General features: G+C 41.2%; 1 protein-coding gene and 1 long non-coding RNA gene across 2 annotated transcripts in view; both read left to right on the top strand.

The window, feature by feature from the left end:
• Positions 1 to 398, top strand: part of LOC142658737 (uncharacterized) — a 1,084-nt gene extending 686 nt beyond the window's left edge. The window contains exon 2 of the long non-coding RNA XR_012850163.1: positions 1 to 398. This exon is cut by the window's left edge and continues 332 nt beyond it. This is a non-coding gene — a long non-coding RNA (uncharacterized LOC142658737).
• A 38,487-nt stretch (positions 399 to 38,885) lies between these two features.
• Positions 38,886 to 104,160, top strand: CHRDL1 (chordin like 1). Its single transcript, XM_075835820.1, has 10 exons — positions 38,886 to 39,045; positions 58,623 to 58,722; positions 68,277 to 68,389; positions 72,746 to 72,839; positions 84,740 to 84,807; positions 86,722 to 86,899; positions 93,538 to 93,732; positions 96,117 to 96,281; positions 96,403 to 96,492; positions 98,835 to 104,160. The coding sequence occupies exons 2-10, from the start codon at positions 58,647 to 58,649 to the stop codon at positions 98,963 to 98,965; spliced, it is 1,110 nt and encodes a 369-aa protein (XP_075691935.1). The 5' UTR covers positions 38,886 to 39,045; positions 58,623 to 58,646; the 3' UTR covers positions 98,966 to 104,160.
• Positions 104,161 to 144,179: the final 40,019 nt, after the last annotated feature.

Raw genomic sequence — 144,179 nt, 5'->3', positions numbered from 1 at the left:
AGGTGCCAAACAGCGCTAATAGAAGTAGTGGAAATTTTTGCCACACACCCAGACCCACGTGACATGCATCAAGCCATAGAGTATCATAGGCGGGGGTGTGATGGTAGCAACTTCCGCTGTGTCCCTCCAGCCCCTGCAGCAACTGCTCAAGCCAGCCAGCAGCCACCATACGAAACCTCAATGCCGTTATTCAGCCAAGATCGTCCAGGCTATGGCATGCCAGGACCTTCGTCACAGCAATATCGGCACATGCAGCAGGGGGAGGCTGTTCAACGACCCCATCACGACCCTGCACCTTCTCAATCATTTTATGATTTATAATTTGGTACTATTATATCGTTTTGATTTTGTTTCATGACACTGGTTTGTGTAAAGATTAAAAGAAGTTTAATAGTTAATTATGTGTTTGTATTTTTTCTTCTTGAAAAACATAATGAGGTATTGGTTTGCATTTCTGCCAAATGTAAAGAATCACATTTTTTTTTTTAAATTAATAAATAATTAAAAAAAAAAACGACAGAAATACATTAGCTTGCAACCCGCGTCAAGGGTCCTCATTCTCTTGCGAGTCCCTACTCTACTACTGCAAATTTAAACTAAACTAACATTTGTAACATAAACAGGAAATACAAGAGTCCCTATGAAATTTAATTTGGCACACGAAGCACATCCATTTGCCAAGGAACTGCTGCCTCAGGTGATACAAAATAGTCTGTATACAAATTACGGACTGCCAGTCCAGACACTCCAGGTCTTCCATGCTGTGTGTAGTCCAAAGCGATGGAATTTGTTGATAAATGGTTCAGCTCAGCGTCCACTGCCGACTCAGAAAATTGTGGAGGACAACACAGGCTTGGATAACCTTTGTCACATTTTCAGGATCCATCTGAATGGAGCTCTGGAACACACGCCACTTGCTGCTTAGAATTCCAAAGCTGCACTCCACATACCGTCTCGCACGGGTAAGGCGGTAGTTAAAAATGCGCCTCCGTTCATCTAAGCTACGCCTAGGGAATGGACGCATCAGGTGAAGGGACAGTCCGAAGCCTTCATCACCCACAATGACAAAGGGTGCTGGTGGTCCTGTAGATCCTGGAAGCTGTCTAGGTTCTGGAAGGTCGAGCTGGTTAGATGCTAGCCGTTCACCCATTCTGGAAGCCCTGAAGATGCCAGCATCCGCAGAGCTTCCATAGGCCCCAATATCGACAATTACAAACCGATAGTCACTGTCAGCCAAGGCCAACAGCACCACCGAGAAAAACTGTTTGTAATTGAAATACTGTGACCCTGAGTGAGCAGGCTTTTTAACGCGGATGTGCTTGCCATCCAGCGCACCAACACAGTTGGGAAACTGTGCTGATTGGAAGAAGCCATCGGCAATCCGAATCCAGTCCTCAGGCTTGGGCTTAGGCATCACTGCTGCTCGAAGTTGCTGCCAGATGACTTCACAGGTAAGCTTGACAATCTGAGAAATAGTGGAGCACCCCAGCAGAAAATGAAAATGTAGCGATGCAAAGGAGTTGCCGGTTGCAAGAAATCTGTTGAAAAAAAAAATATATATAAAAATATGCACATACAGGAAAAATATCTGCAGCACGGTGACATGGCGGCAATATGCACAGGGGACAAGTATACTAATATTGTTTGCAGGGTAGAGACATGGCGTAGAAGGGGATTTAGGTTTTCTTACCTCAGAGTGACGATCAGGTGTTCCTCTGGAGAAATGCAACGTCTCATGGTGGTGTCCTGGAAGATAAGTCCAGGACGAAGGTCCGCCAGCAGACGATCAAAACTTTGAACGGACATACGGCAGTAGCTGAGGAACTTGCCGCAGGTCTGAGTACAGCATGTTGAAATGCCCCTTCCTAAGCCGTTGGGAGACAATGGGGTGAACCCAATATCTCCTCCTCCTCTTCGGTTCTTCGTCCAGCATTGGTGGTTGCTGTCCAAATCGCCTGGAGAGGAGCCAGTACAGGAGTACATCATCCACATCAACAGAAGACATCTTCGCAGTGAGGAACTGCCAAAAACCACAGCTATATCAGCAGCGCAATCTGACAGAACTCGCACAAAGCAAAGATCAGCAAAAATGCACAAGGAAATGGCTCCTGAGCGATCATGTGACCTTCTAAAGGGGTTGGGACAAGCTCTTGACATCCTGTTTTACCTAGGCTTTTTTTTATCCGCATTTTGCGGATTACATACGGATGAACTGCGGATTACATACGGATGAACTGCGGAGGACATTTCACGGAACACGGTCCTGGAATTTGCGGACCAGAAAAACACCACGGTCGTGTGCATGAGGCCTTAAAAGAGGCATGGACTCGCAGGACAGGGATATAATATTACCACTTTACAAAGCACTAGTGAGGCCTCATCTAGAATATGCAGTTCAGTTCTGGGCTCCAGTTCATAGAAAGGATGCCCTGGAGTCGGAAAAAATACGAAGAAGAGCAATGAAGCTAATTAGGGACATGGAGAATCTAAGTTATGAGGTAAGATTGAAAGAATTAAACCTATTTAGCCTTGAAAAGAGACGACTAAGGGGGACATGATTAACTTATATAAACATATGAATGGCACATACAAAAAATATGGTGAAATCCTTTTCCACGTAAAACTCCCTCAAAAAACAAGTGGACACTCCCTCCGTCTGGAGGAAAAAAAGGTTCAATCTGCAGAGGCGACAAGCCTTTTTACAGTGAGAACTGTGAATCTATGGAATAGTCACCGCAGGAGCTGTCACAGTAGCTACAGTAGATGGCTTTAAAAAAGGCTTAGATCATTTCCTAGAATGAAAAAATATTAGACCCTATGTGTAGAAATTTTTTCCTTCCCTTTTCCCATCCCTTGGTTGAACTTGATGGATATGTGCCTTTTTTCAACCGTACTATGTAACTAAGGGACCATTTGCAATACGAACATGGGTAGACAACAACAACGCTCAGCCAAGGAGGGAAAGGGCAGAGCCCTTTTTATAGTCCAGGATGGTCAGGGATAAAATAAGGAATTTTTAGCAGGTGCTCACGCTGGCCCTTTAAGGCCGTGACTGAGCGTGCACACTAACATCAAGAGCACGGCCGGACGGCCGTGAGTGCAGGCGTCTCCACGGCCAGTACACTCCCCTTCCATAATGCCGCAGATGGTAATAATCCCACCCTTGGTGCCCCGCACAATAACAGTACCTCCCCCCCCGTCAGAGGGATCACCTCCACTTGTCGTGGGAACGGGGTTAGGTAAGTATTTATTTTATTATTTTTTGATTAGGCACTATGGGGAATTATACTGTATGATGGCCTCTGCTAAAGGGGCATTATACTGTATGGGGGCACCTGCTAAGGGGGCATTATAGTGTATGGGAGCAACTATAAGGGCATTACACTTCATGGGGAAGCTAAGGGGGCATTTTACTGTATGGTGCACCTGCTAAGAGGGCATTATCTGGGGCAGCAAAGGAGACATGATACTGTATGGGGGCAGTTATGGTGGCATTATATTGTATGGGGCAGCTAAGGGGGAATTATACTGTATGGGGAAGCTACGGGGGCATTATACTGTATAGGGGCACCTATGGGCGCATTATACCAAATGGGACATATGTGTGGGCATTATACTGTATGGGGCATCTGATTGGGCATTATACTGTATGGGGCATCTGGGTGGGCATTATACTGTATGGGGCATATGTGTGGGCATTATACTGTTTGGGGCCAGCTATAGGGGCATTATACTGTATGGGACATCTACAGGGGCATTATACTGTATGGAGGCAGCTATGGGGCATTATACTGTATAGGGGCAGCTATGGGCGCATTGTACCAAATGGGGTATCTGTGTGGGCATTATACTGTATGGGGGCAGTTATGGGGGCATTATGCTGTATGGGGCAGCTAAGGGGGAATTATTCTGTATGGGGCAGCTATGGGGACATTTTACTGTATAGGGGCAGCTATGGGGCATTATACTGTATGGAGACAGCTATGGGGCATTATACTGTATGAGAGAAGCTATGGGGGCATTATACTGTGTGGGGCAGCAATTTGGCATTATACTGTGTGGGAGGCACTATAGTGCCCCCTTTGCTCCCCTAAAAAAAAACAACTTATACCTAAATCCATTTGGACGAGTTGGGACTTTTTCCTCTCTGTGCTTTCAGCTGCCCCTGTGAAGGTTGTGGGATGCAGTGATGTCATTGCGCCGCCTACACTGGGCCGCTGACATTATCAGCATGTTGATGGTGTCTCTGATGGCTGCAGGCCTAAACTAGCCTGTGGCCTAAGAGAGTAAATGGTGTGGCAGAAAGCCAATGGCTCTCGGCTCTGCCATCGTTTTTGTTCTGGTGCATTTACGGGACAGATGGGGCACCAGATCCCTGGACAGTTGCCCCATCAGCCCCTCTTATAATCCACCACTGGCAGAATCTGCAGTGAAAATACGAATCAAATCCGCAGTGTCTGAACCCTAAAAAAGGTCTATGAAAGGTTTAAGAAAACATATGTATGGAGGTCACTGCATTCTCCAATCCCAGGATGCTCATTTGAGATCCATTGTTGCATTACAGATTAAATAAAGCTTCCCTTTGGTGCCCATATGTTAGTGTTAATAAATTATTTTTCTACGTCCCAGTTTTGCATATCATGCTGTCATAAATTTTTCACACGATCATGGTACAGACCATATGAACAGCAATAAAACATATGCCCATTTACTGTTACATCTTTTTCCCTTCACCACTAGGTGTCACACTGTGTACAGTTTTTCATTTATAAACATTAGGTACTTTCCTATAAGTTTTCTAAATCATTTAAAAAGGATCTGTCATAAAGACTCCTGCCTCAATGGGGATATATAAAAATGATGATGTAATTAGATTGGGCTGAAAAACGCTTGGAGCTTGATTGGCTAATATCGGCAATAGGAGTAAGCGCACATGCTTTGTTACTATTATTATTTATAATTATTGATCCTTGTGATGTATTCTCTTTAGGCTGGGATCACATTTTTTTTTGTTGTGTTTTTGTTGCGTTTTCAAACACAGCCTAAAGAAATGCATTTAATAAAACACATGCGTTTTTCAACCAGCTCCTGGTTTTGGCTTCCATACTGATGCAAAATACTGACCAAAATACTGGCATGTGAAGATGGTCTTTGGCCTCATGCACACGACCGTATTGTTTTTTTAATGTCAAAAAATACAGATTCGTAGTCATTCGCAAGTCATCCGCATATCTGGCACGCTGTCCGCAAATATGGTCTGTAGTGCATACACATATGGCTAAGGTTGATGTCTGCGCTGGGAGGTTTACCGGCGCTTATGCCGAACATGTTCACACAACGTGATGTAAATAGGGCCTAAGAACTTATTTTCCTCTGTCTTTGCATTGCGTAATTGGTATCCACCTGTTGGATTTTAGAGGAAGGTGTATGTGCCTTCCAGAGCCTTCGGTTATTAATCTTGTTGGTATTATCCAATGAAGGATCAAAGGTCATAATAAAATCTTTCCAAGGAGGATTCTGGAGCTGCAAAAGAAGCCAAAAATTGATATTACCAACAATTAGCAAAGAATAATTTAGGAAAATGTTGCTGCTTTTTCATTTTTTTATTCTTTATTTACTATTATACAAGTAATATGTAAAATTAGGTAAAATCGATGTGTTACTTTTTTTTTTTTTAAAAAAGAATTTGTATTAATGCATTTATATTACCAAAGCTCCCACTTGTATGGCTGTGATGTGAACGGTCATAGTCAACCGGATATTTTATTTTCTCCTGTCAAATGCTTCCTCTGAAGTCCTGAAGGTCAACATCATGTTTTGGTGACCTTGGCTGCCTTTCATAAGAAGTCACAGCTGAGTCACTTGTGTTTAGAGAGTAAAGACCTGAGTGTCTTCATCTCTGAAGAGGAACCCTGCTGTTATTCCCAGCTAGATGTTACAGCCTAAATCCCTCTATCATGGCTTTTGTGAAGGTTTGCCTGGATTTTAGATACTAATATACGAACATACAGAACCCTTATAAATGTCTTGTAAATCATGAACTCATATTTTAATGGTTTAGTTGTTTTTTTCCTGTTCTAACATAAATGTTGTAGAATGATATCTGGAGCTAATAAAGACCTATGAACAACTTCTCCTTTTGCCTTCACAACAGTGTAAGTAAAATTCACATTGTATATGTCTGCTGACCGTATGTATACAGCTGCATACATCTGCTATAGACTGCCTTTAACCCATTAACGACATGTCACGCTCCATACTTAGCGGGTGACGGCTGTGTTATACCACCGACACCTCACTGCAACGGGCAGAATCAAAGATCACTTAGATTCCGCCAGTTTAACAACTTAAATGCTGCGGTCAATCGCGACCACTGCATTTAAATTGTTATCAGGGGGCGCACCCTCAAACACGCCATCGCGCCGCCCCGCGATCGGCCGGTGAAAATGGTTGTCATGGCAGCCTGGGGGCCTAATGAGGGCCCCCACGTCTGCCATCTTTGTACTCCTTTGAAGCCCTGCTTTCAGATTAACTTGAAATTTTCCCTGTCACAGACATTACTTAATGAGACCATCCCAGGATTGTCTAAAGCCTCTCATAAATTTGTATCCTTTCTTTTCCTGGCAGCCAATAGCTATAGCTACATCCTGGAAAAGTACTGTAATTCCTCTTCATCTTGTTAAAACCAAACTGAATTGGATTATGGTTAATGACCAATTACACTGTATAGTCTTAGATAAGGAAGAGCTTTTTCTTTAAGTTTGGCAGCCATGGCACAGTTATCTTGGGACAATCTCTTAGGTTCATTTTGCCTAAAAGACATTTGACCCTCATTCTCCTACCTTTCCCCCCAATTTTCCCTTTTTTTCTCCCTTCCTTTTATTACTTTTTCCTTTTTTGAACTATTGCAATATTCTGAATATATTTGTTTGTCATGATTCAATCCATGGGGTTTGACCCCCGGATGCTGATTGTGTTGTTTGATGTACAAAGTTAATCCTTTCTTGAAAATCTTCAATAAAAATTATTGAAACATAAAAGTAAACAAAAATCCTTTCCCATTTTTTCCCTAAAGCAATGTTAGAACAAAAAATAAAAGTTAACATAACTGGTATCGCTGCATCCGTAACAGTCAAAACTATCACAATATAGCGTTGTTTAACCCGTTCGGTGAACACCGTAAAATATGACACATAACATTTTTTTTTAGCACATAGTGTTATTTTTTTAAAAGTAATGAAACATAAAACAAAACATATAAATTTGGTATCGCCGTAATCGTATCAACCTGTAGAAAAGGTTGAATATGTAGTCTTTACCGCCTGATGGACACCGTAAAAACAAAACCCCACAAAATATGTCGTAATCAATGTTTTTTGCCAATTTCACCCCACTAATAATTTTTTTTCAGCTTCCCAGTACATTATGCAGTACATTAAATGGTGCCATGAAAAACTACAACTTGTCCCACAAAAAACAAGCCATCATGTGGCTATGTCGACGAAGAAATAAAAAAGTAATGGCTTTTGGAAGGCGGGGAGGAAAAGACGAAAATTAAAAAAACTCAAATTAGCCGTGTCCTCAGGGGTTAAAAAAAATATATACCTCGAGGCATACTTTTTTAAAATAAAGTTGTATTGAAAAGCGCAACTGACTGCACTTTTCTATACAGTTGGGGATGCCAAGCGCCTGTCAAAGGGACACCCATTTGACAAGCTGGCAGACATATATATCCCTAACATCTTAGCAAAGCTCCCATAATGTAGCGGTGCAGTTAGTTTTGTGTACCGTACATGGATAACTGTTTAATGACTAATTAAATCATTAGACAAAGCTCTATGCAGACTCCGCGTTAGCAAGGATTTTTAGGAGATTTTAGCTCTGAAGCCTGCAGAATTGGTAATGTAAATTTATTTACAAAGTTCCTCAATTCTTTATGTCAAATGGTATTTGAAGGTGGACATGCACTTTAACATTCCAGAAAAGATAGTGCTCACATCTGTGACCCTACACTCAGACTTTCCTACTAAGGGTGGTCCAATTCTAAATTTTGCAGTAAGGCACCATCATAACCTGGTACACCCCTGACACCGTATATAATAAATGAGCATAATGCACATTAAAGGAGTTGTCCGGGCACGGGATAGTTTTTCATACTGATGAACTATCCACAGGATAGGTCATTAGTATATGATCAGTGGGAGTTTGACACCTGGACCCGGCACCGATCAAATGTTACGGCTGCCTCCGGGCACCGGATGTCTGGGACCAGATGAATATGGTCACAGTATTGCGGCCGTGCTGCAGTACTGCAGCACAGCTCCTATAAAAGTGAATAGGAGCAGAGTTGCAGTAATGCAGCACGGCTGCTATACAGTGTATGGAGCCAACTGCTTCTAACACCGGCCACTGCATAACATCCGGTGCCAGGAGGCAGCTGGAACAGCTAATTGGTGCGGGGTTTCGGGTGAAGGACCCTCACTAATCATATACTAATGACCTAACCTGTAGATAAGTCATCCGTATGAAAAACTGCCCAACGCCCGGACAACACCTTTAACAACCTCATGCCATGTGAAAAAACAACAAAGCATACGACCTGGACTAGATCACTCCTAATTGCTATTCATTTTTGTGAAAATATGAAACCATTGTTTTTAAAATTGTATTTTTGTAACTGATTTAACCAGACTAGACTGGGCTTTGTCATTTACAGGAATACTCATGATAATGCATTTCAAGGACTTGTGCAGAGTCCAGTACACTTATTAGAATAGATTGTATCTAATGTTTCTCTCTACATCTAGTTGGATAGAACTAGGGTTTTTGGTGTGTATTTTTCCTCCATGGAAGAAAGCTAAAGAAAACTATTGTCCATTGTTTCCTTTTATTCCACCCTATTTACCCTAGGTATAATCAGAATATATAGTTGTTAAATAAATGTATAATCCATTTCATACTTGCAAACATGCATGCCACAGTTACATAATCTCAGAAGGTCAACCTTAATTTTCTTTGGATGTACCCACTTTATTTTTATTGGCTTCCTTCTTCATTGGAATCAAAGGGATCGCCCAGACGTGGTGGATTTCGCAGCTCAATTCATTGCAATGGCTGAAATCCGCAGTGAAAATCTGTTGCAAGTTAGTTTACTCACAGTTATTTTCCACAACGTCTGCACTAACTTAAAGGGGTTTCCCCATGAGAGACATTTATGACATACAGTATCCACAGGATATGTCATAAATGTCAGATGGATGTGGGTCCCACCTCTGGGATCCGCACCTATCTCTAGAACGTGGCCCCCTAAACCCTGTTCTACTGCTCTGTGTTGTGGCTGAAGCGTGTGATTCCCGAATATGAATTACGGAAACAGCGTAGCTCGCATGCTACGCTGCTTCCATAACAGCCATTTGCTACTATGGGAGTTACGGAAACAGCGTAGCTCAGCATGTTATGCTGTTTCTGTAATTCATGCTCTGAAATCACAGAGGTAGAACGGGGTTTAGGGGGCCCCGTTCTGGAGATAGGTGCAGGTCCGAGAGGTGGGACCCGCATCTATCTGACAGGTAAAACAATGTCTACTGTTCATTTCCACAGTAGTCAGTCTGCAGCAAATTTGCCACGTCTGAACGTGCCCTATGATGGTTTGTTCATACTAGAATTCTAGGTTTCCTTTTTTTAAACAAATCCTACTTTTAGTATATTTTCACCCAAGGCTTTTTGTTGCCGTTTTTGCCACTACTTTCAGAAATGCAGCAGGGTCTTACAAAAATGTTGCTGGTTTTGCAGTGATTACAAAAAAATGCGACAAGAAAACGACCGTTGTAAATGGATCTTAGGTGATAAAGAATTGGGAAACTAATGCAAAAATGCTTTACTTTTTCAATGAACTATCAAGTTTAATGTTAATAACAAAATTAGTCATAAAGATATAGGCTTAATGGATATAAAAAGTGGGCGCCCTGGAATTATTGGTGCTTTAAACCAAATAATAATAATAATAAAAATAATATATGCCTACCAATACAATAAGTGGAAACCTGGTCTAAATCAAGCAACATACTTTATGTAGAAACCATACTTTTCACTTAAGTTCTGTATAACTTGTCCCAGCGGAGACAATATTTTCTCTGGTTAAAAAAAAAAAGGATGTAGATTTGACAGTCAGTGGCTACTAATTTGGCCATATTTCATGCTTCTGCCCTGTGGGTTTTTTTTTCGTAAGGGAAATAACTGAAAGTCCCCAGTGTAAAATGTGCCAGAGGGAATATATTATTGCATAATGTCTAGTCACTTTGAGTCTGCTCCCCAACCCCCTCAGTCACATAATGAAGTGTTGTCCACATTTCACACTTGGTGCTAAATAGGAACCTTCTATGTACTTGCTGTGTAAATTGGGATGTAGGACCATGGACACTGCACACAGCTGAGGCCTGTTTGTTACTGTTCCCTGCTGGGCTGTGCCACAATTAATCAAGCTTTCTAGGTTTTAGTTAATTGTCAGCCCCCAATAAATAGTTTTATTCTTTTGGCTCTGTTCCAGGTCTGATATTTCACAGTCTTGAGTCTGATGTTCACACAGTACCGGACTTGAAATGGACTGGGGAGGGGAATACGTGTACCACATGGTCATATGGCTCTTGATATCTGGAACACTAAGGTTAACTGTTATAAAGGTATTCTAAAATATAAACACTTTCCTTTTCAATAAAAAAAAACAGAAGGCAATTAAAACTCCATTTGATTCTTAACACCTTTTAAAATATTTTTTTGTTTTTAACTTTTTCGATTTTATAATTATTTATTTTATATCGGACTGTTTAAATATTTCATACTATTAGAAACTGTGACAATATTTAAGTTATTTAATTTGCTCCATTGTTCATAATTCATTTGTGAGAGCAGCAGTTTGTTCTCTGGAGCTGCTCTTCCTTTTCTAACCAGAGACAGAACTTACCACCATAGTCAATTAACTTCGGCTTCGTTCACATCTGCGTCGGGGCTCCGTTCATGGGTTCCATCTGAGCTTTCCGTCAGGGGAACCCATGAAAGGAATCCAAACTGAAACAAACGGAAACCATAGGTTTCCGTTTACATCACCATTGATTGCAAATGGTTTCCGTTTGTCCACGTTGTGTAAGGGTTCCGTCGTTTTGACGGAATGAATAGTGCATTCGACTACAGCAATGATTCCATCACAACGATGAAACCCTTGCGCAACGGTGACAAACGGAAACCATTTTCACCGAATCTGTCACCATTGAAATCAATGGTGATGCAAACGGAAACCTATGGTTACCGTTTGTTTCAGTTTGGATTCCTTTCATGGGTTCCCCTGACGGAAAGCTCCGATGGAACCCATGAACTGAGTCCCGGAGCAGATATGAACGAAGCCTTAGATTCATGTAGCTGACTGTTCCGGTCATTTGGTCACCTACCACTATACTGTAGAAGTATGCAGACACTTCTCATTCCACCCATTCTTTTCTCCTCTGTCCGTTCTGTATGTTACTCCCACAGGGGAAAGCTATTCATATGCCCTACGCCTACGCTCATATATTAACCCTTGGAATAAGAAATGCAAACTACTCCTCTTACGACTTGCATTCATTTAAATTTAACAGCAACAGACTAAAGTTTTTATAGTTTAGAAAAAGCAAGGGGGAAATGGGGGGAGGAGGGAGCCTCCAGCTCACCAGCTCAGCGTCCTACCCTCAGAACTCGCCTGGATCTCCGCGACGGCACACGGCAAATGGCATGAAGAAAACGAAGAAAGGATCCAGCGACGTACAGTGAGTAAAGGAAAACGTAGTTTCCACTTTATTGAACAGTCCGATACAAATGTTACACACCGGAGGGAGAACGCACTCTAGAAGGCAAGTGATGAAATAGTTTTATAGTTTACCCTGAACTTTACCTTTTCAAGGTGTTTTAAATAAATAATTAGTAATAATCAATACTATAAGTAGTATATAATCCTAAAATACATTTATGTAATATTTCATTCCTCAAATTACATTGTAGTAAGTATGAAGTGAAGGTTATATGCCAATATGTGTATACTAAATACTATAGGAATACTTATGCAAAATATGCATCTAGTCTGTTTTCTTTACAGTGGTGTATCTAAAAATTAGAAATGGTTCAAAATGCATTTTTCTCTAGTCGTCAAAATGTTAGATTTAAGTATAGAATCTATAGAATCCATGAGGTCACTACTACTGATTTTATGGTTTTTCCGCCAACAATAGTGTAACATGCTCCCTCTGATACATGGAGTCCAGTCATTGGGTTACTTCTGCAATGACCACACTTTCATGTCCAGCTTAAAAAAGAAAGGTAAAAATATCTTAACTTATGATAAACATTAACGGCCCACATGGTTTGTCGCTTAGCTGAATGTTTTTACTTTACTGCATCCCATCTTTACCTTTTTAAAGGGGCTCAGTTATCAAGAGTGAACTGTAATGTAAGAGTCTTTTTTTATTACAAGAGCAGTGGAACAGAAATGATCTCCTTTCAAAGGCTGTTCTCTGTAATCTCCGATCAAGGTTACTATGTTACTATGCTGGAGTTTATGCTTCTTCCATTTTCTCCGGTTACTGATCCACATATTGTTGACATGGGAAAATACAACAGAAAAAGGACCCAAGAATGTCTAGGATACCAGTGGGATATCTTTACCGGTAGTCAACGCAACCTTTGACGTTATAGTTGAATATTTTTGCACACTGTTCTGTATGTCACACAAGCAGAGATAAATAAAGATGTGTAAGTGCATAGGCGAAAATGCATTTCAGTGGAAAAAACTATTATAGTAGAAGTATTTTCAAAAATATTCAACACGAGTACTGAAAACCAAGCTTGGAGTTTGGAGTTGATGTATAAATCAGTATTTGAAGAAATGCCACATAAGTCATTACCAATGGTGGCACAATTGTAGAATAGTGTTCTGTGTCTAAAAAAGTTTATTTCTTAACTCTATATATTTAAGTATTTATTCCCTCTGTGGGGCTAAATTTTGGGTTTGATAGCACAAATTACTATGTCAGAAGGGACATGGATAATGTAGCGTAGGAATGAGCAAATGACACTTAGGCTGACTATCACGGTTTTCAGATTCACCCTCAGAATGTTGGGGCAGATTTATTTTTATTGGCTTAAAAATAGATAGCCTAAAGCTAGAGGTGTTAGTCTAAAGATGGGCCAAATTTTTCAATGACACACATGTTGTTTGATAGATTTGATGCATCTTTGAACACAGACTCCTTTCCCTTCTTTACACCACTTATTGGGTGGTATACTTTAGACCACTATTTTGCACCTCTACAAATCCACAGTCTTGTTGAAAATCAAGGTTTAAATAAGTTTGGCGAACAATATATGCACCAAGAAAATAGGTGCGCGAAATGCCAAATCCGAGGCTCAAAGACAATAACAAGGGTGCATTCACACGTGGCAGATGTTGTTACAGGAATTATCTGCGACTGAAAATCAGTGTATCGAACTTGCAGACATTCATGCACCTACTGGAGAAACAACCCCTTCAGATGTATAGATCTGATTTTCTGCAACAAAATCTGCCGTGTGTGAATTCACCTTAACCTTTTAATGACATTCCACATACATGTGTGTAGCAGCCGTTAAGGGGAAGAATGGAGCGGGCTGAGCTCGCTGCCTATTTAGCGGCTGACGACTGTGTAATACAGCCGACATCTGACTGCAAAGGGCAGAATCAAAGATTTTGCCTGTTTAACCCCCTAAAAGCCACGGTCAATCGCGACCGCGGCATTTAAATAATTAGAATAGGGGAGTGGCCCCTTCTGACGTGCCATCGGCCCCCCGCGATGCAATCACGGGGGGGGGCAATGGTCGTCATGGCAGCCTGGGGGCCTAATGAATGCCCCCAGGTCTGCTATCTTTGTACTCCTTTAGGAGACTGTCAGTATAGTGATATACTGCAATACATTAGTATCGCAGTATATCATGCAAGCGATCCAACAGTCAATGGTTCAAGTACCCTAGGGGGACTAATAAAATAATAAAAACAGTTAAATAACTTTTTTTTTTAATGTTCCAAATAAAAAAAGTATTAAAAGTTAAAAAAATTATTTAATTGTTTTTTTCTAAAGCAATGTTAAAAAAATAAACGTTAACATAACGGGTATCACTGGGTCCGTAAACGTCTGAACTATTACAATATAGCACAAAAGTTCTTGGCACACCAAATTGGAGTGAAATACTTTTTCATTATTTTTGCCATCCATTCTACATGCGGCCAGCCGCTATCCCTACACACTGATTCTGTCACAGAGCCACTACCTGCATTAAGTGCTTGATGAAGGTCATAACTGACCGAAACATCGCACATGCATACTGGCAAAAATAATTGAAAAGATTTAAGTATTTCACTCCAATTTGGTGTGCCGAGTACTTTTGTGCTAATATTGTTGGATTAGGTCCCTACTCGTGCACCCACCACCACCTAGTGCTGTCCGAACCTCTGACAACTATTACAATATAGCATTATTTAACGCGCTCGGTGAACGCTGTTAAAAATATATATATATAAAGCACCCAAATTGGCCACCTTAGCTCTCCAAAAAAATTGAAAAAAAATAGAGCTCGCCCCGCAAAAATCAGCCCTCACACCGCTTAATCGACGGAAAAAGAAAAAAGTTATGGCTCTCAGAATGTTGTGAGACAAAACAATTTTTTTTAGCAAATATTTTTTTTTTTATAAAAGTGCTATAACCTAAAAAAAAACATAGAAATTTGGTATTGCCATAATTGTATCCACCCATAGAATTAGGTGAACATATCGTTTTTACCGCCTTATGGACGTTTTGGACAATTCTATGCTTCCATCTTTGTGGGGACATTTTTTGGAAGGCCCTTTTCTGTTCCAGCATGACTGTGCCCCAGTGCACAAAGCAAGGTCCATAAAGGCATGGTTGGATGAGTTTGGTGTGGAAGAACTCGACTGGGCCACACAGAGCCCTGACCGCAACCCCATTGAAGACCTTTGGGATGAACTAGAACTGAGATGGCGTGCCATGCCCTCTTGTCCAACATCAGTGTCTCACCTCATAAATGTTCTGCTGTATGAATTGGCCAAAATTCCAGCACACACACTTCAAAATCTTGTAGAAAGCCTTCCCAGAAGAGTGGATGCTGTTATAGCTGCAAAGGGGGGCCAACTCCGTAATAATGCCTATGGATTTAGAATGTGATGTCATAAAAGCTCCTGTAGGTGTAGGTGTTCTAATACTTTTGTATAAATAGTTAGTTGGCTTCCTAATTAGATATCCATAACACAATTCTGTTTCAGATAGAGATATTGGATTATGTGAGCTCTAAGAATCTGAACACAAATGCTAAGGCAACAAAACATGTAAAAGATGCCTTTTCCCTTAAGGTTGCCATGATTATGGTTCTGGCTTCTGGGCGTGCCTGTTTTACCTTGAACCTATCTCTTTTGTCTGTCTTTCTGCCTTCAGGTGTAGAATTAGTATTTTTACCCAGCTTCCACCACCTGTCTGTGCTTGTGAATTTTCCTGTCTCCTGGTATCTGATCAAGCTTCCTACTTACCCTGCACTCCTGACTTCTGGACCTTTTGGAAACTGACCTCGGCTTGTCTCTCGTTAATCCCTTGTTTGCTGATTTTGGATTATCTGCTCCTGGCCGGTTTTGACCCTTTGCTATTCCTGATATCTGCTTGCCTTCTGATTTGGACTTTCTGTTAAACCCCTGGCTGTCTGGTTTCCTGCTCAGGTTAGTCTGCAAAGTCCATCCCACCTTGCGGTCGGCTCTGGCGAACACCTTAGGGTCACCTTAGATACTGTCGATCAGAGTTGTGACGGCTTTATGTGCATGCTCCTTCCCAGCACTCTCTAGCAGCCTTTGGGGAATTGCTCAAATTGCAATTCCATAACAAAAGGAATATTTTTTTTACAAATTAAAAATTAAAGAGATATACTAAAACATTATTTTTTCAAATGATTTTTTATTTTCTGTTTATATATATTTTATTTTATTTTCTGTACATAGTGGGGGCAGCCTTCAGAGAAGCAGTTCCAGAGATTTGCTTAAAGCCTATGTACACCTTTGAAAACTTTTTGTTTTTAAATAAAAATCTATATCAGTTTGATTGGTGCAACTTTGTAATTACATTTTATTAAAAATTATTTTAACTTTTTGAGATACATCTGCTTTGTATGCTGTATACAGAGCAGCTGTATCGTATCTTGCGCTGAGACCTGAATCCATCAGGTCAGCGGGACTGATAGGTTCAGTGAAAGCGGGTCCTGCGTATTATTGATCCACATGCTATTGATCACATCTAAGTTATGAACTTAGATGTGATCGAAAACAGCTCGATTCTGCGTGTCAGGGACACACAGGACCCGCTGACACTGAACCCGTCAGTGCAGCTGACCTCACGGATACAGGTTTCAGCACTGGATACAGCTGCACTGTACTGCACATAGGATACAGAGCTGCTGTATCTCAAAAAGTAAAAATACGTTTTAATACAATGTAATTACAAAGTTGCACCAATAACACCGATACACACATATATATATATATATATATATATATATATATATACATATATATATATATATATATATATATACATACACTACCATTCAAAAGTTTGGGGTCACCCAGACAATTTTGTGTTTTCCATGAATACTCACACTTATATTTATCAAATGAGTTGCAAAATGACTAGAAAATATAGTCAAGACATTAACAAGGTTAGAAATAATGATTTTTATTTCAAATAATAATTTTCTCCTTCAAACTTTGCTTTCGTCAAAGAATGCTCCATTTGCAGCAATTACAGCATTGCAGACCTTTGGCATTCTAGCTGTTAATTTTCTGAGGTAATCGGGAGAAATTTCACCCCATGCTACCCACAAGTTGGATTGGCTTGATGGGCACTTCTTGCGTGCCATACGGTCAAGCTGCTCCCACAACAGCTCTATGGGGTTGAGATCTGGTGACTGCGCTGGCCACTCCATTACAGATAGAATACCAGCTGCCTGCTTCTTCCCTAAATAGTTATTGCATAATTTGGAGGTGTGCTTTGGGTCATTGTCCTGTTGTAGGATGAAATTGGCTCCAATCAAGCGCTGTCCACCGGGAATGGCATGGCGTTGCAAAATGGAGTGATAGCCTTCCTTATTCAAAATCCCTTTTACCTTGTACAAATCTCCCACTTTACCAGCACCAAAGCAACCCCAGACCATCACATTACCTCCACCATGCTTGACAGATGGCGTCAGGCACTCTTCCAGCATCTTTTCAGTTGTTCTGCGTCTCACAAATGTTCTTCTGTGTGATCCAAACACCTCAAACTTCGATTCGTCTGTCCATAACACTTTTTCTAATCTTCCTCTGTCCAACGTCTGTGTGCTTTTGCCCATATTAATCTTTTCCTTTTATTAGCCAGTCTCAGATATGGCTTTTTCTTTGCCGCTCTGCCCTGAAGGCCAGCATCCCGGAATCGCCTCTTTACTGTAGACGTTGACACTTGCGTTTTGCGGGTACTATTTAATGAAGCTGCCAGTTGAGGATCTGTGAGGCGTCTATTTCTCAAACTAGAGACTCTAATGTACTTGTCTTGTTGCTCAGTTGTGCAGCGGGGCCTCCCACTTCTCTTTCTACTCTGGTTAGAGCCTGTTTGTGCTGTCCTTTGAAGGGAGTAGTACACACGGTTGTAGGAAATCTTCAGTTTCTTGGCAATTTCTCGCATGAAATAGCCTTCATTTCTAAGAACAAGAATAGACTGTCGAATTTCACATTAAAGCTCTCTTTTTCTAGCCATTTTGAGAGTTTAATCGAACCCAGATTCTCAAGTAGCTCAAAGGAAGGTCAGTTTTATAGCTCCTCTAAACAGCAAAAATACGTGGCTGTTATTTGTGCTATATTATTTATTGGGGTGTTCTGTCCCCTTGCTTTTGTGCTTTTAGGTTGTTGCTACCAGTTGTTGGGGATCCCCTGTTTCTTTCCCTTTTGAGGCTGCTTTGTAGGTTTACTAATAGAAATAAGATTAACAGAAAAACATGACGTCATGCATTCATTATCCCATTTTGTAAGATCTCCAGTATTCCAGTTAAACGTGGGATTATGCATCTGCAACCAGGGAAGGCCTAAAACCAAATCGGATGATAATCCCTGCATCACCAGTACAGAGCACTGCTCCAAATGCATAGAGCCAACAATGAGTTCAAAAACAGGGGTATGCTGCGTAAAATAACCATTAGCAAGTGGAGTGGAGTCGATACCCACTAGTGGGACAGGTTTAGGCAAATCAATCAATGGCATAGCTAGAGACATAGCAAATTCCACAGACATAATATTAGCAGAAGACTTTGAATCCACGAAGGCACTGCCGGTAGCAGACCTACCCTCAAAAGAGACCTGAAAGGGAAGCAAGATCTTATTAGGTTTCATATTTACGGGATATACCTGTGCGCCCAAGTGACCTCCCCGATGGTCAATTAGGCGTGGAAGTTTTCCGGCTGGAGTATTCTTACGCCTTGGACAGTTGTTCACTTGATGCTTGTCATCCCCACAGTAGAAGCAGAGACCATTCTTCCTGCGGAGCTCTCTACGTTGTTGGGGAGACACGGAGGCCCCGAGTTTTCCATGGAAGAACGAAGCAACGGAACCTCGGGAGCCATCATCCGGGAGCCAGAGGAGAAAGCACAAAAACGTTCAAGTCGTCGTTCCCTGAGACGTCGGTCAAGATGTACCGCTAAAGCCATAACCTGATCTAGAGAGTCTGAAGAGGGATAACTAACTAACTAACAGGTCTTTCAGGGCGTTCGATAGACCGAATCTAAACACCGAGAAGCTACACACCACTTCCTAAAGTCAGAACAGTACTCCTCAACGGGTCTCTTACCCTAACGTAAGGTCACCAGCTGACTCTCGGCAAAGGCAGTCTTGTCAGTCTCGTCATATATGAGCCCGAGAGCAGAAAAAAAAACTCACGCTGGTTGCCCCTCTGAGCCAGGGCTTGGACCTGTAGGGAGAGGCCCTGCATTTGCTGAGCCAGGGTCTCAAGTGGGTCCATAGTAGTGTCAGGGACCAGGGTAGAAAAGGTATATGGGCCTGTGATTATGTAATGACGGGGTAGGGAGACAGACAGGTGAACCCTAATCTACCCGCCACTCAGTCCCTGCATACTTGCACGGCCCGTCCTAGGCAACGGCGTACAACTGGGCGACGGTCCCTATGCTCAATATGTGTACGACAGACAAACAGACAAGGGTACACAGAAGCTAAGGGAAATGGGGCAGTTGCCCACGGCAACACCGTGAGCAACAGGAGTAGTGAACAAGCCGAGTCAAACCAGGAGTGTACGAGGTACCAAACGCAGAGCAGGAGCGTAGTCAGTAAAGCCAGGGTCAAATTGTAGCAGAGGTCAATAATAATAGCAGGAGCAGCAGAGCCAGGAAACAGGAAAGAATCACAGGCAAAGACAAGCAGGAAATGAGGGTTTAAATAGACCGAGGGCGGGAGTTAGAACCGGCTGGCCAGGCTGTGTTCTCCCACTCCTGAGCCTACCAGCCTGAGTGGTAGCAGATCGAGTCACTCTATCAGACCTAGGAGCAGGTGCAGACTGATTTACCACGGGCGTCGACACAGAAGCTGTGTCTGGCAGATCCTTTACAGGTAAAGTGGGAGATTTGTACAAGGTAAAAGGGATTTTGAATAAGGAAGGCTATCAATCCATTTTGCAACGCCATGCCATACCCTGTGGACAGCGCTTGATTAAAGACAATTTCATCCTACAACAGGACAATGACCCAAAGCACACCTCCAAATTATGCAAGAACTATTTAGGGAAGAAGCAGGCAGCTGGTATTCTATCTGTAATGGAGAGGCCAGCGCAGTCACCTGATCTCAACCCCATAGAGCTGTTGTGGGAGCAGCTTGACCGTATGGTACGCAAGAAGTGCCAATCAAGCCAATCCAACTTGTGGGAGTGGCTTCTGGAAGCATGGGGTGAAATTTCTCCCGATTACCTCAGCAAATTAACAGCTAGAATGCCAAAGGTCTGCAATGCTGTAATTGCTGCAAATGGAGCATTCTTTGACGAAAGCAAAGTTTGAAGGAAAAAATTATTATTTGAAATAAAAATCATTATTTCTAACCTTGTCAATGTCTTGACTATATTTTCTAGTCATTTTGTAACTCATTTGATAAATATAAGTGTGAGTTTTCATGGAAAACACAAAATTGTCTGGGTGACCCCAAACTTTTGAACGGTAGTGTATATACAGTGAAGGAAATAAGTATTTGATCCCTTGCTGATTTTGTAAGTTTGCCCACTGTCAAAGACTTGAACAGTCTAGAATTTTTAGGCTAGGTTAATTTTACCAGTGAGAGATAGATTATATAAAAAAAAAAAAAGAAAATCACATTGTCAAAATTATATATATTTATTTGCATTTTGCACAGAGAAATAAGTATTTGATCCCTTTGGCAAACATGACTTAATACTTGGTGGCAAAACCCTTGTTGGCAAGCACAGAGGTCAAACATTCTTTGTAGTTGATGATGAGGTTTGCACACATGTTAGATGGAATTTTGGCCCACTCCTCTTTGCAGATCATCTGTAAATCATTAAGATTTCGAGGCTGTCGCTTGGCAACTTGGATCTTCAGCTCCCTCCATCAGTTTTCGATGGGATTAAGGTCTGGAGACTGGCTAGGCCACTCCATGACCTTGATGTGCTTCTTTTTGAGCCACTCCTTTGTTGCTTTGGCTGTATGTTTCGGGTCATTGTCGTGCTGGAAGACCCAGCCACGAGCCACTTTTAACCCCTTCCCTCTTTAGCCACTTTTGACCTTCCTGACAGAGCCTCATTTTTCAAATCTGACATGTGTCACTTTTTGTGGTAATAACTCCGGAATGCTTTCACCTATCCAAGCGATTCTGAGATTGTTTTCTCGTGACACATTGCACTTTAAGTTACTAGCAAAATTTGCTCGATATGTTTAGTATTTAATTGTGAAAAAACACCAAAAATTAGCGAAAAATTGCAAAAATTAGCATTTTTCTCAATTTAAATGTATCTGCTTGTAAGACAGGCAGTTATACCACACAAAATTGTTGCTAATTAACATCTCCCATATGTCTACTTTAGATTGGCATCGTTTTTTGAACATCCTTTTATTTTTCTATGACCTCACAAGGCTTAGAACTTTAGCAGCAATTTCTCACATTTTCAAGAAAATTTCAAAAGGCTATTTTTACAGGGGCCAGTTCAGTTGTGAAGTGGTTTTGAGGGCCTTATATATTAGAAACCCCCAAAAAGTCACCCCATTTTAAAAACTTCACCCCTCAAAGTATTCAAAACAGCATTTAGAAAATGTCTTAACCCTTTACACATTTCACAGGAATTAAAGCAAAGTAGAGGTGAAATTTACAAATTTCATATTTTTTTGCAGAAATAAATTTTTAATACAATTTTTTTTATAACACAGAAGGTTTTACCAGAGAAATGCAACTCAATATTTGTTGCCCAGTTTCTGCAGTTTTAGGAAATATCCCACATGTGGCCGTAGCGTGCTACTGGAATGAAGCACCGGCCTCAGAAGCAAAGGAACACCTAGGGGATTTTGGGGCCTTATTTTTGTTAGAATATATTTTAGGCACCATGTCAGGTTTGAAGGGCTCTTGCAGTGACAAAACAGTAAAAATCCCCCAAACGTGACCCCATCTGGGAAACTAGACACCTCAAGGAAATTATCTAGGGTTATAGTGAGCATTTTGACCGCACAGGTTTTTTACAGAAATTATTGGAAGTAGGCCGTGAAAATTAAAATCAACATTTCTTCAAAGAAAATGTAGGTTTAGCGATTTTTTTTCTCATTTCCACAAGGACTGAAGGAGAAAAAGCACCATAAAATTTGTATAGCAATTTCTCCCGAGTAAAACAATACCCCACATGTGGTAATAAACGGATATTTGGACACACGGCAGGGCTTAGAAGGGATGGAGTGCCATTTGGCTTTTGGAGTCCACATTTAGCAGGAATGGTTTGCGGAGGCCATGTCACATTTACGAAGCCCCTGAGGGGACAAAACAGTGGAAACCCCCCACAAGTGACCCCATTTTGGAGACTACATCCATTGAGGAAATTATCTATGGGTATAGTGAGCGATTTGACCCAACAGTTTTTTACAGAAATTATTGGAAGTAGGCCCTGAAAATAATAATCTACATTTTTTCAAAAAAAATCTAGGTTTAGCTATTTTTTTCTCATTTCCAGAAGGACTGAAGGAGAAAAAGCACCACAAAATTTGTAAAGCAATTTCTCCCGAGTAAAACAGTACCCCACATGTGGTAATAAACGGCTGTTTGGACACACGGCAGGGCTTAGAAGGGAAAGAGCACTATTTGGCTTTTTGAGATCACATTTAGCAGGAATGGTTTGCGGAGGCCAGGTCACATTTGCAAAGCCCCTGAGGGGACAAAACAATGAAAACGCGCGAAAAGGGACTCCATTTAGGAAACGACACCTCTTGAGGAATTCATCTAGGGGTGTAGTTAGTATTTTGACCTCACAGATGTTTCATAGAATTTATTAGAATTAGGCAGTGAAAATAAAAACAGTCCTTTTTCTTCAATAAGACGTAGCTTTAGCGCAAATGTTTTCATTTTCTCAACAAATAAAGGAAAAAAAAGAACCCAACATTTGTAAAGCAATTTCTCCCAAGTACGGCAATACCCCATATGTGGTCATAAACTGCTGTTTGGGCAAACGGCAGGGCTCAGAAGGGAAGGACCGCCATTTGGAGTGCAGATGTTGCTGGATTGGTTTCTGGGCGCCTGTGGGCCCAAAACAGTGGAAACCCCCCAGAAGTAACCCCATTTTGGAAACTACACCCCTCAATGCATTTACCAAGGGGTGTAGTAAGCATTTTAACCCTTCAGGTGTTTTGTAGAAATTAGTGTTCACTCGATGTTGCAGAGTGAAAATGGGATTTTTTTCCATAGATATGCCAATATGTGGTGCCCAGCTTGTGCCACCATAACAAGACAGCTCTCTAATTATTATGCAGTGTTTCCCGGTTTTAGAAACACCCTACATGTGGCCCTAATCTTTTGCCTGGACATATGACAGGGCTCAGGAGTGAAGAGTACCATGCGGAGTGGAGGCCTAATTTGGCGATTTACAAAGTATTGGTTCACAACTGCAGAGGCTCAGATGTGAAATAATAAAAAGAAACCCCTGAGAAGTGACCCCCATTATGGAAGCTGCACCCCTCAAGGCATTTATTAAGGGGTGTAGTGAGCATTTTCACCCCACAGGTCTTTTCCATAAATGAATGCGCTGCGGATGGTGCAAATTAAAAATTTATATTTTTCCCTAGATATGCCATTCAGTGGCAAATATGTAATGCCAAGCTTATGACGCTGGAGACACACACCCCAAAAATTGTTAAAAGGGTTCTCCCGGGTATGACGATGCCATATATGTTGAAGGAAACTGCTGTTTGGGCACGCTGTAGGGTTCAGAGCCGAGGGAGCACCATTTGGCTTTTGGAGAGCGGATTTTGCTTGGTACTTTATTTGTTTGAGTATTGCTGGTGTTTCCATTTATAATGTGGGGGTACATGTAAGCGGGGCGGAGTATATAAGGGGCATAGTCAGGTGGTATAAAAAATAAATAATGATCCATAGATGTGTGTTACGCTGTGCTCAATCCTTTCTGCACAGGCCAGTGTCGCACTGTTAAATGGTGTCATTTCTTATCCCCCTTTTGGTCCACACTCCGCACCTTTTGTAGTTTGGGGAATTTTGCTGGGAAAGTGTTGTCCTGGTATAATACGGGCACCGTCGCTTCCAGCGGATATGTTTGGGCTCTCCCCTTCCTGGTTCCCTAATTTTAGGTCCTTGATAAATCGCCTCTTGAAACAGAAGAAATGTTCCCCTCGGGCACAACTGCATATTTTTTTATTTCCAGACTTATTGGAGCCATAACTAATTTTATTTTTCATAGACGTAGCGGTATGAGGGCTGGTTTGTTGCGGGACGAGCTGTAGTTATTATTGGTACCATTTTGGGGTGCATGTGACTTTTTGATCACCTTTTATCCTATTTTTTGGGATGCCAGGTAAACAAAAGAACGCAATTCTGGCACAGCTTTTTTCGTTTTTTTTTTATAAGCGATCACCATGCGTTATAAACTACATGTTAACTTTATTCTGTGGGTCAGTACGATTCCGGCGATACCTAATTTATAGCACTTTTTTATGTTTTACAACTTTTTGCACAATAAAATTACTTTTGTAAAAAGAATGTATTTTTTCTGTCGCCAAGTTGTGAGAACCATAACTTTTTAATTTTTTTGTCGACGGAGGTGTATGAGGGCATGTTTTTGCGGGACGAGCTATAGTTTTTATAGGTACCATTTTTGGATACGTGCGACTTTTTGATCACTTTTTATTCTAATATTTGTAGGGCAAAGTGACCAAAAAACAGAAACTCTGGTAAAGTTTTTTACGTTTTTTTTTACACTGTTCACCGCGTGCAATAAATAATATAATATTTTGATACCTCAGGTCGTTACGGTCGTGGCGATACCAAATACATATGGTTTATTATTATTTTTCAATAATAAAGGACTTGATAAGAGTAAAAGGGTGATTGTGTTTTATTTGATTACTTGAAACTTTTATTGTTTTCAAACTTTTATTTTTTGCACTTTTTTTTACACTTTTCTTCAAGTCCCACTAGGGGACTTGAAGGTCCAACGGTCAGATTTTTTTTTTTCTAATACATTGCACTACCTATGTAGTGCAATGTATTAGATCTGTCAGTCATTCACTGACAGCAAGCCGATTAGGCTTCGCCTCCCGGCAGGGCCTAATTCGGCTTCCGTAATGGCAGAGCAGGAGACCATTGTGTCTCCTGTTGCCATAACAGCAGTCGCCAGTCCTGATTGCCTGACAGGGCTGGCGATCTGCTAGTAACCGCTACGATGCAGCAATCGCATTCGATTGCTGCATCGAAGGGGTTAATGGCAGGGAACGGAGCTAGCTCCGGTTCCTGCCGTTACAGGTGGATGTCAGCTGTACACTACAGCTGACTTCCACCGCTGATGACGCCGGATCAGCTCCTGACCCGGCGCCATCTTGCCGGCAGCTACGGAAGCCGATCAGGCTCCGCCGCCGGGCGGATCTTGGCCGGCTTCGGTGCTCGGCAGACCGGGAGGCCAGTATTAGGCCTCCGGTTACCATTGCAGCCACCGGAACCCCGGCAATTTCATTGCTGGGGCTCCGATGAGCTGCAAACACCTTAAGTGCAGCGATCGCATTTGAGCGCTGCACTCAAGGGGTTAATGGCGGGGATCGAAGCTAATTTCGGTCCCCGCCGTTACAGTCGGATGTCAGCTGTAAGATACAGCTGAGATCCGACGATGATGGCACCAACTCAGCTTCTGAGCCGGTGCCAAACATTTGCCGTAAATGTACGGCATTTTGCGGGAAGTCAATGCTTTCCATGACGTACATTTACGGCAAATGTCGGGAAGGGGTTAATGTCCTGGTGGAGGGAAGGAGGCTGTCACTCAGGATTTGACGGTACATGGCTCCATCCATTCTCCCATTGATGCGGTGAAGTAGTCCTGTGCCCTTAGCAGAGAAACACCCCCAAAACATAATGTTTCCACATCTATGCTTGACAGTGGGGACGGTGTTCTTTGGGTCATAGGCAGCATTTCTCTTCCTCCAAACACGGCGAGTTTAGTTAATGCCAAAGAGCTCAATTTTAGTCTCATCTGACCACAGCACCTTCTCCCAATCACTCTCAGAATCATCCAGATGTTCATTTGCAAACTTCAAACGGGCCTGTACATGTGCCTTCTTGAGCAGGGGGACCTTGCGTGCACTGCAGGATTTTAATCCATTACGGCGTAATGTGTTACCAATGGTTTTCTTGGTGACTGTGGTCCTAGCTGCCTTGAGATCATTAACAAGTTCCCCCCGTGTAGTTTTCAGCTGAGTTTTCACCTTCCTCAGGATCAAGGATACCCCACGAGGTGAGATTTTGCATGGAGCCCCAGATCGATGTCGATTGACAGTTTTTGTATGTCTTCCATTTTCTTACTATTGCACCAACAGTTGTCTCCTTCTCACCCAGCGCAGGGGCGTAACTGGGCCCCATAGCAAACTTTTGACTGGGGCCCCCCCTCTGCTGGGTATCACACACCCCCCCCCTTGTAGATAGTTCCTCCCTATAGATTCCACCACACAGCGCCCCACTATAGATAGCACCATACACAGCCCCCTGTAGATAACGCCATACAGACCCCCTGTAGATAACACCTTACAGCCCCCCTCTGTAGATAACACCATATAAGCCCCCCCAAAAAAACAAAAACGGCCTATAGTTTGTCCTATCCACAGGATAGGGGATACATGTGCGATCTCTGGCATTGATAAGGAGAACGGGGGACCGAAAGTCCCCCGAAGTTCTCCATGACTAACCTCGGACTTCTGGCGTCTGCGCAGTTCAATAAAAATGAAAGGAGCGCTGGTCACGCATGCGCACAAGCGCGACTGGCGCTCCATTCATTTCTACGGAGCTGCCGACACAGACCCCGGAAGTCTGAGGTTTGTCATGGAGAACTTAGGGGGGACTTTCGGTCCCCCGTTCTCCTCATCGCTGGGCGTCCCAGCGATCCCACATGTATCCCCTATCCTGTGGATAGGGGATGCATGTCTTTTGTAGGAACAACCCTTTCAGTGGCGTCGCGCTGTAGCAGCCATAGCGGCTGCTAGCGGAGCCTGCGGCCATGGTGGGGGCCGTGCTGGCGGGTGCCACGGGCCCCCTCATGCTGCAGGCCCCGTAGAGGTCGCTACGGCTGCTATAGCGGTAGTTACGCCACTGCGTATAGGTTTGTACGGTGTAAAACTACAGCTCCCAGCATGGCCGGAACAATGGTAAGGATATGCTGGGAGATGCGGTTTCACAAAAAAAAAATCATACCACCATCATCTCGCTGCAGTGACTACAATACTGATTAGAGGCAGATTAATTTACATTAAGTGACTCACCGGTGACATCTCAGATTCTAGTTCTTTTCTTCTCCCTCCGGTTCAGACATCTATGATGGATTTCTCCCGGCCATGACCCATTTCTGCAGTTTTCCGTTTAGATGTCTTCAGCTTCTCAGTTTTAAAACATTTCTGCACCTATAAAGAAAGTTAAAATTCTCAACACATCTAAATATAACTGTCTCACACACACACACACACACACACACACACACACACACACACACACACACACCGTGCCCCCTGTAGATAGTGCCCACATATGGACTCCAGAGCTGCAAGGCAATAGCGCTAACCACTGAGCCACCGTGCTGCCCTACATATAGCTTCCCCTATAGTTAGTGCTCCACGTATAGCCCAACTCTGTAGATAGTGTCTCACATATAGCTCCCCCTGTATATAGTGCACTACATATAGCCACCCTGTTGCTAGTGCCCCACAGGTATCCCACCCCTGTATATAGTGTCCCACACATAGCCCACCCCTATAGAAAGTACCCTAAAAAATAGCTTGCCTATAGATAGTGCTCTACATATAGCCCACCCTTGTATAGTGTCTCACATATACTGCCCCACATATAGACCCCCCTGTAGCTAGTGCCCCACATATAGACCCCCCCTGTATATAGTGGCCCACATCTAGACCCCCCTGTATATAATGGCCCACATATAGAGCCCCCTGTATATAATGGCCCACATATAGAGCCCCCTGTATATAGTGGCCCACACCCCCACATATAGACCCCCCTGTAGCTACTGCCCCACATATAGACCCCCCTATATATGATAGGCCCCAGATAAAGACGACCAACCCCCCCCCCCCATTATAGATAATGCCATTCACATTTTTGAAGAAAAAAATAAATAAATTGCCATACTCACATGATCCCGTTCTCACGCTGTTCACTGGCGATGCAGACATGCTCTCTTCTGAGCATGTCTGCAGGAGCTGAACGAGCGTCCTCCAATGACGCTGATTGGCGGGGCAGAATGACTTGCCCCGCCAATCAGCACCTTCCAAGCATGGAAGCGGCGCGATGATGTCATCGCGCCGCTAGCCAATCAGTGTCATCGTAAGGCACTGGATGGTCAGGCACGGAACATGCCCGGCCATTCAGTGCTAACACATGTATTTGGCTGCCGCTAGCACTGGGGCCCCCTCCGGTGCTGGCGACACCTACAGGCATGATGAGACGGCCTGTGTAAGGCTCGGTGGCGCGGGCCCCACAGTAGCGGCGCTACCGCTGTAGCAGCCATAACGGCTGCTAGCGCCGCCACCGGGCATTTGGGTGGGCGTGTCGGCTGGCTCTTAATGGTTGGTAGGGGATCAAATACTTATTTCTCTGTGCACAATGCAAATAAATATATATAATTTTGACTGTGTTTTTCAGTTTTTTTTTTTTTTATATAATCTATCTCTCACTGGTAAAAGTAACCTAGCCTAAAAATTCTAGACTGTTCATGTCTTTGACAGTGGGCAAACTTACAAAATGAGCAAGGGATCAAATACTTATTTCCTTCACTATATATAAATATAGTGCACGTTTTCAAAAGGTGTACATAGCTTTTAAAGGGGTTTTCCAGCTTCTGACAATTGATGACCTATCCACCGGATAGGTCACCAGTATATGATCTGTGGGGGTCCGACACCCTAGTCCTGAACAGATCAGCTGGTCCCGTGGATAGGTCATCAGTTGTCAGAATGTGGACAACCCCTTTAAGGGTGTATTCAGAGGTTGCATTTGAGGTGCGATTAAAACCACATAAGAACACGCATCCGAAAACCGCATTCATTTTTACCATAAGGACTACTGGTAAACTGACAACAGGGTAATGGTCACCCAATGCTCACTGATGATCATGGGGAGTAAAGGCTAGCTTATATGGTCAAAGTTGGCTATGACAGAAAGTTGTCAGTACACAGAGTGCATCGCAGATTGCTGTGTTTGGGACCACATTGACACAGAGTGCCCATGTTGACCCTTGTGTAGCGCTGAAAGCGCCTACAATGACCATGTGAGCATCAGTACAGAAAAATGGAGCAATAGAAGAAGGTGGCCTAGTGTGATCAATAATGTTTTCTTTTACATCATGTAGAAGACCGGGTGCGTGTGAGTCATTTACCTGGGGAAGAGATGGCACCAGAATGCACAATGGGTAGAAGGCAAGTCAGTGGAGCAGTGTGATGCTCTGTGTCACGGTCACAGGGTATGTGGACCCACTGGGCCACTCCGCCGTAGCGGAGAGGCAGCTGACCAGGTATCAGTCTATACAAAAAGTCTATAGCCGTTCGTAACACTTGGGTACCTGAACTAGTCAAGACTGTGGCTGTGGCTTCAGCACGGTTGGAGGTCGGTGCAGCAGGAAGTGCCAGACGTGGCGGACAGTACAAGATGTGGCAGAAGACACTGGACGTGGCAGAAGACACTGGCAAACGACAGCAAGTGCAGTAGACACGACTTCAACACTAGTAAGCACAGGAACTAGAACACAGCACAGGATACAGGGACAGGTAACAGGGCACGGGTAACAACTGGAACGGGAAACACTAAGGGACCATTTGCAAGATTGACTTGGGATAAACTAACAACTACAAGGATCAGAAGGGCTGGGGCCATCTTATAGACCAGTAAATCATGTAGATTGATGATGATGATTGTTTTCGTGTGCGCGCACTGGCCCTTTGGGATACAGCAGACACGGATCCATGGCTGCGGGCGTCGTGAGGTGAGTAAACCCGACGCCCCGTGGCCATAGATGCTACACTGCAATGTTCTACTGGGAGACCTTGGGTTCTGGCGTTTATGTGGATGTTACTTTGGCATGTACCACTTACAGTACTTAAAAACCAAGTACACCCCTTCATGGGAACGGTATTCCCTAATGGCAGTGGTCTGTTTCAGCAGCATAATGCATCCTGCCACACTGAAAAAATTTTCATGACTGATTTGAGGAACATCATAAAGAGTTCAATATGTTGACTTGGCCTCAAAATTAACCAGATCTCAATCCGATAGAGCATTTGTGAATGTGCTGAAAAAACAAGTCCGATCCACGGAGGCCCCACCTTGCCATTTACAGGATTTGATGCTTTTCTGATGCTTGCCTTGTGCCCAATACCACAGGAAACCCTTTAGGGGTCTTATAGAGTTCATGCCTCAATGGGTCAAAGCTGTTTTGGCTACATGAGGGGACCTACACAATATTAGTCAAGAGGTTTTAATGTTATGTGTCACGGCTATGGGGTATGTGGACCACTAGGCTGCTCCGCCGTAGCGTAGTAGCAGCTGGCCAAACAACAATCAACGATAGTCTTTAGGACAAGAGTACCTGGGTAGAAGATCCGGCAAACACTCGGCGTGGCAGAGACTTGGCGTCCAGACACGTGGTGTAGCAGACACTTGGCACAGATGATACATGGCACAGAAGATACTTGGCACAGATGACACGTGGCACAGATGACACGTGGCACAGATGACACTTGGCACAGATGACACTTGGCACAGATGACACTTGGCACAGATGACACTTGGCACAGATGACACTTGGCACAGATGACAACTACGAAGCTAGATTTCGCACTGGAACAAACACAATTATTGGATACGGGATACAGGAAACGGGACCACTGGATACAGGATACAACTAAGGGACCATTTGCAATGACATGGGCAGACAAAACAACGCTCAGGCACCGGATGGAGGGCAGGACAGATTTAAGTAGGACAGGGTGCACAGGGATAGGCTAGGGAAGATTATAGTGGCCCTTTAAGAGATCACCATGGCGCAGAGCCTTTTTTAAAGTCCAGGGTGTATAGGGATTGGCTTGGGAACTTTGCAGTGGTGCGCCGGGAACGAGTGCACGTGCACCCTACAGAAAACAGTGGGGAGCTGTGGCCGCTTCTCTGGGGAGGGAGATGCCGGCATGAAGTGTCCTGAGGTCACGGCTGCCGGTAAGTAGGATGTGCCGGCTGTCAGCGACCGCAAACACAATGTTATGTTTGATCAGTGTGTAGATATATATATATATACATACATATATACACATATATATATATATATATATATATATACACAGTATATACATTTTTAGGTTTATGTAAATTACAGAAACATTAACATTTTTATATTTAGTTGTGACAGCAATTTTTACAAATGTGACTACAGGAAATCAAGCCATTTTTGTTATTAATTTTGAATTAGCTTCTCAGAAACTGATGGCAGAACTGAACTGGGACTGTTGCCCTGTTGCTTTCCCAGTAGCACCTAAATCACAAGAAAACAACTAGTATTGAAAGAAATTATATGACATCTTGGCTTCAGTATTCCAAAAGGCATGTGGAAACAGGTTCCATGATCTGATTAGACAAAAATGAGCTATGTTTGGGGTAAATAAAAAAAAACACATTACCAAAAACTCACAATGCTTACTTTGAAATACAGTGGTGGCAGCATTATGCTTTGGGGTTTGTTCTCTGAAACAGGCCATAGAAGGGTAATGAAGTTAAATGGTATAATGAATACATTAAAATGGAACGAAGCTCTGGAGGAAAAATTGCTGCAATCTGTAAGAGAACTGCAGCTTATTTTTCAGTAAAATAATGACCCCAAACATAAAGCTATAGCTAAGCAGCAGCATTAAAGCAGGAGTCAAGCAGCTGGTAAAAAAAAAAGCTAATTAAATATTTCGGGGGGGGGGGGGGGGGGGGATGGCTGCATCTTTTGTTAGCTCTTGCTTAGCTACTACTGTAACCAGCTGTGTAATCAGAAAAATCATGAAACCATCCAAGAAAATATACAGAAAGGCTTCCTCTTCCCTGCCAGCTACTTGTGGAGGATGCATTTTGTGGCTCCCTCCTCATCTGGCTGCCACAGACCGAGTCCTGCCTGGGGTCTACCACTCTTGTGTGCCTAGTCGCGCTCTTATCTGCATGGCTTTAAAAGTTGCGTGGTACCTCCATCGCTGTGGCTGCTTGCCACAGGGTGCAGACTCACCAAAAGTGTCTTCCCCGTCGATTTGGATTACAGTAGATGATCAGTAGATGACTCAGCAAGCCAATCCAACCATTACTCCAACATAGGACCAGCTGCAAGCAGTGGCGTAGCTATAGGGGTCGCAGCGGTCGCAGTTGCGACCGGGCCCCTAAGCCTGGGGGGCCCACGGCCCCCGTTGCCATACAGCATGCTTCTTAAATAAATCTTCTGTGCCGTGAAGCCGGCACTTCCTGGTTACGGTCACATGGTACACTTAGTGTACCATTTGACCGTGTTGTCACGTGGCACGTCTTACAGACAGTGCAGTGGAAGAGTCAGTGCGGAGGACTCCAGGTGAGCTGCAGAGTCTGTAATGTATTGTGTTGTGTTGTAAAGTATTGTAATGTAATGTATTGTGTTGTGTTGTGATGCCTTGTAATGTATTGTGTTGTATTGTGCTGTTTGCGGTGGAGAGGGGGGGCCCGTTAAATTACAGCCCCCCCTCCTCTCCCCACCGCAAACTGCACAATACAACGCAATACATTACACACTGTGGTAGGGAAACTTCGATACTGTTTCGATACTCTGCATCCCCAAACGGTTCGATACCGTTATTTCATGTATTTCGATACTGAGCTGTGCGACCGCACATCTCAGTATAGTAACACATGACTGTATGAGAGCGGGGCTGCGCCTGTGTTGATACAGTCATTGCCGCGCTCCTGAAGTCCAAATTTTGGTATCGTGACATTCCTACACTGTGGGTCACGTCCCCCTGGGGGTTCGTGTGAAGACCTCCGGGGGGTCGCGAGTCACTCACCGAGGTCCCAGTTCCATTCAATGCTGGAGCAAGGAGCTGACATCTCCTTGATCCAGCATTCACTGTGCCCTAAGCAGCTCGACGCGCCTGCCTGCGCTGAGTCACTCATAGCACACACCGGAGGAGGCGAAGGATCCTCCACCCGACGTGGAAACGGGGATAGGTAAGTAATTATGCTATTTTTCTATTATGCACATATGGGGGCATTATACTGTATGGGGGGCTGATATTGCGGGGGAGGGGGGCATTATACTACATGGGGGCTGATATGGCATGGGGGCTGATAAGATGGGGGCATTAAACTGCATGGGGACTGATATGGGGGAATTATACTGTATGGGGGGCTGATATGGGGAGCATTATACGGTATGGGGCTGTTATGGGGGGGCATTATACGTTATGGGGCATTATACTGTGTGGGGGCAGCTATGGGAACATTATACTGTGTGGGGGCATTATACTATGGGGGCTGTTGGGCAAGGCGTCTGGGCATAGGCGCGAGCAGGGGTCTGATGATGATGGTGGTGTTGGGGAGTGGTAGGGGGGCCCAAGCTGAATTCTTGCACCCGGGCCCATGAACCTTTAGCTACGCCCCTGGCTGCAAGCTCAAAGTCTTAGGCTAGTGCTACATTGTGACATGTGACGCGACAAGAAAATCGCCAAAGCTGATGATTTCCTATGTAGTCGCGTTGTGACACGCGACCTAAAACGTTTGCGACATGACCGTTGCAAAAAAGTTTCATCCAAACGTGCTCGATTTTGGGTCGCAGGTCGCTATTCACATGCGCCATCCTTTCCAAAGACAGCATTGACTCGCACACAAATCACACCTTTAAAAAGACACGTGACTTTAAGGCGACATGCAAATAGCCTAGTTTTTTATTGCGTGATGTTCATGCGATTTGATGTCGCGTGAAACATGTCGCCATGTAGTCGTAACCTTGAAGCTTCCTGCCTACATACTGCTTTATGGAACTCACTTTCCTCCATGATGTGCGGGGTCTCGGCCTCCACCCAACACCCTGCTGTGGCTAGCTGTTATTTGAAAAAATAATTTTAGTCTGGGAAGTTATCCTATTTAGGGCTTTAGAGTAAACTCCCTCACACAATAGATTAGATTGGCCACAATTACCTAGAAGTTTTGCCTCATCTGGACTAAAAAAAAAACAGGTCTGTGAAACGTTGAACTTGACCTAGCATGTGTCCGCTTTCAACTCATGTACTGTAGCTACTTCAGATCAAAGACAGTTTTACACAGCAATGATCATAGCTCTACAAGTTCTGGAACCTCAGCATAACTATCAATGGCGTTAGCCAACTATTCCTCGAAATATTAAATACAAGCTTCTTTCAGGAGTTTGAATTTCAATTTAATCTCATTTAAATGGATGCCTCATTTAAAGTGTACCTAACTTTTCAGGTGACTTTTTAGAATAAGCTGTCATATGTGTGTACATGAAGAATAACGCTATTTCTGCTCATTATATGATATATGGTAATTAGTTTTCCCCTCTGCAGGCTCTATCTCAAATGTTTCGTTTTCTCTGAGCTGGTGGGTGGAGCCTAACTGCTATTATGTCTGCTATACATTTAATCTACACTCCTATCTCTATCTATAATATATATATATATATATTGTGAGCTGGCGTCCCCCTTGGGTTGCTGTATTGGGCAGTCACGCACACGGAACCAGGGTAAACAGACACAGCGGGTACTTTTTATTTGCACCAAACAAACAGATCCTTTTTGTACAGAGTTTGCATCCACTGGGTAAAGCAACAAACAAAACAATATAACTTGTTGAAAAACAATCTTTAAAGTTCTCACCCTGTAGCAGCCACCACCTGAGTGTGCAAATCCCTTTTGTTAGGTGCTTCGGTCATAGCAGTCTCCCTGGAGGAATAACAACCTCCTTCCTCCTCACTCTCTCTCTCTTCACACTGTCAGCTTCCCTTTTAATCAGGGCCAGCTGAGACTCAGAACCTCTAGAAACCAAAACCTGGAGTGGAGGTATGGGAATGGCCATCCCACCCAGAATCTCTACAGCGATTCCTAAATCCCGGACCCTGAAATCCAGCCTAAAAAACTCCTGCTCACCAACTAACCTTGCTGAGCAATGAACTTCCCAGAGATTTACACCACTGAGATAAGAAATCTCAGTGGCACATACCTACCCTCTACCAGTCTTCCTACTGACTGTTTACAATATATATACATATATATATATATATATATATATATATATATATATATATATATATATAGAAGCTGCAGCAGCATGGAGGAGATTATACAGCAGTGATGAGCAGTGTAGCTGAGAATCCAGCACTGGAGTGACGTATAAATCTGGCACACAGAAGGTGCGCAGGTATGTGTGTCTTCTCCCTGCTCACTTCTCTCTAGACTTCTATGGGCAGTGTGTCTGTATCTTCCTCTCCCTGCTTTCTCCTTCTGCTCCCCCTCCCCTCTCCATAGACTTCTATGGGCAGGCAGTGAAGACAGACACACCCCCACTTCCTGCAGTCCATCTCCTCTGCTCTGTAACTAGAGAAAGATTTTTCTTGACAACAGGGGGTGGACAACAGATTACAGGAAGAGAGACACCAAGTTGCAGTAACTTTACAAAGAATTTGCATGGATAAAACAACTAAATTTTAACATCAAGTAAAGTACCAAGTTGATACATAACAGGTATACTATTAGATTAGCATCCATTTTTTGAAGAGTTAGTATCCATTTAAGGTAAACTCTCCTGCTATAGCTTGTTTATAATTGAGTATAAAATAATATAATAATTGGTTGGACTGTGCCAATTTATTTTTTTTACTTGGAATAGCCTTTGATGCATGGACTTGTAATAGAAACAAATAATAGCCATAGGTTCAAACATGTTATACCTGACATACACTACATGATCAAAAGCATGTAGACACCAACCTGAATATCACATCTCTATGTGTTGAACATTTCCAAAATGATTGATGTCAATGTAGCCTTTGCTGCTATAACAACCCTTTCAGGATAGGCTGTCCACTCTTTTTTTGAACAAATTTGCAGAAATTTGTGCCAAATTAGCTGTAAGAGCATTGGTGAGGTTAGGCAATGTGTTGGACAATAAAGCCTAGCTCTCTGACATTTCAATTGAGCCAAATTGGTTGTTCAATGCCCCATTCCCTGTTCTCCAGTATTTCATTGTTCCAGTCCTTGTTTTGCTGTTGTTTTTTCCCCCAGTCTTTTTTTATTATTATTGTACACTCGAAGAGGGCAGTCTACTGGAGTGCCAAAAAGATAAAAAGATTTTCCCCAGTCATGGACCAGGTGAGGAATACTATTTATTTTTCTTTCTTCAGTAATGGTTGGATCCACTAAAGCATTGGTTCCCAAACTTTCTGAGGCCGGGACCCACTTTTGACCGAGACTTTTGTTTGGGATCCCCCACTACCGTATTTAGCCCCATTTTGTGTGACGTATGTCAACATTATTCGTAGCTAGATGCTGGTACTTAGCTCCATTCGAAAAATAAGTTCTTACAACATTGAAAACAATGATAATTGTGAGGGCCGGAGAGGGGGCAGGCTCAAGGTATCCTGCTGAAGTGTGTCGCTGAGGCCGTCAGCTCCTTGCCCCAGCATTGAATTCAACTGTATCTGTTTCCTGAGGACGCAGATACAGTTGGAACTGGGACATTGGTGTGTAGCTCGAAACCCCACGGAGGTCTTCACACGACTCCACACTAAAGGACTAATTGTCCCCACACCATTTTCCTCCAGGTGTCTCTCAACATTTCAGAAACACAGCCTATGACAATTGGGTATCTGTGTGCCAAAATAGAGAAATAAAAAGTGACTGACTGAGCACAGGACTGATGTATAGGATTTGTACAGTTTTATCTATTGATTGTGGAATATATATGTGCTAAATAACAGATAATAATAGTACATTCCTGTGTATATTTATTGTGTAGATCAGCGGTCTCAAACACGCGGCCCGCGGGGCGCATGCGGCCCCTGAGGCTGTCATCTGCGGCACCGTAGCTCCCTCGGGAGGAGAGGGCAGGCCGAAATAGGAGTGTGCCGGCGCTCCTTCATGACGTCTCAGAGCAGAGCTTATACTAGCGCTCTGCTCCAGGACTCCTGCTCTGAGGAAGCCCCTGACATCACTGTCCATATATGGGGAGTGATGTGATGAGCAGAGCTAGAGTCCCAGTCAGAGTGCTAGAAGCGGCTCCGCTCCGGGACTCTGGCTGGGGAAGCCCCTAACATCACTGTCTATATATGGACAGTGATGCCAGTAGCAGAGATGGAGTCCCAGGAAGCGCGCTAGTAGCGCTCTGCCCAGGACTCCGGCTCTAGGCTTGCCCCTGACATCACTGTCCATATATGGACAGTGATGTCAGGAGCAGAGCTGGAGTGCCAGGAAGAACTCAGCCCGGGACTAAGACTCAGGGCTAGCCCCGGACACCACTGTCCGTATGGACACTGATGTCAGGAGCAGAGCTGGAGTCCCAGGAAGAGCACAAGTAGCGTTTTGCCCGGGACTCCGCCTCTGGGGTGCCCCTGACATCACTGTCCATCTATGTAATTTACCTTATGAAGAGGCCGGTCCGGCCTTGAAACGCGTTGTTTTAATTGATGCAAATAAATCTCCTTGGATCTTACTTCTGATCGATCTTTGTCAATCTATTTGAAAACAGAGTTTTTTCCCATCTAGTTGCGCCAAGACAAAGGATCCTGTATTTTATTTTATTTCCCTACTCTTTATTTATCTGGACAAAATTGGTCCAGTTTGGGATCCAGACTGCAATTGTGTGTATTCATTACTCATTGGAATGTATTTAGATCACGTTTTATTGGATGTTGTGTTACTGGCACAGCAAAATCAGGTGAGTGATATTAACCACCTTCGATCTAAACATATCAAATATTATACAGGTTCATACACTATGTGCGCTGTGTTTTTTCTTGTTTGCTCACATAACATATCTAGTTACTGTCTATGGACAGTGACCTCAGGGGCACAGAGGGCACTGTGGCATTATTTAAAGAGGGCACTGTGGCATTATCTACAGAGGGCACTGTGGCACTATCTACAGAGAGCACTGTGGCATTATCTACAGAGGGCACTGTGGCATCATCTAGGGGTGTGTGTGTGTGTGTGGCATTATCTACAAAGGGCACTGTGGCAGTATCTACAGAGGGGACTGTGGCATTATTTACGGGTGGGTGTGTGGCAGTATCTACAAAGGGCACTGTGGCATTTTCTACAGAGGGCACTGTGGCATTATCTACAGAGGGCACTGTGGCACTATCTAAAAAGGGGCTGCCCAATCTTTATATTCTTGTGTCTGCCAAACGCTGCCAACTGAGCAACCAGACTGTATTTAGCGACACTTAAACTAAAAAACTGGAGCATGTGGAGTAAATTCGCAAATTTCCATTAATTTTAAACCTAGCGGTATTATTATAGTAATGAGGTATTGTTATAGCAATGTAGTATTATTATAGTTATGTGGTATTGTAGTTTTGTTATAGTAATGTAGTATTATTATAGTAATGTAATATTGTTATAGTAGTTTGAATAACTAATTGATTAACAATAACTTTGTATTGTATCAGTAAGTAATGCGGCCCATCAATGTCACATTTTTTCTATGTGCGGCTCATGTACCCCGCCGAATCTGAGACCCCTGGTGTAGATCATAATATTTTCACGTCACTGTACTTGATTTTTTGTTAATACATACAGAACTATTGTGTTGCATCTCAAAAACAAATACAAAAAATAAAGAAATATGGGAATAAAACCTCTGCCATCCCCTTGTCCCCTGGATGGCTGAACATCTACACCTACATCCAGTGGCAGGTGTCCAGCAGCAGCTCCAGAGAGAAAAAAATGAGAGAGAAAGAGAGAGGTGGGGGTGGAGGGAGGAGGAGTAAGGGGAGGCAGGTACCCCTGCTCAGGCAATCAATCAGTCAGATACAAACTCTGCCCTCCCTCTCTATACACTCTGCCTGCAACTGACTTCCCCAGGGACAGCCAAGGAGCTCAAAACTGAGGACAGGACTGCACTTTGCAATAGGAACACTAAAAGGACATTGGATTATTAATTACAAGATTTGCAAGAAAGTCCTAAACCAAACACTGAGATTGTTTACTAAGGTGAGTTATCTTATATGTGCTGCTAGGGGAACTATAAACCAGTATATTCTGCATCATTATTAAGTAACATTTTAACTAAAACTATATAACAATCATACAGTAAATATGCTGTTTAGATAAACATAAAAAACATTTTGCATTATTTTAAATATCACAGTTCATTACCATAATCTTGCTGGGAGAGAGAGTTTGAAACACATGGTTATTAAATGAGGCAAAAAAGAATGCATTGTATTTTTCTGCTATGACTTTGTGGGATACAGTGTATCAAGTTCTCTCAGATAAAGTTTTATATTTTCTAGCATTGGAAGAAAACACTTCTCTATATTCAGAAATCTCTATTAATGGTCTATTTAGACTGATTATTTCTTTCTAAAATGTATTTTACAAGAGTGTGATGACCCTCCATCCATGTATAAGTACCGCATTTCATTTAAAAATGTCGCTAAATTATATTTTAGTATTTGACTTTGCAAAGTTGGCACTTTGCAGATGTCAAATACTAAAACATCATTTAGATGGCAATTCAATTCGAATGCTAGTCTGGGTGGTATTTCCACCAGTATAGGAGATCCATTTCCCCTTAAAATGGTATTGGGGGCAGATCACGTGGAAACACATACGGGTATCATTTTGCTCAAGGAGTTGTCACTGTTTTAACACACTTCTTCACTATTTAAAGGAGGCCGGCAGGGTGGTTTAGAAGATGCAGGACTGATCACGGTTGTTGTGCAGATTGTTAAGGGTTAAATAGCAATTGCGAGCAAAATTGTCTTTCTTAGTAACTTACATAACATTTACTTATACTACTTTATCTGTGTGACACACTGTAATAACCTCGTGATTAAGCTTTTAGCTGGACTGAGAGTGAAAATTGTGCAGGATAATGAAATATATTTTTGCAAATTATGCTTTATTTGGATTTGCAAATGTCCTGCGGGGGTGTGTGTTAGATATGCCTTGCCTGATATAAAATTATGTCATGTTTTAATATATCCTGACAGTTTCAATGTGTCAGTCCGTAGGTAGAATACTACAGTTATATGCCGCTTATAACATATACAGACGTAATGATGTAGCATACTCTGGTTGTATATACTATGTAGACAAGTGTGCTACAAAGTACTTGAGATTCTAAGGGTATGTGCACACACACTAATTACGTCCGTAATTGACGGACGTATTTCGGCCGCAAGTACCGGACCGAACACAGTGCAGGGAGCCGGGCTCCTAGCATCATACTTATGTACGATGCTAGGAGTCCCTGCCTCTCCGTGGAACTACTGTCCCGTACTGAAAACATGATTACAGTACGGGACAGTTGTCCTGCAGAGAGGCAGGGACTCCTAGCATCGTACATAACTATGATGCTAGGAGCCCGGCTCCCTGCACTGTGTTCGGTCCGGGACTTGCGGCCGAAATACGTCCGTCACTTACGGACGTAATTAGTGTGTGTGCACATACCCTAAGAATTAAGAAAAGTCTGTTGGCTTTTAAAGAGATAGTGACCCAATATTAAATGCTGAATGTTATTTCTACGTAGCTTCCCTTTAATATCGCAGCAGAGTACCACGGGTTCGAATATTTGCCTTGCATTACTGGTGCCCTGGGTTAAAATTTGACCAGTTTAGCCTCCTAATAAAGTTAGTATATTTTATCAATCCAAAAACATACTGGTAATGTAACAGGTTTACTTTAAAAACTGTCCATAGACTATTCGTGGGAGATTGTGCGTGTAAATCGTAGCAAGTTTTCCCTCACCAGGGGCAAAAATTTTGTTTAGTCCTGCATCTAAATACTATGACCAAGCCAAAGTGGCTCGTGCCACATACATCACCAGCCCCCTTGCCCTCTAGCTATGCCACTATATGAGCAAAATGAGGATAGGGACTATGGACTATGTCAATACGTCATAGATAATAGAAAATATATAAATATTGCAGAATAATGCTAGTTTGCAAGTCTCTAATATAATATTAGAAAATCAAAGCGCATTGTACTGACTAGGAATTACACACAGGGCTTCATTTATATATGTTATGTATTTACCCAAAGCCTGAACATATCGCTACATGTTATATGTTAGTATATTGCTTTACATGTTCTACAATTATTTAAATGCTTTTGCAAATCTCATGTAGTAAAACTTTGGAATGATTGGGAATGAAGCTGTGGTGAGTGAATGGGAAAGATATCAAATATTGTTTTTAATGTCCGCGATGGCAATGTCAATCTTGAGGGAGAAAGTGATTTACCACTAACAAGTTATTGTATGTGATGCACCCTGCTAGGTGGCACTGTTGTATTAAAATAATCAAGAAGGCGCAGGCCGCAGATCTGATATACGAACATGAGGTTAGGGACTGTTATAAGTATTGTCTATATGTTTGTCTGCGTTATAGTAATTCATTACGCCAGTTCCAGCTTCACTGATGACATCAGTAAATATGCAATCTCAACATCATACCAGGAATGATTCTGAGACAAACTGTGGTGTTTATTTGTGTCTCGGCAAAGAGGAAAATTTGTAACCTGTGAGGCAGACAAAAAAGCCTCCACATGCTTATTAGCCAGTCATGTAGGGAAGTATTGATATTCCAACAGACATTATTATTATTAATTAACCGGATACTGAGAATGAATATATTTTACAACACTTCACATTTTATTAGGTGAATTACCTGGATTCAGTGGTTTGGCTCTCGCCAGCTTTAAGATCTAATAAAATGGAATTGGCTTGTTGCCTATTGTTTCTAAGAGTTAAAGATTGGCACTAAGCTTGTTATAACACTGGTATGGGCATACATGAGATAGTGTAAGTGCCGCAATGTTTATGTCAGTAATATTCACTGATATATGAACAGAAAAGCGTTATAGTTAAAAGCTCCTTTCTATGTGTCAGAGATTTAACCCCTTATAATTATTGGGAGTTTTTAGACTCAGAGGGGTTGTCCGGGCATGGGGCGTTTTTCATACTGATGACCTATCCACAGGTGGTTCTGACACCCATCAGCTGTTCCGGCTGCCTCCGGGCATCCGTTGTCCGTGCCGGAAGCAGATAGCTTCGGTAACAGTATAGTGGCCGCGCTGCAGTACTGCAGCTCTGCCCCTATTCAAGTGAATAGCAGCAGAGTTTCAGTACTGCAGCACGGCCGCTCTACAGTGTACAAAACCATCTGCTTCTGACACTGGCCACTGCATAACATCCGGTGCCCAGAGGCCGATGGAACAGCTGATCGGTGCAGGCTCTGGGTGCTGGACCCAAACCGATCACATACTAATGACCTATCCTATGGATAGGCAAATCGAAGAAAGGAACAGCAGCACTCGAGATAATTCAATGAAGTGTAAGGGTATGTTCACATGCAGTGGTTCCAGACGTAATTCGGGTGTTTTACACCTCGAATTACGCCTGAAAAAAACGGCTCTATTACGCCTACAAACATCTGACCATTGCTTGCAATGGGATTTACTATGTTCTGTTCCCACGAGCCTTTATTTTACGCGTCGCTGTCAAAATACGGCACGTAAAATGACGACTCGTCAAAAGAAGTGCAGGACAATTCTTGGGACATTTTTGGAGGCGTTTTTCATTGACTCTCAACAGCTCCAAAAACGGCTGTAAAAAACGCAGCGAAAAACACGAGTTGCTACAAAAACGTCTGAAAATCAGGAGCTGTTTTCGCCTGAAAACAGCTCCGTATTTTCAGACATTTCTGGTCACTGCGTGTGAACATACCCTAATTGATTTATTCACCAAGCATAAAAATACTTGCAAGTTTTTTTGGTGAATAAATCAAATACACTTCACTGGGTTATCTCGAGTGCTGCAGTTCTTTTCTTCGATCTGCATATTGATTGTTTCCCTTGGAACTGGGATTCTTTGCTGCGTGCACCATCCATGATTGAGGAGTTGTCTTTTCCCGCTGGTGAAACCTATATGGCTGTGCTGCTGATTTCTTGAATATCTATCCTGTGGATAGGTCATCAGTATGAAAAGTCACACGTGCCCTTTATTAACCTAAATTGATGTACTCATTTTTTACTTTATTTTTTAAGGGGTGCTAGGGGTGGCCATATTGGAATACAGACTTCCTTCCTGTATAGACATTGCTGCAGGGTTTGTGGGCTATATAGCAGCTGAAATTGATGGGAGTCATTTGATTACTACGGTCTCCAGTAAGTAATGGGGTATTGTACACTCCCCCAGAGACCAGGGTGTTACAGGGGAGATGCATACGGGGCCTGTGTATATTATATACAGTGTTGCTATCCTGCCTTATCTAGGACTACAACAGTGTAATAACGCTGTCATTAAATCATCCACCCTCTAATGATAATTAGATAATTTTGCCCAAATTACAGCAAAGCTGACAAGTGAGCACAGCAAACAGGAAGTGTCAGCCTATTATAACTGCTCTAGTGGCCAGTGGAAAAAAATAATATTTTAATTCTTTTTTTAGTGTATAGTCATATAACAAAACACCCCCAAAAATTTTAAAAATATACAGTATTGTGAAAAAGTTTTAGGCAGTTGCGGAAAAAATAGAATGTTAATTGTTTTTTTTTTTTTTTTTTGAATTAAAATAGAGTCAATGAATAGAAGAAAAATCGAAATCAAATAAATATTTGGTGTGACCACCCTTTGCCTTCAAAACAGCATAAATTCTTCTAGGTACACTTGCACATAGTTTTTGAAGGAACTCGGCAGGGAGGTTGTCCCAAACAACTTAGGGAACTAACCACAGATATTTTGTGGATGTCGCTTCCTCAAATCCTCAAAACCAGTAGATGATGCCACACACCCCCTATAGATGATGCCACACCCCTGTAGATGATGACTGTAGACTCCCTGTAGATGATGCCACACAGACCCTCTGTAGATGGTGCCATACACAGCCCCCTCTTGATAGTGCCACATACTCCCCCTGTAGATAGTGCGTTCTACTCCACCTGTATATAGTGCCACATACTCCCCCTATAGATAGTGTCACATACTCCCCCTGTAGATCGTGCCACACACTCTCCCTGTAGATACTGCCACATACTTCCCCTGTAGATAGTGCCATATACTCGCCCTTTATATAGTGCCACTTACTCCTTGTCAGAGTCACAGGGTATGTGGACCCACTAGGCCGCTCCGCCGTAGCGGGGAGGCAGCTGGCCAGGTCACAGTCTACACGAAAGTTAATAGCAGATAGCAATGCTTGGGTACCTGAACAAGTCCAGACGGTGGCTGTGGCTTCAGCACGGATAGAGGCTGGTGCGGCAGGTAGCGCCAGACGTGGCGGGCAGTATCCGATGTAGCAGAAGATGTACGTGGCAGAAGACACTGGATGAGGCAGAAGACACTGGATGAGGCAGAAGACACTGGACGTGACAAACGACACTGGACGTGGCAAACGACAGCAGGTGCAGTAGACACGACTCCAACACTGGTAGGCACAGGAACAAGAACAATACGGGATACAGGAACGGGTAACAGGGTACGGTTAACAACTGGAACGGGGAAACACTAAGGGACCATTTGCAAGACAGACTGGGATAGACTAACAATGCTCAGGCAAGGATCAGAAGGCCTGGGGCCTTCTTATAGATCAGGAAATCATCGCAGCTGATGATGATGACGATTTCCTTTGTGCGCGCGCTGACACTTTAAGGCCGGGCACGAGCGTGCGCGCATTCCCTACAGCAGAACGAAGCGGAAGTGAGCGCCGGCGTCTCCTAGGAAGGAGATGTTGACCAGCGCTCACGGATCCATGGCTGCGGGCGTCAGGATGTGAGTAAACCCGACGGCCCGCGGCCATGGACGCTACACTCCTCCTGTAGATCGTGCCACATACTTCCCCTGTAGATAGTGCCACATACTCCCCCTGTAGCGATGGTTTCTGCCAGTTCTGAGATGATGGCACTGCTGGACATCTTCTGTTTTTGAAGGAAAGTAAGCATGATGTGTTTTTGATCTGCTGCACTGTTTCCTTGGATGACCACTGCGTCTATTATCCCCAACATTGCCTGTTTCTTTGTGCTTTTTCAAAAGAGCTTGAACAGCACATCTTGAAACCCCAGTCTGCTTTGAAATCTTTGCCTGGGATGGACTTCAGTGATGCAGTATAACTACCTTGTGTCTTGTTGCTGTGTTTAGTCTTGCCATGGTGGACCTGTTACATGTAAGGGTATGTTCACATGGCTTTTTTTCGGCCCTAAACGGCAACGGCCGAAAAATCGGAAGCAGAACAAACATCAATGGAAATCAATGGTAAAAACGGCGTTCTGTTCTGACGGGCAGTTGTTTTACGTGGCCGTTTTGAAAGACGTCCGCGTAAAAAAACGTCCGTGATAAAGAAGTGCAGGTCACTTCTTGGGACTTTTTGGAGACGTTTTTCATAGACTATATAGAAAACGGCTCCAAAAATGGCCGTAAAAACACAGCGAAAATCGCAAGTGGCTTAAAAAACGTCTAAAAATCAGGAGCTGTTTTCCCTTGAAAACAGCTCCGTATTTTCAGACGTTTTTGAGTTTGCGTGTGAAGATACCCGAACTGTCTCCCACAACCTCATCTTTGCAGCAGAGTTTGGCTGTTCTTCACCCAGTTTTAAGCCTCCTACACAGCTGTTTCTGTTACAGTTAATGACTGTGTTTCAACCTACATATGAAAATGATGATCATTGTCACCTGTTTGAAACAATTGGTTAACAATTGGTTAATTATACACCTGACCATAATCCTACAAAATCCATGACTTTGTGCAAGTGTACCTAGAAGAATTTATGCTGTTTTGAAGTCAAAGAGTGGTCACACCAAATACAGATTTGATTTAGAGTTCTCTTCTGTTCATTCACTTTGCATTTTATTAATTGATAAAAAAAAACTAACACTTTGCAGCATTTTTTCCACAACTACCTAAAATAAGTACTGTATATTATTATAAAATCCTGATTTAAATAAAATTTATTTTTCTGGTTCTACAGTTCCATTAAGATTAAATAACTGAATCCAGGAATTATCAAAATCATCATAATTAAAGATACAGTATTAACATTTTTGTGTAATATTGTACAATATTATTTTATCATCCCAGTGCTTTTAGCATTTAATAACACACCGTAGAAGCAGAAATCTTTTAAATGTCCACTGGCCACAACAGTTAACCAACCAAGCGCATTGATGGAATTTGTCTCAACTTTCTGTATATTGAAAGGATTTTTCGACTTGTTAAAGGGGCCTGTCATGTTGATCATTCTGTCCTATTTGTGGGCAGCATGTTATAGAGAAGGAGGAGCTGATCAGATTGATATATAGCTTTGTGAGAAGATTCAGTATAACTTGTAATTCATTTAAACCTCTCCTGATTCTGGGATTAGGAGTCCAGTGGGTGGGTTCTACTAAATTATTGATAGCCTTCCCTCTACAAGTGTGAACTGTCAATCAGTGATTAGGACGACCCACTGGACTCCTATGCCTAGAATGAGCAGAGGATTAAATGAATAAATTACAAGTTATACTGAATCCTTTGCTATAAAACTATATATGAATCTGCTCAATTCCCCCTGCACTATATTATGCAGGCTGAAGATTGGTCTGCAATTTTGGCGGGATAGGTTGCTTTTAAAGAGTTATCCTAAACACAGAAAGGGATGGCATATTGCCAGGATACGCCGTCACTTTCTCCTGACCTCCATTGATACTGATAATGAAGGGGCCGCAGAACTGCCTCCTTCTCTCCTGGCCACTGGATGTGTAGGGAACTGCAACACAACTCCATTCACTTACAGACTGATTAGGACAGTTTTTGCTAAACATCAATCCATCTATACTTATCAAACCATACGAGTCAGGAAAGCCAAGACTACGAAGTGCCATTTCACATTTGTGAAGTGATCATATGATGGACCCTTGGACTTATCCTGAGTGCCAACCTTTCTTTGGCCAACACAGTGAGATCACCAGATTAAAGAGGCTCTGTCACCAGATTTTGCAACCCCTATCTGCTATTGCAGCAGATCGGCGCTGCAATGTAGATTACAGTAACGTTTTTATTTTAAAAAAACGAGCATTTTTGGCCAAGTTATGACCATTTTTGTAGTTATGCAAATGAGGCTTGCAAAAGTCCAAGTGGGCGTGTTTAAAAGTAAAAGTCCAAGTGGGCGTGTATTATGTGCGTACATCGGGGCGTTTTTAATACTTTCACTAGCTGGGCGCTCTGATGAGAAGTATCATCCACTTCTCTTCAGAACGCCCAGCTTGTGACAGTGCAGATCTGTGACGTCACTCACAGGTCCTGCATCGTGACGGCCACATCAGCACCAGAGGCTGCAGTTGATTCTGCAGCAGCATCAGCGTTTGCAGGTAAGATCGACTTACCTGCTAACGCCGAGGCTGCTGCAGAATCAACTGTAGCCTCTGGTGCCGATGTGGCCGTCACGATGCAGGACCTGTGAGTGACGTCACAGGTCTGCACTGCCAGAAGCTGGGCGTTCTGAAGAGAAGAGGATGTTACTTCTCATCAGAGCGCCCAGCTAGTGAAAGTATTAAAAACGCCCCGATGTACGCACATAATACACGCCCACTTGGACTTTTACTTTTAAACACACCCACTTGGACTTTTGCAAGCCTCATTTGCATAACTACAAAAATGGTCATAACTTGGCCAAAAATGCTCGTTTTTTAAAAATAAAAACGTTACTGTAATCTACATTGCAGCGCCGATCTGCTGCAATAGCAGATAGGGGTTGCAAAATCTGGTGACAGAGCCTCTTTAAGCAGCTGTTTCGTCACATTACTTTCAGGCCAATAAATATAATTTGTCATGAGCTTAAAGAGGCTCTGTCACCACATTATAAGTGCCCTATCTCCTACATACGGAGATCGGCGCTATAATGTAGGTGACAGTAATGCTTTTTATTTAGAAAAACTATCTATTTTCACAACGTTAGGAGCGATTTTGGTTTATGCTAATGAGTTGCTTAATGCCCAAGTGGGCGTATTTTTACTTTCGACCAAGTGGGCGTTGTACAGAGGAGTGTATGACGCTGACCAATCAGCATCATGCACTCCTCTCCATTCATTTACACTCGTTTAGCTCCGTAATCTCGCGAGATTTCGTTTCCATTGCTGGAAATCTCAAAGAAAAGAGTCAGAAGTATCAGGATTCTGAATACACATGACGTCCAGGCTGGATGGTCATGTGTATTCATTATCAGGACACTGTAGTAATGTTAGGGTTTGTGTATGTAGCTGCACATAGTGATATAACTATATCGCTAGTGCAGTGTAAATGAATGGAGAGGAGTGCATGATGCTGATTGGTCAGAGTCATACACTCCTCTGTACAACGCCCACTTGGTCGAAAGTAAAAATACGCCCACTTGGGCATTAAGCCATACATTAGCATAAACCAAAATCACTCCTAACGTAGATCGTTTTTTTAAAATAAAAAGCATTACTGTCACCTACATTATAGCGCCGATCTCCTTATGTAGGAGATAGGGCACTTATAATGTGGTGACAGAGTCTCTTTAAACATGGTTTTTTTTTAATCAGTTTTTATTTTCTGATTATATATATATAATTTATGTTCTATTTTCAATACATGATTATGAGGGCAGTATCTTGCCTGGGTTGCTTCATTGATCTGTGGCTATTGTAAAGCAAGTTTAGAGATTAGCTTTACAGTAGCCACCTGGACATAACAAACCTATCAGCATGCTCTATGACATTCCAAACTGTCTCTGGAAGTGACGTCACCACAACAACTGTGCATTTGGCACTTCATAAAATGATTTCCCATGATCGAGCAGCTGCACACAAGCCTAAGATCACCATATCCAAACCTAAGCATCTGCTGGAGTGGTATAAGGCATGCCGCCACGGGAATCTGGAGCAATGTAAAGGTGTTCTCTAGAGTGATGAATGAAGTCTCACTATCTGGCAGCCTGATGTCTGGATCTGGATTTGCCAGAATGCATAGTGCCTACTGTAAAATCTAGGTGAAGAAAATATATTCGTCTGAGGCTGTTTTTAAGGGTTAGGTTTAGGCCCCTTATATCCAGGGCAGGGTAATGTTAATGCTACAGCATACAAAGACATGTTGGACAATTGTATGCTTCAAATTTTGTGGTAAAAGTTTGGAGAAGGACCTTTTCTGTTCCAGCATGACTGTGCCCCGTGCACAAAGTGAGGTCCTTAAAGGCATTATTTGACGAGTTTGTTGTGGAGGAACTCTAATGCATATAGGTGTGGTGGTCAGGTTGTCATATATTTTTGTCCATATAGTGTATTTAATGACCACCTGCTGGACAACTTAAAAAAAGGGTTTTTCTTGGAAACACTTTTCAGACTCAAATTGCACAGCATCACACTATGATGATCCAGAAATCACTATTATAATTATAAATAATAATAATAATTATTATTATTATTATAATAATACTTGCTGAATTTTTTGCAGGCAGAAAAAAAATCTGCCTCAGTATTCCTTCAGGAATTTTGAGGCAGATTTTGAACTTCCTGAACTTCTTTTTTTTTCGCAGTTTTCACTGCGTTTTTTGTAGCGTTTATCGCCCATGGCCATTGAAGCTAATGCAAGGACCGTGGGCAAAAAACACTGAAAAAACACTCAGAAACGCAAGTGAATCGGTTGAGCTGCAATACCAAACACATCCTTTGGACAAGAGTTATGCTGCTTATTTCAGACAATCCCTTTAATTATAGCCCTTGTATATTATGTTTGATTGTCTATTCAGTTTCTCTGACTTCCACCCATTTTGTAATGACAGGGTAGGGAGACCTAATCTACCCGCCACTCAGTCCCTGCCTACTTGCAACGACCCGTCCTAAGCGACGGGGTACAACTGGGCGACGGTCCCTATGCTCAGTAAGTGCAAGACAGACAAACAGACAAGGGTACACAGAAGCTAGGGAAAACGGGGCAGCTGCCCACGGAGACACCGTGAGCAACAAAAGTAGTGAACGAGCCGAGTCAAACCAGGAGAGAACGAGGTACAAAACGCTGAGCAGGTGAGTGGTCAGAAAGCCAAGGTCAATAACAAGCAGATGATGAGTAGTACAAGAAGCAGCAGCAAGCCAGGAAACAAGCATAGAAGAATCACAGGCAAAGGAGGAACCGGAAAGGCAGGTATAAATAGACAGTGGGCGGGAGCTAGCTCCGTCTGGCCAGGCTGTGATAGGCTCTCCCACTCCTAAGCCTGCCATCCTGAGTGGTGGAAGATGGAGTCAGTCTCACAGACATAGGAGCAGGTGCAGACTGATTGCCCATCGGCGTCGACACAGAAACTGTGTCTGGCAAATCTTTTACACATTTACTGGCTTTTCACTATTGTATTCACTGTATGCTTAAATTATACCATTTATGATATGTCGTGGAAGTCAATGGCTCAAAATATATTAGACTGAAATTTAGATGAGTGTTCCAACAGACACTCACGTCAGGAACTTTATCCAGCATCCTAATCAGGATATTTCATACCGATATATATCGAGAGAGGAGAAAAAACACACAGGCGCTGCTGATATGCTCAAAATACTCCTCTGGGGGTTTATTTCCAAACTCAATTACAATACTATCATTCAGAAGGGGTGTAGGCTTGAGGTTAACCAATCAGCGGCAATGTGACAATATTTGTTATTCAGCCAATTACTGACATACGATACATTCCAGATACATCATTATAATTCTTCACACATCAGGTTTGCAGGTGGCCTTATCTCTCTTGGCTAGAATGTTCCTGTAAGATGGGGGAGGCATTCCCACAAGCATATTTGCCACCCTCCCATCTCACTCCCTGTGTCTTCACTGCAAGCTTCGTATGGGAACCAGGGTCAAAGATAACTGACTTGTGTTAAAGGAACAATGACTTTCTTATTCACTACAAAAGAACCAAGATGGGAACTCTAGACAAGATGGCTGCTGCACGAAATTAAATAATTTAAACATTATTATAATCACTTTCACATAATACATATCTTAGTAATTCAGCATCCTGCTTGATAATTCACAATGTAATTTCATACAGAGAATATAAGCAAATAAACCATCCTTCACAAACCCCCCTTTTTCTCATATTAAATTACAGAAGTTATATATTATGATTATAAACCTCAAACAATATATCAATAGGGCCACAACTAATATGATGCCATCCCCAATGTCCGGTTTGGGTATAGGGTCCCACCAGTGCATTGACAAGTCCTGTACATGGTTCGTTTCCGGTACGAAGGGCTATCCTCTTCTATCTTCTTCTCTTCACTGACTGTCACCCTCAGGGTAACCCACACAATTTATGGTTTCAGACTATACAGTGGTGTCCAGTGGGGGATTTATTATTACCCCCTCCTGGTCACTTACTTATTAAAACACTTGGATGCTGCTAACGGGTTCACTTTACTTTGACCTTTGCTGATGTCGTCAGGACTTGGCTTGTTCCTTCTCATCTGTCAGACACCATCTCTTTTAGTATACATCACCGGGCTGTACTGTGAGCATGGGGTGAGATCCCACATAGACGGATTAGTGGAGTTTTATTATGACTACCACAAACCCTCCGCATCTGTCCTCTTCGTCCGGAAAGTTGCTTGTCTGGGCGGCTGCTTAGAATTGTGACACTGTCGTCAGTTCATGACAAACGCGTTGTATTGGCTCGGGCTGCACCTGCCGCATCTCAGTGATGGAGTTCATCATGTTAAAAGTCTTTTAATTCATGTTTACTGGCACTTGCTGGGGACCCCCAACCCTTGTCAATTGTTAAAATAAATGCTAATCTGGTGATATCATCTACGTAATATAAAAATTGTTCTAAGTACATACAATAACAATGTCAGGCCCTTAACCCCTTAATGACCAGGCCATTTTGCACGTTAATGACCAAGGATTATTTTTTGTTTTTTCACGGTCGCATTCCAAGAGTCGTAACTTTTTTCTTATTCCGTCGACATAGCCGTATAAGGGCTGTTTTTTGCGGGATGAGTTGTATTTTGTAATTGTACCATTTTTAGATGCTTATAATATATTGATTAACTTTTATTAACTTTATTTTAGGAGAGAATTGAAAATAAGCAGCTATTCTAGCATTAATTTTCACGTTATATATTTACGCCGTTTACTATGCAGCGTAAATAACATGTTACCTTTATTCTATGGTTCGGCACGATTACGGGGATATCAAATATGTAAAGGTTTTATATGTTTTCCTACCTTTGCACAATAAAAAGCCTTTTAGAAAAAAAATACTTGTTTTTGCATCGCCGCATTCCAAGAGACGTAATTTTTTTATTTTTCTGTCAATATGGCTGTATGTGGGCTTGATTTTTGCGGGCCAATGTATAGTTTTCATTAGTACTATTTTGGGGTACATAGGACTTATAGATTAACTTTTATTTAATTTTTTATGGGGGGAATGGGAGAAAAGAGAGAATTTTGCCGTTGTTTTTTGCGTTTTTTTTGGATGCCGTTCATCCGGCGGTTTAATTAATGTGTTCATTTTATTGTTCAAGTTGTTACGATCGCGGGGATACCATGTATGTGTATGTGTTATTTGTTTTGACACTTTTACTAAATAAAACCACTTTTTGGGCAAAAAAAGTAGTTTTATTTGATTTTGACTTTATTTTTTTCACAAACATTATTTAACTGCTTTACATTTAGTTTTTTTAGTTCCACCACGGGACTTCACTATGCAATCTGCTGATCGCATATATGATGCTTTGGTATGCCTAACAGGCATTTGCTGAAGGCAGATCTGGGGGTCTTTGTTAGGCCCCCGGCTGCCATGGAAACCCGACGGCGACCCACGATTTCTTTGCGGGAGCGCCGATGGGGTGACAGAGGGAGCTCCCTCCCTCTGTCAAACACATTAAATGTCGCTGTCGCTATTGACAGCGGCATTTAATGGGTTAAACTGCCGGAATCGGAGTGCGCTTCGATTCCGGCAGTTGCAGCAGGAGCCAGGCTGTGTATAACAGCCGTGCCCCTGCCGCTGATCAGTACCCACACGATCACAGGACGGATATATCCGTCCTCCTGCGCGAACTAGCAGCTGCAGAGGACGGATATATCCGTCATTCGGCGTTAACAGGTTAAACTAAATCAAACACACACCTTTATATAAGAAAAACTTCTCTGTTACAATGGACGGGGCACCTAGAAAATGTGTAGTTTCTGGGTACATTGTATTTGCACTTGGTGTTACACTTGTCAGCAGAATTTGTACCTTGATCTGAGCTGATTGCCTGGAACAGCTCCAACTCACAAAAATATACACAGATTCCACATGTTTATCTGACAAATGTCGCAAACCAATTTTTCTTACTCTGACTTGTATTGCATGGGAAGGCCTTCTCTTTGTGGGAGGCGGGTATGATAAAGTTGGCAGCGGTCTGCCAGGACTGTTCTGTAGGCAAATCAAACAGCTCTAACAGAATTTAGCAGCAACAGCTGTAAAAACCTGGGACATACCAATTAGATCTTACCAAATCGATCCTTGCAGTCTTGGAGGCATATGTGAGGTCACACCATCAATGCAAGTGCCATCAAGAGTGCCTTGGGTGCTGCCAATTTACCTTCCTTTATCCTTCCACATTCTGTTAGAATCTCGTTTCCACGCCTTCTGCTCCCAGTTGGACACTTCCTGTGGAGAACAATCTTTTACATCGCATAATCATTAATTGATCTTAATCAGATAATTAAATTGAAGAAAAACATTAACAAATAACATCTTTACATTAAACGTTCACATTGAGCAGTAACTAGAAGTGATACATGCACACTGATTTTTCTTCTCTTTATATATATATATATATATATATATATATATATACATATATTGCACAGAATTTTCTGCTCTAAAATTTTCCTTTCACAACAACAACAAAAAAAAAAAAAATGTTTTCAAATGGGAATATTCCGCTTCTGTACCTTTTATCTGACGCATGCCTCCAATAGTCCAATGCTAAGGCACGCTGGTCTAGAACTTTAGATAGAACTTGACCTTAGTATTTAATATTCCCACAACACTTCTTGAATACAGTTATTAAACAGACTAACTTTGGGATAACATCTGGAGAACTGCTGATATCTTATTGTACAAACACCAGTTCAATACTTGGGATAAAATCTTCCCCTGAAGATACAAGCAAATAAACCATCCTTCACAGATACTTCTTGCACTAAGAATGCTCCACATTTTCCTGCTTGTACAAGTAGTTATCAGCTTTTTGGACTTGGTTAGAATTTACATATGATACAGATATTAGAAGTATATAGTATTTTGCTGAGGTCTCCAGTCTCCTACACTATAGACCATTTTGATCAACAAAAGTTCAGATAGCTCTTGGCAAATGTATACATATAAAAAGATGTAAAAGAAAGAGGTCAGATGGAAAATATAAGCCCTTTGAAGTGTCCCATCCTATTTCTTAATCTGTAATGATAAATGCATAATAAATCATTTGGAGCTCATTAATGGGATTTCTTTCTTGGAGAGAGAATTGATTCTTTTCTATAAAATCTTAAATAATTTTTATCTTTAGCTTAGCAGTTTGGCAGCCAAACGTAAAATGATGTAAGGATGTTACATGCTGGGAATCAGCAACTTACTCATATATCTAAGGGCCTGTTCACATCAGCATTGGCTTTCCGTTCCGGGGTTCCGTCGGAGGTTTCCGTCGGGAGAACCCCGCAACGGAAAGTCAAACTGAAACCACAGCTTCCGTTTCAGTCACCATTGATATCAATGGTGACGGAAACGGAAGCTGAGGTTTCAGTTTGACTTTCCGTTGCGGGGTTCAACTGACGGAAACCTCCGACGGATCCCCGGAACGGAAAGCCAACGCTGATGTGAACAGGCCCTTAGCAAGAATAAACATGATTATTGCCCGTTAAACAAAGTGGCATGCACAAGACATAGCTAAATTCACGGAGCCTGTACAGAGGCACACAGATTCCCTGGGGCTCCAGTACAGAGGCGCACGCAGGCAGGCTCTGCAGCTCTGTACTACAGAAATCAATGTTTGTAGTAGAGAATAGCTTTATAATATGGAGTATGAGGGTGCTTACTACAATTTTTTTTTTAAAACAGAGGCATACTTAGGTTTTTTCTGTCAAATTCTATATGAATTGGATAGAAAAAAACAACTCGGTATGTCCCCGTATAAAATTGGAGGCACAGTAAGACCCAATTTATTTATTTGTTTTCTATTGCTTATAGTGGAAAAATATTCTGCAGCACTGTACTGAGTTTATCACTCTCATACACTATAGAGACAAAAGTGTTGGGACACCTACAGGAGCTTTTATGACATCCCATGCTAAATCCATAGGCATTCATGGAGTTGGTGCCCCCTTTGCTGCTAAAACCACTTCCACTCTTCGGGGAAGGCTTTGTACAAGATTTTGTAGTGTGTCTGTGGCAATTTTTGCCCATTTATCCGGAAGAACATTTGTGAGGTCGGACACTGATGTTTGATGAGAGGACCTGGCTCGCAATCTCCGTTCTTGTTCATCCCAATGGTGTTTGATGGGCTTGAGGTCAGTGCTCCGTGTGGTCGAGTCAAGTTCCTCTTCATCAAACTCACCAAACGATGCCTTTATGGACCTTGCTTTGTGCATCGGGGCACAGTCATGCTGGAACAGAAAAAAAACTTTCCCCAAACCGTTCCCACAAAGTTGGAAGCATACAAATGTCTTGATATGCTGAAGCATTAAGATTTCACTGCATTGGAACTAATGGGCCGAGGACAACCACTGAAAAACAACCGCATAGCATTATCCTTCCTCCACGAAACTCTACAGTTGGCACAATGCAGTTTGACAGGTAACATTCTCCTGGCATTCACCAAACCCATACTTGTCCATCAGACTGCTAGATAGAGAAGCGTGCTACGTCACTCCACAGAACACATTTACACGGCTCCATAGTCCCGTGGCGGCGTGCTTTACACCACTCCATCTGACTGCTTGACCTTGGAAACCCATGCTATGAAGCACCCGGCGCTCGGTTTTTGTGATGTTAAAGGCTATGTAAATATTTGAAAGTGTTTTTGTTGGTTTTTTAAATAAAAACGTGTATTAGTGTGTGTTAATAAACTTTGTAAATACATTTTATTAAAACTTATTTTAACTTTTTAAGACACAGCTGCTCTATTCTATATACAGCGCAGCTGTGTCTCGCGCTATTCACTGAATCTGTCACTCCCATGGACCTGACGTGTTCAGTGACAGCAGGTACTGCGTGTCTCTGTAAACTATCACATCTAAGGGTATGTTCACACGGCATATTTTCAGACTTAATTCGGGCATTTTACGCCTCAAATCCCTAGTCATGTTTCAGGGCTCTTCCATTGACTTACAGGGAAGCTACTTCCAATGTGTTGCACTAGAGAGATTGTTTTCCTTCCCCGGCAGTAAAACTAGATTGCATATTTTTTTTCCAATGGAGCATTGCCTGTAAGACTCCATATCAGCTCTGTCTCCTTAATGAGAACTAGCATCTCCGAGCATTGTATGTATGTATGATGGTACATGAATAGATGGGTGGTTTCTCTTTGCTGAGTCTTACCTATAAAAAAAATGATTGTTTATTGCTGCCATTGTTTATTGCTGCCATCAATGTGTATATTTCTAATGATATAAACTTTATGTTTATATGTGTGTACCAAGTTTTGCTATGTCTATATAATTTAAAAAAATGAACTATATTTTGTATTTCTGTACAACTGTTATTTTGCTACATTTTCACATAAAACTCAATTTTCACATAAAACTTGATAGAGGAGGACAGGGTAATAAAAGCATAATATTACTGAAATTGAAGAGGAGAAACTAAGGACTGCACATCCACAATATTAATTAGTAAATATGAACATGAGGTTCTTTGTTAACATTTTGATAAAACTGTATAAGCCCACTTGCAACTTCACGGTGACCTCCTTTAAGTGGGTCCCTACTCCATTGGTTGTAGCACCATATGGCGGCGCCCGCCACCACAGTACCGCACCCGCAGAGGCCCAGGAGCACCCCTGCTGCCTGGCAACCTTGGCTCTGGGCCACATCCCCCCACAAGTGCAGCACCATACCAACAGACACCACCACATGGCACTACAACAAGGGAAAAGATGGAATGAACTCACCTTTAGATGTGCCCCCAGTGGGGAACTGAGAGCACAAGAGCAGAAACACTTATGAGGTCATTCGTAAATTAAAATCAGCTGGGTCAATAGCGTGGAGCGCTGGTACCAGAAATTGCAAAAAAGGGAAAGACTGTATGATATTACTAAAAGTGAAGAGGAGAAACTAAGTACCACTCATCCACAATATTAATCAGTAAACATGAACATGAGGTTCTATGTTAACATTTTGATCAAATTGTATAAGCCCACTTGCCACTTCACGGCGACCTCCTTTAAGTGGGTCCCTACTCTATTGGCTGTAGCACTAGATGGCGGCGCCCGCCACCACAATACCGCATCCGCAGAGGGACAAACCCAAACTTGATAGAGGAGGACAGGATAATAAAAGCATAAATACACCTTTTTTGGCACCACTTACCAAAAATACTGTAAAATGCAAATATTTTATAAGCTAAATAGATATCTTAACATTTAGGCCTCATGCACACGAACATGCTTTTGCGGCCGCAATTCCCCCGAAAATCCACGGGAGAATTACGGCCCCATTCATTCCTATGGGGCAATACACACGACCGTGGTTTTCACAGTCCGTGCATGTCCCAGGAGCCCACACCGCAGAAAGAAAGGGCAAGTCTTATTACGGCCGTGTTCTGCGGTCCGGGCTCATTGAAAATAATGGCCGCGGCCATGTGCACTGCCCGCGATTTGCGGGCGGGCGGCCGACCTGAAAATCACGACCGAGCACATGGCTACGGTCGTGTGCATGAGGCCTTACCTGTTGTTTAACTTAAATGCGTTATCTCAACTATATGTTTAGAGAAAGTTAAGGTCTAATTACACGGCCGATACACAGGGAGATGTGCTGCCAACAACGATAATATTTATTGCTGAATGAATGAGCAGATTAGCCGATGAAGGAGCATTTGCTTGTTCATCGACTGATCATTGTCATTGTCACAGGGCAATGATCGGGAACAAGCGTTTATATGAACACTCATTTGCCTGATCATTGGCCCATGTAAAAGGGTCTTTAACCACCGAGTCTTATATTGTTATTGGACAATGGTTACTGGTTTTCTACATACGACATCTATTGGGCAAACACTATCTCCCTTGACTTACCCATAAACATGCATGCTTGGCATAACTGAGTGTGGATGTTTATTTTAACAGAGAGAGAGGGAGACAAGATGCTCCTGGCAGAATAAAGGATCTGCCATGTTAAAAGCCCATTCTCATTTATGTAGTATGTACCCTAATTTACCTCTTAAAAAATCCTATACCTGTTCCTGGAAACGGGAACATAATTTCCTCCAATTGGTCGAACCATAAAATAACGTTCTTGTTTGTTGTACATTTTATAAACTATTTATAAGTCAGGGTTCTCTGAATTAATTAAAAAACAAAGTTTATTTTTCTATACATTTCTGCAGCCTGAACTGTCTAAGTGAACAAAGATGGAAGATAAATATACTTTTTCTTGCCTTTTATTCCTGCTCCTCATGGATGGCTGCAGAGTCGAACATGTCAAGAGTAAGTATTATTTGTCTTTACAGAACATATAGAACTTGATATTTCATAATTCATAATGTGGATTAAAAATAATTCTTTGCATTGAACTGCTACAGAAGTTTATCTTTTTTAGGTAGAATTAATTAGTAATCACATTTATTATACTGAAATACCATTTTCCAGCATTCTAGGAAGGTGAATTAATCTGTCATGGATTTGATCTTCTTGTAGTCACTGTGGTTTTAGAAGTTCTATATGTATTGGTATTATTTCTTACAGTTACTTGGATACATTATAGGAATGCATAAAGTATTTCACTTCACCTGTCAGAAAGGACTCTTGGTCGTTGTAGTCTGTTTAGTGCTAAAATCTCTCATTCTGCGTCTTCTGGTGAAGCGGCATCCTCTGCTACATGTTCCCACACTGTCCCTATGATAGTGCCTTTGTAACTAGAGGATAGTTTTGTGTTCTGCTTGCTGCAAAAGCTTATGTATACTTGTTCAAGCTTTCTCCAGTTCCTTATCTTGTATACTTACCTGTGATTCTCATCCTTTAGTTCCTTCCTGAACTTGTTGACAACCTGTGACTTAGTTCTTCAATTATCCTCATTCTCTAATCCCACCTAAATTACTATTCCGGTATCTTTAGCTTTGTATTTTGATCAGAATAAGCAGTTTTAAAGGCCTCAAGATATAAGCAATCTGCAGAAAAATCCAAACCTTCCTCTGTGAGTCTTACATGAAGAGAAGGGGCTTGTTGAATTCAGCTGGCAGCACCAATCTACAGTGCCTCCCTGGACTCGACTAACAAATTTTGCTCCTTCCAATCTTTTGCTCTAAAAACAAAATACTTGTATTTCTAGAAAGAAAATCTCCTTAAGCGGTCTCAATATGACTCCATTTCTATGAAATTTCCATGAAACTTTACCTGTATAGCCAATAAAACTTAAAGAGGACCTGTCACTAGGTCATAGAAAGTGAACCAGCTGTCTCACCGTACTACCGCTGTCTCCTGCACTCCAGCGTTGCTTTAATTTTATTTCTACGTCCCCCTGTTCCTGAGATGTGGCCTCTGTTTTTTATGGTGCCAAATATGGTAATGAATTGCTTACTAGCCAAGAGGGCGTTAACAGCAGCGATTCTCCTGGGGTGGAGCTACGTCACAGCCTCTGACGCTGTCCTATCTGCATGAAGCTGCTTCACACACAGAGACTGAGGCTGGTGGGAAGGGATCACTTCAAATAGCCACATTAGGAGCTGTAGACCAACTAGAACAGTGGTGGCATATGAAAGAAGAGATTCTTATCTTTCACACCAGATCGCTGAGCTAGCACTGTGTGTGAAGCAGCTGCACGCTAATAGGATGGCGTCAGAGGCTGTGAGGTAGCTCCACCTCAGGAGAATCGTTGGTGTTGGCTAGTAAGTGGTTCATTACCATATTTGTCACCCAAAAAAACGGAGGCCATATCTCGGGTAGGGGAGCCGTAGAAATAAAATGAAACCACCCCTGGAGTCCAGGAGACAGCGGAAGTAAGGGGAGATTGCTGGTTCACTTTCTATGACCTAGCAACAGGTGCTAGGTATAAAAAAAAAAGTTGGTGGAAATAGATAGCAACTAAACATGTCTTTTTTTTTCAATTTATAAATATCTTTTGCAATATTATAGTTAAACTCATCATGACACTGCAAATTATTGTTTCATCTCTATTATCTGGTTTGCATAGAACTGCAGGTAAGCCCACTGCATTATCCTAAAAGGGTTCTCTGGTTTTTAAATACCCGGAATGAATATATCAAGGTCTCCTGTTCTGCAGGACCCTAATCTATCAGCCAGAGTGAAGAGTGGTCAAAAAATTTGGCTTTTACTTTGGAAGAACTAGCATATCCGTGCAATATATCCATTTGATTTCAATGTAAACTGTGTAATGCTTCATTTCACATGTGGTGGCGCTACAGGGGACTTGCTGTCGTGTTCGCCTGCTGATTAAAAGATGATTGCTGGAAGTCTTTGCATAATTCACAATCAATGTAGCCCCAAAGAGTTAAATGACAAATTCAAGTCTGTTCAATGTATTGGCTTTGAGATGGCAACAATAGAATAAACTAATATTTTTATTCTTATTCTATTAACTTGTTCTCTGTTCTACGTCAAAATTTCCATGGACACATAGCCTAAATTTAGATACAGGAATATAAAGCATATATGGATTGTGTAAAGGGTAAAACTGGCTCATGAAGCACCTGCCTAATTTAGTGAAGGAAGAGGGTTTCATTTACAGCTCTGAGTACCAAAACATGGCACTTGTAAAGGTCACCATCATTAACAGTAGGATTACAAGAGGCTCTGAGAGGTTTATGCTTCCTCTTCATCCTAGCAAACTTGTCCATGAATCACCTCACATGTGATTTTCCTTCCTGAGGAATGAGTCAGCTAGTGCATGAAGAAAGAGGAGGAAAGACGAACCAACCACAAACATTGCGATGTAAATATATTTAATAAAAATATGTTGGAGGATCTTGTAATAATAATGATGATATGCAATACAGAGACTAATAATAATTTAGCTTGGCAAATTTTCGGACACTCTATATATTTTAGGCTGAACGCAATGGTCAAATCTCTGAAACCATCTTTTGTGTGTGTGCCTATATCTATATACACTATATGGACAAAAGTATTGGGACACCTATACATTACACCTACAGTAGGTTTTATGACATCCCATTATAAATCCAAAGGCATTACTATGAAGCTGCTAAATCAGCTTCCACTCTTTTGGGAAGGATTTCTACAAGATTTTAGCGTTTGTCTGTGGGAATTTTTAGGCAGTTGTAGAAAAATACTGCATAGTAAGAATCCTATCAAAAATAGGGGTGTTAGTTTTTTTTATCAATTAACAAATTGCAAAGTGAATGAACAGAAGAGAAATCTAAATTAAATCAATATTTGGTCTGCCCCCTTTGCCTGCAAAACAGCATCAATTATTCTAGGTACACTTGCACACAGTTTTTAAAGGAACTCGACAGGGAGGTTGTTTCAAACAGCTTGGAGAATTAACCACAGATCTTCTGTGGATGTAGGCATCCTCAAATCCTTCTTTCTCTTCATGTAATCCCAGACAGACTCCATGATGTTGAGATCAGGGCTCTGTGGGGGGCATATCATCACTGCCAGGGCTCCTTGTCCTTCGTTATGCTGAAGATAGTTCTTAATGACATTGACTGTATATTTAGGTTTGTTGTCCTACTGCAGAATAAATTTGGAGCCAATCAGATGCCTCCCTGATGGTATTGCATGATGGATAAGTATCTGTCTGTATTTCTCAGCATTGAGGACACCATTAATCCTGACCAAATTCCCAACTCCATTTTCGGAAATGCAGCCCCAAACGTGCAAGGAACCTCCACCATGCATGTTCCCTGCAGACACTCATTATTGTACCACTCTCCAACCCTTCTGCGAACAAACTGCTTCTGTTACAACCAAATATTTAAAATTTTGACTTATCAATCCAAAGCACCTGCTGCAATTTTTCTGCACCCCAGTTCCTATGTTTTCGTAAATAGTCCCACTGGTTTCTGCCAGTTCTGTGCTGATGGCACTGCTGGACATCTTCTGATTTTGAAGGGAAGTAAGCATGATGGGTCTTTGATCTGCTGCAGCTCATTTCCTTGGCTGACCACTGCATCTATGATCCTCAACGTTGCCCGCTTCTTTGTGCTTCTTCAAAAGAGCTACAACAGCACATCTTGAAACCCCAGTCTGCTTTGAAATCTTTGCCTGTGAGAGACCTTGCTGTTTGCATTATAACTACCTTGTGTCTTGTTTCTTTGCTAAGCCTTGCCATGGTGGACATGTGGCATGCAACTGTCTTCCACAACCTCACCTTTGTAGCAGAGTTTGGCTGTCACTCATCCAATTTTAAGCCTCCTACACAGCTGTTTCTGTTACAATTAATGACTGTTTTTCAGCCTACTTATGACAATGATGATCATTATCACCTGTTTGGTATAATTGGTTTATCACACACCTGACTATAATCCTACAAAATCCATGAATTCGTGCAAGTGTACCCAGAAGAATTGTCGCTGTTTTCAAGGCAAATGTTGGTCACACCAAATATTGGTTTTGTAATGACAGGGGTAGGGAAAAAGACAAGTGAGCCCTAATCTACCCGCCACTCAGTCCCTGCCTACATGCAACGACCCGCCCTAGGCGACGGGGTACAACTGGGCGACGGTCCCTACACTCAATAAGTGTACGACAGACAACAGACAAGGAAACACAGAACAAAGGGAAATGGGGCAGTTGCCTACGGCAACACCGTGAGCAACAAGAGTAGTAAACGAGCCGAGTCAAACCAGGAGAGTACGAGGTGCCAAACGTAGAGCAGGAGAGTAGTGAACAAGCCGAGTCAAACCAGGAGTGTACGAGGTACCAAACGCAGAGCAGAAGAGTAGTCCGTAAGCCAGGGTCAATACAAAGCAGGGACAAGTAGTTCAAGAAGCTGCAGCAGGGCCAGGAAACCAACAGAGAAGAATCACAAGCAAGGAGGAACAGGAAAGGCAGGTATAAATAGACAGAGGGCGGGAGCTAGCTCCGTCTGGCCAGGCTGTGATAGGCTCTCCCACTCCTAAGCCTGCCATCCTGAGTGATGGAAGATGGAGTCAGTCTCACAGACATAGAAGCAGGTGCAGACTGATTACCTATGGGCGTGGATACAGAAGCTGTGCCTGGCAGATCCTTAACAGGTTTTAATTAAGATTTCTCTTCTGTTCATTCTGTAAAGGATCTGCCAGGCACTACGTCTGTGGATACTCCCAGGATTAATCAGTCGACACCTGAGGCCAGACCTCTTAGACTGACACCGGCTCGCACCAATCAGGGTGGCAGGCTCAGGAGTGGGAGAGCCTATCGCGGCCTGGTCAGTCGGAGTTAGCTCCGCCCCCTGTCCATTTATACCTGCCGTTTTCTCTTCCTCATTGCTTGTTATTCTTCTTGGATTCCTGGCCCCACTGCTGCCTTGCTCCAGCCTGCTTCTGCCTTGCTTCAGTTTCCGCTTATCCTGCTTCGCTCTGCCCCTGGCTTGCTTCCTGCTCTGTGCTCTGCGTTTGTATACTCCACTACATCCTGATCCTGACTGGCTCGTTCACCACTCCGTTTCCTCACGGTGTTCCGTGGGCTACTGCCCCTTCCCTTGCTTGTTCCCTGTTTGTATCCCCTTGCACTTAGTCAGCGTAGGGACCGCCGCCAAGTTGTACCCCGTCGCCTAGGGCGGGTCGTTGCAAGTAGGCAGGGACAGGGCGGTGGGTAGATTAGGGCTCACTTGTTCCCTTCACCTCCTTCCTGCCATAACACATTCTCTTTGTATTTTGTTAATTGATAAGAAAGACTATTAATCCTTCTATTTCTTTAAAGCATTATTACTTTGCAGCATTTTTCCACAACTGCCTAAAACTTTTGCACGTGTGTATATATATATATATATATATATATATATATATATTATGTGCGTGTGTGTGTGTGGACTCCATAAAGACAGACAGAGAACCCAGATAACAGTGGTCCTGTAAAGACATCCACTATGTACCAATAAAGGCAGAAATTGTGTCCATAAATACAGTATTTCCATGGTAGTCCCCCATGTTTAGTAAAAAAAATAAAACACCCAAATACACAAAATTATTATATCCATTCTCCTGCTCTGCTGTCCACTGCCAGTGACACTTGAGTGGCCAAAGAGCAGCCGATCAGATGTCAATTCCTCTTCCTGAAGATAGCACAGCAAGAGGTTTATTTATTCAGCATAACCAGTGTATTAATTGGCTCCTCTGCCACACAGACTCCTGGTTTTTCTTTCTTTATTTCGAAAGATTCTATGAAATTCTTTATCCAGATCATGGGATCCATAAAAAAATAAATCATTAACCCGCCATCCTCAATTTTTTATTTATTTTGTCTTCTTGGACGTCAAACAGTTGCAATCTCATGGAAGAAATTATCTCTTGACTTTGATAAAGTTAAGAGACGGCTGCCTTGGTACATGACTAATGAGAAACGGATAGCTATACTCCTGGACAAGGTAGACAAGCTTGAATCTGTATGGTCCCCTAGGGCTGGTTATGTCAGCAATAGCCCATTTACAGATGTAGCCGTCTTTACCTTGACTTTTAACGCATTAGATAAATAGTGGTTAGATCCCTTATCTTGACTTTTTCAATGACTTTTCAATGCCTTTTGTTGTGTGATATCACGCTGCAGCAAGTTATCAGAATCATGTTAAAGTTGGCTACATCCGTACTTGTCTTGCTCTCTCCCCTTGTTCCTGAGTGGAGCTGTTATTTTTTCTAGTTGTCGACATGGGCTTGGTGCTGGTGGGCTCTCGATCTTCCCCTTCTCTTCCTCTTCTTTCTCTTCTTCTCCATCTTCTTTGTCCTTGACACGCATTTCTCTGTGGTCCCTTATGTACTACCTGGTCCGTAGATGGCCGCGGTTCTTATTGCCACTTGTGCATGGCTTCCCAATATATAGTGCCTTGATCCTGTGAGCTGCCTCAGTGTAACGTTACCAGACTATAAGTTGAAATTACTAAACTTTATCCAAACTTGTGCTGGTAATGACAACTTCACTATAACTTATAGTATAGCTCTACTTTTAGACAAGGCTGGATACTAGCAACCGCTAACATTGTCGATTGGTTGACGGAACCAATCTTAACAGTAAATTTGACATTTATTAAGTATTTTTCGTCTACTCAGTATAAATTTTAGTTTACTACATATGTTGATTTTCTTGTGCTAGTCACTGTGGTCCTAGGTAAATATTGTCAGCTCTTTTGAACCATGTGGGGAACTTTCTTTAATCGCAGGTGTATTAATAAAATTCATGCTTCCCCTCCTCCTTTCCTCTCTGCATTTCTGTAAGGGCTCCTTCACACGAACGTAGCCCACCTCGGACGTGAAAAACTGACGTTTTCCACATCCGAGGTGGACCCGTGGGGGACGCGTTGTCACGGATCCCCCACAGACTACAGTCTATGGATATATGCGTGACACGCAGTAAAATAGGACATGTCCTATTTTCCAACGGAGCGTTCACACGCTCCGTTGAAACAACGGTCGTGTAAACGGCCCCATTGAAATGCATGAGTACCTGTGACGGCCGTTGTATTAACGGCCGTCACATGGACGTGATTCACGCTCGTGTGAATGAGGCGTAAGTCTTCTATTTGTATGTTACTTCAATAGTTATACCACAGTCCCTTCTGTTCATGGACCAGTAACCAAAGGAGGAAGCTGATCTGTGTATCAGCAATACGCCCGGGGCACTTTCTGTGATGTTGGTCTGACCAGACTTATTTGTTTCCTCCCACCCGCTTTTGCATTGTCATTTTTGCTCTTCTTCTTGCCTGCTATGTGTATGCACATTCATTGATATGCTCATCTTGTATTATGCATTTTTTGCAATCATGCACTTTGTCTCTATGTAATTATATATACTGATTTGCTACATATATCAGTTATGTTTGCACATAGGAGTTTTTTCTCCTCATATGGCAGTTTATACTTTATATGGTATTTATCGCTGTGTTTAGGGAGCTTTGCATTGGAGACTTCATGTACATTGTTGACTGGTCTAACCTCATTCTTAGGGACCTCTTTACTAGATGGTTGCATTATTCCCAATGACCCTTTCTGAGTATTGTCTATTTTAAATGTGTTCTTACATTTGTATGTGTGTTTTTTTTTGGGTGTACGTGTACGTACATATTCTTTGTGTATTATAATAAAGTAACTGTGCTTTTTATATTCTGCATTTTCGTGGGTGTGCATACTTTCTTTTTTTGAGTTGTGGCTTTTTGCATATAATGTAGTAACCAAAGGAGAACACTACACCTACACACAAACCCAAATATATTCTGGAAGACAGAAACAGTAAAAAAAAAAAAATGAAATACACAGCTGGAAATACACCCGCACATTTCTCAACCCTTAGTGGAATTGAAACTTTAAAGGCTATTTGCACCTTTGAAATAGACATTTTTATTACAAAAACATACAAACGGAAAAAAAAAAATCGATCAGTGTGTTTTTTTGCAACTTTCTAGATACTTTTTATTAAAAATAGTTTTTACTTTTTGAGATACAGGTGCTCTGTATTCTGTATACAGAGCAGCTGTACCTAGTTCTAAATCCTGTGTCCGTCAGGTCAGCGGCACTGACGGAGTCCGTGTCAGAGGGTCCTGCTTGTCTCTGACATGCAGGATCGAGCTGTTATCAATCACATCTAAGTTGATAACTTAGATGTAATCGATAACAGGTCGATCCTGCGTGTCAGAGAAACGCAGGACCCGCTGTCAGTGAACTCATCAGTCCCGCTGACTTGACGGATTCAGGTCTCAGCGCAAAATACAGCTGCTCTGTATACAGAGCAGCTGTATCTCAAATAGTTCAATTCGATTTTTAAAAAAAATATGCAATTAGAAAGTTGTTCCAAACACACTGATAGGTTTTCTATTTCTAAGGTGTACATAGCCCTTAAGGGCCATCATCAGCCTTTAAGAATTGTTTAATAATTTGCATAGTTTAGAGGTGATAATGAATCACAAGAAATATTTGCAGAGGAGGGTCTGCGTATCTATCATACAGTAGTAGCTTGAAATCACTGTGCTTTGGTTTTATTGTGCATTTCTTCATATCTATTATCTAGTTAAAAATGCCACATAGGGTCCGCCTGATTTGCACAATGTCACATTGGTTATACGGGATATGTATGTTTGTACAATAATTCATGTTTACTGATATTTACATATGCATCTATTAATGGTTGTTTTGTGCGCAGAATTTTTATTTTTAAATAAAAAATGTTAAAAAAAAAAAAAGTGACATAGGTAGAAATGATATGTAGAGTACTGCTCCAGTTCTAGACATATAGGAGTCTGACACTTTAACCTTTTACATGCCAGGGATATTGATGACCACTGAAGAAGGACATCAATGTTCACAAGCCTAAGTGGCCATGCATCTTATATTTATTCTTCATTGCAACTTTTCTCTTTCATGTTTGCTTACTAACATATCATTCTTCAGTCTAAGCTGTAGCATGTGTAGGTATATGCTTCTCAGCTGCTTTCTCTCTTTTCTTGGCATTAGACTGGGTATAAGCTGCCAATTTGTGAAAGGTTTTCTTTCAGCTAAAGTGTTTGGCTGCTTGGTAGACTTCACAGTCAGAGGTGCTGACAGCTTTGGGGTTACCTCCAATTTCTGGATCTAATGGGCCGTTTTTCTGTGGTCCGGTTTATGTAGTATTCCCAGTAGTCACTGATACCAACAGTGTTCCCTTTAGATTTGTTCAGGCTCCAGAGACCATGAACATTAAAGGCTCCTATTGAAAAGCCAAAAAATACAAACCAGAGAACCCACACGAATATTTCATTAACTTTCTATGCATTGCTTTTAATAGTGGAGACCAGTCACAACCATGAGAATCCCGACTCTAGCCAAACCATCTCTTAACCACTGATGTGCATTGAAGCTTGAGGACGTAACTGAAAGCTGCCTCTGTCATCCCTGTAGATTCAGAGACATACTGTGTCTTCCAAGACAGAAAATATCGATTTGGCGAGAGATGGCACCCGTACCTGGAACCATATGGACTTGTATATTGTGTTAACTGCTTGTGTCGTGAGGTAATATTTAATGTTACATATTAATTAACATATTAAAATATGATAAACTTTTGACTGTTATGTATGAGCTTATAAGTATTCCAATGTAAAGCTTCTAACACGTCACATTTTGTGTCGTCACAAGGGTCATTTACCGATAACTGATATTGTACGACTTTCTAGCTTTTAATAATACTCTAGGGATCTTTGGTGGCAGTAAAAAGGGTCATGAACTATTTATTGGAGGGGGTTTTACCTATTTTGGGTTTCCAAATATTGGAAGGTATAGACAATGTACAGTTTGAGAACACTTGTAATGACTATGTGAAATCTCATATATAAGTTTTGATCTAAATGTTCCCTTCTTTAGTTTTTTTTATCTCCAATACCATCTTTTCTGAATATAAGTATATTTCAATTTGGAGAGTCAGCAACAGAGAATCTATTAAAATAAAAAATTCCTCATTCATCATTATTGTTTGAATTGTTCTCTTAAACAGAATGTAGAGCCTGAGAATGGGACAAAGAGTATAAGCTATTGTAAGACATTTTAGGGTGTATTCACACGTGCGTTTTTGCCGGATTTTTTGCCACGTTTTACCGTGCATTCTAAAGCCGTACCGAAAAGGCATGCGTTTTTCGCAATTATTTTTATATTTTCCGTCGACATAACGTATAAGGGTTTTTTTTGTGAGATGAGTTTTCGTTTTTAAAGGCACCACCGAAAAACGGAAAAAAAATCTTTGTGCAGGGAAATAGGAAAAAAATGGCGATCCCTCCATTGTTTCTTGGGTTTCGTTTTTACTGCATTTATGGTGCGGTAAAAACAGCATTTTAACTGCAAAGGTCACTATTATTACAGTGATACCAAATGTTTATATATTTTTTTCTAATTCACTACTTTTATTAAAAAAAAAACTATTTGTTAAAAACAAAATTAATTTTGTGTCATATTCTGAAGCCCATAACTTTTTTTATTTTTCCATCAATGGAGCAGTGTGAGGGTTGTTTTTTGCAGGACGAGCTGTAGTTTTTTTTATTAGTGGCATTTTCGGGTAAATACAAATACAAATACAAATACAGCTAAGGTGACCAAAAAACAGAAATTCTAATTTTTTTTTACAGCATTTACCCTGCGGCATAAATAATGTTATAATATAATAATTTGTACTTTTACGGTCGCACTTATACCAATTCAATTTTTATTTTTTTTTCTATATATTTTCTATTATTTTAGGTGAAAAATTATTTATCTCTGAGCCCGGACATCAATGCAAAATGTCAGCTGTATTATACAGCTAGCAACCGTTGGCATATAGAGTGGGCTCAGTCCATGAGCCCAGTCCATACCCCCCCCCCCTACCAGCTTTGACGTACTGTTACGTCACATGTCGGTAAGAGGTTATAAGGACTATGTATGACTTTTGCATATCTGCCTGGAATTATGTAATACAGTGAAGCCTCTCCAATAAACCACATCTTGTAGAAGAGCACCACCAATCTAGACTGCATCTTTCTGAGATAAATTTGCAATTCCTTTATAGCCTGTGTATATTAGCCCTCTTCTTTGAGAGCACTACCCATCCAGAACACCATTTAACTTTTATTTTGGGTAGTTATTTCACAGCACTTTGCTATATTACTTTATGAAAATATGAGAAGTGTAAATGATAGTAAAGTTAAAAAAAATAAAATAAATAAATATATATATATATATATATATATATATATATATATATATATATATATACACTACCGTTCAAAAGTTTAGGGTCACTTGGAAATTTCCTTATTTTTGCAAGAAAAGCACAGTTTTTTTCAATGAAGATAACATTAGATTAATCAGAAATACACTCTATACATTGTTAATGTGCTAAATGACTATTCTGGCTGCAAACGTCTGGTTTTTAATGCAATATCTACATAGGTGTATAGAGGCCCATTTCCAGCAACCATCACTCCAGTGTTCTAATGGTACATTGTGTTAGAAGGCTAATGGATGATTAGAAAACACTTGAAAACCCTTGTGCAATTATGTTAGCACCGCTGTAAACAGTTTTGCTGTTTAGAGGAGCTATAAAACTGACCTTCCTTTGAGCTAGTTGAGAATCTGGAGCATTACATTTGTGGGTTCGATTAAACTCTCAAAATGGCTAGAAAAAGAGGGCTTTCATGTGAAACTCGACAGTCTATTCTTGTTCTTAGAAATGAAGGCTATTCCATGCGAGAAATTGACAAGAAACTGAAGATTTCCTACAACGGTGTGTACTACTCCCTTCAGATGACAGCACAAACAGGCTCTAGCCAGAGTAGAAAGAGAAGTGGGAGGCCCCGCTGCACAACTGAGCAACAAGACAAGTACATTAGAGTCTCTAGTTTGAGAAATAGACGCCTCACAGGTCCTCAACTGGCAACTTCATTAAAGGGAATGTGTTGCCAGCAAAACATGTTTTTTTTTTTTTAGTTAAACAATTAGTGTGTAGGTCATTAAACATTGTTCTAATTTTTTTTATTTTTTTCACGAGTCAGGAAATATTATAAATTGGATTCAATTTATAATATTTCCCAGCACTGGTCACTAGATGGAGCAATTCCCAAAATTGCAGCATTGCATGTGGTAAAGCAACCACATTGCTTTATGCTGCAAAATTGGGAAAAAATCCCTCGCTCTAGTGAGCTCTCAGATTCCCCCCCTCCTTTATCCTGGCTAGTGCCGGGAGAAACGAGGGGTTTGAACGGTCTAACCTCCTACACTGTGTGTCGCCATTTTTTGAGCTAACACACAGTGTAGAAGGTTTACATACACTAGTAAAACACACTGAAACACGAACATACATAGAAATCACTTACCTGCTCCAGTCGCCGCCGCTCCCTCCGGTCCGTTCGCTCCGTCTGCTGCCGCTGCTCCATGTGCACAAGTCCGGAAGCCGCGACCGGAAGTAGTAATCTTACTGCCCGGCCGCGACTTCCGGTCCACAGGAAAATGGCGCCGGACGGCGCGCATTTCAAATCGGACTGTGTGGGAGCGGCGCATGCGCCGTTCCCACACACACGGCGTACACCATAGTGGATGGAACGGGCCCCGTTCACAGTCCCTATGGGACTGGAGCTGCCATATTCCATGTCTGTATGTGTCGTTAATCGACACATACAGAAATGGAAAAAAAAATGGCAGCCCCCATAGGGAAGAAAAAGTGTAAAAATAGAAAAAAGTAACACACAAACACACAAATAAATATAAACGTTTTTAATAAAACCCTAACATAAAACTGATATAAAAAAAAAAATGTTGGTGACACTGTTCCTTTAAATAGTACCCGCAAAACGCCAGTGTCAACGTCTACAGTGAAGAGGCGACTCCGGGATGTTGGCCTTCAGGGCAGAGTGGCAAAGAAAAAGCCATATCTGAGACTGGCTAATAAAAGGAAAAGATTAATATGAGCAAAAGCACACAGACATTGGACAGAGGAAGATTGGAAAAAAGTGTTATGGACAGACGAATCAAAGTTTGAGGTGTTTGGATCACACAGAAGAACATTTGTGAGACGCAGAACAACTGAAAAGATGCTGGAAGATTGCCTGATGCCATCTGTCAAGCATGGTTGAGGTAATGTGATGGTCTGGGGTTGCTTTGGTGCTGGTAAAGTGGGAGATTTGCATAAGGTAAAAGGGATTTTGAATAAGGAAGGCTATCACTCCATTTTGCAACGCCATGCCATACCCTGTGGACAGCGCTTGATTGGAGCCAATTTCATGCTACAACAGGACAATGACCCAAAGCCCACCTCCAAATTATGCAAGAACTATTTAGGGAAGAAGCAGGCAGCTGGTATTCTATCTGTAATGGAGTGGCCAGAGCAGTCACCAGATCTCAACCCCATAGCTGTTGTGGGAGCAGCTTGACCGTATGGTAAGCAAGAAGTGCCCATCAAGCCAATCCAACTTGTGTGAGGGGCTTCTGGAAGCATGGGGTGAAATTTCTCCCTTTTACCTCAGCAAATTAACAGCTAGAATGTCAAAGGTCTGCAATGCTGTAATTGCTGCAAATGGAGCATTCTTTGACGAAAGCAAAGTTTGAAGGAGAAAATTATTATTTCAAATAAAAATCATTATTTCTAACCTTGTCAATGTCTTGACTATATTTTCTAGTCATTTTGCAACTCATTTCATGGAAAACACAAAATTGTCTGGGTGACCCCAAACTTTTGAACGGTAGTGTGTGTGTGTGTGTGTATATATATATATATATATATATATATATATATATATATATATATATATATATTCCAAGTGGCATGTATTGTATATTCTTGGAAAGAGGTTTGTGTAAAAAGTCAAAGTGATATGTAAATATTGACTTGGAACCTTCCATTGCAGGGTGGAAATGTCCTGTGCAGTAGAGTGAGATGCCCAGGTCTTCATTGTAGTAATCCAGTCTATATTCCACAGCTATGCTGCCCACGGTGCCCAGGTAAGGTCAATAAAGGCAATATTTTTGTCTGTATCTTTCTAAATTTATTTTCTTTTTCTGTTTTCTTATTCTTATTTACTATTTCAAGTATTTTACTGATTTAGGTTACTAGAAGTGGGTTGTTGACCCCATCCTCCCACTTGAAGTGGCTATATTTAGATCCCGCTGCTTCATCTTTTCCTTCAGATGCCCATAGTTTAAAATGCAAATACGGTTTTAACTACACTACGCATGTGAGTTACATTAGGCACATTGGTTAATAATTAAACATGTCCACAAGCACAATGATTGGATAGGGACTTAAAGCTTTTTATACACGGGAAGATCTCTGCCCGGTAAACTAGCGCCATTTCATAATACACCCTGTCGATGGGAACTCCTTTGCTCTGTTTAAACATGGCAATGATCAGAATATAATGCGACAAACTATTGTTAATACAATCAGTCGTCCCTATACATTTGCATCTTGTCGGCAGCGCATCCCCTGTTTACATGGAGAAATGTGCTGCCAACAAGCGTCAATATTTCGGGGGAAAAAAAAGATCTTATCAGCCAACAAACTAGCGTTTGCTCGTTTGTCGGCTGATCGCTGCCGTGTTTACACATAATAACTACAAAACTACATAAAAACATAACTACACGTAAAAGTTTTATCTTACCTACAAAGTTTATTTTTTATCTCTACAGAATTGACACTTTCCAGATGTTCATAGTTTACCTATGCCTGTGTCATTCTAGTATTGATGCTTTTCAATCTTTATATTTGTCTTTGCCAACTCTAAAAAAAAACGGAGACAAGAATCTTTTTATACAACAGTCTCATGTTATAACCTATTACATTTTTTTCACAGAATGTGATGTATGATTGTGTTTATGTGCTGTGCTCTTTTTTTTTGTCATGCCAGACACATCCAAGAAGCTAAAGTGTTATGTTTTGTAATCCAAGAAAGTGTACAATTAGCAGAGAGATGTTTCGCTCCTTGGTTACTTATGTTTTTTTGGAAAGCAAGACCAAGCCCTCCACTCTTTGAAAAACAAAATCTCTGGAGTGTTTTATGTCTTCTCTGCATGTGTGGGGAGGGGAATAACATGCACAGAGGAATGAAATAATGCCTATTATGACCAGGGAACTATTTACCACCGGGAATAGTATACAAGTGCCAACTTGTGCCATAATTCAGGACATACAATAGTACAAAAAGTTCATGCTGTGTGAACGTTCCGGTCAGTATAAAATATTGTTCAGATTTTTTTTCCATTAGTTTCCTTTGCACAACATCACTAAACTAAAATGTTATTACATTCAAAATGCATAAGTAAAGCTAGGTTCACACCTGCGTTGAACCATTCCGTTGTTGGGCTCCATTAGAGGAGCAGAATAAGGGCATAACGGAACCAATGGTTTGTTGTACAACGGAACCCACGGTTGCCGACGGAACCCACTGACTTTAATGGGTTCCGTCGGCTTTCCGTCAGGGTGTCTGTGATTTTACCGGACACAATAGTGCAGCATGCTGCGCTATTGCCTCCTGTAAACTTTGGTAAACCCTGCTAGATCTGCACCGGAGGCCCCTATGGAGCCTCCGACGCAGATGTGAACAGAGCCTTAGGTGCAAACTTGTAAATTATTTCTAGATATCAACATGTTTTAGATAAAAAAAAAATTTACCAGAATTTTATCTGCAGTAGCTGTCTAAGAGTCCATTTGGAGCTCAATCAGGCTAACATGTCATCCTGCAGTATTTTTTACCCTATTCAATATCACCATATAATGCGGAACATAAGCAAGTCGCATTCTAATTTGGAAATGCCAAGAGTGTAGTTGCCCCTGGAGTGGTTTACTTCTTCTGACTGGTGGTCTTTTATGTTTGAATAGACCTATGCTTTTTAAAGTGGTTGTCCAGGATTAGAAAAAAGTCTACATATTTTTTCCAGAAATAGTGCCACTCTTGCCCACTAGTTGCGTCTGGTATTGTATCTCATCCCCTTTCACTTAAATGGAGCTGACCTGCAATAATACACACAGACCGTGGACAAGAGTAAAGCTTTCTCTGAAAAAAGTAGACACTTTTTTTTCTAATCTCATACAACTGCATTAAACATTTAGAAAAATAAAAATAAAAACAAATGCATATACTTTAAGTGCTTAAAAATAAACATTGAATATACCCACATACTATTGTTACCAGGGTGTTTTTTATACATGGCAAGTATGTCATATATTTTACCTACCCGATTTTTTTCTACATTTGGCAACTAGGTGCAGAAACCCTTTTAGTGATTTGTGTGAAAAATTTATTAAATAAGGTGACTTATAGGGTCCAAACATTAACAAGCTATTTAATGTATTCATTGACAGCTGAGTAAAAATAGGGGGTTACAAAATAGATGAAAAGACCTTAGAGGCCCCAAATGGTATAAAAACACTTTAGCAATTGGATCCTTATCACCTCCCTGGGGAGCTATTGAGCTACGTACATGGAAAGACAGGAGATGACAAGCCAAGTCAGAAACAAGCCAAGATCAGGCGTTTAAGATATTGTCTATGCCAATGAAGCTTAGGGATCAAAGGCAAGTAAGGGATGTCCAAGAAAAACTAGTCAGGGCTAAAAGACAAGGCACAAATGTAAAAGACAAGCCAAGGTAAAAAAAAAAATGCAAACAAATTGTAATGATGGGGGTAGGGAAACAGACACGTGAGCCCTAATCTACCCGCCACTCAGTCCCTGCCTACTTGCAACGACCCGCCCTAGGCGACGGGGTACAACTGGGCGACGGTCCCTACGCTCAATAAGTGCACGACAGGCAAACAGATAAGGGTACACAGAAGCAAAGGGAAATGGGGCAGTTGCCCACGGCAACACCGAACAACAAGAGTGGTGAACGAGCCGAGTCAAACCAGGAGTGTACGAGGTACAAAACGCAGAGCAGGAGAGTAGTGAACAAGCCGAGTCAAACTAGGAGTGTACGAGGTACCAAACGCAGAGCAGGAGAGTAGTCAGTAAGCCAGGGTCATATGAAGCAGGGTCAAATAGTACAGAAGCTGCAGCAGGGCTAGGAAACCAAACAGAAGAATCACAAGCAAGGAGGAACAGGAAAGGCAGGTATAAATAGACAGAGGGCGGGAGCTAGCTCCGTCTGGCCAAGCTGTGATAGGCTCTCCCACTCCTAAGCCTGCCATCCTGAGTGGTGGAAGATGGAGTCAGTCTCACAGACATAGAAGCAGGTGCAGACTGATTACCTATAGGCGTATACATAGAAGCTGTGCCTGGCAGATCCTTAACACAAATACATAATTTTTTTTTAACAAAAAACGCTTATATGAAAGCTAGAGCCCAAACTATAACATACTGTGCTTAGACACCTAACTTTACATGGGTAAAGGAGCACTGAATTTGACACGAAGCATTGGTTCAGAAAGACATAACGAGTAACATGGGATATAGGGGCACATTAACCTACTTGTGTTTTTATACAGGGTTCTGTTGTGCATTTTCTATGGCACTTAGGGTTGTCATTTTTATACATACAGTGAAGGAAATATATATTTATAATTATTAAATATCTAATGCAGAAGGGGGTCGGGAGTTTGTGGTGGCAGGAAGGAAATTGGGTGGGTTGGATGGTTGGGAAAAATAATAATAATATATGATTGTCATTTTATTTACCCCAGAGACAGGGATATTTGTACAATTTGAGGGGTAACTAAGCATTCAAAAAACTTTTGACATGTTATAGTGACATGTCAGAAGTTTTGATTGGTGGGGATCTGAGCACTGAGACCCCCAACAATCGCTAAAATGAAGCGGCAGAAGCTTTTCCGAGAAAAGCCGAACAGACTTTTGCCGCTTCGTATTAGTGATTGGTGGAGGTCTCAGGGCTCGGACCCCCACCGATCAAAACTTCTGACATGTCACCAGAAGTTTTTTGAATGTTTAGTTACCCTTTAATATATGTAATTAAGAGAAATAAAAAAAAAATACTTTTCATAACTTTCTTCAGGCAGGTTCCCTTTAGATATATTTTGTTGCTATTATTTCTATTGACATTTCCATCTGAATAGAATTTAGAATCTGATTCCATGTAAAATGAATTTAGATATATAATAAATAGGTTAATGATTCTAAATACTTGAATAAACAAGCTAGGAGCTTGCAAGAAATATCCCAATTTGCTCCCATTATTACTCCACAACCGGCCTATATACTCACTGCTTACATGATCATTTTCATGTATCCATCTTTTATTTTGACAGTTCATAGAGCTTTCTAACGTTTTCTATTTTCTTTCTATTTTTCAATTTCTCCCTTGAACTTTCCCAAAGGGCAACAAACACTTTTACTTTATATGGAGAGAATGAAACATGCTGCAATTTCCAGAAATCAACCTTGCAATGAACAATTATAACCTGAGTTAGATGTCTGGGACACAAGCCAAGTGAACACTTGATATTAGGAATAGAAATTGCATAGCTGAAAGAGAAAACAGAAATATAGTGCAGAGATCAGCAGCAAAGTAAACTATCATATATGGTAGTCACTAAAATCTGTATGTAGGTTTATTACAATTTATAACAGCAGTTAACATGATAAATTCAGATTTATAATGCAAAGGTGCTGTTTTGTTTAGAGCCAGAATGAATAATTCTTACAAATTGGACTTACACTGTATGGCTAAAATTATGTGGACATCCCTCTTGATTATTGAGTTCAGGGGTTTTAACCATGCCCATTGCAAACAAGTGCATAAAATCAAGCACACAGCCATGCAATTTCTATAGACTAATATTGGTAGTAATTTGGGTCGTACTGAAGAGTTCATTAACTTTAAACCTGGCACTGTCATAGGGTGCCACAAAGCGAGGCCGCTGAGTGCTGAAGCGAGTGGCGTGTAAAAATAACCTATTCGCTGTTGCATCACTCACTACAGAGTTTATCACTTCGTTTGGAAGTGACATCAACATAGGAACTTTGCGTTGGGCACTTCATCAAATGGGTTTCCATGGTTGAGCTGCTGAACAAAAGCTTAAGATCAACATGTGCAATGCCGAGCTTTGGCTGGAGTGCTGTAAAGCACGGGGCTCTGGAGCAGTGGAACCGTGTTCTCTGGAGTGATAAGTCACGTTTCACTATCTGGCAGCCTGACGGACAAATCTGGATTTGGCAGTTGCCAGAAGAGTGTTACGGTACCTACCGGAATGCATAGTGCCTACTGTAAAATTTGGTGGAGGAGGGATAATGGTCTGGGCTGTTTTTAGGGGTTAGTCTTGGTCCCTTATTTCCAGTGAAGGATGATATTAATGTTACAGCATACAAAGACATTTTGGTCAATTGATGCTTACAACTTTGTGGCAACAGTTTGGTGAAGTCTCTTTCCTGTTCCAACATGACTGTGCTCCTGTGCCCAAAGCGTGGTCCATAAAGACATGGTGTGTTGTTTTCGGTGTGGAGAAACTTAAGTGACTGCACAGAGCACTGACCTCAACCCCATTAAACACCTTTGGAATTAATTGGAACACCTAATGTGAGCCAGACCTTCTTGTTCAACATCAGTGTCTGACCTCATAAATACTCTTTTGGCTGAATGGCCACAAAATTTCACAGACATCCTGTGAAAAGCCTACCCAGAACTGTGGAGACTGCTATAGCCGCAATCCAACTTCATATTAACGTCCACGGTTTTGAAATGGGATGTCCAACAAGCTCATATGGGTGTGATGGTCAGGTGTCCACAAACTTATGGCCAGATAGTGAATATCTTTTTATATAACAGTCTTCATGTAGGTTTTAAAAGACACATAGGTACAGAAGCTCTTTAAAACTGGTCATAGAAATAGACAATCTCTATTGTATGTGCCAACAATCTAATGTCTATGGGGGCTGACAGTTACACAATGTCGCCTTTGAGACACACAAGGATCAGACAGGTTGGATTTTAACATGTCCGATCCGTTGTTTCTCCAGAGACAAGTGGTGTCAAATGTGTCGGAAAGTCATGTATCCACCCTGGTCTATTAATGTAACATGCATTTCTGAGCTAGGTGGCAATAATCTTGAAACTGAATACAAACCAGAAATTGGATTTTACTTAAATATATTACTATGATTATTCCTGGGGTAATAAGTAAATTAATTTGTTATTTACTTTGTTTGGCTTTGTAAAGGTTATAAATAAGTATCAAACAGGACAGATCAACCGGTAATCTAGAAGAGTTGGAAACTGGCAATCAGATTGGCTAAAGAAGTAATTCAAGATTTGGTTGGAAATAAAAGCAGAACAAACCTGGGAAAAATGCAAGAGCTGAACATGTTGGTACTGTTACTAAAGATAACTGGTTGTAGGTCTCGGGAGGCTAGGAAAAGCACATCTGCTTAAAGGAAATGTATCAAAACATTTTCCTTTTACTATTTAAAACCGGATTCTGAGACATATTTTTTTTCTAGTTTGTTTTTATTTTAGAATGATATATTTTTTATTCTGTTATCTGTACATGATTATCTGAGGTGTGAACAGCAGTTCAAAGATTTGCTTTACAGCAGCCACACGGACATAGGAAACTGGAGTCTGAAGATGACTCATAATTACTGTTGTGGGCATGCTCTGTGACATGTGCAGAGGACACTGTGCAGGGAAGAAGCCCCATCACTGATTGTCAACGGTGTGATTCTTCTAGAGTTGGGTCTAGAATTATTTGGACAGTGAAACAGTCTTCATGATTTGGGCTCTGCATGCCACTACATTGGATTTGAAATGAAACAACTGAGATGCAATTGAAGTGTAGACTTCCACGTTTAATTCAAGGGGTTGAGAAAAAAATATTCTGTGAAACGTTTAGGAATTGCAATCATTTTTCTACACAGCCTCCTCATTTCAGGGGCTCAAAAGTAATTGGGCAAATTAACATTACCATAAATAAAATGTGTTTTTTTTTAAATACTTTGTAGAGAATCCTGCCTAAAGTCTGGAACCCATGGACTTCACCAAACGCTGGGTTTCCTCCTTTGTGATGCTTTGCCAAGCCTTTACTGCAGCTGTCTTCAGTGGGTCTTTCTGCCTTAAGTTTTGTCTTAAGCAAGTGAAATGCACGCTCGATCGGGTTGAGATCTGGTGATTGACTTGGCCATTGCAGAATATTCCACTTCTTTGCCTTAAAAAACTCCTACTTTGCTTTTGCAGTATGTTTTGGGTTATTGTCCATCAGTACTGTGAAGCGACATCCAATCAACCTTGCTGCATTTGGTTGAATCTGAGCAGAAAGTATATCCCTGAACACTTCAGAATTCATCCGGCTGCTTCTGTCCTAAGTCACATCATCAATAAACACTAATGACCCAGTGCCTTTGGCAGCCATGCACGCCCATGCCATCACACTGTCTCCACTATGTTTTACAGAGGATGTGGTGGCTTTGGATCATGAGCCGTTCCAAGCCTTCTCCATACTTACTTCCTCCCATCATTCTGGTACAGGTTGATCTTCTTTTCATCTATTCAAAGAATGATGTTCCAGAACTGGGCTGGCTTCTTTAGATGTTATTTGGCAAAGTGTAATCTGGCCTTTCTATTTTTGAGGCTGATTAATGGTTTGCACCATGTGGTGAACCCTCTGTATTTGCTCTCATGAAGTCTTCTCTTTATGGTAGACTTAGATACTGATACACCTACTTCCAGGAGAGTGTTCTTCACTTGGGTAGATGTTCAGAAGGAGTTTTTCTTCACCATGGAAAGGATTCTGCAATCATCCACCACTGTTGTCTTCCGTGGATGTCCAGGCCTTTTGAAGTTCACGAGATCACCAGTGCGCTGTTTTGTTTTTTTCAAGAATGTACCAAACTGTTGACTTGGCACTCCTAACATTTGTGCTACCTCTCTGATGGATTTCTTCATTTTTTTTAAGCCTAACGATAGTCTGTTTCAGTTGCATCGAGAGCTCCTTTGGGCTCATGTTGTGGGTTCACAGCAACAGCTTCCAAATACAAATGCCACACCTGGAATCAACTCTAGACCTTTTACCTGTTTAATTGATGATGGATTAATGAGGAAATAGCCCATGCAGCCCATTAAATAGCCTTTGAGATAACTTTCCAATTACCTTTGGTCCCTTGAAAAAGAGGCAGCTACATATTAAAGAGCTGTAATTCCTAAACCCTTCCTCAAATTAGGATGTGAATACCCTCAAATTAAAACCGAGAGTCTGCACTTAAAGCCCATATTGATTATATAACTGTATATTCAATATGTTTTAGTAAACAGCTAAAATGAGAAAACTTGTGTCACTGTCTGAATAATTCTGGACCTAACTGTATCTGCCTCCAGCTTTATAATAAATTTGTTACCTGTCATTGTAGTCCAGCCTGTGATCAGAGCAAGAAGTTTCAATCTATTGAGGGCTCCGTGGCCATCGTAAAAACTGCATGATTTTAGGATTTATTTTAATATAGATAATGACATAAAAAAACACCACCAAAAACAATATGTTTAACATAAAAACATGATTTAAACAATAGATCTTTTTCTGACAATACATTGCCTTTAATGGTAATAGTGTAAAGAATATGATGGGGATGGTATGCAGTGCAGTAATACTACTGGAATAATACAAATGTACTAGAATTCTTGGTACAAAAACACCTAAAAAAAATAATTTGAACAAAGCAACCTGACCAGTTGGCTTATATTTAGATTCTTTGGAGAGATTTGTTCTGTTAGCTGTAGACCCTCTCTACTTATCTGTATACTTATACTTCTTACTGAAGATCCTTAACCCTTTAAAGATATTACGCACATGTACGTGACAGCCGCCAAGTATGGAGTCAGACTTACGGCTGAGCACGCTCAATACTGGGCGGGTGTTGGCTGTATGCTACAACTGAAACCTCACTGCAAAGGGCGGAATCAATGATCAATTTGATTCCGCCCGTTTTACCACTTAAATGCCGCGGTCAACAGCGACTGCGGTATCTAAACCGTTAGAAAGAAGGGTGTGTCACCCTCCAACTGCCCATCATCCCCCCCCCACAACGTGATCGGATGGTTGTCATAAAGGTCTGCCATTTTTCTGCTCTGCTTAATAGGAGTCTGTAAAAATGACGACATACTGCAATACATTAGTATTGCAGTATATCACGCAAGAAATTCATTGATCACGGTTTCAAGTCCCCTAGGGGGACAAATACAAAATGTAAAAACCAGTTCAATAAAGGTTTTTCTAATGTACAAAAATCATAAAAGTTAAAAAAACCAACTTTCCCCATTTTTCCCTAAAGTAATGTTAAAAAAATTAACATAACTAGTACTGCCACGTCCGTAATAGTCCAAACTATCACAATAACGTTATTAAACACGCACTTTGAACGCTTTAAAAAAGAAAAAAAATCTCAAATTTCAGTTTTTTGGTCACCTTATTATCTCAGTAAAAAGATGAAAAAATAGTTATAAAAAAATTACACGTACCAATAAAAACGACAGCTTGCAAAATAAGCACTCATATCACTAGTTTTTTTACTTTGTAAAAGTGGTAAAACCTAAATAATGCTCTATAAATTTGGTATCAGCGTAATAGTATCGACCCGTAGAATGATACAAGTTGTTTTTACTGCACAATAAACGCTGCAAAATTAAACCCAAAAAACAATAGCACAATCACTCTTTTTTCCCCATTTCACCCCGCAAATAATTTGTTTTTCCGTTTCCCAGTACATTATATGGTCCATTAAATGGTTCCATTAAAAACTGCATCACATCCCACAAAAAACAAGCCCTGACATGGCTATGATGACAGAAAATGAAAAAAGTTTTGGCTTTTGGATGGCGGTGAGGAAAAACTAAAATAAAAAACAGAAAACTGGCTGCGGAGAGAAGGGGTTAAGATCCTCCCCAGCAGAATCAGGGTTTATGGCAGTTTACCTATAACATTGCATACATGACATAAGGTGAAATAGAAAAGGCGTTTTCAGCTTCTAAGTTAAGTTTTGCTTTAAGGCATTGAGCTTACAAATGGAAAACTGGACAACCCTTTTACAACGTTGTAATAGTTGGTATTTTGGTTATGGGAGATGTTGCAATTTTAATCTTGCATATTTATTTTAAAAAGCACAGTATTTGCAGACTAGTCAGTTCCAGTTAGACTGGCAGACACTAATAAATTGTTATGTAATCTTTTTAAGCAGCCAGACTGACGCTCCACAGTGTCTGAGCACCAAACATAGAGCTAAGAAAGCAGATTAGAAACAATGTTCAGAAGAGGTGTCTCCACTATGAGCAAATGTGTTCTTGATAATATCAATATTGTAAAGACCAGTTTTACTTGAGGACCGCAAAAAGTTCGGAATTTGAAAGGTTGTGTAATTGGGTAGATTTCCTAAACATTTTTGGGAAAACCGATACCCATATTACCTGATGCTTACTTTATTATCTTACCGATAATTGTTTCCATCACATTAGGGGCCAAAAATGATTTCAAAATATATTCATATTTCCCTAATTTTATGAAATTTGTTTTTATTCCACCATAGAAAGTGATAGCATATGGCCACCACTTTCTAAATCGGTGAGTGTCTGACTGTAGGGACCCCCACCAATCTGCAGTATAAAGCTCCTTCACTGAGTTACCCTGCACAGCCACACTCCCGGCAACTCGCTGTTGAGGGACCTACAAGGCCCCGTTCATCTGTCCCTTTATTTTTGGGACAGAGATATGCCATAACATTTTAGAATCAGAAAAGCCCTAAAAAGAGTTTCACTTATGGTAAAGTCGTTATAGCAAAGTCACTCTAACTCTTTTCCTTATTATCCTTGTTACATCTTCAAACCCAACCATAGTTCTAATAACTCTAAAAACAATCCTCTATTCTCCGTCTCAGTGCCAAGAGTTTGTGACACAAAGGACATTCCTGATTTGTTCCAGATAGTAACATTTGCAGCAGATTGTTCTCACACTAGGGTTACACATTGCTAAACTGTGGTGCCACCTTTGCAGATTTTTATCTGTGTGTAATTCAACAGTAGTGCCATACAGTGTGCAAATAATAGTTGTGCCATCCAGTGTGTAAAAAAATAGATGAAACATGCCTTGAAAATGTAGTATGTTATCTAATACCGGACTTTCTTCTGCAGATCCACATACCCTGAGTAGCCCAGGGCAAGGCACTCACAACCAAGACACCCAGGGTCAGGCGTTCCCTCACTTATTCAAACACCCAGGACCAGTAGCTTGCGCACTCACTTGTCCACACACCCAGATCCAGGTGCTTACTGACTTGTCCAGTCACCCAGGTCCAAGTACATGTCTAAGTGATTCACATACCCAGACACTAACTGCCACTCACATAAGGCCTCTCACTCACCCAGTAGGAGAACCTCAGCATCATTTCCCATGCTTCAGATGTAATGCTGCTGGGTAGCACTCTGTCCTGCAAGCTACAGCCTGTGGCACGGAATAGATGGGAAAGAAACAGTGCAGACAAGACTAAGTAAAACTGTGTGGGGAATGAGTCCACATGCACAGCTCAGGCATATTGAGATTGATCCCTAGTCTTGCCTGCCTCTCCTCTTCTTCTACTCAGGGTGCTAATGATTGGCTGTCTGACTAAATTCTAGGCTGCAGTGAATATATTATATTTAAGTATATAAGCTTCTAAGGAACCCTTGTATTTCTTGAACACTCTTGTGAGGTTTCCTCAAGTACAGCAGCACGAATGGAATAACATCAACAATTAGGAATGGCAGCTAGGCATGGAAATGGCCAAAACAGGCTTTGGGCAAAAATTATGGAATGTTATGCCTATCTCTACACTGAGTATCTTTGAGGTGGGAGTTCTCAAAGAGGGAAACATGTTGGGGTGCATGTTAATTCTTAAGGAATCACTGAACTAAAAGGGGCTTCTTTGTTGTTTCTTCTACAGGGGATGGACTGTTGTCTTGGGAGCACCATGAAACTGAGACATTTCGACAACCAGCCAACAGAGAAGCAGTAAGTGTATAGTTATATATGGATGTAGCCATCTTTATCTTGACTTGTTGCAGTGTGCAAAAGCCATTGAGAAAGTCAAGAAAAAGTTTCTTGACACTGTGTATTTAAAGAGGCTCTGTCACCACATTATAAGTGGCCTATCTCCTACATAAACAGCAGTGCTTTTTATTTAGAAAAACAAGCTATTTTTACCACTTTGAGCGATTTTTAGCTTTATGCTAATTAGTTTCTTAATGCCCAAGTGGACGTGTTTTACTTTAGACCAAGTGGGCGTTGTACAGAGGAGTGTATGACGCTGACCAATCAGCATCATACACTTCTCTCTATTCATTTACTCTGCAGATAGCGATATAGCTATATCGTTATGTGCAGCCTCATACACAAACATTACTGCAGTGTCCTGACTATGAATATACATTACCTCCAGTCAGGACGTGATGTGTATTAATTCTCCTGACACTTCTGAATCTTTTCTGTGAGATTTCCAGCACTGATTGGTCAGCGTCATACACTCCTCTGTACAACGCCCACTTGGTCTAACGTAAAAACATGCCCACTTGGGCATTAAGAATCGAATTAGCATTAAGCTAAAAATCGCTCATAAAGTGGTAAAAATAGATCGTTTTTCTAAATAAAAAGCACTGCTGTTACCTACATTACAGCGCCCATCTCCTTATGTAGGAGATAGGGCACTTGTAATGTGGTGACAGAGTCTTTTTCAATGCGTTAAAAGTCAAGATAAAGATGGCTTCATCTGTACAGAATTCTATAGTGGGCTGTAGAAGCAGTTTTAAGATTATTTTAAATATCAATGTTGCTAAATAATTTGGACATGATTGAAAACAACAAGGGTGCATTTAGAAACTCATCAAGTACATGGTGGGATGATTGGTTTATACAGATATGGAGATGTTAAAAATGCTCCATATAGACCATAGAAGCCAAGCCACAAGACAAAGAATGCCATGCTTCTCTCAATTGAGTGATCTAGAAGGTTATTGAAATTATCAGTGCATATTGTATGTGCCCAAGTCCAATAAAACCTGATATTCCCTCTTTGTTTTACCTGCACTGACTTGACAAGAAAAAAGGTTTGGAAATTGCTTGGTTTATACAGAGGAGAAAATGTGTAATTTATCAAATGTGCCTACCCTATCTTTCAAACTTAGTTTAAAAAACAAAAAAATGCTATTCATTCTAAGAAAACATAATTATAAAAAAAAATATTATTATTGTTTATAATAGTATCATTTGTCATCTACATTCGGCATATGCATGGGACTCCATTTACCTGACAGATGCCAAAATAGTGTCCGATTGACTTCCGCATGGCCGGTATGCATTGGCATATTTTTATTTAACTGTATAGGAAAACATAGTCTGCTGAGCTTTCCCATACAGAGGCATCATACAAAAAAAAGTTCACTGAATGGTATGTTTTTATTTACAATGGGAGCCTATAGGCATCATAGGTCACTGTAGGCCTATACAGAGGTATACGTCAGAGTCTCTATCAGAGGTGTAGGTCAGAAAATACTCTCAATGTTTTCTTTTAACGGAAGCCTCAAACGTGATGTGACCTGAGAGATGCCAAAATAGTGTCCTATTGGCTTATGCATGGTCGGTATGCATTGGCATATTTTTATTTAACTGTATAGGAAAACGTAGTTTGCTGAGCTTTCCTATAGAGAGGCATCACGCAAAAAAAAAGTTCACCGAATGGTATGTTTTTTTTTTTTACAATGGGAGCCTATAGGCAAAATATGTCACTGTAAGCCTATACAGAGGTGTACATAAGAAAATACTCCCGCTTTCTTTTAACGGAAGTCTCAAACGTGATTTGAACAAAGCCTGAGCTACATAATTGCCCACAATTTTAAGAACTTGTTTTTTATTGTTTTTGCATTCATACAGCGACATTCATATCAGCGCTCTTATGACCATTCATCTGGCTCAAGTGCTTTGAGACAGGCAAAGAGCCCCCTTAAACACCCGAGTACAAGAAGTAACCGTGGAGTTGTCGCTGGCCCTCAACAAGCTTCAGGAACTATTGTACAGATAGTCATAAACAACAGCCACAAGCATGGCAAAGGTATACTACAAACAAATTATGTCAAATTTTTTAATAATTTATGTTAATTTTGCACTTATCCAAATGACAAAACAGTATATATTTAACTTATTAATTTGTATATTCTTTTATTCTTTGCGTAACAGTGGTATAGTTATAGCTAAATGGATAGTAGCATGTTGTAAAGGTCTTTTTACATGAAAAATATTGACCAACAACGTTAAAAAGTAATACTGGACATGAAATGAAAAGAGTTTGAGAGGTGTTGAAAAGATTCTAAAGAATATAATTGATGCTAATAAATATTATGTATAGCATCATCATCTTCTATGGTGCTGTAAATTGAAAAACTTTTACAGGTAATACATTTGTAACAGTCACCTAAAAAGAGTGAACTATGCAGCGCAGGAGAAAAATAAACATTATGTAAACTATATACAGTGGTCCCTCAACATACAATATTAATTGGTTACGGGGCGACCATTGTATGTTGAAACCATAATCCTATGGAAAACTGGTAATTGGCTCCCAAGCCCCCAACATGTCCACCCGAAACTATACAAAAAGCGGATTGAAAACAAATAAGCACAAATATACAAAAAACACCACAGTGCCCATGTATCTTAAAATAAATAGTCCTGCTGAGTTTACAACCTACAATAAATAAGGGGTAAATACAAGAGATGGCCCAATAAGTTAGATGGTGTAGTAATGTCCATGGTTGGCAGCATTGAAACAGCAGCTGTGAGAGACTTTAAGGGCTAGTCCACACGTGACGTAAATATTGTGGATGCCGCAGCGTAATACAGTAGCAGAGGAGTGGATAAGAGCAGACCAGAATCGCATCGATCACCCTGCAATAATCGCAAATTAGAAAAAAAATAAAACCTTATACTTACCTCTGACGTTCTGCAGGCTGGCCTCCTAGGATGACGTTTCATCCCATGTGACCACTGCAGCAAATCACAGGCTGTATTGGCAGTTACATGGGATGAAACGTCATCCCAGGAGGCCGGCCTGGATGATGTCAGAGGGCCAGCCTCCTGGAATGACGTTTCATCCCATGTGACTGCCACTGCAACCAATAACAGGCTGCAGCGGTCACATTGGATGAAACGTCTAAATGCTGCAGTTTTCCACAGCGGGCATTCCAGTCGAAAGGCTGCACTTCAATTTGGTGCCGTTTTTCGCCCAGAATTCCCTGCGGCCGTCCGGGCAGATACGCTGTGTACCTTTACGCCGCGTATCCGCCCCGGTTTGAACAAGGCCTAGGACTGGATATAAGTTTTCAGCCTCTGTAGGGTTACAGAATAGAGGATGCCATTAAGCTGGGAATTCTAGAGAAGAGTGGAGACATGATAAGGAACTAGGAGAGAGCAGCAGAGTTTATGACAGATTGCAGAGTGCCAACATTTTCATTGGTATCAGAGTAGGATGTTGTAGTAATCTCAATACCTATACCAGACTGTGAAGACTACTAGTATATGCAGAAAATGAAACACATATAGTACAAGTCATGTACCATGACAATATAAAATAAACTTTATTGAAATATACATAACACATTGGCCATCAAAATATAAAAACAATATAGCACACAGTTAAAAAGGAGAGTATGGAGGAGCTGCGTGAATAATCCAATATATATGCTACCATACTATAAACATCCTGTGATGTGGTAACAAATGCAGATATCTATAGAAAAGATAATCATATAGATCAAGTATTTGGACAACAGAAGCACATAAATATATTTAGCACCTAACAGAAGAGCACACAATTGTGCATACATATAAGAGTATACAGCTAAAGCTCCAAGTTGCACCCAAAACAAAGACCATGCTTTATAAATAAAGGATATTACACAAACCCATGGACTGCATGATAGGAAGCACGCAGGAACACTCCACACTGACCGCCCCCGACGCACGTTTCGCCGTCAGCTTTCTCAAGGGGTACTGACTGATGGGATAGTGGTTGTTTTAAATATAAAATGCAGAGGGAGGGGACTACACGAATAGCCAAACACTAAGCAGTGTTCACAGCATATGGAGATCTGCAATCACAGATCAAATTACACCTACCATGCTGCAGGCACCATTAGGCTATGTTCACACGGGGTATTTTGCAGGAGGAATATCTGCCTCAAAATTCCGTTTGGAAGTCCGAGGCAGACACTCCTCTCCCTGCACGCCGATTTTCGCGCCGCTTTCCGCCCACGGCCATTGAGCGCCGCGGGCACAAAACAGCACAAAATACGCTTTCTCTGCCTCCCATTGAAGTCAAATGGGAGGTCAGAGGCGGAAGCGCCTGAAGATAGGGCATGTCGCTTCCCTTTCCCGCGAGGCAGTTTTACTGCTCGCTGGAAAAAGACGCCGACGCCTCCCATTGAAATCAATGGGAGGCGTTTTCGGGCCGTTTTTGCCGAGTCTTGCGACGCGGGTTCCGCGTCAAAAAACTCGGCAAAATACTCCGCGTGAACATAGCCTTAATGTGCACGGACGACGGAAGCCACATTCGTCTCTGCGGACGCCATCATACCTGCTTGGCGCATGCGCACCGGCACTGATCCGGATGACGGAAACTGTGCCATGGACTTAAACTACAAACTGCGCATGCACGCTGCAAAAAGACTAAAGGGAGGGGCTGGCATTATACAGGGAAGGGTTAGTGGCCATTTTAGAGCCTGGCAGTTATGCCAGAAGCCCAAACACGGGATAAAGGTCATGTACTGACCAGGAGTGCCGTATATAGCACTAAAACAATCTACCCCGGGAAAACATATAAATAGTGAAAGCATAGTTAATACATTAGTCGGTACTCCCGAGTACCTGGGTATCTCTCAAGGTAGTTGAGACATTATCACTGGACAGCTGGAGCACGCACATAAAAATCCCATATACATAGACATGAATGAATATACATACATACATACATACATAAATACACAACAATATCAATATTCTACACATATTAGTGCATCACTGTAAATAGCACCATACAATTAAAAATTCCACTTTATTTTACAATAAATACCATCGTAATAAAAATATACATATATAAATATACAATGTACCCCCATATAAACAAATAATAGTAAATAGTGTAAATAGAGTGCAAGGGGAGTGAGGAGAGGTGAGTGAACACACGTGCTCGTGAAAGTGAAAAGAAGTGAGGAAAAGAAAAAAATAAATAAATAAATAGTTAGATTATGTGAAGGAGTAAAAAAGGACTGCACCTGAAAAATATATAGCCATTATTAAACATGCAGAAATATAAACATATTCAATATGAATCATTATATAATGTATTGTATAAATGACAAAAATGTGAAAACCTATATAAAAATATGAAAATGATGCGACTCAATATGAGCGTGTTAGAGACCATAAAAATAATCAATGCATCATGACTGAAAGTCATCAAAATGTAAGTGATCTAATAAGTATAACTAAACACATGTATACAATTAAAATCCATACATGTGCCAAAAATATATATATACATATTCAAAAAAATGTGTAGTGAGTATACGTGGATATAATATAATGGATAAGAAACATGAAACAATATATATAGATACATGCATAGTATATAAAATGTGATAATGTGTATAGACTTAGGTATATAAATATGTTAATTAACTAGTGTATATAGAGTAGTAAAAATATATAAATATATAAAGTTGGTACACTAAAAGTGTATACATAATATGTGCATGTAGTAATCATGATATCATACAAGAAATACAATAATAACAATATGTAAATTCATATAAACATGTGTCAGTAAGAGAGAAATATGGATAAGGTACGTGTACCAGGACCAATACCTACCCCTTGAGAAAGCTGGAGTTGTAGTAATCTGTTTGTGGTAAAATATGTTGAGGAGTGTGGATATGAGTTTTAAATGAAACAGTTAAATCAAATAGTATCACTACTCTAGTACTAGTGCGACAATATAAAAAGAGAGGATTATTTTAGGTGTGCTAGCAGATTGTCGTGGAAGAAAAAAAGTTCTGTCTTGTCCATGTTAAGTTGAAATATGCAAAAGAACATGAAAGGGAAACGGAGAGGACGGAAAACAGTCAAGAACACAATATACTAGGATGCCAGGATTGGGAATATACAAATGTGAATATCATCAAAACATATAAACAATATTGAAATACAAAATGAAATGGTGGTTTTGGTGACCATAAGTTTAGATTGATCCTTGTGGCTCACTGACAGACAGAGGCCGAACAAGGGAGATTGTGTGAGATACTGAATATCTAATCAGAAAGGCAAGAGGCGACCAAAGAAGGTGCCAGACCATTTATGTGACCATTTATAGTATGTCTGAACATTTAGCCATAGATGTGCCCACAATATATCTAATTGTTAAAAAAAAATTCGTCAGAATGCTTGTTGTGAAAGGGTGATAGACGAAAAGGTATTTTTCACAACCTTTTTTTTCCATGGAAAATCTTTTGTATTGTGAAAAGTATCGTGCATTGCCCCACATGCATTATTCTCAGGCAATAGTAAAAAAAAAAAAATAACGCTACAATTGTAATGTTTACTAGTAACAACTGAGAAAGATATTGAAGCATTAATGACGAACGGAGAAGATTTTCATCCATTGTAAAAATTGCAAAAAAATCTGACATGGTTGGATGTTTTGCGATGGGACAATGTGCATTATTGAATCGCGGGCAGTGAGGATTCCTAACCTTACTGCTCAATTCTTGTTGTTATTGGAGGTACTTTTTGTCAGACAAAAAATATTTCGGGAAACAATAAGGCGAGGTTTACACCATGTGTATTCAACATATATGCCGGGAAATTCTCCTATATTTGGCTGGTATTTATTGGTATTTGCCAAAACCCTAACTGTATACAAAAAAAAGTATACTATGCAGCATACATTTTTTGTCATGGTAGTCTACGGCAGATATGTGCAACTATATAGTATTATTATTACTTATATATCTCCATCAGATTTAGCACTTTACATGACACAATATTGGGTTAACACATTGTAACAATTATAAAAGGCAGCGTGGTACAGACAAATGAAATAGTGTTTACAAGATAATTTATGTAGGAGTTGTATTGGCATGCCATTGCATACATCTGGGGCATTATTTCACATGACTCTGCCAAACATTATTCCTAAATGCGGTGTGAACATAGCCTTATTTATAATGGGATGATGACTATGAGTAAGGCTGGATTCACACGAGCATGTTCGGTCCGTAAAGGACGGAACGTATTTCAGCTGCAAGTCCTGGACCGAACACACTGCAGGGAGCTGGGCTCCTATCGTCATAGTTATGTACGACGCTAGGAGTCCCTGCCTCTCCGTGGAACTACTGTCCCATACTGTAATCATGTTTTCAGTACGGGACAGTTCTACGGAGAGGCAGGGACTCCTAGCGTAGTACATAACTATGATGCTAGGAGCCCAGCTCCCTGCAGTGTGTTTGGTCCCGGACTTGCGGCCGAATTACGTTCCGTCCTTTACGGACCGAACGTGCTCGTGTGAATCCAGCCTAAGTGTAAGTGAAGGCTGAAGTTAGAAGGTGAGTAGTTGCAGTTGTAGAATATTTATGAGTAAATGAATACTGTAAGATGGAGTCAGTAGCAGCAAATGAAGCACTTATGACTGTTGCTAAATTGAGATCAAACAACCTTAATGTTCATCTAAGCGCTACCTTCGACAGCCCCATAGAAATTAATAGAGCACTGGCCGAGCAAGCGCACTACCGCTCCATTCCTATAGGGCTTTCAAGACCGGCTGGGAAAGCCTGTTCTTGTGATTGGTGGGGGGGGGTCCCAGCGGTCGGATCTCCACCAATCAGATATTTATCACCTATGCTGTGGATAGGTGATAAATATTGATTATGGGAAAAAACCTTTAATGAGCGCCATGTAATATTAGTCACGGTATATGGCAAAACCATCTTTGTAAAGGCTATGTAAACCTTTGAAAGGCAATTTTTTTTTATATAAAAATGTTAATTACTGTGATTAGTGCAACTTTCTAAATAATTTTTATTCAAAATTATTTTTAATTTTTGAGAAACAGCTGCTCTGTATCCTGTATACAAAGCAGCTGTATCTAGCGCAGAATCCTTCTGTAATCTATCACATTTCTTAGATGTGATAGATTACAGGTGGATCCCGGACCGACTGTCACTGAACCCGCCAGATCCGCAGAACTGACAGATTCAGGCCATAGCGAACAATACAGCTGCTCTGTATACGGAATACAGAGCAGCTATATCTCAAAATGTAAAAATTGTTTTAATAAAAACTATTTAGAAAGTTGCACTCGTCACAGTGACTGACATTTTTAGTAAAAAAAATTGCCCTTCAAAGGTTTACATAGCCTTTTTGTTTTAGCTGATCTAGAAATCATAAGTGAAGCACAAAACTTATCTTATCATAACAATATTTGTTTTTATGTTTTCAAGATAATTGGAATAAAAGTAATGGACCACTACCAAACTATGAGATAGGGTGGTTGGCATATCTACCATCCCCTTTTAGAAAGTAATTATTCCCCTGTATCATTGAACGCTTTCTGCATCTTAATGTTCTATCCTAATAAACTTCACCAGGGAATGTCAGATCTCACACAACATCTGCTTATATTTGCCATGTTCTCTGCAGTATGTGTGTCAAATGGGAAAACATACTCCCATGGAGAGTCTTGGCACCCTACCTTGCGAGCCTTTGGAGTGGTGGAATGTGTGCTGTGTACGTGCAACCTCACGAAACAAGAGTGCAAGAAAATTAGCTGCCCAGAGGAATACACTTGTAAATATCCTCAGAAAATAGATGGAAAGTGCTGTAAAGTGTGTCCAGGTAAGCCAAACAGTGATCTACCAGAAATGGTTTTCAATTAATTCTACAGTCCATGAAAAGTGTCTAGACTATTTCTCCGTGTTGTCATTAATTTTAATGTAGCAGCCAATTATATATAACCACACTATTCCCACTCACTGTTACTAGCCCTAATAAGGGCTATTGTAGGGTTGTCAATAAGTCAGTATCCTAAGCTACATAAAGTCACCTATTACCAGCCCTTAAAAAGACTATTTTAGCATGGATAATCATTATATCTTCAGCTACGTGCATACCAAATCTAACAATGGCTGTTGTGGCATGGTTAATATACTGTATGACTATACTGATTACAGATTGTAACAGTCTACCTAAATTGGCTATGCTCCTAAAAAAGATCTCTACTAGTAGTCTACTCTGCCTTCTACTCTGTGAACTGGCTTTACCAATGCGTTTTGTCACATCCAGTACGTGTCATAAGACTTAATGAGGATAATACATTTACAGTAATTAATTTTGCACTATGATTAGCAGCCTTCTGCCCGCTGCGTCTTAGCAGCTTGCACTCTGCAACCAACATACGGCTCCAATACGTCGGCAAACATCTGCCCATTCATTTCAATGGGTTTGCTGACGTACTTTGCCGACGACCTGTCATTTACGCGTCGCTGTCAAACGACGACGCGTAAAAAAGACGGCTCGTCAAAAGAAGTGCAGGACACTTCTTGAGATGTAATTTGAGCTGTTTTTCATTGATTCCAATGAAGAACAGCTTCAAATTACAGCCGTAATTGACGCCTCGCAAAAGGCGAGTACGAGCAATTACGTCTGAAATTACAGAGCTGTTTTCTCAAGAAAACAGCTCCGTAATTTCAGACGTAAATGCAGTTATCGTGTGCACATACCCTTAGGGTGAGTTCACACTGAGTTTTTTGCAGGAGGAAAATCTGCCTCAAAATTCCGTTTGGAATTTCGAGACAGATTTTCCTCTGCCTGCACGCCGATTTTCGCGGTGTTTTTCGGCGGCACCCATCGAGCGCCGCGGGCATAAAACGCAGTGAAATACGCTTTCCTTGCCCCCTATTGATGTCAATGGGAGGTCAGAGGCATAAACGCCCGAAGATAGGGCATGTCCCTTCCTTTTCCCGCGAGCCAGTTTTTCCGCTCGCGGGAAATCAATGGGAGGCATTTTCGGAAGTTTTTGGCGCGTTTTGCGGCCCGGTTTCCGCGTCAAAAAACTCATCAAAAAACTCTGTGTGAACTCCCCCTTACTATGTTCTTGCTGTCAGAAAAATAATGTGTCATGGAAATAACAGCCTCTGACTGCTACAATGTAGAAACCATTCTGTAACAACCAACACATGAATTTCCAATTTTACTTTATTACTTCAAATGTAACCATTTTGTTGCAGGGAACTCACAGCGTTGCAGATCTTCTTAGCATCTAAATTGTTTTGTATCGTATTGTTGTACATTCTAATTCAATATTTTGGATAAATAGCAGCTTTACTTGGCTAGAGAGAATGTCAAATTCTTGATGACTTTCCACAGGTCAGCTAAGGATATTCCGTGCCTAGATTTTATGCTATGATAAAGGAACCATCTCTGTTCTATTAAAATCCGCTGGCAAGACATGTATCTTTCATGTGCGCCCAAGACTGACACTAACTAATCAGGTCACAGCACATAGCACAGGCACTTGTTTCTGGGGAGCAACTCAATAATGGCTTACAGACATCCCTAGTATAATAATGTTGTTAAAAATTCTTGCAAGTGTGTGATCCATGCATGTTTTGCTATTTTATTTTTAGTTCTCTCTTGTTTATACAAGAATACAGATTTAATGTATTGCATGAAAAAGTCCATTATACCACAATTTCTAAAATTATGGAAATATGCTATTTGCTATTCTTTGTCATTCAAGCACAAGAAAACTATATTTGACCAGTACATTACGTTTTTGCCTTCATATTTCATTGGACATTACATTGCCATATCCAGCTCTTTTGCTCCAGCTACAAATGGGAGTTATCAATAAGTAGATTATCCACAGTTGCCCTGAGATACCATCTATAGACTACAGAATGCTTTTTATGGCAGTCTGTAGTCTGCAAATGTAATACAGATCACAGTCTGTCATAAAATAGTACGTAAACTGCTTATGAGGGGGGGGGGGGGGTGACAGGGAAGCCAAAGATAACTTTTAATCTTCCTCTTCCTTTGGAGTATTCTCACCGGCAGAGACCTACCTTTTAGAGCAATATATTAGGGAATTGTTAATAATGCAGTTCTTTAATATCATGATGAAAGTTTTTCCAAGCTGGAGAGTAATTTAGTAATTTATAGCTTGCTAAATTGTGGAAATGTGTGATAACTATTAGTTTCTTGTCTGTGTATTATTACAGAGGAAATCCCAGACTCGCAGTCAGGTGACAAAGATTATGTATGTGAGGAGACCATCCCTGTCTTTGAGTCTGTATTGCTAGAGGAAGGAGAAACAGTCAGGAAAATAGCAGTGGTGACAGAAGAGCCTCCAGTCGCAGAAATTCACATGTGGATAATCCAGAAAGGTAATGAGAGAATAAGACATTTAGAGCCTGTCCTTTTGGGATATGGCATTCACTAAGCCAGACATGACTAGAGAAACTTGCACTGTTCCATCTAAACACAATGAACCCTTGTATTTGGTAGGTGTTCTGAGCCAGTTTTACACAGAGAAAATGTCTAAGGAAGAATTTGAAGATCAGCAGGAATTTAAACAGATAACACGGACAACAGCAAGTAAGTTCCGGCATGATTATTAACAGGATCAAGATAAAGAGGCAACAACATTTTTGGGATGGATATATATATATCATTGTATAACATGAATCTGACAATTGGTAACTATGTAATGATGATTATTTATGGCAGAAAAAAATACACAAAATAGGCAACAATACAGTAATGACTGCAATAAATAAACAAATCACAGATACTGGAGTACAAAAATGAATGAATTAAAAAAAATTCGCACAATTCACACTTTGTAGAATTGGTACAGGTTTTTGGTGTGTATAAATTAAACTCCATTGCATGCCCTATCTATTGTAGAATTCTCCTAAACTTGCTGAGGAGGTTCAAACAGAGTATTGTATTTAATTGTATAATTCTCAGGCAAAATCTGCATGTACGCATGTTAATATGTCCGATTTACATGTAGATTTTGCAGGGTTTTGCTGCTTGTTGCTGTTTCTTTAGGGCATATAGGCAGAATACAGACTGCTGATGTTCAGGCTGGCTGCATTCTGAGAAAGAGACAACACTTTCAGGATATGTTCACGCGCAAAACAAAAAACGGCTGTAAAGTATGGAGCTGTTTTCAAGGGAAAACAGTCTCTGATTTTCAGCCGTTTTTTAAGCATGAAGCTTTTTTTGCGGCCGTTTTTGGAGCTGTTTTTCTATTGACCCAATGAACAACGGCTCCAAAAACACCTCAAGAAGTGACATGCACTTCTTTTTACAGAGCGTTTTTTTACGCACCGTTTTTTCAAACACCCGCTTCAAAAAAATCCCGTCGGAACGAAATGCAGTTTTTCCCATTGAAATCAATGGGCAGTTGTTTGGAGGAATTCAGCTTACGTATTTTCAGTCGTTTTTCGGCTTAAAAATAAGCAGTGTGAACATACCCTCAAGGTCCTCATTTGAGAAAGTCCATCTGTGGTTCAGTTTCATATACTTGGTATAACCCATTGGGCTACTATCTAGCTCCTGGCAACCCTATGTGAAAATATTCAGCACCTGGTTAGCCCTTTGGATAACAAACAGTCTACTGTGATCCAGTAGAAATTTTATTTCCATGAAAACCTTGTGGGTAAGTGTCATGTACCAGCTGAGTCTTTATGCCCTTGTACCTAGTGAAATAAAATATAATTTCACATGACCCCTTGATTTAGTGTAATAGTGTCCTGTCGGTAGAAACCCAGTGGGTAAGTGTACAGCCCCAGGTGTTCAATTTTGGTGTACAGTCCCTGGTGTTCTATCTGGGTGTACAGTCCCTGGTGTCCTATTTTGGTGAATGAAATCAACTCTTTTCTCTATACTACTATGGTGCTGCACTCTTGTCTCTTGCGGTCTGTTAGATAAACAATATATTTTGTATGCTGTCAGTCATTAGTGGTCTATTTTTAAAGTAGGACAAGTCCTATAATATCTATTGTACACTATGGGACAGATTTACTACTGTATCTAAAATGTGTAAAATTTGGCGCATTTCATTTTAGACTAATTTAATAAAAAGAAGTTTGCGCCTCCCTAGACACTTTTTAAAAGTGTCCAGAAACAGCCTGGCTTAGCGGGAATGGGCATGGCTTAAAATCTGGCAAGGCGCACCAAACAAAAACTAAGCCAAATTAAAAGTTGGTATAAGGAAGAGAAAAGTTTCTAGCATGTTTAGCAAAATGTGACAAATCTGTCAGCGTACATCACTGCCATATAGATGTGTCCACACTTACCTTTGCTTGAATTTGGTTAAAGACTCCAATTTGTAATGAAACCATTTTAATGCAAAATCGTGACATGCTAGCAAAACCCTTGACAGGCTACAATTCACCTCTGGGTGACCAAACATAGACACATATAGCATAGACATCTCGTGACAAAAATCATGTGGGTTTTTTTTTAAAGTTAGTCATATTGCGGCACACATCTCAAGATATGTTGAGATAAGAGAAAAGGTAACTATGGACCCATCTGTAAATTAGGCGCATCTTCAGACTGTCTGCTCTAAGTTTATGCTGTCTAAATCTTAGACAGCTTAGTAAATCTGCCCCTATGCCCCTAAATCTTTTCTGTAAATCATCTGAATGTATGGATGTTATGTAATATTTGCCCAAACTTAAGCGTATCTCTAGCCTTATTGTGCAATAAATGTTGTTTGGGAGATATATATAAACTTATATTTTTCTATTTTTGCAAATAGACAGATAGATAGATAGATAGATAGATAGATAGATAGATAGATAGATAGATAGATAGATAGATAGATAGATAGATAGATAGATTTTTTTGCATTAAATTAATGTTACAAATCCTTTTGGTTACGTTGTAAACAAATAAGTTACCACTTGCTTATTTATTTTCAGGACAGTGGAAAATCTTCAGTGAGGGTGAAGCTCAGATCAGCCACATGTGTGAAACTCAAATTTGCCGGACAGAACTGGAAGACTTGGTCAGGGTTCTGTACCTGGACAAGACTGAAAAGGGACATTGTTGAGTGCAAAAACATTAAACTGGAAGAGAAAACCAGAGGCCGCCTAAAGACATTGGATTTGCAGCCGGACTGCAGGCTGATTCTGCTTAAGTCAACATTGTCGCCAAACCCAGAATGTAGGGACTATTAAGCATGGTGTGTTGAAGAAAAGTAACTGGCAGATCCAAGTGTGTAGGAGTCTGTGAGCAGTTAAATGCTTCCTCTTATGCCTTAGAGGGTTGGCATCAACTGTGAAAAAAACACAGGTTTCTTCTTTATGAGAAAAAAGTGTTTATTTGGAAAGTTAAAATTAATGGAATAAGCACAACTTAATAAAAGAACGGAAGGCCCATAATGTAGAAATGACAGAATTTATGCGTATATGCATGTATCTGCCTGTATATACACACGTACACAGCTCGACATGTTCACAAAGTGTTACATTTAATAAGAAGGTGTCACATTGTATTGGCACTGACACAGCTCTGTCTCATTTTGCCACTAAATTTGTCGCTTGCCTTTTACGTATTTTTAATTGTGCAAAGGTTTCCGTTCTTGCCTTTAACACTTTACTGAGCTTCCATTGTGCAGGTTTGTGTTGCAGAAAATATGATATTAATACAATTTAAAGGGAACCTGTCACCAGCATTTCACCTATTAAACCAGCAATACCTGGTGCTAGCGGGTGAAAAATCATTTCTATATAACCTACAATTGTCTTCTTAGTCGGCTCAGTAGCTTTAGTATTAGGCTTTTCAGTGTTCCTGTGCTGTATGCTAATGAGCATAAAAGAGTCATATCTTCGTTTGAAAAGAGTCAAATCTTCATTCCTCAAGTCTTTCCGGGTGTACCCCGCCTCCTTACCTTTGATTGACAGCTCCTCGCCTTCCCCCAGCACACAAAATCCTGCACTTGGCCATTGATATCCTCTTCTGGTGTGTGCGCACAAAGGTACACCGGATTATTACAATAAAAGGCGGAAAATATTTGCAGTCCGTTATTTACATTCGGAGGAGTTTAGGAGCGGGGATAACGGTAATGATACTTTTGATAGCAGCGGCCAGTGAGGGATAAGGAAAGTTCAATAGGCGAAATGCTAAAGGTTCCCTTTAAGGAGTTTTTCCTATAAATCTGAATTCTGGGCCAAAGCTAGTCGGATGAAACAGTTTAACCACACTAGGATCAGGCAGTTTTACATGTTTTTATAAATGACTTGATACCACTATGAATGCAGTGGTTAGAAGTATACAGTGTACTGAAGTGAATAAACCACCAGTTTATAAAATGTTTTAGGTTTTGTAAAGCTTTTACACATTATATATTTACAGTTAGGTCTTCATGATTTGGGTTCTGCATGCCACCACATTGGATTTGAAATGAAACAACTGAGATACAATTGAAGTGTAGACTTTCAGGTTTAATTCAAGGGGTTGAACAAAAATATCCTGTGAAACGTTCAGGAATTGCAACCATTTTTCTACACAGGGGCTCAAAAGTAATTGGGCAAATTTTTTTAATACTTTGTTGAGAATCCTTTGCAGGCAATGACTGCCTGAGGTCTGGAACTCATGGACATCACCAAATGCTGGGTTTCCTCCTTTGTGATGCTTTGCCAGGCCTTTACTGCAGCGGTCTTCAGTTGTTGCTTGTTTGTGGGTCTTTTTGCCTTAAGTTTTGTCTTAAGCAACTGAAATGCACGCTCGATCGGGATGAGATCTGGTGATTGACTTGGCCATTGCAGAATATTCCACTGCTTTGCCTTAAAAAAACTCCTGGGTTGCTTTTGCAGTATGTTTTGGGTCATTGTCAATCTGTACTGTGAAGCGACGTCCAATCAAACTTGCTGCATTTGGTTGAATTGGAGCAGAAAGTATATCCCTGAACACTTCAGAATTCATCCAGTGCCTTTGGCAGCCATGCATACCCATGCCATCACACTGCCTCCATCATGTTTTATAGAGGATGTGGTGTGCTTTAGTTCATGAGCCGTTCCAAGCCTTCTCCATTCTTTCTTCCTCCCATCATTCTGGTACAGGTTGATCTTAGTTTCATCTGTCCAAAGAATGTTGTTCTAGAACTGGGCTGGCTTCTTTAGATGTTGTTTGGCAAAGTGTAATCTGGTCTTTATATTTTTGAGGCAGATTAATGGTTTTCACCTTTTGGTGAACTCTCTGTATTTGCTCTCATGAAGTCTTCTCTTTATGGTAGACATAGATACTGATACACCTACTTCAAGGAGAGTGCTCTTCACTTGGGTAGATGTTGTGAAGGGGTTTTTCTTCACCATGGAAAGGATTTTGCGATCATCCACCACTGTTGTCTTCAATGGACGTCCAGGCCTTTTGTAGTTCACGAGATCACTAGTGTGCTCTCTTTTTTTTTTCAAGAATGTACCAAACTGTTGATTTGGCCACTCCTAACATTTGTGCTCTCTCTCTGATGGATTTCTTCATTTTTTTTCAGCCTAATGATGGTCTGTTTCACTTGCACTGAGGGCACCTTTGACCTTATGTTGTGGGTTCACAGCAACAGCTTCCAAATACAAATGCCATACCTGGAATCAACTCCAGACCTTTTACCTGCTTAATTGATGATGGAATAATGAGGAAATAGCCCATGCAGCCCATTAAATAGCTTTTGAGATAATTGTCCAATTGTCTATGGTTCCTTGACAAACAGGCAGCTATAATTCCTAAACCCTTCCTCATATTAGGATGTGAATACCCTCAAATTAAAGTTGAGAGTCTGCACTGTAAGCCCATATTGATTATATAACTGTATATTCAATATGTTTTGGTAAACAGCTAAAATGCCAAAACTTGTGTCACTGTCCAAATAATTCTGGACCTAACTGTTTATAGGTTTATATAGGTTGTCCCTTATCTGCAAGGATATCTAGAGGTTGCAAAGTTTGCCTCTATAAAAATGTTTGACTGTTTGAATTGTCTCTTTTGCTGTAGTTTTACTTTTGGGTATTGTTAGTAAATAATACAAAATAGCAGTTTTGGCAGAAATCATTTAAAAAAAAAAATTTGCCTAAAGAAAAAAAAAGGTCACTTGTAAATAGTCCTTGAGGTGTTCTTTTCAATAATTAGAGTTGTGTTAATCCATTTCTGTTATAGCTGTTTGTGGGGAGGTGTAACTCCACTTAAAACTTAAAAAAAAAAAAAACAGTTATCCCTAATATCTCACTCCCCCAATGTTACTAAAAAGCTGAGATATTGAGTTGTTAGGAGGAGTTCTCTGCAAAATTTTCGAGTCTACAGAGCTGTTATTTTTTTCATTGAGAATGAAAATAACTAGAAATGACAATGTTTCTCCATGCCGATGGAGGGATTATTTAGTTCTAGAGTGTAAGGACTCCACTAAATAACTCATATGTTTTTCCTGGAACCATGTGAGCGTGACATGTAGGATATAAGATAATTTTTTTAAATGGAGTAAGACTTTAATTTGCAACATCGTATTATCTAAATGTACTGCATGTAGAGAGCATATCAATATAAGGCGTTTTTAGCCTGATGTAGAACAGTATACAGTATGTTTGCATTCTGTGTGCAAGTTTTTGCAGTATTATAAAAGGTAATTTGGTACACCACAAACATTTTGTGTACTGTGATGGCCCTATGTGCAGATCGGATTAAAGAGGGTTAACACACAAAATGTAAAAATGACCATAGATATTATTAAAGCAAAATTTGGCTATAGCAAAGTTTAGTAATTATGTTTATTCTACCTTTAGAGATATTGCCATTTTTCTATTTGGTTGCAGCAGCCATTTTTTAAAATGTGTCAACTGGAAGTAAAGCAATATTGCTTGTTACATTTGAATTGACAGAAACTGATGACCTGATGTCATATTGTCAGCATGTTCAATCAATAACATTGCGGCGGATTTACCATCAGTTGCTAAGAAGATAAACCAAAAGTGGCAACCAATATGGCGGAACTTACTGTCTTCACTTTTGCACAAATGGCCGATGCAACTAAATATAATTGCTAAAAATTGGATATGACTCTAACTTCTGAATTAGTAGTAGTTACATTAGTAGTTTCTACATTTTGGCTAAAATCCTCTGTAATGCAATTGTCATGCTTAAAAACACAGCACGAATCATGGTTGACATCATTTTTCCTGGCTACCTTTAGCATCGAATATAAGTGCTTAGACTTCTCGCATAATTTTTTGTGTGCATGAGACACAAAGGCTAAGCCTTTATCGTGGAACAGTTTAGACAACCTGACTTCAGCATGGAAAATAATCTATCCTCAGCCTTGCCCCGAAGAAGGAGCTTTTCTGCTATTCAACTTGTGGTATCAATATAATGCACTCAATTGTTTCCGATAAAAGTTCTAAATTAGTTGCACGTAAACCACATATTATTTAGCTGTATAATTGAGAGGCTTTTAATGTATATTACTATTAAATCAGAATTGTAATATGAGCATCTTTTCATAAAACACCCTAATATTTTAATTATTCATACAGCAAACAAAGCACCTTCAGCTTAATTGTCCCAGCTGGTACCATACACAAAGACCTCTCTGTTAAAGTTATGTACAAAACTCTGAGCTGGCTGCGTTCTACAAAATTTCGCAAGAAAAAGGCACGGTCCAGTCATTAAGGGTTTACGGCCCATGTGAGTCATTTTAAATCTGATGCCTTCATCTCACAGCTGGTCCTTTGAGTGAGTTTGGATTCTTCTAACTGAAATCATCAGCAGGGCATAACAAAAGAGAATTGCTCATTTGAAGTGAGCCATGGATGTCATGTGGGCAGATTTCACTAGGTGCAAACACGATTCCTAATGAGCTATTGGCGAGAAACGGCGCTGCCCATGCTAACTTGTGTCTACTTCACAGCACTGCTAATACAGGCTGCTATGTATGTGTTAGATCTGTAAATGAGACTGGGAAATTGGATGTTGCATCATTTTTCTGTCTTTGAAGTGTAGGCAGGCATAATAACAGCTTTCAATTACGGGGTATCTTCTCAGTTGAACTGTTGAGCTTTGTGAGTGTTTGTATTTAATGGAAAACAAGCTGTCAGCAGAAAAAAAATAAAGGACCAGAAATGAGATGAGAAAAACATCACATCATCTTCAAAATCCATGGACATAGGGTGTTTTGAGGCGTAACAATTAAATTTAAAGATTTTTTTCTACTGCTTTTTTGCCTTCTTCTGGATCAACAGTGCAGGAGAATTGTACTCACATCAGCTAAATATGATTTTCTATATGTGATTTTAAAAATATTACTTGAACAAGAATATGCCCTCTATAAGCGTCAGAATAAAGTACAGTTTTCAAGGACATTGCCATTTTTAAACTTTACAGCCTATGAGTACACGAAATAATAAAATCACACTCACTAATTAGCTGTAGTAGATGTATATTAGATGCAGTGCAGCCAGGAATATTGTATCTAACATGCGTATTTTAAGTATTTTTCCTATCCCTTTGCATGGATTCTTGAAATTTATTACGTTTCTTTAAATGCTTAGGAAGGCTCTTCCTTGTGTGATGGTTTCCTTTACTTTGGATTCGTTTTCTGGTGCTCGGAAATCCGATACTGCTGTAAACTAATCTAAATGTAAACCGATGTCTCCAATTTTTTTATCTTCCCCATCATGCAGAATAGTTGTATTGAAATACAACACAGCTACAATCCGCTCCTCCCTTCTACTATTTACTGCCTTACTTCAGATAGATTTTTTTTAAATGAAGAGGTTTTTAAACATTAAAGTGAACCTGTTAGCAACTTTACACTTATGTGTAAGGCTGGGTTCACACGACCTATTTTCAGACGTAATGGAGGCGTTTTACGACTCGAATTACGTCTGAAAAAACGGCTCCAATACGTCGGCAAACTTCTGGCCATTACTTTCAATGGGCTTTACGATGTACTGTGCCGACGACCTGTCATTTTACGCGTCGCTGTCAAAAGACGACGCGTAAAATTACAGCCTCGTCAAAAGAAGTGCAGGACACTTCTTGGGACGTAATTGGAGCCGTTTTTCATTGACTCCAATGAAGAACAGCTCCAAATTACGTCCGTAAAAGACGCCGCGCAAAACACTGGGTACATGCAATTACGTCTGAAATTCAGGAGCTGTTTTCTCCTGAAAACAGCTCCGTAATTTCAGACGTAATTGCAGTTATCATGTGCACATACCCTAATAGTTATGTGATTTTAAACTCTGCAGAGCCCGCATCGTACTGAGAGGAAGGAGTCCAGTGTATTATTGAGCTGCTGCTCCCCCATACAACCACTGATGATTACAGCTCTCTCCCTATTATTACTGCGCATGGGGAGACAGCTGTCAATCATCTGTGTCTGGGTGAAAGGAAGTACCAGCTCATGAATACATCGGGCTCCTTTCTCCCAGTGCGATGGGAGCGTTGCAACGTTTAAAATGTAAGTTAATAAAATCACAAAACTATTACACAAAAGTGTCAGACTGCTGAAATTAATTGTCGCTTGAGTCAACTTCCTCTGGCACATTCTACCTCACACTGCCACTTTACATCTCTAAGGAGCTGTTGGCCACAGCTGACATTTCTGACTATTTCATAAAATTTGAAAAACAATTACTGCTTCCTGTGGCTTGCTTGAATTGCTAAGTGCACTAAGCAATCAGAGCCGTCAGCTGAAAATGCCTCACAGTTCCTTACAGTTGCAATGTTGCAGGAACAAGGAAGAGAGGGAGAATGCTGAGGGGTAGGGGGTACAAAATATATTTAACAATCTACGTTCCAGAAATTATAGTCCAAAACCAATTTTAGGACAAAAACAACTGTAAGAATCATAAAAGTTATCACACATGTTAGAAGTAACAACCACAAAACCAACCAAACTTAAAAAAACAGATCATGCAAAACATATGGAAACATTTTTGGCCAATCGATTTTTAGAGAATGGCAAAGATGATCACAATGGTACCCAACTTGAAACTTTTTACAAATATACAGTTTACACATATGTACACTTTACTCAAAACAATTAAATTCCTCAAATAAAGCACTTTTTATTTTTATGAAGAACTGCTGGAAAACAGTGAATTACTATGTGTATGCATGGGTACGCTGTACGTTTTATGGCTTTCAATGATGTAGAAAATTCTCCCCTAAATTGTAAAAATAGGCATATATTATTAAATCAGAAGTTAGAGCTCTAGCCAAACACTAGAAAAAGTAGGATAAAACAAACAGCAGAAGGCACCAAGAAGACAACTATCAACAAGGAATGTGCACTGTACGTGGATCACCATAAAAGTTTTATTAATCTAGAATCCCAGATAATCTGATTATAACATTTAAATATATGACTAACATGACTTCAGAAAGACCACATGATGGAGGCACTACACCTATAGTGTTTGATTTGCATAGTTCTCCATTAAATCAGCACTTTAGTGAGTAGCAGTCACAAGAAGGAACTCTATGTGCCATCTGGAATCAAACAGTGGGTATATATATATATATATATATATATATATATATATATATATATATTGTGACAGACCATGTGGACGGGTTGTGGATGGGGTCTATATTTCCCCAAGATTTCTGTCTTCTACTATCTGAAAACAACCAGGGAATAAATTCATGATGGAGGCACTACACCTATAGTGTTTAATTTGCATAGTTCTCCATTAAATCAGCACTTTAGTGAGTAGCAGTCACAAGAAGGAACTCTATGTGCCATCTGGAATCAAACAGTGGGTATATATATATATATATATATATATATATATATATATTGTGACAGACCATGTGGACGGGTTGTGGATGGGGTCTATATTTCCCCAAGATTTCTGTCTTCTACTATCTGAAAACAACCAGGGAATAAATTCAGCAGAGAATGTGGTTCTCCCTCTGCAATAGGTTTTGTCTAAAACCTGGAAAAGGGCCTGGTTGTTGGATTGGGGAGAGATGGGTGGGTCCCAACTCCATCCACACAGTCCTGGTCTTGGGCTGTCTAGCTATTATTCAGGGGTCAGGTGTGATAGCCCTTTAAAAAGGCTGCAGTTCAGTCACACTCTCTCTCAGTCTGGGGAGAGGAGCTTGTGAGAGCAAACAGACTGCATTCATAACAGGTTGTATGGTCTGCATGGTTTTTGGTGCCAGGCATTAGGCCTGCACTGTTAGTTAGGATACCTGACTGTATAGTTAGTGCCGGACAGGCATAGAGTTTTCTTTTATTTGTTAAAAATAAAATCTTTGCAATGCAGGAAACCCAAACCCTCCCCATCCCAAATCCGGGTGACCACCAATGGCAGGACTCCATCCGGTCCCTGAAGTCACTCCGGGGGAAAAGAAACAAAAATCAAATTAACAGTTCCGGGAAATTGTTCCTTTTTTTTTTTCTTCTTCATTTGTCCAGAAGATAAATCAGCGACGGGTAATTTGCCGTTATCACATAAAGAAAATAATCTGCTTTACTATTAAATCTGCGCACACTAAATACGTCACAACCACGCCCTCACGACTTGTGGCCGCTGACTCGTTTTTAAAGGGCTACACACAGAAATGTAAACTTGTGCCTGTGGTGGGATTGGGGCCCTAGCCGAGAAAGACGTCACTTGCCCCTTTAGCCCTCCCTAATGCCGGGCGACTTCTCGGAGGAGGATCACAGCCATGAATCTAATGAACTTCCTAGTAAACGAGACTGATCACCGGTGATCGCACTCGGCCAGGTCGTGCAGGGTTACTCCGCGCCCAGAGATGGTGTCAGAATAAGATGGAGATTCGGCCAACGCTTAGCCCACCTCTAGTCACCACCACCATAATGAGAACTATAAAATAAAGATGGCGGCGTCTTTCCCTCATACGGCTTTCGTTACAGCTCCCGTATGTAAACTGGGGATAAATCTACCACCGGTCCAATATATTTTTTCCCGTTTTCTTTATTTGGTATTTTAATTGACTGCTAGCAATACATGCCGTGGTCACCAGAACGAGATTATTAACAACAAGAATGTCTCTCAGGTATAGTAGTTGGTTAGGTGTCACCTGAACGGTTATATTACAACACCTCCAAAATAATCGCAGCACCCGCATCTAGAAGAGAGGAGACAGAGGGCGGGCACTCGGCATCACAGCGACACGCGCAACCCCAAGGAAAACGGTATAGCAGTGGCGAGTCTGTCTGTTTGAGGTGATCGACATAGACAGACACAGACAGACTCGCCACTGCTATATCGTTTTCCTTGGGGTTGCGCGTGTCGCTGTGATGCCGAGTGCTCGCCCCTTTACCGCTCATTTTCGGTACATTTGCTGTCATTTTTACTGGCTGGGGTACGAGCGACACGGGTGGCACAAGAGGGAACTTGGCAGACTTGGATTAGAGGGAGAAGCAACACATGGCTGTTCTCTTCTACTTTTTTCTCAGTGCCATCACCATGGCCACGGCTACCGCCAAAATGGCGACGGCAGCTGCTCCTCCATAGAGGAGGATAGACTTTCCCTCTGAAAAGATAACCAGTTTCTCTTCCCCCGGTTTGGTCGGTTGAGGCAGTAGGGGGGCTATGGGAGACTCAAATTTTTCCCAGTCTGGTTAAAATTTCCTTTTTCAGCTTGTCATAGTTTATGGCATCCTGGTTATCCAAGTCAAAGTATGCCTTCTGCGGTTCCCCTGAAAGGAACGGTGCCACAAGTCCTGCCCACTGTTCCTTTGGCCAACCCTCTCGTTCAGCGGTTCTTTCAAAGGTTGTTAAGTAGGCTTCCACGTCATCTGCTGCCGTCATCTTTTGCAAAAAATGGCTAGCTCTTATTGCTGTAGAACTGGCACCTGCTGCACCTGGAACCCTTTCAACCACACTGGTTAGTTGCTGCACAACACCTTTTAAAGCATCCCCGTCTTTTCTTTGTTCGTCTTGTGTAGCCTCCAGTTGGGCAGTCAGTCTGCGGTTTGTTTCATCCAGAGCCATCTGCTGCACCCTGGTAGCCTACTGTTGTGCTCTGGTAGCCTCCTGTTGTGTTGCCGCAGCATGCAGCATCGCTTTAAGCATCTCTTCCATCTTCTAAGGTGCAGAGTATCAGTCTTTTGAAAAATGCAATATATAAGGGACTCTGGCCCTTCAAGGTGTTTTTTTGTTTTCACAGTGCCTAAAGCTTCCTCCACAAATTGTAAGGGGATTAGGTAGCGGGACAGTCGTCTCCTGGGGTAAAGATGTGGTACTACTGGCCTCAGCCAGTTTTATTTACAGGTTGTACATGAAATAAAAAGAAAACTCTATGCCTGTCCGGCACTAACTATACAGTCAGGTATCCTAACTAACACAGTGCAGGTCTAATGCCTGGCACCATAAACCATGCAGACCATACAACCTGTTATGAATGCAGTCTGTTTGCTCTCACAAGCTCCTCTCCCCAGGCTGAGAGAGAGTGTGACTGAACTGCAGCCTTTTTAAAGGGCTATCACACCTGACCCCTGATTAATTGCTAGACAGCCCAAGACCAGGACTGTGTGGATGGAGTGGGGACCCACCCATCTCTCCCCACTCCAACAACCAGGCCCTTTTCCAGATTTTAGACAAAACCTATTGCAGAGGGAGAACCACATTCTCTGCTGAATTTATTCCCTGGTTGTTTTCAGATAGTAGAAGACAGAAATCTTGGGGAAATATAGACCCCATCCACAACCTGTCCACATGGTCTGTCACAATATATATATATATATATATATATATATATATATATATATATATATATATATATATATATATATACCCACTGTTTGATTCCAGATGGAAAACCTCATTAATAATATTTGTATTGAGGTCCAAGATGTGAAATATATTGAGCAAAAAATATGAAATTCCTTTTTTAGAAATGTGTTTCCAAAGCTACATTATGTTTCATGTTGGCGGAAAGGTTGTAGCAACCAGACACAAATCTTACACCTTACTGTTTAACACATTCCTGTGAATTCTGGCAAAACACAAGGGCAGGAAAATATAAACCAGACATAAGGGGGTTATTGGCTAGGTGATTAGAACAGAAATGTTCCTATAAATCATTGTTTAAAACACTTAAAAAATGAGAATTGCTAGGTTAAAAAATGAATGTGATTGTTCTCATGATGAATTTACCAGCGTTCAACGTTCCACTAAGAATGATAAACAAACCTTGAAGCCAGATTACGTGGGCAATAGCGATGCGCAGCAGACCCTAACAAACATATCTGTATTTACTGTAGCTAGTTTGCATTGCATCCATATTTAAAGTTGAAACTATTTTTAAAATATATTGTATGAAATTGCAAAAACATGGCTGCTGTATTCGAGAAACAGTGACACTACCAGTCTCAACCCATCTAAAAGAGTGTCAATGTCTCCGGAAGAATTAAGCCATGTTTTTCTAATCTCATGCAACATCTTTAACCCCATGACTTAATAGTATGTGGCGGTAAGCAGGCCATTCCCAGTAACCGCCGTGCTATTATGTCATAGTAGTGGTGTGAGTATAGAAGCTGTACCCATGTCATCACCAGTGGGTGCCGGCAGTAACCTACAGCCAACATCCAGATGTAATGGCCGGGATCAGAGATAACCTCTTAGGTGCTGTGGTCAATAGTGACTGCGGTACCTAAGCAGTTTATCAGATTGAGGAGGATCCCTCCATCACCCCATCGGTGCCCCCAATGCAAACGATCATGGCAGTCCACCAAGTGTATGTGCCGGTTAGGCCCTGTCATGCAATAATTTACTGTAATACAGGAGTATTGTCGTGTATTATAGAAGCAGTGAAAGGGTCTCAGAGTCAAGTCCCCTAGTGAGACTAAAAAGAAAAAGATTTTAAGTAAAAATAAAACTAAAAACTATTTTTACCATTAAAAATCCACTTGTAAGGCAAACGTAGTGAAACGTATACAAAATAATACACATATTTGGTATCACCATATTTGTAATGATCAATATAATAACGACTAAAGAAAAACAATCGCAACATTTTTTACATTAACCCCATAAAGAAAAAAAAAATTGTTATATATATATACCCTAAAATGGTGCAAATGAAAAATATTACCCTGCAAAAAGCAAGCAACCATAAAGCTACGTTAATGGAACAATAAAAAAGTTATGACTCTCTGGATGTGACAATGCAAAAATATGTTTTTCTATGAATGCTTTCATTGTGCAAAAGTAGTAAAATATAAAAAAAATTATACATATTTGGTATCACCACATTTACAACTGCACGTAGAATAAAGTTCAAATTTCATTTTTGCCAAACGATGAATGGCGGAAAAACAAATAAAGCAAAATTAACAATTTGTACCCCAAATTGGGTAAATAGCCGAAAAAGCCACTCTTACAAAAGCGCCAACAAAGCAGCAACCCAGTGCGACTAAGCTGCCTGATAAAGGTCTGTACCAGACCGAAATGTCACACATAGCCACTGGCGTAATAAAATAGAAAAATAACATTTCACTCCAATTGGTGTGCCAAATAATAAATGGTACATACATCATCCCACATTTCATATGGCTACATAGAAAAATTAAAACGTTAAGGCTCTTGGAATGCGGTGATGAAAAATAGCCAAAAAAGGCCACATTCTTAAAGAGTTAATTGTTATTGTATACTTTACATAATACATACTGGCATCAACTATATCTCTTATCATGTCTAACCTGATATATGAAAAGCTGATCTGCAATTGAACAATGTATACTAGTGTAATGCCCACGGCCGCGGACCACCGTCATCCCCCTCTTATCGGCAGCCTCTCTGCCGGCATCTCCATTTCCAGGGACGCCAGCGAGCTCTGCTCTCTGCCTCCTCTCCCTCTCTGTCCCGTAGGGCGCGTGCTTGCGCTTGTGCCAATTCTTAAAGGGCCAGCGTGCACACCAGTAAAGTTATCACCAGACTATCCCTGCGCAACCTGTCCCTTAAAAGTGTATATGCCCCTTTCCCCAATGCCTGAGCAATGTTATTGATAACCATGTGTTAGTTTGCAAAAGTTCCGTAGCATGTTCCCGTAACCAGTATCTGTGTCCGGTGTCCGTGATGACTTCAGTATCCGTGTCCGGTGTCCGTAACAAGTGCAGTATCTGCGTCCAGTGTCAGTGTCCAGTGTCGATGACAACTTCAGTATCCGTGTCCGGTGTCCGTGTCGAGTCCGGTTTCCGTCTCCAGTGTCCGAGACAACCCAGCTTCTGATAATCCAGCACAAGCCAGCTTCCGATAATCCAGCACAAACCAGCTTCCGATAATCCAGCACGAGTCAGCATCCAGCTATCTGGCACCAGCCTGTTATCCAGGTACCACCGACCATTGACTGTCCTATATTTGTTTGACCAGCTGCTACTCTGTCACGGCGGAGTGGCCCAGTGGGTCCACAACCCCAGTGGACATTACAAATAATTTATAAGCACTAGAGCTGATATTATTGGCATTAGTATGGCTGGTATTATATCAGCACTACGGCTGGTGGCATTTCATGGGCGATGCTATAGCTGCTAACTATTTTATGGAGAAATTATTGACACTGCTACTTAGGCACTATATGGTACTATCATGAGGGCAGACAAACACATTGGTAATCATTGCAAAATCATTTTAATTCCAACGTGAGACACATTTAGCCGTGTGATTTATTAATTTGTTTACAACAGTTATACAGAGTGATGTCATTGTGAAATTCAGTACAAGTCAGTCATTTATTGGCTTCAGTTTTAGGAGATAATTTTAAAATAAATTTTCTAAACAAACTTTTCTTATCTAGTATTTATGCAAGTCTGCCAAGTAAGAACCAAAGGAGAACCAAGGAACATGATATATTCTGCAGCTAGAATTTCTGCAGGTATGATTTAGGATATGTAAGAAATATGATGTGAATATAGTAATTGTGAATGTTTCATACGGTTATTGATCACAATACTTATAGAGCGTGCTGTAGAATTTTAGATAGTAGAAGATAGGAGAATCTAATGAATTATAACTATCAACATTTGCTGCTGAGGTAGTTCCACGGTTTGCACTATGTATGAGTGCTGTTAGACTGGTCAAAAATCTCCAAAATAATTCTAATATACTTATTCTTGATCAAGTGGGTCAATAATGCTAGGAACTTAATGATCTAATTCTAGAAACTCGAACAATCTTCAAGCACGTTAAGGCATCATTTACACGAGCGTAATATACGCGCGTGCGACGCGCGTGCTTTTCACGCGTGTCGTACGCACCTATATTACTCTATGGGGCAGTGCAGACAGTCCGTGGGTTTTGCGCAGCGTGAGTGCGCTGCGTAAAACTCACGACATGTTCTATATTTCAGCGTTTTTCACGCATCACGCACCCATTGAAGTCAATGGGTGCGTGAAAACCACGCAGGTCGCACGTGCGAACTGCGTGATTCGCGCAACAGCTGTCAAACTCTGAATGTAAACAGAAAAGCACTACGTGCTTTTCTGTTTACAACCATCCAAACGGAGTGTCATAATGATCGCAGCCGCGCATCATACACTGATGACACACGCAGCTGTTAAGTGCATTTTGCGCACGCAAAACGCCACGTTTTTTGCGTGCGCAAAACGCACACGCTCGTGTAAATCAGGCTTAATTGTGGGTAAAATTCTCACATATACGTCATTGTATTTAACCTATATTGACATTTATGGAAAACTTTAAAAATAAGTCATACGACACAAAATATAATATTACCTTTTATTATGTCTGGGACGTTAATAATAAAAAATACAATACTTGTGATAATGTTTTAGTGAAATAGAGTATTTCTTAAAGCTTATATTATAGCTTTGATGCAAATATCTTCTGTATTACAGATGCCATCTCTTGCCAGTCTCTAGTTGTACAACTGAAACTTAAAAAGGTTCTTCAGTTTCAAAATTTTCTGACGTTATTTGCACTTATCAACAAAAAAATTGTGGTGTCAAGAATCTGGTGACTAGTGAAGTGTCCGAGCACTTGGTAGATGGCCTTGCACCGAGGACCAGTTTCATCCAAGAAAATTTTTCCAGAGACCGGCAGGGTGGGACGGGGGTTAGAGTCAGTTCACACATTGCGTAAATACGGCGTATACCTGTATTATAATACCTGTATTGTGCTGCGGAAAATCCGCAGCATAATACAGTAGCAGCAAAGTGGATGCGATGAAACAAGTCTCACCCACACTCTGCACAAATGCTGAGCGGAAAAAACGCTCAGAAATGGACCTGCGGTGCAGAATTTTATTCCGCAGTGTGTAAATTGTATTTGCATAAACGCTGCTTATTTGTTGCGGGCTTTCCCCATTGAATTCAATAGGGAGGTAAAATCCACAACAAATAGGAGCAGGGGCGTAGCTAAAGGCTCATGGGCCATGGTGCAAGAATTCAGCTTGGACCCCCTACCCCTATACCCAGCTGCCTTGCCCAACAGTCCCCATGGATGCCCCCACAGTATAATGCCCCCATAGCTGCCTCCACGGTATAGTACCCACCATAGCTTCCCCCACACAGTATAATGCCCCCACAGTATAATGCCGCCCATACAGTATAATGCTTCCCATACAGTATAATGCCCCCCATACAATATAATGCCCCCCATACAGTATAAGGTCCCCCATACAGTAGAAGGCCTCCCATACAGTATAATACCTCCCATAAAGTATAAGGCCCCCCCTTAGCTGCCCCATAAGGTTACATGCTCCCAATAGTTGCCACCATATCTTCCCCCCTCATATACCCAGTATAATGCCCCCATATGTGCCTAATAAAAACGAATAACATAATTACTTACCTATCCCCGTTCCCACGATGGATGGAGGATCCTTCTTCTCCGGTCTGTGCTATGAGTGACTTGGCACAGACAGGCGCAATTTCACAACATCGCGCCTGCCTGCACCGAGCCGCTCATGGCAGAGTCAATGCTGGGGCAATGAGCCGTCACTCTTGCTCCAGCAACATCATCACAGGAGGTCGGCCTGGTTGACGTTAGAGGGCCGGCCTCCTGGGATCACGTTTCATCCCATGTGACCGTTGCTTAGACAATCACAGGCTGCAGCGGTCTCCTGGGATGAAAAGTCATCCCAGGAGGCCTGCTCAGCAGTTTTCTGCAGAATGCAATCCGGCCGAAAAACTGCACGGCAGTTTGGTGCGGTTTTTCACCCGAAATTACGTGAGGCCACCGGGGCGGATACCAGATACTGTACCGCGGCCCTGTACCAAATGATCCGCCACCGAGTATTGCTCGGCGGCCCGGTGGTTATGGTTCACTGGCCTAAGCCATTCGTCTCTGACTCTTAAGATGCCATTAATTTCAGTGGACAGAACTAACCAGTACTAAGACCTTTTTTTAAATGTTATTTTCATTGTAAACTTTTTTTAAATTGAAGAGGCTCCGTCACCAGATTATAAGTGCCCAATCTCCTACATAATCTGATCGGCGCTGTAATGTAGATAACAACAGTGGTTTTTATTTTGAAAACCGATCATTTTTGAGCAAGTTATGAGCAAGTTTAGATTTATGCTAGTTAGTTTCTTAATAGATAACTGGGCGTGTTTTTACTTTTTACCAATTGGGAGTTGTAAAAAGTTAGTTCAGACGTTGCAGAAAACTCCGCTGCGGACCACAGGCTGCGGTCGATTTTTCCCTCCGCAGCATGCACTGTCTGTTGCGGAGAAGAAGCAGAATTTTACTGCGTATTTCAGCCTTTGCAATGCAAAAACGGAAATCTGTGGCAAGTCCGCTGTGTTTTCTGCAACGTCTGAATTACCTGTCAAATATGCAAATGTTGGTGCAGATTCGTTGCGTAATTGCCCCAAATCTGCACCAACATTTGCAGCAGAAAAATTCCGCCACGTCTGAACGTGCCCTTAGAGCAGACATGGGCAAACTACGGCCCGCGGGCCACATACGGCCCGTTAGGCTTTTTAATCCGGCCCGCCGAACTTGTCCAAATCATAGTAAAAACCTCCTTTTTTTTCCCCTTTCCCTGCAATGCCCACGTTTTCCCAATAGATGGCGCACTCAAAACACATTGACCGTTGTCCTTAACGCCGAAGGACGGATATATCCGTCCTCAGCAGCTGCTAGTTCGCGCAGGAGGACGGATATATCCGTCCTGTGATGGCGCGGGTACTGCCAGTGTACCCACGCGATCAGCGGCAGGAGCACGGCTGTTATACACAGCCTGGCTCCTGCTGCAACTGCCGGAATCGAAGCGCGCTCTGATTCCGGCAGTTTAACCCATTAAATGCCGCTGTCAATAGTGACAGCGGCATCTAATGTGTTTGACAGAGGGAGGGAGCTCCCTCTGTCACCCGATCGGCGCCCCCGCAAACAAATCGCGGGTCGTCGTCGGGTTTCCATGACAGCCGGGGGTCTAACAAAGACCCCCAGGTCTGTCTTCCGCAACTGCCTGTTTGGCGATGCCGGAGGCATGACCTAACAGGTTGCCTGTCAGTTTTACACTGACAGGCAATAATGCTTTGGTATACTAAGTATACCAAAGCATTATATATGCGATCGGCACATCGCATAGTGAAGTCCCCTGGTGGGACTTAAAAAAAAAATGTCAATCAGTTAAATAAAGTTTGTTGAAAAAAAATAAAATAATTACAGTCAAAATCAAATAAAACTACTTTTTTTGCCCAAAAAGTGGTTTTATTCAGTAAAAGTGTCAAAACAAATAACACATACACATATATGGTATCCCCGCGATCGTAACAACTTGACCAATAAAATGAACACATTAATGAAACCGCCGGATGTACGGCGTCCAAAAAACCCGCAAAAAACAACGGCAAAATTCTCTCTTTTCTCCCATTCCCCCCATAAAAAATAAAATAAAAGTTAATCTATAAGTCCTATGTACCCCAAAATAGTACTAATGAAAACTACGCATTGGCCCGCAAAAATCAAGCCCACATACGGTCACATCGACGGAAAAATAAAAAAATGACGGCTCTTGGAACGCGGCGATGCAAAAACAAGTAATTTTTTTCTAAAAGGGTTTTTATTGTGCAAACATAGGAAAACATATAAAACCTTTACATATTTGGTATCCTCGTAATCGTGCCGACCCGTAGAATAAAGGTAACATGTTATTTATGCTGCATAGTAAAGGGCATAAATTTATAACGTGAAAATTAATGCTGGAATAGCTGCTTATTTTCAATTCTCTCCTAAAATAAAGTTAATAAAAGTTAATCAATATATTGTAAGCATCTAAAAATGGTGCAATTACAAAATACAACTCGTCCCGCAAAAAACAAGCCCTTATACGGCTATGTCGACGTAATAAAAAAAAAGTTACGACTCTTGGAATGCGACCATGAAAAAACAAAAAATAATCCTTGGTCATTAACGTGCAAAATGGCCCGGTCATTAAGGGGTTAATGTGGCGCGTATTTCTCTTTATTTCACTTTCATTTTCACTTCGTTTCACGTCACCATTAAGCCCTTCGGTTTTCAAAGAGTACAATATCAGCCGTCACTTTGCCACGAAGCATGCAAACTATGCTAGCAAGCAGTCAACACAAGAACGGGCGGCTACTGCTCAGAGGTTGGCAGCTAATTTACAGAGTCAACAGAACTTTTTTCTTGATAAATCACAGTGCGTATGTTATTTTAATCTATTTACATTTCCTCCTCCCAGTATCTGCGAAATAGTATGTAAATGCCATATCTTGCATATTCCTTGAGACAAATTTATTAACTGATAAGGGCTATTTTTCACATTTGAAAGACAGTTAATAAATTGGGTTGTAGTGTTCTTACTGTGCTATGAGGTTTGCACACACTACATTTAATGCTTTAGTATATCCGGCCCAAACACTCCCTCCAAATGCTCCTGGCCCGGCCCCTCTGTCAAATTTTAGAACCCATTGTGGCCCGCGAGTCAAAAAGTTTGCCCACCCCTGCCTTAGAGGTATTAATTTCATAGCTAATCTTATTGCTTCCCTGTTATTGCTGTCTTGTATATTAATCTTATTTGACCTGGCTTGCTTAACTCCTCTACATCACTCCCTACTGTACCGCATACCCGGCTCTGCTTGACCATCATTACCAAATTATTGGCTTATCTGACTACACTAACATTTTATCCCGGTACTGCATATCTGTATCTGCCTGATACATGTTGCCGAATTCTGGACTGCCTGACCACACTTCATTTTTACATTTGTCGTTGCCCATAGCTACATACCTCCAACTACACCCTTTAATCTGATTCCCCCCTGCTGGACATTATCCAGGGACTCAACCACTGTGGTCCAGCTGAGTACCGCAAGGAGAGTGCTATACAGAAACCGTGTGTCTGGTTGGTTCAATCCCTGGGTATTGCAGACATGTTAAAGCGACCCTCCAGTCCCCCCAAGAGAAAATAAACTAGCGATAGTAGAATGAATTTTCACTTTCTCTGTTGCCTCATTCTCGGTCTCTGTTGTCTTCCATCCATCATGGCTGCTGTCTCAGACTTAGGCCCCATGCACACGAACGTAAAAATGCCCGTAATCACGGGCCGTAATTACGGCCCGTAATTACGGGCCCATAGACTTCTTTTGGCCACGGGTACCTCCCCGTATGCTTACGGGAAGGTGCCCGGGCCGTTAAAAAATATAGAACATGTCCTATTTTAGGCCGTAATTATGGCACGGGCAGCCCATAGAAGTCTATGGGGCTCCCGTAATTACGGGTGACTACGTGTGTGCACCCGTAATTACGGGAGCGTTGCTAGGCGACGTCAGTGGATAGTCACTGTCCAGGGTGCTGAAAAAGTTAAACTATCGGCAGTAACTCCTTCAGCACCCTGGAGAGTGGCTACCGATCACAATATAGATCAACCTGTAAAAAAAAAAAAAGACGTTCATACTTACCCAGAACTCCCTGCTTCTTCCTCCAGTCCGGCCTCCTGGGATGATGTTACAGCCCATGTGACCGCTGCAGCCAATCACAGGCCAATCACTGGCTGCAGCGGTCACATGGACTGGAGGTCGGACTGGATGTCAAGTGAGGGACGCGTCACCAAGACAATGGCCGGGTAAGTATGAATTTCTTTTACTTTTATTACGGAAAGGGCTGTCCCTTCTCTCTATCCTGCACTGATAGAGAGAAATGCTGCTGATTAGTGCAGTGCAATTATGCAGCGAAAACGTGCCCGTAAATACGGGTGGAATACTGGTGACACCGGACCCGTATTTACGGACACGGGTCCCTAAATACTGGTGCAATATGGGTCGAATACGTGTGACCAAGGACCCGTATTTACGCCAGTATTTACGGGAGAACCAAAATATGTTCGTGTGCATGAGGCCTTACACAGGGAACGTAGTCTGCATGTCTGAGACAAGACCCCTCCTCCTTCACTGCCATCTGAAGTGTCAGTAGCGATGGACCAGCGCTGACGTCATCAGCTCTGGTCCATTAGAGAGCAGTGAATGAGGGAGAGGGGTCGTGTCTCAGACATGAAGACTGCATCCCTGTACAAGTCTGAGACAGTGGTGGTCATGTTGGATGGAAGACAATGGGGACAGAGAACGAGGCAACGGAGAGAGAAGTACCAATGGGATCAATCTACTATTGCTAGTTTATTGTTTTGCAGGGACTGAAGGGTCGCTTTAAGAAAAAATCTAAAACAAATGTTTATTAAATGCAGCCAGTAAATCCTATCATTTTAGGCTCACTTTAAGCATCATGCCCTAACTTTAAAACAATTCCACTTCTGAACCTCCATTTAAATGATTGGAAGGTGGAAAAAAAATGCACCTTTTGATGCACCTTTGTATGGAGCGTTTTTTTTTTTTTACCAAACACTGCCCATGGTTTTTACAGTTGCAAAATGAAAAAAAGACTGAATTTTTTTTTTATAAAAAAACGCCTCAAAAACAGTCTAAAAAACCACGTCCATTTCAAAATCTGCCTCAAAATTCTGGAAGGAAAGTCTGAGGCAGAATTTTTTTTCCTGACAAAAACTCAGTGTGAATTAAACCTTACAGAGAATGGTTTAATATAAAAAAGCCTAAAACATGTTATTGTCCTTCTATGATAGTAATTTGATCATGTTCTTTGACCTACACTTCTCCATTGCTCTGAGAAACATCACCTCCTGTAACCAGTAATCACTGGATATATACTTGTTGCTTTCTGTTATCACAAAAGTAAAGTAAGTGTCGCATTAAATCCTGTGGTATCTGCAGAGAGCAAAAGCACAGCTTGAGTTTTGATTTAAGATATTTGCCCTGTGCAGATAGAGCTGCAGGTGCAGAAACAGATAGATGCACCCACTGGTTCCGAAGATAAAGCTTTCATCCTTAATTAGAACAAAGGTTAAAAGGCCGGAAACCCGGTAGCCAGATTAAACGCTCCTGTCAACAGCTGTTTCACGCCTCCCAGCAGTTCTTTCCAGATAAAATTAATTGGAGACTTTCCAATGGTCTTGGGAAATAGCTTGTGAAATAATAAGCATATATAAAGAACAGTTTTTCATTTTTGTGCATATTTTTAACTGTTTTTGTATGTAATTTTTACCATATATAAACAACAGTTTTTCGTGTTTGGATATATTTTTAACTAGCGTTCCAGTTAACACAGACCTCTTGTTTTACTGTTTCAAATAGCGATGGAAATCATTTTCTACTTGCCATCCTGGATACTTCTACTAGGTCCCTTATTCTGTAGAGCAGCGGTCTCTAACCTTTTTTGCACCAAGGACCAGTTTCATGCAAGAAAATGTTTACAGGGACTGGCGGGGGGAGGCGTTGCGGTTGGGGGGGTTAGGGTAAGTTCACACATTGCGTAAAGAGCAGTTGTTACATTTATTGCGCCGCAAAAATACAACTCAGAAAAAAATAATCTTATATTTACCCAGAAGTCTGTGTTCTTCCTCCTGTGATTGGCTTCAGCAGTCTCCTAGGATGAAACATCATCCCAGGAGGACAGCCTGCTTGTAGGCCATCTAAATGCTCAGCAGTTTTCCACAGCGGACATTCCGGGTGAAAAACTGCACCACAGTTTGGTGTGGTTTCTCGCCCAAAATTCCCTGCCGCCACTGGGGCGGATACCAGATACCGCGGCTCGGTAGCAAATGATCCGTGGCCTGGTATTGGTCAGCAGCCCGGTGGTTGGGGATCACTGCTCTAGAGCACATGATCTGTATTAAGATAGGTACCAGTTAAACTAGGGCATTTAGATGCTCTACATAAACAGCGCAACGACTGCTCCCATTCTGGGAGCCATTCAAAAGTGTGCACCGTTTTTTAAAGAGAGCATCACTCATCTGTTGGGTGATTGGTTGAGAGAGATCCCACGGCTAGCAATGCTAGCCACGCAATCCCTCTTAGCCAATTAGCAAGTAGATGCCCATTTTTTGTATATTAATGACCAAATGTAAATGTACATAAAAAAACAAAACAAGGTCAGAGCATGTAGAAACCCTAAATAATGGCAACACGGTGTTGGTCACTGGGAATCAAGAGAAGGTAGAGCTACTAAATGGGTCCTTTAACAACAGAAGAAAGAGCAGCTGATGTGGGCAGTGCCAGTGCTGTTAATATATTAATTAATATACATAATTGGCTGAATGTAGATTGGTTACACCCAATAGTTCTTAAAGAACTAGAAGTTATTTCTATACCCCTGTCTGTATCCTGATATTTAGAGATTCTCTATTGACTGGCAGCGTCTACTCTATGAAAGAGCGTGCGGTCCCCCCTGGGTTATTATAGACCAGTAAATATTAGAGGGGCTCTATAAGGACTATATACAGCATTATGTGATATGTGAGTTAGTAATAGCCAGCACAGTTTTACTAAGGAAAGAAGTTGTCAAACTATCCTGATTATTTTTTATGAGTGGTAAGTAATAGCCTGGACAGAGGGTATAGTGTTTTCTGGACTTTGAAAAGATGTTTGCTATTGTCCCTCATAAATGCATAATAGGTAAAATAATTTACCTGAATTATGAATTCAGGTAAAATAAGTTTTATTGGTTTAGAAATTATAGCTTGTATCTGGATTAAAAACTGGCTCAAGGACCGTATCTCAAGAGTTGTGGTCAATGATTCCTAACCTTAAGGGTATGTTCACACGAGGTCATTACGTCCGTAATTGACGGATGTATTTCGGCCGCAAGTACTGGACCGAACACAGTGCAGGGAGCCGGGCTCCTAGCATCATAGTTATGTACGACGCTAGGAGTCCCTGCCTCGCTGCCGGACAACTGTCTCGTACTGAAAACATGATTACAGTACAGGACAGTTGTCCGGCAGCGAGGCACGGACTCCTAGCGTCGTATATAACTATGATGCTAGGAGCCCGGCTCCCTGCAGTGTGTTCGGTCCGGTACTTGCGGCCGAAATACGTCCGTCAATTATGGACGTAATGACCTTGTGTGAACATACCCTAACGGTCATCAGTGTGGTTTCTATTTTTGCAAAGCTATGTAATGTAGTATAGTGTATAGAAGATGTTCATAAACACTAAAGTAAAATACGGAGCTGTTTTCAAAGGAAAACCGCCTCTGATTTTCAGCCGTTTTTAAAGCATCAAACGTTTATTGATGCGTTTTTTCGAGCTGTTTTTCTATTGACAGCATATTTTAGAAAAGAAGTAGCTGAGCAGATTGATATGTAGTTTTGCGGGTCTAGGTTCACACTTTATTTATTTAAATGCTTGCTCACTCTGGGATTATGAGTCCAGTGGGCGGTCCTACTCAGTGATTTGCTGCTATCTTTGTAGGCACGCCCACACAAGTAAGGCTGTCCTTGAGTATGACCGCCCACTTGACTCATAAGCACGTAGTGAGTGGTTCATCAATAAATTACAAGTTATATTGACTCTTTTCCACAAAATTATGTATCAATCTGCTCGACTACTTCTGTTGTATAACACACCTTTTCCATTTGTCTCCGTTCCGTGAGGTTTCCGTTTTAAGTCGACTGCGCTATTGATTCCTTCAGAAAACCAGAAACCTTATGAAACAGAGACAAACGGAAACCATTAGCAACCGAAGCATTACCATTGAAATCAATGGTAATGCAAACGGTAGATATGGTTTCCATTTGCCTTTCCATTGATGGGTTCCTCCGACGGAACGGTTTGCTGGAACCCATCAACGGAAAGCGAACACTAATGTGAACAGGCCCTTACTTTATTATAAATTATTATTACAAATCTGTGCAATATTAAAGGTTATTCTGCATACTACAAGTGTATCACTGAATATAATGCTGTTTTACTAACTAAATTTGACTTCATAGCCTGTAAAAATATTTTTTTTTTATTATACAGACAAATATCAGATTTCTGGATTTCCTTTTAGTTTGAGAAAGAATGTGTTTGATCCTTACGAGTCAGACCTATCAGACCTCTGGTGAAACAGGATTTAGGATACACTGGTGTGCCAAAGCTGATGCACACCCCAGGGTCACATAAACATCACAGAATAACATCAAAACTTACCAAACCAAGTTTATTATTTCCATCTTATTTTACAATTATTGGCTGTATTTGTGAAGCAAAATGTTAAATACTGTGCGATTCTGGGTGTCAGGTCAACATCCAAAAGATAATATTTCACATATCCAGACTGGAATTTGTGACAACAAACACAACTGCCGTTAACCTTGTCTGTGCTGGATTGGGCAGAATTGTATGATAATACTAATATAATTTATAACAAACTAATAATAAAATTGATGATGATAATAATAATAATAATAATAACAAAATTAATAATAGTAATAATAATCACAACAATATAATTCTTGTAGTAATATTACTACTATAATTATTACTACTACTAGTATTATTATTATTAGTTTTATTATTATTTGTAGCTGGGGTATTATTTAACCCCTCAATACCGAAGGTATTTTAAACCTTAATGACCAAGCAATTTTTTTTTATTTTTCCATTGACGTAGCTGTATAATGTCTTGTTTTTTGCGGGACAAATATTTTTTAATAGCACCATTTTGGGGTACATATAATTTATTTATTAACTTTTATGAACTTTTTTGGTGGAGTAATGGAAAAAACCCTAAAATCTTTCCATTCTTTTTTGCACCTTAAATTTACGCCGTTTACCATGTGGTATAAATAACATAATAACTTTATTCAGCGGGTCGTTACGTTTGCGACGATACCAAATTCATATAGTTTTTTTTATGTTTTAAACCTTTACACAGTAAAAACTTTTTTTTTTAATTATTTGTTTTTGTTTCACAATATTTTATGAGCCATAACTTTTTATTTTTCCACTGATGCAGCTGTATGAGGGATTATTTTTTACGGGACGACTTGTAGTTTTTATTGGTACCATTTTGGAGTACATACGACTTATTCATCGCTTTTTAACAATTTAAGGATGAACAGAAAACAGCAATTCTGGCATTGGTTTTTATTTTTTTACAGCATTCACCGTGCTGGCTAAATAATGTAATTGTTTTATAGTTGGGGTCGTTACGGATGCGGCGATGCCTATGCGATCATTTAATCGTTTTTATAATACACTGCAACACTTCTATATTGCAGTGTATAACTACCTGTCAGTGTAAAACTGACAGGCCTCTGTTAGGCCATGCCCCTGGGGATGGCATTTACTAAAGGTAGACCTGGGGAACTTTGTTAGGCCCCCAGCTGCGTTAGAAACCATCGCCACCCTGCGTCACCCCGCGAGTGTGTCAGTGGGGTGAGAGAGGGAGCCCCCTCCCTCTTAAACCACTCAGATGCGGCGGTCGCTATTGACAACATATCATTGCCCTGAAGCCCGAGGCTGTTAGCAACAGCCTGGGCTTCACGAGCAGAGTGCCCAATTCAGGTGCTACATCTTCTGAAGTGTCGTGGTGAAAAGACGGCACTGTAGAAGTACTACCCTGAACGGCATCCGTAAAAACACTATACGGCGTTCGTTAAGTGGTTAATAAAAAGGAAAATGCATCTGACAAGAGATTATTCAAGAACTTTGATCCTGCGAATGGTAAACAATGTTTATTTCAGATGAGTAGGGTTTTTATGAAGTCCACATCCCCATGCAAGTTACATTTCTCTGTGGAGCTTTAATAGAGGGCTCCATGGTGACACGCAGTCTTGTGGGAGAACTCAATGTTTCTGTATGGGTAGAAAAGTCACACAAGAATCACAAGAATTCTTGCAATTGTCGCAAGTCGTCTATACCTTAGTGTATTTTAATGCTACAGGAACAGGTTTTCCAACAGACACAAGAGGCCTGTTCCTAAGAGAGTTCTTGCAGGATAGGGCAGTAGCTTGACAGGGTCCAAGCTGGATTGTAGTTCATGTAGTGGGAGTTGGTGCAGTAGTCCCCATTCAGTGCTGATAGAATACTTGGCAATGTTTGGTAAAACTTTGAGTATCTGTGTAGTTTATTCCCATATGGCAATAACTCATCGAAGTAACATCCATTTCATTCCGTTTTAACCTTTTCATTTGCCAAGTATAGTCAAATTTTACATTTTGACGTGATGGTCGTTCTAATTCTCTCTTGTTGCTGAAGGAAAGGATTCACATTGTTCCTCAGTTTCATGACTAACAACCCCAAAGTGGCGATGGCTTTCATTCTTTATATGCTATATTCAGTATTCATATGAAATCAGTATGTACAGTGATATTTTGTAGCTCTGCCTGGTATGATAGCCTAATAAGTATTGTCATGTAGCATCAACAACTCTTCTTTCAGAGGAACTTTGTAATTACATTTTATTAAAAAATACTTTCACTTTATGAGATACAGCTGCTTTGTATCCTGTATCCGTCAGGTCAGCAGGACTGACGGGATCAGTGAAACGGGCCCTGCGCTAAATTATAATCTTAGATGTGATAGATTTGAGGTGGATCCTGCGTGTCACTGATCATGTCAGTCCTGCTGACCTGACGGATACAGGATACAAAGCAGCTGTATCTCAAAAAGTAAAAAATATTTTTAATAAAATCAATCAATCACACTGATACACACACATACATTATATATATATATATATATATATATATATATATATATATATATATATATATATATATATGTATATGTATGTATATATATATATATATATATATATATATATATATATATATACTGTGAAGGAAATAAGTATTTGATCCCTTGCTGATTTTGTAAGTTTGCCCACTGTCAAAGACATGAACAGTCTAGGCTAGTTTTTAGGCTAGGTTAATTTTACCAGTGAGAGATAGATTATATATAAAAAAAAAAAAATCACATTGTCAAAATTATATATATTTATTTGCATTGTGCACAGAGAAATAAGTATTTGATCCCTTTGGCAAACAAGACTTAATACTTGATGGCAAAACCCTTGTTGGCAAGCACAGCAGTCAGACATTTATAGTAGTTGATGATGAGGTTTGCACACATGTTAGATGGAATTTTGGCCCACTCCTCTTTGCAGATCATCTGTAAATCATTAAGATTTCGAGGCTGTCACTTGGCAACTCGGATCTTCAGCTCCCTCCATAAGTTTTCGATGGGATTAAGGTCTGGAGACTGGCTAGGCCACTCCATGACCTTAATGTGCTTCTTTTTGAGCCACTCCTTTGTTGCCTTGGCTGTATGTTTCGGGTCATTGTCATGCTGGAAGACTCAGCCACGAGCCATTTTTAATGTCCTGGTGGAGGGAAGGAGGTTGTCACTCAGGATTTAACGGTACATGGCTCCATCCATTCTCCCATTGATGCGGTGAAGTAGTCGTGTGCCCTTAGCAGAGAAACACCCCCAAAACATAATGTTTCCACCTCCATGCTTGACAGTGGGAACGGTGTTCTTTGGGTCATAGGCAGCATTTCTCTTCCTCCAAAAACGGCGAGTTGAGTTAATGCCAAAGAGCTCAATTTTAGTCTCATCTGACCACAGCACCTTCTCCCAATCACTCTCAGAATCATCCAGATGTTCATTTGCAAACTTCAGACGGGCCTGTACATGTGCCTTCTTGAGCAGGGGGACCTTGCGGGCACTGCAGGATTTTAATCCATTACGGCGTAATGTGTTACCAATGTTTTTCTTGGTGACTGTGGTCCCAGCTGCCTTGAGATCATTAACAAGTTCCCCCCCCCCCCCTGTAGTTTTCGGCTGAGCTCTCACCTTCCTCAGGATCAAGGATACCCCACGAGGTGAGATTTTGCATGGAGCCCCAGATCGATGTCTATTGACAGTCATTTTGTATGTCTTCCATTTTCTTACTATTGCACCAACAGTTGTCTCCTTCTCACCCAGCGTCTTACTTATGGTTTTGTAGCCCATTCCAGCCTTGTGCAGGTCTATGATCTTGTCCCTGACATCCTTAGAAAGCTCTTTGGTCTTGCCCATGTTGTAGAGGTTAGAGTCAGACTGATGAATTGAGTCTGTGGACAGGAGTCTTTTATACAGGTGACCATTTTAGACAGCTGTCTTTAATGCAGGCACCAAGTTGATTTGGAGCGTGTAACTGGTCTGGAGGAGGCTGAACTCTTAATGGTTGGTAGGGGATCAAATACTTATTTTTCTGTGCACAATGCAAATAAATATATATAATTTTGACAATGTGATTTTTTTTTTATATAATCTATCTCTCACTGGTAAAATTAACCTAGCCTAAAAATTCTAGACTGTTCATGTCTTTGACAGTGGGCAAACTTACAAAATCAGCAAGGGATCAAATACTTATTTCCTTCACTGTATATGAGTGGAGAACTCTATCTAAATAAAACACAGAAATTGGCTTAAATTATTGCAAAAATCTACACCAGCTCGTTGCTGTGATACATTTCACAGATAGCTAAAGATGTTCCAAATTTATTAATAGGCGTGCTCCTCTTAATAACTTTGGCGAATCTTACACCACCTATTTTGCTTTTAGACTGGCGTATAAAACGCCAGTGTAACTAAATCTCCCCCACTATGTACATTAATCTCTGTATTTGCATCATCAATAGGGCAAATTGTATGGAGATATGATATGTAAAAAAATAATCCTGCAACTGCAGTACCTGAGACCGGTGCTAGAGTACATTTTAATGCAGACTGTATTAAAGTTTTGCCAGAATTATTTATGAAGTATGCGTTTTGTACGTGTTATTTGTGGCATATTGTGAGATATTGTTCTCTTTTATGAGGAATTTTGGATTTGCTATTGCCTTTGCCATTGCTCGTTTCTTTTGTTTGTATTTGGACCAGGAGGTGGAAGCAATTTGCGGATTTCACTGCTATTTCATGAGCAATGTTGGAGCAGCACGTGCTCACTCTCAGGGTATGTTCACACGCTAACGTAAAAACGGCTGTAAAATATGGAAAACAGCCTCTGATTTTCAGCCGTTTTTAAAGCATCAAGCGTTTTTTGATGCGTTTTTTTAAGCTGTTTTTGGAGCTGTTTTTCTATTGACACAATGAAAAACGGCTCAAGAAGTGACATGCACTTCTTTTTCTGAACGAAACGCAGTTTTTCCTATTGAAATCAATGGGCAGATGTTTGGAGGTGTTTAGTTTGTTTTTAGACATTCCACGAGATGTCTATTCACAATCTCTGCACTTCGTTACTGTTTCTATGTTAGTTACAGCAGAGGAAGCGTGATCTCGTTGTAACCTGTCATTTATAGCGAGATCTCGCGAGATCACGCTTCCTCTGCTGTAACTACCACAGACAGAGTAACAAAGTGCAGGGATTGTGAGTAGACATCCCGTGGAATGTCTATTCACTGTCTAAACACTTCAGTATTGTTAATGTGTTAGTATAAGACAGCACATAAGGATCTAACAGGATCCCTATGCGCTGAGTAAATGAATGGAGAGGAGTGCATGATGCTGATTGGTCAGCGTCATACACTTCCCTCTACAACGCCCAAGTAAAAATACGCCCACTTGGGCATTAAGCAACTCATTAGCATAAATCTAAAATTGCTAATAAAGTGGTAAAAATAGATCTTTTTTTAAAATAAAAAGCACTGCTGTCACCTACATTATAGCGCCCATCTCCTTATGTAGGAGATAGGGCACTTATAATGTGGTGACAGAGCCTCTTTAACTCCTGGCCATCCACCATCCCTTATTCAATTTTCCACAAACCATTCTATTTATCACATGCAACCAACCATTTTATGGCTGCCAGCCTTTTCAACAATTTTTTTTACAGTGTGTTATTTTGCCTTCACATTTTTCCAATGTCACAAGATCCAACTCCCATCACACTTTAACATTCTTTACAATTACAGCCACAGCTCCTTTTGCTCATTCTACTATAATGATGGCCGGGACCCAAGCCCCAAGGCTGTCACACATTTTTGTCTCACTTTCTCCTGACCCCATGGTCGGAGAGCAGTAGGGTGATCTCCGGTAAATCCCCCACCTCCAGGCAAACTGGCCACATCTGCCAACAGATATCTCAGACCAGTCTATCTCCTAGACTGTCTTACTAATACGATATCAAAAGTTGTTCCACCAGACATTCTAGCAGTAGGGTTTCCTTTCCTCTGATCCCTCAGTGTTTTGAACATCAAGAACAGACAAAATGCTGCCAAACAACAATTGCAAGAGCAAATTCTTCAACACAATCTACATTCGTAAACCTCCATTGAATCAAGCAGGAGTTGGTCACATTCATTGCAAACATCTACAAACCCCTCACAGCTGGGAGTTCATACAGCCAGTGATGTATTTTGGTGATAATTTCTTTAGGGGCCCTGGGTGTGAGCCAATACCAATGTTTTTCACTGTAATTTGTGTAGGTAGTTCTATTACCATGATGGAGATGGCAATTGGGGTAAGTGTCAGGGTCATTCATTGATTACAGGATGTTATTGTACAACGGTATTCAAGCCGGCGGTCTGATGTTATATTAATACAGACTGACTGACTTTGGATGTTATACTACATCAAAAGTCCATGCCGGATTATCAAATGCGTGCTAGAAATCAGTCTGTACTGATTCCCACCTTATGCCAGTCTGACAATGCATACAACTGGTGGTTTTTAAGGACCCTTACACACAGTATTACAAGCTGGCAGTGTGTGCTAAAAGTGTATCAATGATTATTCAAAACAACATTCAAAGTTTTCCCTATTGCACTGGATTCTCTATTATCCGGACTTAACCATTGAAGCCCTTGTAGTACCAACTTTTCTGACACCTACAGACAGTCAGTACCTCCCAGCTATTATCTCAGAGCAAACGGGTAACAAGATAACTGGTAATCCTTAACGATTTTACACAACAACTAAATAACAAATAACACACTACAACAGAGCAGCACAAGTTTTTTTTCACTGTCTGAACAATCCTTTTGTTTCAAAAACTTCACATGTGAGATACAACGTCACTCAACCATGCGCTACGACATTGCATTCACCGCATTCATCACTTCTCACAACATTCTCTGGTTAACAATGTTAAAATATAAGGCACATTACTAGGAGATTGTGACATCAGGATGTAAGCCGCTGTATAATGGATGGGAATTCCTCAATCAACCTGTAGTTCAGTCTATATTAGAAAAGAAAAACATTATATATAAATAAATTCGAATATTATGATAAAGCTTTTGAAAAAATAACATGCAAACTATTTTGTTGTTTCTATCTATTTTAAGGAAGCTTTACAATGATAAAGATGTGAACCAGCGGATTGTCCAGACTGGTCACAACTGTAGCAAACCCTGAACTGCGTATTGAGTCTGTAGCAAGTAGAGATGTTGAAAATAGTGAAAAATATATTAAGCACTCTACTCCAGTCTTCTGTTGCAGAAAAGTTGCACTTTTAAAACAGTATTTGGGGTTTAGCGGTGGGGAGGGCATGGCCACCGCAGTTTAACAAATTTACTATAATTGACACCAGAAACTGGTGTCAATTATAGCGGAAATCTACTACAGCACAAAGCTGGTGTATATTTCCCTTTCTGGCGCATGGACATCAAGAGTTGCGCCTAATTTATATAAGGGGTTATGTGGGGAGCGAAAAGTATTAGCAGTGTACTCACTGCAGTATGTGTGTACACTCGCAAATATTCCGGTACCTTGTCGCGCTGATTTATGAGATTTTAATAGAATTATTATAGCGCTGGCGGGGGACCAGAAGTTCAGTCTTCCCTCATGACGACACAACTCTTCGTCATGTGACCGGCACCGCTGTACTCTATGTGCAAGCAGTAGAAGTAGTACAGCGATTACATAGAGTACAGCGGGGTCAGTCACATTACGAAGAGTCGTGTCGTCATAAAGGAAGACTGTGCAACTACACTTACGGTCCGCCGCCAGTGATATAAATCTCATAATCAGCACGAGGGGGAACTGAATGTATATTAGTGAGTGTACTCACATACTGCAGTGAGTACACTGTTAATACTTTTCGGTCCCCACATAGCCCTTTAGTGACCAGCCTATTTTAGGCTCTCATGACCAAGCTATATTTTGCGTTTTTCTATAGTCTAATTCAAAGAGCTATAACTTTTTTATTTTTCTGTCGACATAGCTGTATGAGGACTTGTTTTTTTGCGGTATTAGTTGTACTTTTTAATGGCACCATTTTGGGGTACATATCATTTTTTTATTAACTTTTATTAACTTTTTTTGGTGGGAATAGAAAAAAAACCTGAAATTCCGCCATTGTTCTTTGCGTTTTAAATTCACGCCGTTCACTGTGCAGCATAAATAACACATTACCTTTATTCTATGGTCTGGTACGATTACAACGATACCACATATGTAGAGGTTTTTTATGTTTTACAACTTTTGCACATAAAAACATACTTGAACTAAAATTATTTGTTCTTGCATCGTCGCTTTCCAAGAGCCGTAATTTTTTTATTTTTCTGTCAATGTAGCGATTTTTTTGGGCTTGTTTTTTGCGGGACAAGACGTAGTTTTGATTGGTACTGTTTTGGGGTACATGGGACTTCTTAATTAACTTTTATTATGACTTATTTGGGGGCAATGGAAAAAAATAGCAATTTCGCCATTGTATTTTGCGGTTTTTTTCACAGTGTTCACCTTGCAGTTTAAATTACATATTCAATTTATTGATTGGGTCATTACGGTTGCAGCGATACCATATATGTGTACTTTTATTTATTTTTTACACTTTTACTAAATAAAACCACTTTTTATGGAAAACATTTTTTATTTATTTTTACTATAATTTTTATTTCACATTTATTACTTATTTTATTAGTCCCACTAGGGGACTTTACTATGCGATCTTCAGATCGCTGCTCTAATGCTTTGATATACTTAGTATACCAGAGCATTATTGCCTGTCAGTGTAAATCTGACTGGCACATCCTAATAGGCATATACCCAGGGCAGACCTGGGTGCTTTTATCAGACCCCCAGCTGCCATGACACCCCATCGGAGGCCCATGATTGAATGTTCGGGCCGCCGTTTGGGTGACAGAGGGAGCTCCCTCCCTCTGTAAACAAGTTAAATCCCGCGGTCACCATTGACTGCAGCATTTAACGGGTTAAACCGCCGCAATCTAAGTAAACTTCAATCGCTCCCGTTAGAGCAGGAGCCCGGCTGTCATCAGATAGCCGCGCCATGGCTCCAGCCTGCACGGGACACCTGTGCTGTAAATGATCTGCCAGGCACAGCTTCTGTGTCAACGCCCATAGGTAATCAGTCTGCACCTGCTTCTATGTCTGTGAGACTGACTCCATCTTCCACCACTCAGGATGGCAGGCTTAGGAGTGGGAGAGCCTATCACAGCCTGGCCAGACGGAGCTAGCTACCGCCCTCTGTCTATTTATACCTGGCTTTCCTGTTCCTCCTTGTATGTGATTCTTCTCTGTTTGTTTCCTGGCCCTGCTGCAGCTTCTTGAACTACTGATCCTCTGCTTGTGATTGACCTTGGCTTTTCTGACCACTCTTCTGCTCTGCGTATTTGTACCTCGCTCATCTCCTGGTTTGACTCGGCTCGTTTACATCGCTTTTTGCTCACAGCTTTCCGTGGGCAACTTCCCCATTTCCCTTGCTTCTTTGTACCCTTGTCTGTTTGTCTGTCGTGCACCTATTGAGTGTAGGGACCGTCGCCCAGTTGTACCCCGTCGCCTAGGGCGGGTCGTTGCAAGTAGGCAGGGACTGAGTGGCGGGTAGATTAGGGCTCACTTGTCTGTTTTCCTATCCCCATCATTACATGTGCAGTACTTAGATTGGGCCAACGTGAAAAAGCGACGGCCTAGCTTAAGGCCCCTTAGTGACTGCCGTGAAAAGGCGTATTGGTGGTCACTAAGGAGTTAAGGGGTGAGCACCTCTTATTAAATTAGGAATATGAAACACCAGTCTCAAGTTCTCCCCAATATTTTCACTATAAAATGATGATGCTTTATTTACATAATACAAAAAAATCTTTTGACCACCCTAAACTCCTAAATAGCCATGTTTTTTGTCTAAATTACATCAATTACATGTATTTTACAACCATATTTTAAACCATTTTACAACCGTCAGAGTATGCCAATGTTTGAAAGTTGGGTCTGATATCTGTGTCCTCTGCCCCCCCCCCCCCATTTTACACATCAGGGAATAGTGGGGTGGGTCAGAGTGCTGACCAGAGAGTTGGCCACACATGCATGGGCACGCTCCATCGTAATTTATAGGACACTGAAATTAACTTTAGCTTATTTATATAACTTACAGGCGTTCATATTTAAAATGTAGCATAGAGAGTTTGTTGCCTTCTGCCAGGAGGTACGTTTTTGGCAGGATCATGAGATTAAGTCTACTGTTAGTGAGTAGGACCAGTTTCTTACCTTCCATATAACACCTGCTTGTAAATAGAACTTTCTGTTATTCCTTAAAATTGCTGTTCCAAAGCTTCTTTTTATTTCTCACAGCCTTTCCGAACCTGGAGAGTAACAGGCTTCATTATCTCTCTGCCATCCCTGCTGAGGTATTTTTAGATACCCTAGGGAATCGTCTCAAACAGACTACCTAATGTTCACTCCAAAGGCTTCTCTGTAAAGAAAAATCATAATAATTCCCTTGTGTTCGGTTTGTATGTGTTCCAGTTTGGAAAGGAAGTGAAAGAAACCTTTCAATAAAGTCTTACAGGAGATCACTGGAAAGCCACCCCACCAGTTGAGTTTCAGAGGGAAGCTCTGCTTTGAATATAAATGAAGCCGGCCAGTGACTTTGATATGTCATTGAAGCAGTAGGAGAACACAAATCAAACTGGACCACACATAAAGGATGAGTGTGCAGACTCACACCAGTGCACACTTTGTCTCATGCCATTGCAGCATTGAGGCTTTTGTCTCAGAAATCAGGATTTTCTACTGCGATGGATTGTTATATTGCATGTTCACCTTATACTAGTATCTACAGTTCATAAAACTAGTCTAATTAATTATTTTTCCATAAGAAATAATGTAATCATTCAATTTCCAACAGTAGCACACAAATAACATACACATGCAGGTACTGGAAATATCGAACAATTATATAATTCAAATATATAACCCTGGGAATGCTGCTAAGGTTTTAGGAAAAATGCACTAAGGATCTTATAGTTATAAAGGATAACCTGTCTAATGGGGTTCATATGCAAATATACCTTTTAAATGTAGGGCATTATAGGAGCTCAACTTCGTGGTTAGGGGAGTGTCTGACAACAAGCTTTTTGACCGTTTTCAGTCATGGCCAGCAGAACAGTAAATGCAGTACTGGACTTTAACTCAAAAACAGTACAAGATAAGTAATGCAATGAATTTACAAAGTTTGATTTATTTTTTTACGTACTATATATATATATATATATATAAAAATATATATGACGAATTGTATAATGTGGTTCAAAGGTAAACATACAGTACCAATTTTAGATAGCATTACAGATAAAAGAGAGAGATTTTGCAAAAATGAATATCAGTATACATAAGCAATCCTTTATTTTTATTCCAGAGTTGGACTGGCCCACCAGAGTATCAGAGGATCCCACAGTGGGCCCAGGCCCTGACACAATAATAGTCCCCAAAGGTCCAGCAGAAAACCACACTTGGAGCTGACTATAGAGCCAATCACTTACCACTAGGGTCTATTTCTTATGGGTTGATTCACAAATAGCCTATTAGATCTTATACCGATGATATGTCCTGTGTGTGCAATGATAACAACCAAGTCTATAATGCAATCAAAAGTGGACATGTACATGTAGGGCAGACCCTCAGAATCATGTCCCCTCCAACATTCCTTAATTCACTAGTTTAGAAAATGTTCACATCGTTTTTTTTGGCCTACGTTTCACATATACGTTGGAAAAAGCCCCTGATGTATACATTACACGTAGGCTAGGGGATACATGTGTGATCACTGGCAGCGATAAGGAGACCAGGGGACCAAAAGTCCCCCAAAGTTCTCCATGACAAACCTCGGACTTCTGGGGTCTGCGCAGTTCAATAAAAATGAAAGGAGCGCTGGTCACGCATGCGCACAAGCGCGACCGGTGCACAATTCATTTCTATGGAGCTGCAGACAGACCCTGGAAGTCCGAGGTTTGTCATGGAGAACTTCGGAGGACTTTCTGTCCCCCGTTCTCCTTATCGCTGGACGTCCCAGCGATCACACATGTATCCCCTATCCTGTGGATAGGGGATGCATGTCTTTTGTAGGATGGAACAAACCCTTCAGTGGCGTTGTTCTGTAGCAGCCATAGCGGCTGCTAGCAGAGCCTCCGGCCATGTCGGTAGCCTCCGGCCATGCGGGTGGCCCGTGCCGGCAGGCAGCTACGGCTGCTACAGCAGTAGTTACGCCACTGGGCTTAACGTAAACAAAAACCGTGATGTGAACAGGGCCTTAGTGGTGAACAATCACTACTGCTAGACTATACTTCCCAAAGGACCCATGAATTCCTCATAAGCCCCTGGACTGCGAAATGTTATACAGTTCAACTCTACTACTCTTGCAAGGACTAACATGAGCATTTGTAAATAGGAGTAGAAGGCCATTATACACCTATGACGGTCCTCATTTTTACCCAAGCATGATTTAATTTGTCATTTTCCTTTTCTAAAGCAGGTCAAACATCCTTCCTCTTACACAAACAGAGCTTCTTTCCTTCTTTCCAGTTTGCGGTTTTCTGCTCGATCCAAAACAAACATGAATGTCCACACTTAAAAATGTCATTTCTGTGCCAGCCGTTCACACATAATATTTACAGCACATAGTTTTACAGCGAAGAGATTTGAAGGAAATAAATGAAATATAAATACATTGCATTTCGACGCAAAAAAATACAAAACTTATAGCTCTTTGAATGAGACGATGGAAAAACTTAAAAAATAGCTTGGTCATTAAAGGGAACCTGTCACCAGCATTTCACCTATTGAACTTTACTTATCCCTCACTGGCCGCTGCTATAAAAAGTTAATTGCCGTTATCCCCTCTCCTAAATTCCTCCTCCGACTGTAAATAACGGTCCGCAAACATTTTGCGCCTTTTATCGTAATAATCCGGTGTCCCTTTGTGCACACACACACCAGAAGAGGACATCAATGCACAAGCGCAGGATTTTGTGTGCTGGGGGGAGGCGAGGAGCTGCCAATCAAAAGTAAGGAGGCGGGATTAACTCGGAAAGACTTGAGGAATGAAGATGTGACTCTTTTCAAACGAAGATTTGACTCTTTTCAAATGAAGATCTGACTCTTTTATGCTCATTAGCATACGGTGTGGGAACACTAAAAAGCTGAATACTAAAGCTACACAAGCGACTAAGACGACAATTATAGGTTATATAGAAACTATTTTTCACCCACTACCACCAGGTATTGCTGGTTTAATAGGTGAAATGCTGGTGACAGGTTCCCTTTAAGGTTTAAAGTAGGCTGGTCACTGAGGGGTTAAGTATATTTTCTTCTTGCGAGTCCTATATGAACACCTCAGGGAGAACCTGACCAGGGCTTTAGCTCCCATTCAAATTTAAAGAGGCTCTGTCACCACATTATAAGTGCCCTATCTCTTACATAAGGAGATGGGCGCTGTAATGTAGGTGACAGCAGTGTTTTTTATTTAGAAAAACGATCTATTTTCACCAAATTATGAGCGATTTTAGATTTATGCTAATGACTTTCTTAATGCCCAACTGGGCGTATTTTACTTTTGACCAAGTGGGCGTTGTGGAGAGAAGTGTATGAGGCTGGCCAATACACTTCTCCCTCTGCACTTATAGCATAGCACATCAAGATCACGTTGTGCTGTCATTTACAGCGTGATCTCACGAGATTACACTTGCTGTGCTGTAAGTCCCACACAAACGTTACGGAAGTGTCAGGATTGTGAATAGACATCCCATCCTGGCTGGAAGTGATTTCTATTTACTGTCAAGACACTTCAGTATCGTTAATGTGTGTGTGTATGTGACTGCACATAGTGAACAACGCAGTGTCACTATGTGCTGAGTAAATGAATGGAGAGAAGTGCATGATGCTGATTGGTCAGCGTCATGCACTTCTCTCCACAACGCCCACTTGGTCAAAAGTAAAAACACGCCCAGTTGGGCATTAAGAAAGTCATTAGCATAAAGCTAAAATAGCTCATAACTTGGTGAAAATAGATTGTTTTTCTATATAAAATAAAACACTGCTGTTACCTACATTACAGAGCATCTTTAAAACTGCTTGAAAAAGCTGGATGCCCTCATATATTCTTTGCTTTATTCTAACAACCTCTTTGATCGTTACACTTTGATTTTTACACTAGCATTTTCTAAAGTTGATCTTCCTGAAGTGGCTAATAACCTACATTTTGTTAAGTCACAAGGTTTCTACACCCTTCTACTTTCCCTTGATGTTTCAGTATCCTTTGATACAGCAGTCTACCCAATTCTACTTCAATCACTCCTTACAATTGGCATAAATGAAATGGCACACTCGGGGCTCTTGGTTGATGTTTTTTTTTTTGTTTTTTTTTTGTAAATTCTTTATTTTGGTTTACACAAAAAGAAATTGTTGGGATGAGGTTGGGTGAAGGGATGGGGTACAGAAGGGAAGGGAAGGAGTGGGGAAGGTAAAACATTACATTAAGACAAATGTATCACAAAACATAAACTTTAGCCTCTGCTGCTGGTTACAGGGGCTCTTGTTTTTATTTATAATATTTTCTTGCAATTTATCGGCCTATGTCTGGGGTGGTCTCATCTGACTGTCTCCCTTGGACTTCTATTTTGCTATTGGTCAATGCCTTTGCTTATTTGGCTCTAAATATTACAGTTAAACATATGATGTACATAGCCATAGAAGACTTAAAATATTGAACTTTATTAGTATGTGCCGCTATGAGCCACAGATATGTCGGAAAATATGTTCAAAATAGAATTGTTCATTATACTGAAACATTATCAACAGAAACATGTCATTGTAGGTAGAAGAAACATTCACCATAAACACGATCAGCCATTACATTAAAAACATTAATAGGTGAATACAATTAATTATCTTGTTACATTCTCACCTTTCAAAGGGGTGGGATATAATAACCCCTTAAAGTCCAAGGCATTTTTTTATTTTTGACTCCTCGCCTTCTATGAGCCATAACACTTTTATTTTTTGGTCCATGGAGAGGTCTGAAGGCTTGTTTTTTTGTGGGAGCAGTTGTACTTTATATTGGCACCATTTAAAGCACCATATAATGTACTGGGAAACGGAAAAAATATTCTATGTTGGGTGGAATTGGAAAAAACTGTGATTCCTCCATTTTCTTTTGGGTTTCATTTTTACGTCTTTCACCGTGCGGTAAAAACAACAAATTAACTTTATTCTGCTGGTCAATACGATTACGGCAATACCGAATTGATATAGGTTTTTCCTCAATTTGAGGGGTTTTTTTTTGTTTTGTTTTTTACTAGTACCATTTCTTGGTACATACGACTTATCGATTTCTTTTTATTAAGACATTTTTTCACTACTGAAAATGTTATTTAACTTTTCTTTACCCATGTTATTAGTCCCCCTAGGGACTAGAACCAGCAATTGTTAGATCACTGGTAAAATACACTGTAATACTAATGTATTGCAGTATATTGTCATTTATTTTGTAATTTTTACAGGCTTCTGCTAACAGAGGCAGAGTGAAGACAGACTTGGGGGCCTTCATTGGGCCCCTGGGCTGTGATCACAACCATCGGCACCACACGATTGTGTCATGGGGGGGCCAATGTGCTGTCTGAGGGGGCCGCCCACCCCTTTATAATGCCTCAGATGCTGTGATTGTAATACACAGCTGACACCCGCAGCGTATGGAGCGGGCTCAGCATGTGAGCCTGCTCCAGACACCACCCCCCACATGGTGCGTTAAGGGGTTAAGCAGCAAGTGAACAGTCAGTTTTTTAAGTTGATGTGTTGAAAGTCATAAAAATTGGCAAATGTAAGGATTGGAGCGACTAGATGCCTGGGTCAGAGCATTTCGAAAGCGGCAGGTCTTGTGGAGTGTTAGGCCTCATGCACACGGCCGTGCCCGTAATCAGAGCCCGCAAAATCCGAAATGTAGGGCATGCTCCATATTTCTTGGCATGGTTCTACGGCACTAAGACCTTTCCGTAGCGCTACGGAAAGGTGTCTGCGGCCAATAGAACTGGGCGGGTCTGTAATTGCAGACCGTATTGCGGTCCGCAATTATTGAGTTTTTCCACGGTCGTGTGCATGGGGCGGCATTACTGGTATGCAGTGGTTAGTACCTAGCATATGCCATAATGTCTGATAGATGCAGGTCCCATCCCTGTCTGGTGAGATGGCCGTCGGCCGCCGCATCCAGACAAAACCTCAGGGGCAAGATGGCCGGGATTACGGAAACAGACAAAATTTCTGAGCTACAATGTTTCCATAACGTCAATAGAAGTGAATGGGACTGAAACAGCATAGCGCAGTGATCTACGCTTATTTCGTAGCTCCCAAGTTTCGGAAACAGCGTAGCTCCCTATGCTATGCTGTTTTCGAAACTCCCACTCACTTCTATGTGGGTGACAGAAACAGCGTAGCTCAGCGAGCTTGACTGTTTCTGGGTCTCCGACCACCTCTGCACCTATCCCCCATCTGGATGTAGCGGCCAGCAATCCTCTTACCAAGCTGGGACGTTTTCGGGGGACCCCCGATCTCAAGATAGGTGCGGGTCCCAGAGATGGAACATGCATCCTTCACACATTTATGGCTTATACTATGGAAATGTAAATACCCCTTTAAGTCAGGAACACAGAGTTATATAAAGATATATTATGAAATGGTGAACATTCATTTTAATAAAGCTGTAGAACATTTGATGGAGCTCTCAAAGAGGATTGAAACCCATTCTATTTCGGAAACCCTATGATTTCTATGTATATTTCAGAGTGGCCGCTGCTGAAATGCAAGGGTTGTGTTGTAAAACCGAAAGGGACATTTTTTAATTGCTTTAATTACAGGAATTTGACGGCAAGGGCTGATATTACTTTGTCGAAGATTAAACAATAAACCTTAATATTGTGAAGAGGGACATTTATGCTGAACTTTCATGTACATTGAAAAGACTTTTGTTAGAAGGAAATAAAACGATTTATTCTCATTATTATTATTATTATTATTATTTCCAATGGAGTTTTCATGTGATATATGGAATCCTTTAGTTCACCTGATGTCACATAGGATAGTGGTAGTATAGTAGCTCCAGCAATTCTCATCGCTCCACTAATCCATCATTTTGTACTTAGATTGTGCAACAGCTCCCCCTACCAATGATTGAGGTGCAATACATCTCAAAATTGGAGATTGTATAATATGAACAGCCTGTAATTTTTTATTGAGTTCTTTTTTTTTTACATGCACTGTTTGCTAAACACGGTCCACTTATGTTTGTGCTGCTGTTTCGCAACAGACCCCAAAGTACCCACCTGGGAATGATGGGCCTCCATACAGCTGTCTCTGCAGCCTAGTGGCCTTTCAATAGAGAATGGCTGCTGTTGTGTATTGATGATATGTCAGCGACACTTTCACCCTCTCTCCCTGATCATTATAAATACTCTCTGCAAGGACAGAACATATAAGGTAGTAAGGCCCCATGCACACGAACGTAAAAACGCCCGTAATTACGGCATGTTTTTACGGGCCCATGGACTTCTATTGGCCACGGGTACATTCTAGAAGTCTATAGGGCTCCCGTAATTCCGGATGACTTTCGTGTGTGCACCCATAATTACGTGAGCATTGCTAGGCAACGTCAGTGGATAGTCACTGTCCTGAAAGAGTTAAACGATCGGCTGTAACTGTTTCAGCACCCTGGAATATAGATCAACCTGTAAAAAAAATAGAAGTTCATACTTACCCAGAACTCCCTGCTTCTTCCTCCAGTCCGGCCTCCCGGGATGACGTTTCAGCCCATGTGACCGCTGCAGCCAATCACAGGCCAGTCACAGGCTGCAGCGGTCACATGGACTGCCGCGTCATCCAGGGAGGTCGGACTGGATGTCAAGAGAGGGACGCGTCACCAAGACAACGGCCGGGTAAGTATGAATTTCTTTTACTTTTACTGCTGTCCTGCACTGATAGAGAGAAGGGCTGCCGATTAATGCAGTGCAATTTTGCAGCGAAAACGTGCCCGTAAATACGTGTGGAATACTGGTTGAATACGTGTGACCAAGGACCCGTATTTACGCCAGTATTTACAGGAGGAGAAAAAATACGTTCGTGTAAATGAGGCCTAACTCAATGAGTTTGGGCAGCTATATGTTAACAGGCAAAGGTGACCACTTTTCATCTGCACGCTCTTGTGCACAGCCACCGTGTTCACCTCTGTCAAATAAATACTGGCAAGGGCGTAGCTAGGGGGGGCAGGCGGGGCATGTGCCCCGGGAGCAAATTAGAGGGGGGCGCCACCGCCACCTCCTCCTGCACCATAATTGTACCTGTGTCTATAGGACACAGGTACAATTAGAAGCAATGAATGGCCTGGTACATTCCGTGCACACTCTCTCCAGCTCTTGCTGTAACACTGTCCGTATCTGATTGGACAGTGTCACAGACATAGTAACATCCCCCTTGACATTACACGTCCCATTGACAGTCAGGGGGTTATTTACATAGCGGGCGCCAAATATAATGGCACCGATATCTAAATAACGTAAGAGGGTAGAAAAAAATGAAAATTCCCCCAGGGTTTGTGCAGCCCTGCCCATTACATGCTGCACTCAGCTGCACATGTATAGGCAGGTGAAAGGTTCTCAAGTGCTGCAAGTTAGTGCTACATATGCGTGCTGTTTTACCTCCTAGGTATCATTTCACTAGAGGAATGGTTAGACCAGCCTGTGTAATTATGTTGCATTTATGTTGTTATGCACTGTAATGTTTGTATTGTTTATTTGTGAGGTGAATGATGCTTGACTTGCTGGTGATCTAAATTGTGTGTGTGAGGATGTATGGACCAGACACCATCTCGTCTATATTGCTCCTGACGCTGGAGAAAGAGTCGGATTATCATTAGAGCTCCAGGCCCCGAATTCCCCCTTGCTCAAGGGCCCGGGCGACTGGCACATTTTTTTGTTTCTGCATCCTCAGATACAATTAAATACTATGGCAGAGCGGGAAGCTATCAGCTCCCTGCTCCATCATTCAGTAGGCTACAGGCCACATTAGGCCTGCAGCTTGTAAGACCAGGGACAGGATCCCTGCGCAGGCCGGTGCGATGACGTCACAGCATCGCCGGCCTACGCAAGGGTTCTGTCTCAGCCTATCTGAGATAGGCTGCAGGCCTAACATAGCTGAGTGGGGCTGCTGTGGAGCTCCGTTCATTGCGGGAGCGGGTCTAGGTAAGTATTTTTATCTGTTTGGGGGTTTTTATATACAGGGGGCACTGTGGCACTATCTACAGGGGGTAGCACTATTTACAGGGGCGGTGGCACTATTTATAGGGGGCACTGGTGCGATCTACAGGGGGTGTATGTGTAACTATCTACAGGTGAGGTGTGTGGCACTATATACAGGGGCACTGGCACTATCTACAGAGGGGTGTGGCGCTATCTGCAGGGGGTGTGTGGCGCTATCTGCAGAGGATGTGTGGCACTATCTGCAGAGGATGTGTGGCACTATCTGCAGGGTGTGTGTGCCACTATCTGCAGGGTGTGTGTGGCACTATCTACAGGGTGTGAGTGGCACTATTTCCAAAGGGGGTGTGGCACCATATCCAGGAGTGTGTGTAGCACTACATACAAGTGGTGTGTATGGCACTTTCTATAGGGGTCTATGTGGCACCCTCTACAGCATGCCTCCCAAATTTCAAGTATGACAAAGAGGGACAACCGATGCTTTGCGCACAGCGCGCCGCAGAATCTTTTCTTTCTTTTAAACCACGTTTCTAATCCCACCCAATCCCTGCCCATACACACCTGGTTCAGCCCACACAGTATCATGCTCCCATAGTGCCTCCCACACAGTATAATACAAAATAGGTTCGCCCACACAGTATAATGCCCCCATAGCTGCCACCATACAGCATAATGCCCCCACAGCTGCCACCATACAGTATACTGCTCCGTAGCTGCACCCATACATTATAAAGCCAACACAGATGCCCCTATGCAGTAAAATGTCCATACATGTAGATAGTGCCCCTATATAGTGCCACAGTGTCCATGTAGATAGTGCCACACATCCCTTGAAGATAGCACTGCCCCCCCCCCCCTGTAGATAATGCCTTTGGTACTCCCTCTAGGAGCGGAATCCACAGCCAGAGTATAGGCCGGGGATTCTGCTCCTAGAGGGAAGCCCTGATGCTGACTCTGGCTGGATGGAGCCCATTATGTCAATGTCCATATATGGATAGTGACCTCAGTGATTTCCTCTAGGTGTGGAATCACCAGCCAGGTCATCGGCATTGGGGATTCCGCTCAATGAGTAGTCACTGATTTCACTGTCCATATATGGACAATGACGTCAAGGGCTTCCCCAAGCACAGCGCTTAAACTAGCGCTGTGCCCGGGGAGACCTCAGAGAGGAGGGGAGCTCCCTCTGCTCCTCTGCTCTGAACTAATTCTGAAGCAGGGAGCTGACGGTTCCCTGCTTCAGCATAGGGTTCAACTGTATCTGCATCCTGAGGACACAGATACAGTTGACAGCGGGACATATCCCCGGCCGCCTGGGACAGCAGGACACCGCACAGAATCCGGGACTGTCCCGCTGAATACGGGATGGTTGGGAGTTATGGCTACAGGGTGGTGTGGAACTCTACAGGGGGCACTGTGAATCACTATTTACAGGGGGTGTGTGGCACTATCCACAATGGGCACTGTGTATAGCACTATCTACAGTGGGCACTCTGTGGGGCACTCTCTACAGACCTATCTATGAT

Source organism: Rhinoderma darwinii, chromosome 8, assembly GCF_050947455.1.
Source record: "Rhinoderma darwinii isolate aRhiDar2 chromosome 8, aRhiDar2.hap1, whole genome shotgun sequence".
NCBI classification, from domain to species: Eukaryota; Metazoa; Chordata; class Amphibia; order Anura; family Rhinodermatidae; genus Rhinoderma; species Rhinoderma darwinii.
The sequence above is the reverse complement of the archived record's forward strand: the minus strand, read 5'-3'. Positions and strand labels throughout refer to the sequence as shown.

Bases quoted from the DNA above. Each gene is read 5' to 3' on its own strand.
- CHRDL1 (XM_075835820.1), top strand. From the start codon at position 58,647: ATGGAAGATAAATATACTTTTTCTTGCCTTTTATTCCTGCTCCTCATG. The intron at 68,390-72,745 runs GTAATATTTAAT...CTTCCATTGCAG, and splicing joins TTAACTGCTTGTGTCGTGAG to GGTGGAAATGTCCTGTGCAG. The intron at 96,282-96,402 runs GTAATGAGAGAA...TGTATTTGGTAG, and splicing joins CATGTGGATAATCCAGAAAG to GTGTTCTGAGCCAGTTTTAC.